The sequence below is a fragment of the Motacilla alba genome, chromosome Z (assembly GCF_015832195.1).
Source record: "Motacilla alba alba isolate MOTALB_02 chromosome Z, Motacilla_alba_V1.0_pri, whole genome shotgun sequence".
Classification (NCBI taxonomy): domain Eukaryota; kingdom Metazoa; phylum Chordata; class Aves; order Passeriformes; family Motacillidae; genus Motacilla; species Motacilla alba.
This window is the reverse complement of record NC_052046.1, coordinates 68,084,333-68,219,163: the sequence shown is the minus strand read 5'-3', so window position 1 is coordinate 68,219,163 and position 134,831 is coordinate 68,084,333. Positions and strand designations below refer to the sequence as shown.

At 38.9% G+C, this 134,831-nt stretch overlaps 3 protein-coding genes across 11 annotated transcripts; 1 reads left to right on the top strand and 2 right to left on the bottom strand.

The window, feature by feature from the left end:
* The first annotated feature begins 2,687 nt into the window (after positions 1-2,687).
* REEP5 (receptor accessory protein 5) lies at positions 2,688-22,092 on the top strand. Its single transcript, XM_038124866.1, has 5 exons — positions 2,688-2,918; positions 3,026-3,119; positions 13,174-13,312; positions 17,977-18,145; positions 19,531-22,092. The coding sequence occupies exons 1-5, from the start codon at positions 2,801-2,803 to the stop codon at positions 19,578-19,580; spliced, it is 570 nt and encodes a 189-aa protein (XP_037980794.1). The 5' UTR covers positions 2,688-2,800; the 3' UTR covers positions 19,581-22,092.
* Positions 22,093-28,397: 6,305 nt separating this feature from the next.
* Positions 28,398-33,031, bottom strand: SRP19 (signal recognition particle 19). Its single transcript, XM_038125649.1, has 5 exons — positions 32,947-33,031; positions 31,745-31,820; positions 30,717-30,788; positions 29,633-29,744; positions 28,398-28,730 (listed from the first exon to the last, which is right to left on the bottom strand). The coding sequence occupies exons 1-5, from the start codon at positions 32,988-32,990 to the stop codon at positions 28,597-28,599; spliced, it is 438 nt and encodes a 145-aa protein (XP_037981577.1). The 5' UTR covers positions 32,991-33,031; the 3' UTR covers positions 28,398-28,596.
* Positions 33,032-39,734: 6,703 nt separating this feature from the next.
* APC (APC regulator of WNT signaling pathway) lies at positions 39,735-134,444 on the bottom strand. Of its 9 annotated transcripts, XM_038125643.1 has the most exons (18): positions 133,989-134,048; positions 132,627-132,717; positions 131,929-132,061; positions 101,843-101,995; positions 86,362-86,446; positions 85,234-85,435; positions 79,501-79,609; positions 77,850-77,963; positions 72,584-72,667; positions 65,925-66,029; positions 62,181-62,303; positions 59,333-59,711; positions 58,100-58,195; positions 57,407-57,546; positions 56,285-56,362; positions 54,227-54,343; positions 53,363-53,577; positions 39,735-52,945 (listed from the first exon to the last, which is right to left on the bottom strand). In XM_038125643.1, exons 4-18 carry the CDS (start codon positions 101,975-101,977, stop codon positions 46,387-46,389), a joined length of 8,541 nt encoding a protein of 2,846 aa, XP_037981571.1. In that variant the 5' UTR covers positions 101,978-101,995; positions 131,929-132,061; positions 132,627-132,717; positions 133,989-134,048; the 3' UTR covers positions 39,735-46,386. The 9 variants fall into 9 exon arrangements, with proteins under 9 accessions (XP_037981571.1, XP_037981568.1, XP_037981570.1 ...); XM_038125648.1 differs by lacking the exons at positions 131,929-132,061; positions 132,627-132,717; positions 133,989-134,048 and adding an exon at positions 112,229-112,316 and having other exon boundaries at positions 46,567-46,737; positions 47,091-52,945; XM_038125640.1 differs by lacking the exons at positions 131,929-132,061; positions 132,627-132,717 and having other exon boundaries at positions 133,989-134,122.
* Between the last annotated feature and the right edge of the window lie 387 nt (positions 134,445-134,831).

The following is a 134,831-nucleotide window of genomic DNA, read 5'->3' as shown; positions in this document are numbered from 1 at the left end:
ACCCTCTTGGTCCTCCATGGGGTAGTTTTGCTACATTTTTCTAGTTTTCTTCCTCTCCTGCAGAAGCTCCTTGAGCAGGTCATGCAATACACTTTTAACCTTCCTCTCTAGATCTTTCAAGTTACAATATTTCTTCCCCATTCATATTTTCAGGTTTTTGTGGGAACATGAAGGGCCACTGCCCAATACAGCATCTTCTCCATATTGAGCTGGAAGATTCTTGATCTTTTTTAGTATAGTACCCTATCTTTATTTCTCTTTCTCATTTCTTTCTTCTAAAAACTCATTTTTCTCTCATCCTGTAGCATTGGTATCTTAAACAAAACAGTTATGCACCTTACTGCTATAAAGAGTTTACATAGCACACTGTAGTGCACTGAAAACCTTTGTCTAGCACAGATCAGCTGGGGGAACTATGAATGCCATGTTCCATAGTTTAGTTTCAAATAAAAGAACAAAATAGACAGTGAGTTATTATGGGGTTGTTCAGCAGAAATTTAGTTGGTTTAAACATTTTTATTAAATTCTCTTTTCTATAATACTTTTGTGTCTTACCTGCTCTCCTCCTCAGTCCTTCAGTCTTACAGATATCATGAAAAAATTCCAAATTTTTAGAGGGACCTTATTAAGTGCAAAGAGAGTGAGCATGGGAGAAAAACAAACCCCACAAGACCAAAATAAGTTTCCACGAGGCTTTTGCATTCCTGCAAACGATGATCTAAGCCTGCAAATCTTCAGTTTGAGAATTGCTTATTTAGAATTTAGCAGGTCCTGTACTTTGGCCGCATTCCAGCATAATCATAAGTAAAATGAGAATGACACTGCTTTCTGCAACCCTGCAACCTTTGGTGATGCTTACCTTGTTTCACTTGTAACGCTTAGGCACATTAGAACATTACAGTGTCCTTGTAAGGCAGGGAGTTTCTACACAACAGTGTCTATATACTGGACAAAGAGGCAATCTCAGTTGAGTTGCTAAAATTTTTCAGAAGAAGTAGAATTTTGCTCTGCTTGAAGCCAAGAATTAAATCTCTCACAGATCTTGTAAAGGACCATTTCTTAAGGCTATCTGGCACTGTTGCTAATCTTTATTAATTTGAAAGCATCAGTATATCCCTTCATGCTATCTAATTTCAGTCCCAACAGTCCCCCACATTCTCTGTAAAACCCAAGGCGTATCAGATGGATCCAGTAGACAAAGAAGGGAAAAGGAGGGGGCTGGAACACAAGACATAGGAGGATCAAGGTCAAGGATCTAGGACTGCTGAGCTTCTTCTCAGAAGTGAAGGGTAAGTGGGGATATCGATTGCTACCTTCAGCTCACAGTTTGGAGGTTAGAGTGAACTGGACCCTCCTCAGAAGTATAAAAAATCAGGGCAAAGGACAAAATGAAACAGTCACATATGACATCAAAGGACATCTCAATTTCAAATGTGAGGGAAAATATCTCTTTGGTTGCAGTTAAGCACAGTGAATGTCTGTCCAAAGAGGCTGTAAAATTTCCATCCATGAACATTTTCAGACCCCAGGGGTCCAAATCCTGAGCATCAGGAGCTATCTTTAGCATTAGCCATACTTTGAGCAGAAGACTGCACTACATAATGTCCAAAGATCACTTTTAACTCTATCTTTTATTCCATTAAAAAAAAGCAGAAACCTTACATCACACACACACAAAAAAAAAAAAAAAGCAAAAAAAAAAAAAGCAATTACAGGACAAACCTTTTGACCACAGTTATGGACTAAATATTATTCTCCCTCTTCTCCTCACCTCTGCTTTAATAAGACAGTTACTCGAAAGAAGAAAATGTATTTCAGCAATTAAATTTAAATTATTTCCAAGATGCCTTCCCCCCAGCTGACAGCTCCAAAGCACAATGTGATGTTTACATTTAAAAACTTTTTAGGTGAAGATAAGACATATGCAAAAGAAGACTGATTAGTATTTTCTGGCACACTCAGAAGCAACACAGATTTGAGGAGGGCATAAAGAGTCCCAGTACTGGCTGTAATGCTGAGTCAGATGCAGAGGAGTTGCTTGGAAGGGTCAGCCCAGCCAAGGAAGTTTCCAGGACTACATCACAGCCAACAAATTATATTTAGTTGGCAAGAACATTGCACACACCATAAATTCCAGGGTACAGTTACAGCAAGGCGCGGCTGCCCTCGGCGTGGTCACATGCACCTTTTGGGTACCCGTAAATTGTCATAACCCGTCTTCTACATCACATCAATGCCTACCATCTGTTTATGACTTTTGGTCACCGTGTATGGTATCACGCGCTGATTTTGGGGGTGAGGGCACATTCCAGCACTTGTAGGCAATTGGAGCCGGCTCCGTGCGTGGCCTCCTCCCCTTGCCATCTTTGACACAGGGGTCTTGTCTGTTTGATTACTTGAACAAGGCGCACCATCCTGGCAGGCAGGGATCTATGTCCCTGGCCCCCCTCCAAGATTAAATATCTACCCCTGCCGGCGGGGCAAGAAGGGCGAGAGGCCGCGAGGGGACATCGGCTGCGCGCAACGCGCCCGGTGCCGCCTCCCGCCCCGTGCCTGGGGCCCCCCAAACCCGCCAGGCACCGGCTCTGCCCCGCTGGGGCTCCCCCCAGCCCTCCATTTCGCGCAGGGGCGGGCTCGGAGCGGGCCCGCAGCCGGCTGAAGATGGTTCCCGGGCGCTCGCCACCGCCCCCGGGCGCGGCGCCACGGGGATGGGCGCTGGGCGCTGGGGCGGCGCCTGCGCTCGGCGCGGGGAGCGCGGGGCTGCGGCGCGGAGCGGAGCGGAGCGGGCGGCACCAGCGCCATGACCGCGGCGATGCGGCAGCGGTTCGACCGCTTCCTACACGAGAAAAACTGCATGACCGCCGTACTCGAGCGGATCGAGAGCAAGACCGGCGTCAGCCGCACCTACATCGCCACCGGTGAGCGCCGGCCGCCGCCCCGCAGGCTCCCCGCGGGCGGCCGCGCCCTGCCCGCACCTCCTCGCCCCGGTCCCTCGGGCTCTGACGGCTCTCTGCTCTCTCCTCAGGCATCCTCGGCGTCGTGGCCGTGTACCTGGTGGTGGGATACGGTGCGTCCCTGCTCTGCAACATCATCGGCTTCGCCTACCCCGCCTACGTCTCGTGAGTGTCGCGGCTCCTGCCCCCGCGCCGCGCGGTGGTTCCGGGTGCCGCCCGCCGGTGTGGTTGCAAAATCACATCCCTTGCGGCGCTGCCGAGCCTGCCTGGGGTGGCATGCCGGGACCGTGCTCCAAAGTGTTGGTTTTGCCGGCTACCCCTTTCCTTGAGCAGGAACAGGGGCCAGGAGAAGAACGAGGCTTCTCCCATCTGGCGAGGGCTGCCGGAGTTACAGATGGGAGACGCTGGGTGGTTTCCACACTTGATAACCAGTTCCTGTAGCGGGCTGTGCTTTGGGGTTGGGCTCCTAGCTTTGTCATCTCCAGCGGGAGGCCGGACCGTGCGGGAGGGAGGGTCGCCCCTTTGAGGTGTTTGTTAAAACTCGCGCTGATGGCTTGAGCGGGGCGCGGGGAGGCACTGGCGCATCGTCGGCTGTGCCTGGTACCGAATACCGGGTGATGGGCTGGAGACAGAGGTGCATTAAGGAGTGCTGTTTATTCCAAACCTGCCTCGGTGATGGGGGGAAGCGGGGAAGGAAAACGGTGTAACTCCTCTAGAGCGTGAAAGACTTTTAAATACTTCCTTTTTCAGAGGAAGGGCTCCTTAGATAGTCTTAACAACAAAGTAACTGTTATCTTCCACATGCGTTATATAGTCCTTCAGACCAAAATGCGTTTCCTGTTGGGCAGGACCACAGTCGAGTGTGATCGAAAAGACTGCAGAAACGTACTAAATAAAACCTGTGTAACCTAATACATCTATTAAATGGAAGTCCTTCCTGCAGGACTGTGAAATTGTTGAAACACAGTGCTTGCCTTTTATGTAACTCTATTTAAATACAGTCAGCAGCTTTTAAAAATATCTTCTCTGTAAGTGGATCCTGGACAATACGAAGTAGGTTCTTCTATGTTTTTTTAGAGATGTGAGAGGTTCACTTAGTTTTATACTCTTGAAACATCCTGTGGTTGTCATGCTTAAGGCAAATCAACATTTTCCTAATTGCTGTTCCTGGTGTTTGCTTTTGGAGATTATAGGCCAAGAACTCTGGAGAAACTTAGGTTTTGTTTCCTAGACAATAATTTTTAGTGACAAGATTAGTTTAAAATTATTAGATTATTTTCTCATTAAAATATGAAAGGGGAAATATCAGCCAACAAACCTTCAAAACATTGAAATGGTTGTGTAGAAATTAAGTTTATGTAATATTTTGTGTCTTAGGTCACTTTTAAAATTATGTAATTACTTTCTAAATTTCTATTTGAATTTTTAAATTTGTTTTAGAACTTTAGGTTTGGGATTATATTTTAAGCCTTCCATTATGCAATGATGCTGAATAAATTGATAATACAAACTCTTGGAACTGCAGAAGCGAGGCAGTAGCAAATCAAATATGAATAATAAGGTTTCATTACTAATTTTTTCTTTCAAATCAGAGGGGTTTTTTTAATGTTTTTGTGGAGTAGCTCCATTTTTCATGTTAAAATGTAGTTTTAAATGTGTCTTAATGTGAAAAGTTACTTCCCAGACCTTAGTACTGTGGTGTGTTTCAGCTTTTGTAGCTTTTTTAAATAGTGGGAGCAATGTTCTTGACTGCAAGTTTTACTTATACAAAAAAGCACGCAAATACAATGTCAGTTCTGGGTTTTTTTCCCAGTTCATGCTCAGGTAATGCTTGTCCTTTAGCTGCCTTTTTAATGCAGGAAAACATTTAAAGTAGGAAATTATAATCTAATTTAAAACATGTGTGGTGTGCTGCTTGACAGTGTCTTTCAGTGGCAGCCTGCTGATAGTAGGCTCAATCCCCTCCCCAGCCCTTCTCTGCCAAGTCCAGAGCTGGTATGTAGAGTTTGTCCACATTTCACTCTGCCTGGTTTTTTTTTGGCTGCTCTGGGTCGTGTACTGTAGTCAGGATGCTGCCGAGTGCCATCCCCGTGCTTATAGAAAGCCAAAGCATAAAGATCACTAACCTAGAGTTTATTCCCAGGTTTATTTATTCCTCTCTGCTAATTTGTCTGTCCCCCTTGGAAAGGCAGGTGAAGAGCCTGCTGTATGAACTGACAGTAGTGGATTTGCTGCCTAGCACTGAACAGAAAACAGTTTTCAGCTGTTCTCATCAGCTGCACACACCCTCAGATGCCTTTTGCTCTAAAAGCTATGGCTTCTGGAAGAGGTCAGGGGCTGTAAATGGAATGTATTGTGCAGGGTGTTAGTTTGATGTTTACACAGGTGGTTCAACAATGAAACCAAGCCTGAAATGTCTCAGAAAGGCACTGAAAGAGAAAAAGCAGATTACTTTATCTTGGTTAATTTACTTTCTTCTTTTGTAAAGTAGTTCAGTGTATCATTTCTCTGTTGTCAGTAACTGAACTGTTTAAGAGGAAAACAAGTAATGGTTTGGGTTGAAAGGAACCCTGAAGGTTATGTAGTTCCAGCCACACTACCATGGCCTGGGACAAAGTAGTGGGTGAAGCTCTTTGTCAGCAGAAAAGGCACTCATGAAGGAGTGGGGACAGATCTCTGGGCTCTGCAAGGGGTATCAACAGTCTTTATAGTTGTTTTAAATGGCAAACAGGCTGCCTGATGGGTGACCCACAGGCATGTTCCAAATCTGTTTTACTAGAATTTCAGTTCTGGGTTACTTTAGTCATGGTGATTACCGTCCATCTCTATGCTTTCCTGAAAGAAAATATATTGGAGTCACAGCAAACCCAGAGACCCTCAGCTCAGAGTTAATTCTGTTCATGCATGGGAACAGGACAGTTTTGTGCAGGTATCTGCCTGTCAGGCTTTGTATAAACCTGCAGTTTATTTTCCTTGGTCTCTGTCATCCTCTGTATTCGCTGTGGTGTGTGCAGTGCAGCAGGTGTGAATTTCAGTGGAGAAATGCTGGAGGCTGTAACTGCTAGACCCAGCTGATGGTGTGAACTGCTGCCTACGTTCTCATCACTGTGGTGCAAACCAGTGCCAGTGGAGGGGGCAGCTCCCTGCTTAATGTCTGATACAGCTTCAAGCAGGCACGGCTGTTTCCCTCTTTACCCCTCCTTGTTCACCTTCAGCTCTGCCTTGGGTAAATCTTTAGTGGTTTCATACAGGAGGAATTTCTTCATTGGCAATACAAAAATCTCCCTGTACATCTGCATGACATGTCATAGCAAGGGCCCACCTCAGTCTCTTAACATAGGCAAAATGAAAGAGTAGTTCTCTGGCTGTTTCCCAATAGGTCAGACAATCTCTGCTCTCATTCCTTAGAAGTCTGTAAGTGCTATGTGATGAAAGAGAAAAAATAATTTAAAGTTGAAATCTAATACTTAATTTACAGGCTTTTTTGGTTGCAGTAGACCAGCACTGAAAAGTTTGCCACAGATTATAGACACAACTTTTTAAACTTCTAGCAAGCTTTAACTACACAAGGCAGTAATCAGGCTAGAGACGGAAAAAGTGAGTGTTGGCAAGTGCGTAAATACCATTGCATTTTTATGGCTTCTCTAAACTTTCCAGAGCTAGCGTGTTCAAATGTAGCTCCACCCATAGTTAGTGGTGGTTAACAGGCTCGGAAAAATTAGAGTGCAAGCAGGAAGGGAGCCTTTGATGACTAAGAAATGTGTGCAAAGGATTGGAAATTTCTTAAGTGCTGTCATGCTTGGTTTAAAAATTGCGAAGATGAAAATAGCTTTGGGCAGTAAAATGTCTGAACTTATTACTAGTGTCTTCAAGGGAGAAAAGCAGTATAGTACAAGAATGCCTCTCTTTTTGCTGTGGCTAATTTTATGCTGTTACTTCACTTTAGCTGTTTTTACTATGTAAATGTTGCTCATAGCATTTTACTAGGAGGAAACAATCTGCATTGATTGTAGAGACATATAAACCCTCAATTGAAGTTTGAGTATTGTCATGGCATCTTGAGTCTGTCTCCTAGTTCCTTTTCCTCTTTCACCTCTTTCATGCCTTTTGAACAAGAACCCTGCTTTTCTTTGGTGACAGTTATTTAGAAAAGATTAAATTGTTCATGTATTTCTTGAGAACTAGAATAGGAAATTTCTCTTAACAAGTTTTAAGGCAAATGCTTACTTTCTTCCTTCATGAATAATGATGCATGATGTGCCAAGGTTCAGAAGGGGTGGTCTGCTGCTGCTTTATAAATATGATTTGAGAGGGCTGACATATCTAACCAGATTCACAATGCCCAGTATATATATTAGCAGAAAATTTTCAAATCTATCTGCACTTGTGCTGTTTTGTCTTGTGCCTAATAATCTGGGGCTTCAGACACTAAAAAGGTTATTTTGATTTTTTTTTAATGTGTCCTACCAAGTCAGTTCCTCCAAGCACGCTCACTTTTTGGTTTTTAGGTTTTAGAGTGCCATGTTTAAAAGCCATCTTATCAGTTACTTGGACAAATTATGTGCTTTCCTTTCTAAAGAAAGCAAGTGTTTAGGTTCAGGGAGTCTAATACTGTGATAACAGTATGAAAATTTTGATTTTACTTCCAAAACTTGCTTATAGGTTAAAAATATAAAGGTGTTTGTTATATGGATGGGTCTACTCTGAACTGAGGCACTTACACATCTTAATTCCTGCAGAAGAGCCAATATGTGTAGGATTGTGTTTTGGGGAAGCTGGTTTTGACCTGAATCAGAATGGGGAACTGACTCATTGGTTGGCCCTACAAATACTTGTTCCAGGAGGGAGCAGGCCAAGAATGAGCAGAGAGTAGAGAAATGAGAGGATGCCTGCTTTCCCCCCCCCGGCTTTGTTTCAGGAATCTAGCTTTGTGTTGAGTTAACACGTAGGCTGTAGGACTCCATGGGTGGGCAAAATGGCATGTGCTCCTCTTGCTGCCTCAGTCCCCATTTCCTTTCAAGAAACACAGTTAGAACCCTTTGTACTACTGTCATGTGGCTTTTTGGGTGTCTTCTAATAATATCTGTCTGTGCATGGTCAGTGAAACACTCCCTTGCTATCCTTGATGAGTTTTTCTGATACCTTCTGCTAGATCCTCAAAATTATGAGAGAGTGGAACTGGTAGACTTAAATCACAGCAGTTGTTTAAGTGCAGTTGGCAGGAAAATCTTTTCTATATCTGCAAATGCATGACTGCTGTTGCAGTCAGTGAGGAGGAAGAAAGATGGAAAGCAGAAGGCTTTTAAGTGATGGATAGAAATGTAGAAGCCAAAATGATAAAGTGAATCCAAAGGCACAGGAACTTGTTTCAGTGAAATGATGTGAGATGTCAGGGAGGCAGCCTGCCAGGTTGAGTCTGACATGAGGATGACAGGGAGGCACCAAGCTAAGGAAGTTTGTGGTGCAGTGGAGTGCTGATTCTCTGTGGGTGTCTGGACACATAGCTAGAAGTAAATTATTTTACAACAGGCTGTAAAGAGTTGGGGCGGACCAGTAGGCGTAAGCCCTAGAAGTGTAGGTGATTTCATGGGTTTTTAAATTAAATGAAGAAAAAGCAAGCCCAAACTTACACTTGGTTAATGGTATGACAAAAATGCCTACCTACTCACTTCATATAGCACTGACCAGAAAACTGAAGGAAGGATGCACAAAATGGTCCAGTCTTTCCCAGCTACAACAGGAGCACTGGGTTTAAGGGAGACTGATCTTTTGCCTTGAACCTGTAACTTTATTTATACAAGAATCCTCAGGTTCACATTGTAAATTGCAGGGATAAGGGTGGCCGCTTCACATGAGACCACGGCAATAAAATTTGGCATTTCTTTATTTCTGCCTCCCACATCTGGACTCAGCTCAGTAAAACCCCGACTCCAAACTCATAACTTAGCCTGTGAGTACTATATGTGTGAATTTACTGTAACAAATTATTTGTTATGCCAGAGCTAATTGAGGAGCAACAGTCTCTTGGAAAAGAGCTGGGTTTTTTTGTTGAAATGAGTCAAATGCTCGAAGTGAAAGAACTCCACTTGGCAACTTACTAAAATTAGACCAGTGTCTGTTACTATCAGTAACAGGATAAGTAGCCACAATTGATCTAGGGTAAAGTTCGACTGATTTTAGGATGCACAGGGTCAAAGCTGAGCCAGTGCTCTGACACTGTAAGTACAGCACAGATGGGAACCCTGGGCTACTACAGAATCCGACAACCTCCACTCTTCCCTCTTGGCACCACCAGCTAGCAGGGTTACTGGGGAACAGATCAGGCTGAAAATGAAGTTTCTCTTGGCTTCCCATCCATCACAGTGCTGGCCCACAGCAGGTCATTTTCACTCTTGGTCAGGCAGCTGTTTTTAAAATAACTGAGCTGTGATACTTACTCTCCAGATACTGGAGCTGTTCCTAGTGATTGCTTTTACCTCCAAGGTGCAGAACTACTGTAAGTAGTTGTTTGAGGCTCTATTTAAAGTCCTCTACAATTAGTGATTAAGCAGTATTAAAAATCCATTGGGATATGTAATTGCTATACATAACTAAGGTGGAATTTAATCAGATCAATGCTAGACAAAATGGTATAATTTTTTAAAATATGAAGCTATTGTCTTTGGATGGTCCTTCATTTGTTAGAAAATCTTGATATAATGTGTTCATGAGGCTGACTTATTTGCTCTTGCAACACAGAAATAATTTATAAGAAGGCAATCCTAAAGTAGGATATAGTGTCAGTGCCTCTTGCTCTGTAGCTTTTCAGTTATTGATGGAGATTGCATTTTGAATATCAGCCTGCTTGATTGGTGACCTAACATGGAGGAGAATTAAGTGTTCTTGGCTTGAAGTATTGTCTATGATGTCTCTCCTAAGCTTGATTGTACAGGGCATTACACCAGGATAATATCTCTAGAATTACTTGGAAGACTAAGTTTAGTTATGGTGTGATTCTCATGTTGAAAAGAGTGTAGTTATAAATGGATAAAAAAATCCCTCTCTGTTCAGATATTCTACATAACTTACTGCGCTTGTTCTTGGATAAATACTATTTTCTGTGACTTACTATTGAAATAGTGTAAGTAGCAAGGGATGGAGGTAACTTTTGCCCTTTTGTTCAACAGGGACATGTTATGCTGGATTTCCCTGTCTCATTTGAGGAACACACTCCCCTTTCCAAAGCAGGATATTTATGAAATACTTGCCTTTCCTTGACTCCGGTTAAAACTTTCATTCACTGATGGCCCTGCTGTAACCTGCTTTTCCCCCCCTCCCTCTCTCCCCGACTGGGACTGGAGCCATGGCTTGCAGGAGCAGTTTGAGCTGACGTGGCTGTTCCCTGCTGGCTGTGGTAGGGTGCTGCCCCTGACCTTGCCCACCAGTATCAGACCACAGCAGAAGGAGGGGAGATGTGCTGTTTCCTACAGTGTGTAAGAAAACAGCCACGTGTGGATTTAATGCTGTGTACATCGGCTGGCTAAATCAGATGAGGCTTTGACTACTTGTAGTACTGCTGCTTGTGGCAATCTGACAAAAAAAGCGTGTTGTTCATGTATCCCCTAAGGAACTACAGCAGCAGATGGTGAACGTTCAAAGGGAGAACACCCATGGCACTGCATTTAAGAGCTCTCAAAGGGCATTTGTTTCCAGAGGAGAGAAGATAATAGAGCATTGCCCATTAACACAGTGATATGCCATTTGCCTTTTGCTACAAAATTGGAGATTCTAAGCCTTTTGTTTTTTAATGAAAGCTGATTTTCATAGTTACTGAGATGATTTTAATAATGTTAAAAAGGAAAATGAAACAATGCTCCCTTAAATCCATATATGACTTCACTTCATATGTGGTGACTGGAAAAAAGGAAGACTGCTGGCAGGTTAACTGCAAAGTATTTTCTCACAAATACCAAGCTAGGATGCTTGTTGTGGTAATATAAGGCTTCTCTTCTCTACCTCTAAGGGAGAAATTGTCAGAACTAAAGGAATTCACATGGTGAGCCTCTACTGCAAGTTTTCCTTAACGCTGAGAAACTTTGCAATTAGTTCCTTTCTCTGCTCCATTTATCCACCACCCTAACATCCCTACTAGTCCGTGTACTTTTTTCTTTCCCTCCAGAAGTGCAGTTTCACACATTGAAAATAGCTCTATGGCCTTCTTTCTTAACTCCTCTGGTGTCCAGGGGCTGTTTTGTACAGTCCCCTCACCTGGTCCTACTAGAATACTTCAGAGGTGTGGGTGTGGAAAAAATGTGTTTTACAATGGGAATAGGAGCAGCTGGAGTTGTCACTGCCTGTGGGACTGCTTGGGCTAGGGCTGCCTGTGATGGTAGGAATAGCAGGTTTTAGATCTGCTTTTGCAAAACCTTTGGAAAACCTGTTCTTCCAGTTGTGCTGGTGCTGTGTGTTGGTAAGATCCTCTTATTGATGGGGTATGGCAAGGGCTGCTGCTTTTCCCACTGCAGGATGCTGCTGGCCAGCCTCGCACTCCAGTAGAAATAATGCATGAAGTAAGTATCAGATCCTTGTACTGCATTTCAAAGTAACTCAGTCCAGCAGCTGTGCCAGCTCCCTCTGCATGTGGTGGGTTTGCCAGTATTTTTGCTGAAACACACAGCATGTCACAGGAATTATTTCTCCTAACTCGCCCTGCTCCCCGCTAACTTACAGAACTAGGAAGTGACAGGATCCACAGCATTTCTCAACTCACAGACCAGGAAATGGACTTAAGGCCAGCTCTCTGATTTCTGCCTTGCAAATCTCCTTAATTCTGCCTTTTTAGGGGAACTAACAAAAAACTTGGCACTTCTGGTACATCTCACACATGCTGCTTCAGAAACAATACAACTGATATTAAAGGAAGAAGTGATACAAGAATTTAAACTAAATTCATTAAACTGAGTCTACAGATTTTAATCCTCCAGCATCAGTGGAAAGGACAAATTCTCTCTAAGACTCTTAAGCTTGAAATTATCAGGCTTAGACTTGCTAGTATTTTCTTTTAAAACTTCTTACAGTGCTAATCTGGAATTTAGTGGCTCCAGAAACTCCACTCCATTACTTTTACTGAAAGAGCACATGTGCATCTTTTAGTTTCTGTTTTGCAAAACTGTATAAACTTGAACTGCATTCTCATAGCAGATGGAGAACAAAAGCCCGTTAAATCATTATGCAGAAAGCCCAATAGTTTAGTAGAGGTTTTTTACTCTGTTCTTAATACTTTAGTCTACATCAGACTTTGCAAGTCCTGTAGGAATTAATTTATAGAGCAATACATTGGGTAATGCAGCTACATATTCCTCAGCATATGGATCTGGATCTCCTCTGCTTATGTAGACCAAGTGCTTCTTAGGACTTAGAGCAAATCTTATGGATAAGTTTACCTTTTAAAAGAGGAATCTAGTGCTTGTATGAGTACATTTAAAATGCTATTTATTACAGCTAACTATGTAAAAAAAAACAGAATAGTACAGACAGTTTTATACCACTGGTGCTGCTGGGAACCCCAAGCTGTGCAGCACTGAATGAATTTCTGATCCACACGTGGTCCACTGTGCAGGCCTTGTCTAGAGGCAAGGCTAGCCCATTTTGATAATTTAAGATATTGTAGGACTTTTCATCCAAGACAACAACTCTGTTCATCATTCCTTTCTGGCCGCCAGAGAAGGAGGATGGTCACTGATGGGTGTAGGCAAGGCCAGACAGGTGTTGAGATCACTGGCATCCCGTGCCTCACAGGACTGGGCTCACTCAGGTTATCTGTTATGTGGATCAGTAATGCTCTGATGTACAGTAGCCTTCTGATCAGGATTACCACAATGCCTCCAGAACTGGAACCATGGCCAAAGATTATCCTCTCCCTTTCTTGCCTCTCAAAATGTTTTGTGAGCAAGGTCAGAATGCCCACTGGTTTTGTTTGTTTGTTTGTTTTTTCCTCCTTGTAGTTCCAGAGGTAGAAATAGCTTGAGTATCTTTCAGTTTTGAAGTGTGGTATGTAGGGAAAAGCTTTGCTGTTCAAAGATCTTGACACACTGTCTGTATAATAGATACTAATTAGTTTTCTTGATGTAATTAAAATATAGAGAGTCACATATAACAACAAATCTGAGTCATAAAATCTTCATCATTATAGAAGAGACTGATGCTGCTGTTCTGCTCACTTGATTTATTTTCCTTGCAGAATCAAGGCCATTGAAAGTCCCAACAAAGATGATGACACACAGTGGCTTACGTACTGGGTTGTGTATGGCATTTTCAGCATAGCTGAATTCTTCTCTGACATCTTTCTGTCATGGTTCCCTTTCTACTACATGCTAAAGGTACGTTAATTCATGTGACCCGTCTCCTAAAATGGGACCTTTTGATGAAACTGATCTAATGTCTCCAGGAATGGGTAGATGACACAAGATTCATTTGGAATCATTCCCAGGTCACACCTTCTTTTTACATGCAGGTTATGTGTAATTTTTTACTGTGAAAGTGATCTGTTTACTGCTGATGGTTTTGTGATGCGGGAGGGGAAGTCGGGATACATGGAGGGGAAAGGTCTGCTGAGTTTTAGGAAAGAAGAAAAGACAGTGGAACCTTCCCATAAATTAAAAAAACCAAACAAATAAAAAACCAAATAAACAAACAAAAACAAAACCAAAAAACAAAAAAACCCCAAAGACAGTTCTTTCTCTTGGTGCTCAGGTAAATTTGGACAAATGACATAGTAAGCCTCACAGAGTGGTTCTATTTTTGCTTTAAGTGGGTTAGTAAAAATGGAGAGTGAACTCATGAAGGCTGTTGAAGGAGGTCATAACATCTGTGCTATTGGAGCAAAGATGGAATATGGAACACAAGAACAGTTTGTCCTACAGTTTTAATTTTTAATTAAGCTCAGTTTCCTGAAAGGAACTGGTAGGTATCAGAGGAGATGGTTGCTAATGTGCATTTGTTAGCGTGATTTGACTACCAGCAATGATTTGGTTAATGTGTTCCAAGCTTAGTTTGTGATCTAAAGTGTCAGTCAACTTTAACATGTTGGATGTTAACATGTCTCTCTTCTAGGAGATAGCTGATCACTTGTGTGCTGTTGGGTAAAAGACATTTTAGCTAGCTGCAGAGCCTACTCTTTAGCTCAAAGAACTGTTACCAGTTTTCTGGTTCAGTGGGCTGTTCTCTTCCTTCTCTTTTGTTTTGTTAGCCTGGTTTAGTTGCACCAAAGTTGTTAAAACAATTTACTTGCCAGCTATTGTAGTGTGGTCATTTGATATTTTAATGATAAGACCTGACGATGTCAAAAGCTGTTTCCAGGAAATGCCATATTTTGTAGACAAAAAATTGACTGCGACAGCTGGTTTACATGTCTGCCTTGTTCCTTTTCAGTCTTTAACAAGCCTCAACTTCGGCAATCATTTGGACACCTTCTGCTTTAGTAGAATTATGACTTTAATCCATCTGTAGTGGTATATGCTCACAATTCTGAATTCATACAGAATTGTATGAATTTTCAGAGCTTCTTTTCTAAATTCTTAGTGGAAAAAGATGTGGCAACAGTTTTTTCATGCCACCACAGCTCTTTCTGAAGAGCAACAACTGAAATTCAGGTTGACTTTCCAAATAAAGACCACAAATGGCTCTGATAAAATGGTATCAGGAGTGCCACAGTTACATGCAGTATTGTAATCAAGGGAAAGGCACTTTTCTCAGTTCTGCAAAAGCAAGCACAAGAAATTATGTCAATATACAGCTTTCTGTGATAGCTACAGAAGGCACATAGAAGCCAAGTGTTTGCTCTCAGTAGTGGTTAATAGGAGAGGTTTGTACAAAGGCAGGCAGGTGTTGGCTGAGAATCAGAAAGTGTTGCTGAATGGGTGGAAAGATGGAGATTACTCCATGGGAGGAGAAGGAGGAATCAGGCAGCTTCCACACTTCATTCCATCCATGAACTAAAGCCTCTTGGAGGGTAGTTATGATGTCTCTATATCTCTTTCATGAAGTAGAAGCCCAGATATGTCATTCATGAAAATTTCAAGCTTGCTTTCATTCTCAAGATGTGCTAAATTTGCGTATTCACATCTATTTTATATGGCTTGTAGCTTCCAATCCAGACTGAGATTTAGTTGCTCAGTATTTCAAAACACCTTCATGTACATGGCTGAAACATTGAGCACCACTGCTTCCAGAGTCCCCGAAGTCCACAGTTTAGACTCTGTGACGTTAAAGTTTTCAGCAGACTAGAAAATTTTATGGGTGGGGGAAAAGAATGTTGAAGAACTCCTTTAAATATGTTATGATGTTTGTATACACTTTTGTTCTCCGGATGACGTTTCTTGGATTTTATGGGTTTTGTTTGGTTTGGTTTGGGTTTTTGTTTTGGTTTGGTTTAGTTTTGTTTTGGTTTGGGTTTTTTTGGGGTTTTTTTGGTAATGCCCACTTCTTATTTATCTGTATGTGTTTTTTTATCTCTGAAGCACAGGACATGCATGCAACTCCTAATTTGTTGTGCTTATGATTTGTTTTTAAGTACTTCTGTTCAGGCTTTAAATATTTCTGTGGCATTCAGGTATTAGAGTACAGTAGCCAGTAAAAGCAGCAGAGTTTATCATCCTATGAGTATTCTTGCTGGTGGGAGCGAGAGGGACTCCCTACTCCACTAATGGCTCTACCTTGAAATACTGTAATGCTATTTCTGAACAAAATTGGTGCTGCCAGGGCAAAACCAGCTGCTAGGAGCAGGTCCAAGTGAACCAGACTGAGCTCAGGTGAATTCCATTCCCTCCTCTACCTGGTCTGAAGGGTTGCAAAGAATATATTTTGGGTTTGGGTTTTCTTTTTCCAGTTAACAATTTTATCGTGCTGAGCTTGCTGGAACCTCTTACAATGCTCTTTATTTTCAGTAGCCTATGTTAGCTCAGTTTCATGAGAGATAGGGGTAAAATAAACTAAGTTAGCAGTCTAACATTTTCAAGCTTTTAAATGATTGAGGATTTCAACTTTGGTACATGTCCAATAGAAAATGTATATAAACATCTGTTGCAGTACAATTCAAAAGTAATAGGTATTTGAGAACAAATCTATAATTACCTGTTTCTCAACTAGAGTGGGACAAAGCTGTCAAATCAAAATTACTAATTTTGTTCTTAGGCAGGAAAAGGAAAATTTCAATTTCTTTTGGTTTTAGAGGAAGTTGGACTCATATTTGAGGGATTTTTCTAAAACGAAGGAGAACTCACTTTTTTGTGTAGAAGCTGAGATGCGTGTACAGTTTTGTGGGAGAAGTAACTTTCAGTAATTGATCAGATATTCTTGAACAGGAAATAGAGTCAGTGCACTTCTCAGCTTTTAATGAAAGGTAACAACATAAAATAGCACTATGTAGTCTTTCTGTTATATTAAGTTCCAAAGAATTGAAGCTTTTGAAAATCAGTGTTTATATTGATAAACACACTTTTTATCTTTATTTTCTCTGTCCATACTTAATAATTCATCAGTTGCTACTTATTATTTTTATTATCAATAGTGATATCATTATTATTATTACTTACTTACTGGTGCCAGATTTTATTGCATGTTGAATTATTTATTTTGGGTCATTGGAATTTTCCTGATGGGCCAGTCTCTCTGGTGAACTTTACTTTACTTTAAAAAACCTTTCTTTCTCTTCTGGGCAAACACTCCTTTCAGTCATTTTGTTTTGATACCACAATCAAATAGTTTAAAGAAGAAGGCTTAATGATTACCCAAAAGGATGGTAAATGGGTCTGGCACTGCAGAGAAGACAAAGCCAAAATTTTACAGATGTGAAGAGTAGAACCTAGAGAACATTCAGTCTCTTCAGTATACCTTGTTGGGAAAGAACAGAGGAGACATATTCAAAAATATTTTGAGACCTTGCTTGAAAAAGACTGTATGTTTTGTTTCCTTTCTGTGGAAGAAAAGACACACACAGAGATGTGTGGGAATCCTCAAACATGGAATCCTGTCTAACATGAAAACAAGGCATGTTTTGAGGCTGAGGTTGTTCTGTTTCATGTTTCAAGAAGGGGTAGTCTGAGAAAAGCTGTTATGCCTTCATTTTCTGGAGAGGCTTTTGACATGGAATAATACTGTACTATTTGTGTACAGAAAGAACTGTACAAATGCTGGGAACATGTACTTCATGTTGTTGCAGTTTTATCCTGCCAAATAATTTTATATGTGTTTTCATCGCTCAAGCAGATTTCGTTTATGGGCCTCCCTGTCCCTTAAATGTTTCATCTTGCTCTGCATGATTTCTTTGTGTGGTGTATGGCAGTGAAACTGACACCAAATAAAAGTGCTTCGGTAATAAAGACAGGGATTTGTAGTACATGTAATAACTGTGTTTCCAATCCCCTTTTGTTAAGATGCAGAAACATGACCCCACACTATGGCCTTCAATTTTTCTGGAGAGCAGATGGTGCTCTAAAAGCTATACCTAAACTGTAATCCAGAGGCATTACTCTTGTTTGTGCACTGTGTGTAGCTTGGGTTTATCTCTCCTCCTCGTCAGTTGACCTCTGGGTACACGCAGTCCTGTTCTTTCCCCAACTGTGTTTTCAAGGCAGAGAGACAGACAGGAGAGGGATGTGTTTTGGCTGAATTGAGGTCATTTAGGGACCTAGACATTCAGTGAGGCCTGTGTTTGAGAAATATTGAGAGAAACTGATGGTTTTGTAGCCAGGTTTTATAGTTCCACCTTAAAGAGAAAAATAAGTGCATGTAATCTTGATACACCTGACACCATATGAGATTTACTGCTGCAGCCCTCCTCCTTTGTCCTTACACTATCCATGAAATTATTCCAGTATAAAGATTGACTGTATGTAGCTGTCCTGGTGTGTGCCCTCCTGGAGCCCTGACTGCACAGGGAATGACTCACTGTTCTCACAGTGCTTGGTTCTGTGGCACTTAGGAAAGGCACCTTGTCTCCTACTCATGACTCCTTCCACTCAGGCTGATGTTCTCGTTCTCACAGTGTGGCTTCCTGCTATGGTGCATGGCTCCAAGCCCTTCCAACGGGGCAGAGTTTCTCTACCACCGGATTATCCGTCCCTTCTTCCTGAAGCATGAGGCCCAGCTGGACAGCGTTGTGCAGGACCTGAAAGACAAGGCTGCAGAGACTGCAGACACCATCACTAAAGAGGGTGAGCAAAAGGCCCTTCACTGGTCACAGCAAGTAGGGGGAATTGCAGTGGGGAGCTCTTATTATTGCACTTAATAGTCATCATTTAGAGGAAACAAAAATTAATTACTAGAAGACTATGTAAATTATAATGGAGAAGTTAAATTTGGGAAATGGGGGTTGCGGTGGATCTTGCTTTCTAGAATTGCAGTTAGGCTAGAATGAGTGGAAGAAATGGAATTGGTTTTGTGTCTTCCCACCATACACACCACTAAAAACATTCTCTCTGGAGGCAGGTCCAGACATACCTTTCATAAATACAGTTATTGTTTAAGTGTATCCTCCTGTCTCCTGAAATACTCCCTCAAATACCTGGTAGTATAGAGGGGGTCCCAATTGTGCAGTAAACAAGTAAGAGCAATACACAGCAACGTGGAAAGTGCAGTTTTCCCATATATATATTTTTGCATTTTTCTTCCTCTGGAGGTCAAAAGATTCCTCACTCCTAAAGGAATTACTTATGTTTTATTTTTATGTGTTATAACAACCTGTAGATTGCTTAAGTTTTTTATTTCCTTGCATTCTGTTGTGAACCCTTGCATTCTAAAATATCTGATGATGGTTTTATGAATAAAAGAAGGAAATGTACTAAGTAGCTAAAATAAAGTTTTTTTAAGTTTCACTTGAAAGGAATTTTATCTACATGCTATTTCAAAACATCTTAATTCTCCTTTCCACCAAACAATGAATGCAGCTTCATTTCATCTTACCAGCTTAAGCAGTTTTCCCGTCTGCTTAAAAGATCTGTCTTGCTCAACTATTTTTTGAAATTTTGCTGCATGATTCTTTCGTAGTCCTTATTGTTAGGCATGCATCTTAATTAATGTCCTTCCATGTTGCATGTGGGATTTTCCTGTCCTCATTTCACCATTTATTCTTTCTTTTCCCTATTTTTATGTATAAAGATTTCTACAAAAAAACCCCAACAAACCAAACAACAACAAAACAAACAAACCAAAACAAACCCACCAAAACAAAACAACTGCCTTTTTTTTAAGAAACCATGCATACACATATGTATGTACACACAAATATTAGCGATATTCCAAGCCTGTTTTATCATTATGGTATATTTCTTGCTGCAAATGTGTGTGTCCTTAACACTATGAGCAGCCCTGTTTTAACAATACCATAGTTACTGTACTGCTCCTTACTTATGTTTTATTTTGTGATGTTTTTATGATCAGCTTTATCACTATATCTAGGTGATATACTATATCTATACAAAAGCTTTTCTTCTGTGTTCTTGTGAGTAAAAGGAAATATTTTTTCATGCAGTTCAAGAGCATTTGATAACCCACGGTGTCCATAGGGCCTATGACTGAACTTGATTTTACTTTCCTGCAGCCAAGAAAGCAACAGTGAACTTGCTGGGTGAAGAAAAGAAGAGCACTTAAACTGGATAAGTTTCCCTACCACCTCCTTTGTGCAGCTTGATGTTACTGGGGACTGTGGTATAAGTTCAGTAATATTGCCTTGGAAACATTTTCAAATTTAAGGAATGTGCTGTAAGTTAACTTACTACTTTGCTGTGACTGATAGAGAGTATGCATTTTTATTTAAAAGCAATGCAGTGGGCAGCATCTGAAGCTTAATGAAAATATTTTATTCATCTTCATGCAGAAGAAGTCTTTCAGTAATCTCTTTCTGCAGTAACATAAATAAAAAAATATATATCCCTCAGGCTCTGCACTTTAGTTGTCTCTTTGTCTATGAAATTACTCTTAATCCTTTGATTGTGGTGCATCTGGTAGCACAAAGCTATTTCATAGGGAAAATTCTGAATGGATCTTCTTGAGTATACAGGGAATTATTGTGAGGGATGGCATAATGGATGTATTCCCCACCACCAAAGCTGTAAATTGTGAAATTGCGTGTTCTAGGCACCTGATTATAGAGATTATTCACTATTGCATGTTTTGTTGTAACACAGTGTTTGGTACAGTGTGTGTATTCTTAAATAGATGGATACTAAATATAGGAAAGAATAACTTCTTTGGAGTGATGAAATTTATTTTGGCCTGAAGTGATTTGCTAGAAATGGATGCATTAAATCCCACAAGGTTAACACAACGTGACTGAGGTACAACTTCTTGCCTGTTCTTGTTAAAACAAGTTGTTATCCGAAATTGTTCAAAGAGTGCTTTTTAAGATCACGCTCAAAAGCACAAGCCACCTTTAGCTAAGGAGTGGTACCATTACAAACACTCTTTCCTGAATTCCTTTTAAAATATCAACTGCCTTGGATGTCAGTCCTCAGAATTACATCATTAAGGGGACAGACTACAACTCCCACAAGCTTTTTCTGCTCATAAAGATCAGCAATCTCTTCTGACTGTACTAAAACCAACTTTGTATGAGCACTTAAACTTCCTGAGTGGAGATGCTGTTGTCACTTGATATATTCCTGACCAATCAGTAAGAGTGCAACCAAAGTTGCTAAGAGAATAAAGGGATTTTTTACAATCAATGTAAAAAAAATATTTTTTCTTAGATTTGCATCTGTACTCTTTCACACTGTGGTATTTTCAACAAAAACAATTACATTAATTAATCAGGCATGAATTACTGAAATTCACATGTTTTTATCTCCATGCTGACATTTCTTTAAAGCCTGGAGTAATGGTATGGCAGTTCTGAGCTCACAGAACATGCAGAAAGAAAGTTTAAGCTTTTGGTAGGATAAAAATTCTTTCCAGTACACAATCTTGAATTCTAAAGACGTAAAGTTTTGAGGACTTCCAGCTTTCTGCAAGAAATTGTTGTATAAACATTCATTGTAAATTTTCAGGTGCAAAAACTGCAAAAGAGTAAAGCACACAGTGCAACTCAGCAGGTCAGTTTTAAGCTGGAGATATATGTTTTATAAAAGGGGATGTAGAAGTGTCATCAGAGAAAGCATTTTAAGCTTTGAGCTGGAAAACACAGCCCTTGGGGCTGGCAGCTTGGATAGGGAAATACAAGACCTACTGTACCTCATGTTCTGTAGGACAGCATGCAGTTTGTCATTTGAAGAAAAAATGAAAGATTTCTTAGCTAATCATTCCTTGACAACTTTTTGTTAGGAGGGGATATGCTGGAGAGTAGATAAAGTTTACAGCAAAGTTCTAGGTTTTAAGCATGTAAAAAGTTTGAAGTGTATCACCATTTAACTGATTTAATTTCTTGTCTTAACTTCTGTCGTAAACCCACTGGACTTTCTGGTAAGCCTTACTAAACATTAGTCCTGTGTTTTAAACTCTATCAGCTCTATGTAAAGTATTCATGTGGCCACTGTAATTTAGTTTTACTTCTTGAGATTAGAAGTAACTTGATGAAAATAAATGAGAATTCTTAATAGACTGTTTGATTTCAGTGCAAAGCACTACATAACTTACTTATCTAGAAGCTTACAGTAAATTTTAGATTTTTCAAGCATAATGATGTCTGTAGTAGAGACAGGATTTACTTTTTATTTCTTATACTACTAAACAGTTCTTCCACTGTTATTAATGGGGATAAAATATTCTCGGTAGTTAGGTAAGTGTTGAAGCAGTCCCTTGCGTCTCTCTCAGAACTTGAAAGGCTTTAAATTAATTTCTTGTCTTTACCAACTTGATATTATCAGCACATAAAATCAGTGCTCTTTTGTCAGATTTCTACTTGAAGTAGAACTACAGTCTGTTGTTAACAGAAGTTGCCCTTGTTTTTATGCCTTGATGCAAGTAGAAATGACTGAATTTCTGCAGCAAGTTATCCTTTCCTGGAAGTAACTCCACTGGGCTGGCCCCGCAGATCAGTGCTTTACTTTGTGTCTTCACAACATTTATGTGCAAGTGTTGGTACACACATCTGCTCCATGTCTTTGCTGAAGCTGTATTGTGCTAAATAAAAACGGACACAAATAAAGAGATTCTTATGGGACTGGTATGATGCCTCAATATTTCTTAAGAGCTTTTTACCTCAACAGTGAAAACCTGGCTACTTCAGGAAGGCAGAAGGTCTTTACAGGGTATTCACTTTTTTTTTCCCCCCTCCCTGAAGTTCATTACTGTGGAACCAACAGAAGCCCTCTTAAACTCCAAAGGAAGTGTCTCTGCCTCATGCCAATCTGAGGGTGCAGACAAGCAGATTTAGAGCAGCAGGCCCTTACAGAAGGGTTAGGAATGAAGAACTCTTCCCAACAGTGAGATGCCCACGGGCATCTTTCTAGGCTTCATAGCCTGGCTTACCTGGGAATCAGCAAGGTTTAGGATTCTCTAGAAGCAGAGAGGAAAGACTGTAAACTATGGGAATTTTGAAGTTCTTGCTCTCCCATGGGTTTCCTGGTGTCCCATAAATGACCTCAGCAAACAATGCTGAATACTTACTGGCAGTGGCGTTACACTTACCTAAGATTGATGTTGCCACTCTTTATAGGACATTTCATCTGCTTTATCTGACTCCTTTCCAAACTCAGTAAAAAAGGAAAATAATTTCAGGAAAACATAACCTCCCCCACCAATGCTAACATCACCACTAGTGATAAAATAATGAAAACTCTCCAACCCCGAGCAAGCCAATTAACAAAGCATAGAAATTGTTGTAAGTAGTGGAAGGTGTGACTAGTATTTGTCAGGTCAAACCCTCACTACATTTAATTTGACAAATAAAAGGAAATTTCTTGAGTTAGCATTCCAGTCTTGCCAACTCTTTCTAAATAATCTGAGAATCAACTAAAATTTTTATTACTAATTCCTTAGTATCTTCCACGCCCATTTCATATTCCACAAACAATAGTTTCTTTATGCAAAAGAGGAAGAATGGCGTTTTAAAAAACAAAACCACAAATCCTTGGAGGTCATGAGAGATTCTAATTTTCTGTGAAGGGCACCTAACAAATATGACAAATGTCTTGTCTTCTAGAGAACTTCTACATCTGGTGTGATGGAATGAAACTGTTCTGGAGGAATGACAACCCAGGGCTACTAAGGAAGTCCACAGTTGTGCAACCATGTTGTTACAGCTTTTTGAAAATTTTGTTTCCTACTGATACAGAAACCATTAAGAGATTCTGCAGCAAAAAATCTTCAGATGACCACATGAACTCATGAACTAGTCAAGCAAAAATAATTGAAGATGAACTTTGAATTTAGCATACTTTGGAACGCAGTGTAGTCTACACCTTTGCTGAGGCTATGAAATTCCAAAAAAATTTTTGTTTTGTATTATGGATCTTTGTAGGAGAAGAATACTTGAAGATTTCTTAGACATGTCTAAGTTCTGCTGCTTGAGAAGCAAACAGACAAAACTCAAAAAACTACATCCCAAAGAGCCCCCAAATCTTGACTTGTGTGTTTCTTTCCATCTCCCTTACACAGCCACTATGGCAAGGGGTACTTAATTATTTATTACTAATAATTATTATATAATTTACTACTAATAATAAATTATATATTAGTGAAGAAAAAACCACTTTGAAAAGGGTATCTCCCTTATCCTAAGAGAGAAAATAACCCCACAAAGGCCAGTCTGTAACAGGAAGAAGCTAAATAACTGGTGTCCAGTGACAGAACATGTGGGAATTGTTCGAAGCTGTGCCAGGGGAAGTTCAGACTTGTCACTGGGAAGCATTTCTTTACCAGGAGGGTGCTCAGACCTTGGAACAGGCTTCCTAGAGAGTGTGATTGATGCTCCAGACTTGTCAGTATTGAGGCATTGGGACAATATCCTTAATGGTGTGCTTTAACTATTGATCAGCCCTGAAGTGGTCAGGCATTGGTTTGGATGATCATTTTAGGTCCCGTCCCTTCCTGAAATAGTATATCCCAGTCCATTTCATTCCATCCCATCCCATTCCATTTCACTGCTTGTGTAGCTCCAGAGAAGGAATCTAGGGAGCCACCATCTCCCATGCTCCCAAGCAGAACACATACAAATCTCCCACTGGTATATATGCCCCAAAAGAGAGTTCTGGTGACAAGTTTAGCTTGAAAACACACAAGGAACAGGATGTACACACAGGCAAGTTTTTTTTAAGACAAGCTGTTTTTTGCAGTGCTGTTTTTGAGTTACTTCACGGCTGAAGGCTGACAACTACATATGGTAATGTATTATTGTCACTTCCCGACTTAAAACACATTTCAAAATAACCTTTTAAAGCTTCCTCTCTTTAATTACTCAATTAAGAATCGAGTAATTATGGTGTGCTTCTGCTATAGCAGCTACATGCTATACATCTGAAAGAATTAACCACCTATCTCACAACAGTGCTGAATTCTCATTTTTAGTCATTCTGTTACTGATTGCCTGTATCACCACACCTCCCTGATGCTCAATGTCAACGTTACCATCCATTCCTGACACAGAAATAGTTGTAAGGATTGTTACAAGGATTTTGAGCTCATATGTCCATTTCAAATGTTTAATTTTTGCTCAGGTACCTAGAAAACGGTATAGGTAAATAACAGACATGTACTTTTAGAGAACTGGACCACGACACTAGTTCGTGGTTCATACTATCTATATTCCTTCTGTCCTGGATGCTGAGTAAATTCCTACTCATGGATGCATGCCTTCCTTTGTTACTGTTGCCACCTACAGGAAATATCAGACCAGAGTGTCTTTTTAGCAATGATACTGCATAAGTAAAACCTCACAGAGAACTGTAAAAGCAAGGCAGGTGGCATAAAAGGACATTCATTATCACCCAATTTCCCCCTCAAAAATAAAATAGTAATTAAAAAAATTATTCACAGCATTCAGACTAAAAGTTACAATATTTCTGTATTTTTACAGCAGACTTATCTCCACTTCCAGTCCCACAATTGTCCATAAAATTTTGCCAGTTCCCAGAAATGAGGCATAATCTGTTAACTGAGGAAGAACTGAGGTGGTCTTGACCTGCATGTTTTTAATCCTCCAAGGAAAGCAGTTTATTAAAATACAGAAATGAAAGTCTAGTTTATAAACTTAACTCTTTCAGGAAAAAGGGAGATGGGTTTAACTTTGTGCTGCCTCGTCTAGGAACAAATATTGCTTATATAATATACTTAGTCTGAATCCAGAAATCATAAAAAGCAAAACAGTCCCATTTAAAAGATGGGAGAATAAACAGATAGGAGTTAGGGAACTCAGCCTTCAACTTCCTAATGGTAGTAGTCATCTGATTTCCTAGCAAGGCTTTAAAAAACATAAAATCAGCTTTACCCAAAATATCCACAGAGCTTTCTTTGTTAGTCTGACTAATTCACATTTAATTTGAACTCAATATTACACTTTTCAGAAGTGCTTCTTGTCTTTCCTTGCAAGATCACTAGCCTTTAAAATACCTTTAGTATTTTGGATTCTTAGACCAGGAAAGTTTGATAAGCAATGCCACTAAGATTCTTTCTCACACACACACATAGGTGAGACCACTTCTGAAGGTATTTCATTTCAGACCACAGTAAATTATATCCCACAAGACTCGACCTCCACATTTTTCAGCTGTCTAAAGCTCTGATTTACAGAAGTTAAGCATAATGTGATTGTAACTTTTCACAGAGCTCTCACTTTATTTAAAGTTTCAGAAAAATTACTCATCACTCAGCAGAATCCAGGAATAATTTGAGCCTAACAATCTGTGGGCCTGTGGGCAATAATAGTCTTTTATATGGCAAGTGTATCTTCCATTCCTGGTATTTTTCCCCATGTTGCAACTAACTGTAGCACTTCCCTAACTCTACAATAGACTGGATGTGCCTTAATAACATCTTACTATGTCCAGTTGTTTTCTGCTACAAAAAAAACCCCTTTTCATACAGCATCTGTTTCTATATCTCATACCCCATGCCATTTCACCAGCTCGCAGGGATACCATTTAACTAACTTCTCAAAATTTAGGCCAGACACTCTAAAGATAGCTCGTATAAACTCTTATATCACCAGAAAAATCCTCCCTGAAGACATTTGTATATGACCACAGTCAATTACAAGCCTTAGAACACAGGACTTCCTCTCCTAAACATTGCTGTTTTAGAGAATCTGCGTAAGTGCTCACACTGAAAGGCAAGAATTTTCCCTAATAGTGGGAAGACAGCAGGAGAGATGTGTGTGTGCACATAGACAGTCCTTTCCTGCAGAATCCAACATCACTCTGGAATGAAGCATGGGGCGACACGGGCAGGGTCCTGTCCTGGCTAAACTGATGCTGAGTTTGAGGGGTGGACTTCAGCATGGACACTATCACAGAGGTTGTGGATGTGAAACAGGCAGTGTGATTAAAGTCTCTCTGGTATGGAGGTCCATGGCTGAAAGGTCAATATGATGGGGCCAGGCAGCTTGAGTGTATCAGTCCCCCAGCTCTACCAAGGCAAGAGCCATGTGCTCACAGCGGGGGGAACAACCATTGGATGGCTGGAAACACCATTTGTACCCATCACTGTCCTGGGTCTTGAAAAGCAGGTCTTATGGGGGCACAGTACACCAGAAATAATCGAGTCAGAAAATGAGATTAGTTTCTAAAGTAACCTCATAAACACTTGGGCCAAAGAGCATGGCACTGTGTGGGAATATCACATTCCCTGTCACGCATCAGCCTCTGGAAAGATCAGATGATGCAATGGATGGTAAAAGACCACACTGAGAGCAGTGGGTGGTGGGACCTTCACATCCAGGGGTGCATATTTAGCAAAGGCCACCTGGTCAGTCAACACCCAGGGATTGTCCACCAGCTGGTGTGGCCCAGTCTAAACTTTTGCTTATTGTACAAGGAGATAAAGTTCCTGCAGTGAACTTTAAAAACATGCTGGGAAAAAGAGTCTGAGTTATCCCTACATCAGGCAAAGATAAACCCATCCCTCGGATTGTTTTTGCTCAGGGACCTGGATGCACATGGTGTGTCCCGTGAAAAGATGGAAAAATCTGGTAGTCAAAGGGACTTGATTTTCCAAAAGAATAGCCAATGAATTATATTAATTACTGTGTAACACTGTGAACTATCACTTCTATGATGGCCCTGTGCCTGTCACCACGTTGGCCACCCCACGGTGCCTGTCTGTGCCATGCTGGATTTGGGGCTTGGACCCTGACTCCCTTCTGATCACACTTTAATGAAGAATGAACTTGGATGGAACCATGAGCACAGCAGTGATTGATTCAGAACTGCTTTCCACATGCAACAAACAGTCCAACACCACACACCTTCCCTCATGCCTGAAAACTGGTTCTGACAGATGGAGCCCAGGGTCATGCACTCAGTGAACTCAAAGGGCTTTTACAGGGGTGGCCCATAATTTAAGGGAATTTTATCTGTGTGTGTATATGTACCAAGAGAGGAAAGTAATGAGGTTTTGGGAAGTGGGACCTGGCATTACAGAAATTATATGGAATAAGGGATGCCTGCTGTCTTGACTTCAGCTGCAATCCAGTGAATTTTCTTCCCAGCAGCTGTTAGTGCCATATTTTAGAATCAGTGTGAGAATAATGCTGCTAACACACTGGTGTTCTGCTTGTTCCTGAGCAGTCTTATCTTAAACCCAGGACTTTTCCATGCCTCATGCTCTACCAGTGAGAAGGTGTGGCAAGAAGCCAGGACAGGTGACCTAAGCTGGCCAAAGGGATATTCCATATCACACATTAGCATGTCCAGTACTTAAACAGGGGGAGATTGGCTAGGAGGGGCTGATCACTGCTGGGGTGGGCTGGGCATCAGTCAGCAGGTAGTGAATAATTGTATTGTGCATCACTTGTTTTGATTTTTTCCTCTTATTAAAAAAAATTTTTGTAATGATAATTATATTATATTGTAATCACTGTCACTTGCATTATTGAATTTTATTTAGTTTAAATTATTACACTGTTCTTACCTACACCCACAAACTTTTTCTTTCCTGATTATCCTTCCCTGCATCCCACTGAGGGTGGGGAGTGAGGGAGGGGCTGGATGGTGCTTAGTTGCCAGCTGGGGTGAAACCCTAACAACTAGGTTGCCCAAAGTCCCCTCCAGCCTGGGACTGAACACTTCCAAGAATGGGGCATCCACAGCTTGTCTGCACAACCTCTGCCTCCACTACCCTCATGGCAAAGAATTTCTTCCTAATACAGAATAGCACAGAATTAAGACAATTGCTTCACTATCATAAATAAATGGTTTACTAAGGCAACCAGATTTCAAAAGGTACACATTTCTTTTGGAAAAAAAATAATTCTTCCACCCACCCTATTTGCTTATGTTCTTCTGCTTTTAAAGTGGGTGCTAATGTCAGAAGTGCAGGTTGTGTGTGAAAAGAGATTTATTGTTACACAGATGCAAGGCAGTTACATGCATTCCAGTTCCAAGAAAAGCAGACATTTCTACTCAGCTTCACCTCTTCATTTCTTGCTTGTATCTTCACTTCAAAGTCGCTGCATGGTGTCCATCTGTACTTCCTGTAAGTACAACTATGCGATGCAACAGCGACTCCAGGAGTTAATTTATTTCTTTTTCTTCCCTTTACCTTTCTTGCCTCCCTCTCCTTGCTGAAGGCTTTGATCACTACCTCCCATCTTCTGAGTTCTTGTTTTCAGTTTGGGAATGGTTTCTGCAGCATACAGCATCACTGATTTACCTAAAATACAGGGAGAGATCAATGCATGCCTGCTATGTTAAGAACAGATATAAAGCCTGGCAGATCTGCTTCCTTCCCCTGCTACAGCAAGCAGCTTGCAAAAAATTCTTGGGGAAAAAAAAAATGCAGGACTGATAAATGTCACCGTAGTCTGGAAAAGCCACAAGTGCCTACACGCTTCCTGCTACTCTTTCCCTCCACCTCCTACTGGTCCAGAACACTGGTGACAGAATGATCAGGCAAAAGCTGCACACATTTTTAGAATGGCACAGCTGCCCTCCAGCAGGACTCTGGTTTTAAATCATCTCCCTCTCCCAGCACTCTTATGCTACTGTACACCCAGCACTCTTCTTGCCCTTTCCTTAAGATATATACGGTTTCTCTTTTATATAGGGATTCATCTTTAGAAAAAATGCAAAAGATTAAATTGTCAAGGGCATCTGCTTCATTGTTAATTTATGAAAATGGCCAGTGGAAAATTCACCTGAACTCAGCATTGGGTTTTATCAATTTAGCATCCACTCTAATGCCCAGATGATGTATGTATCCTAAAAAATTGTGGAATTTAACCATTTAAGAACTAAACTGTTTTAAATGTCCACAAAGCAGTAAGCCAAAACTGAACAGATGCTTTGTTCCATGCAGCAATCACCCAATGTTCCTCACGTGCCCCTCCAATGACACTGCTGCAGAAGCAGCAGAATCAAAGGCAACAGCATTTTACAAACTTTACTCAATGCTTACAACTTAATTCCACTCACTTACACAAGCAATGAGGTTTAATGGTAGACTGTAGGATTTATAATAGTTAAAACTAATTAAGCAGGCTGTTGACATAAAATAAACCAAGTCTTTCTGGTTTATTAACAGGTGAGGTACCTAAATCCAGGCACTCTACTCACGTGTTGGAAACTGAGGTAAACATGGGTTGCCATCATCTTGTTTGAGCTGGATTCGTACTCTGCCTCTGTACTGCACATCTCTGTTCCATTCTCTGGGATACATCTTATTCTTCTGTCACAGAAAGGGAGAAATGCATTATAACTTGCATTGGAAGACACAACTATTTCAGAGGCACTGCTGAAAGCAACTCCTGGTCCTGAGCAATTTTGTGAGTAAACTTATTACAGGGATCATTTTATGTCCCCAGTGGTGTGGACCATAGGGGCACAGGCTTCTGTTTTATCTCCACTGCTACAAACCCTTCTGGACACCTAGGGATAGCAAGTGATAGGTCACAATCACTGCTTTTGGCTAATTATAGCCTTCATTCTTGATGAAACATCACAGGTTTCTCAGTACAGATGGTGTGCGCTGTCCAGATACTTCTGAAGAACAAAGTAATTTTGTACCAGGCTTTCGGGTACCTCTGGATGAGGACCTGTATTCTTCTTAGAAAAAACAACACAGTTCTAAATTAATAATTACTTCACGAAATGATGTGTGAAGCTGCCTCTCTAGAAATCCAGACTTGTTCTCTGAGGAAAAAGTAACCAATAAACTATTTAAAGAGCAAGCATGTACTGCAACAAAAAGCTAACATCGTCTGGCTGAAACATAACTCCAAAGAACTATGAAGATTCCAATTATCAGAATCCTATTCCTATACAAGACTAATTGCAAAGGTTAAAAACATTTGTTTTTAAAAGCTTAGTTTGCAGAGTTGCAGCTTGGAAGAACAACTTTTATTCTGACACACTTTTAAGCCTCCAGGAAAGTCTTCCAAGAAGGAAGGTAAAACAGGAGCAATTTTTTATAAGCTTTAAAAGTCACATTGTCTGAGAGATCTGAGATATTCCTGACTTGCATCAGGAATGCAACATTTACTTCATGATTATGGTCAGTTATCACATACAGCAAGCAAAGCTTGTAACAAAACTTCTGAACGACAGCTCATTAAAAATAGAAATGATGAGAAAACAAACAGGCATAATGAATTGGAGGTTTTTTGTATGTGGGGACTCTTTATCTCTTTATTTTAATTACCTCTAGTAACACATTGAATCCTACTGCTGCACATACATCTTGGATTTCTGTAGATGTGGGATTTTCAACAGCCTGTTGAAACAATATGTTAAAACTAATTAGTTTTCAACTATGACCTGCCAAGAAAAAAAATAGTTACCACTTTCCCAGCCTATACTCAGTAATTAGGACAAGCTGATAGGGAAAGAGAAGGTACAAATCTAGTGTAGAAGTCATTTGTTAGTGATGCTGTGCTTTAGAAAACATTAAAAAAAAAAAAAAAACCAAAACCATAGCTAAGACAGCAGGAAACAGATGAGCTAGAATTCACTAGGGGGAGCAAGTTAAAGAATTGCTTAGAAAAAGTAATTGAAATTAACAGTTATTGTATGTACAGAGATACCAAAAGCTGTGAATCAGCAACAGCAAACTTACAGAAAGGACTGAGGGAGGAAAAACCCACAAAATTTCTATCCACAGGGCAGCAGATTGCTCCCATAGGTAGACCTTTGGTAGGCAACTTGCATACCCAAGAAAGATTTTATTTTTAAAAAAACCTCAAACCCTAAGCAGTACGGAAAGCCCTTTATATTCCCAGAACTACTTGCTAAAATTATTACAAATGGGTGACGTGACAAAAAACTACTTCTGGACAGATCCAAAGCAGCAATAACTACCATGCCTGTGTGTCACATGCACAGGACACAGAGTATAGGCTCATCCAGTCAGTCACCAGAACCCAGTCATAGCTAGTTACTCCTTTCTGCATTGCTTTCAAATTCTGCAAACTATCTGTGTAGGCAGCCGAGTGTATTCAGCTCCCCATTACTTCACCTGCTTGCTCAAGGTGCTGCTCCCATGAAAGCAAACACTTCAGCTCAGCACTCTACTACTAAATTCACATGCTGGCACTAGGTTACCTTCAAATACACTGTTATTTCCATGCCATGGGGGAACAGAAAGATCAGAGAGATGTATTTTCCAGTACTCTACACACTGCTGCATGGCAAAACAAAATGCCCTATTTTCCCTGCCACCCATGAAATTACCTTGTCTATAGGTATCCTTCTTCCTTCTGCTATTGTCTTCTTGTTATTCAAATAAGCTGGATAAATGCAAATGAATCTAAAAAGAGAAATCAGCGAGTTTAAGCAAGCTATATCAACTCCTTAGTGCTTATGCAGTATTTTCCTGGTAAAACAGAAAATAAATGTCATGGCTACAACACAGAAGTTCCCACAGCAGCTTAGAAGAACCATTTGTTTTCCCTAGACTGCTTAATTAGATGCTGCATAATCCCACTCTGAGTTACCATGGACTCTGCATGATAACACACCATTTTCTGGGACACTGTGTGTACAAGGGATGGCACTACCCATTCTGAGGGGGAAAAAAAACTCAAACCAAAACCACAAAGCTGGAATAGAACCTTTTCTTACAATCCTGAAGCACGGAACACACATATTTCCCTGAAAAGAAATTTTCTGAAAAGGTTTCACTACACTATTAGCTAAGTTCTGTGATTGGTTTTTCTGTTTTTTGGGGGGTTTTTTTGTTTTTTTTTTTTTTTTTTTTTTTTTAATTCACACAGAGATCACCCCAGATTTGGGTACATTTATAAAAGCTACTGAAACACTGCACTCTTAGAAACTTGCTTAAAGGTTTTTCAATAGATTTACACCTGTCAAGCACATACACGCGATTAACGTGACAGAACCTCAATAATACTAATCAGACAATTAAAAAAAACCAACTAGCTAAGACCAAGGGATGTGGAAGAAGGCTCGCATTGATTTTAATAAGGATCTATGAGAGCATAAGAAAATAGTTAAAATGAGTAAAACATATGGTGCAGACAGATTCCAATTAGCTGAACGACAAGAGAGTGACAAGGATCACCTTCCTGGCTGCCTCTAAAAACCAGTCCAAATCACCTCAACTTCTACTGTTTTCTCCTTCTCTTGTCCCGAGGTATTCTCCACTCTTTGCTACTGCCATCTTCATGAGCCGACTAGCTCTGGGTTCTGCCTGGGAACTCCAGTCCCGTTAGTGACTTCCCAAGCACACAAGTGTCACCACCACCCCGCGTCCCACAGGGATTTAATTTCAACCACCTTCATCCCTCGCTCCACGGGGATTGAAACCACCACTCCTTCCTCCGCGCGCGTTTTTCTTTTTCGCGAGCCCTGAATGACACATAAACAAAGGAACCCAGAGAGACCCGCTCCCAAACCAGCCGTGCTCACGGTACCTCTCCTTGTCCGCCGGGGACGCGGCTCCGGCAGCGGCGGCCATGACAGCAGTACCTCCCCCGCCCCGCCCGCGCCACGGCGGCGGGGAGGGCCCGCCCCCAACGCCTCTATACGAGATTCTATTGGTCAATAGAGCTATCTGTCAAAGACTGCTGCCTGTGAGAAGGCGCGACGTCGGCGCCGAGGCCGTGCACGCAACTTCCGCCAGGCTGAGGGAGTGGGGCGGGAATGGCGGCGGGCGGGGCTGGATCTCTGGGGATGTGCGGAAACGCTGTGACACGCCCGTGAACAATGAGCTGCAGGCACCTATGAGATACGAGCCCACAGGGTGGCGGTGGGCGACGCAAAGTGTTTTCGGAGGGCGCCAAGCCGCTGTGTGGTGCCCTTCACTCACAGAGCTCTAGCGCAGTTTGAATCAAAGAACGATTTGTCTTAAGAAGTGCCGGGAAATGTTTGTTTGGTATTACCACCGCTTCCTGTACAAATACACGAGAAAAACCGGCTAAAGCTTCAGGGGAAAACTGCGGGGTGAGCACTGCGGCCACTCCTGTCTCGCACCTTCACTAGGGCTGTGGATGAGGGCAGGTGCGCCCTTAGCGATGGTGGCGCAGCAGCGGGGCACCCGTGCTGCTGCGGCGGGGCTGGTGCACCACAGGCTCGTGGCGCTGTCCGCGGAGACCCGGACAGGCTGGAGAAAGGGGCTGACAGGAGCCTCAAGCCAGCGTGGGAAGAACCAAGTCCTGCGGCTGGGAACAGCCCGAGGCACCAGCACGGGCGGGGAATGCCCCGCCAGGAAGCAGTTTGTCAGAAAAGGCCCTGGGGCTCCTGCTGGACCCCAATCTGAACATAAGCCAGCGACGTGTGCCTATCGACACCACTGTGACAAGGCCAGTGGTGTCTGGGCTGCATCACGAGAAGTGTTGCCAGCAGGGCAGGGGAGGTGATCCTGCCCCTTAGCACTGGGGAGGCCACACCAGGAGTGCCAGGCCCCGCACTGGGCTCCCCAGGACAAGACAGACACAGACACAATGGACAGAGTCCAGTGAATGGTCACCAAGGCCATAGAGGGACCGGAGCAGCTCATCCCAGAGAAGAAAAGGCTCAGGGGATCTCACCAATGTACATAAACCCTGCAGGGAGGGTGCAAGGAGGGTGGATCTAGGCTCTTTCCAGGGGTGCCCAGTGACAGAACCAGAGGTGATGGGCACACACTGAAACACGGGAGGTTCCCTCTGAACTTCAGGAAACTCCTTTTCCCTGTGAGGGTGACTGAGCTCTCGCACAGGTTGCCCAGAGAGGTGGCAGTCTCTCCAACCTTGGAGATACTGAAAAGCTGTGTGGGAATGATCCTGGACTACCAGCTCTTGGTGGCCCTGCTGGAGCAGTGGTTGGGCTAGATGCCACCCAAAGGTCCCTGCCAGCCTCAACCATTCAGTCACCCTGTGAATTTTACATGTCTTATTTTGTGCCCTCTTCATACAGCAGCAGTGTACCAGGACAAAGAACTGAAGGCATCTATTCAGTATTTATCTGTGGTGGTGTCTTTTTTAATTTTTCTGCTCCACCAATGTATCTAGCTGGCAACGAAATATGGAATAGGGAATGCTAAGACCCAAGTGCAACACACTGGTTTCCCCAGGGGAGAACTGCAAGTACCATTAATGAAAACTTGGAAGAGTTAATAGTTACAGAGAAGCTTCAGAAGGAATCAGGGTGACACAGATTAAAAAGTTATTGTCTATTCAGGTTTTTGAATGATGAGGAGTTTTGTTGTCTTCAGTCTTTTCTCTCATTCTGTCAGAATGAATGCACTACACAAAGTACTGCGGAAAACACGAACAGCACAACTGTGTCGCATCAGCAGGAGCAAGCAGTTTTTGGAAGTGTGACTGCAGCTCTCTGGGACCAGCTCAGCGACTTGGCAGCTCCTCACAAACATGACTCAACAAGCTCCTCAGCTGAAAAACAAGGTTATGCAAATGAGGTGTGCCGGTTATGAAGGAAGTTTTTGATACAACACCTGTCCAGTGCTAAAGACAGGTTTTTTGAGGGTTGTCTCCACATTACTTTCAAACTGACTGATACAGAGGAAAGGTAGCTTTTTAAGAGGTAATCCATTTACAAATAATTACTTAGATATTTTGTTGCTTAGCAACAAAGCATTCTCATCTTGTTAGCAGTAGCTTGATAATGGATTTCCTGTGCTTTTCTTTCTTTGCACATTTTAAATCTCCATTCCTTATACACACTTGTCTTTCTCTTGAATGACTTTTTATTGAGATCTCTACCACCTAATAAGTGTCAAGAGCTGCCATTACCTTGGGAGTTGTCCTGTTGTCCAGGTTGTCACTGCTTAAATCTGTGCATCAGCCAACATGGGCAGAAGTTTCTTCTGTCAACTGCGGTCACCTGCTTTTAGCAAGACAGATGTGGGCTGTCAGGGAGGAGAGGGGTGTTGGTGCAAGGTGCGTGCACAGGGTGGATGTGGACAAACCAGGTACAATATATTCATTGTCTGTGCAGGCATGAAGTGTGCAGGGCACATTCATGATCTGCCTATTGCATGAAACGTGGTCATCCTACAGCTTGTTACTGCCATTTGGTTTGAACAATATGCATTGCCCTTTTCTGGGACACAGAGGTCTGAACCCACCAAAAGGGTATAAACATAAATCTCTCTCTGCAGACAGTGCTCTATCAGGGTTTGAATCAAAGGACAATCAAATCTAATTTTTTAGGAAGTAATGCTAAGAAATATTTATTTGGCATTGCCACAGCTTCATTATTTAAAATTGAAAAATAGGCTAAAACTTAATGAAAAAATACTAAAATTTACTCCATACTATTCCCTTAGATTACTACAGTGGTTTTAGTCTCTCAGATTGATTGTAAAGCAGTCTCCTTGGTGAAATCTCCTTGAGAAACAGTGCTCTGATAGTATGTTAAAGCAGTGAGCACAGCTGCAGTTGGTGAGTACCATCATTGCATATAAAGATTGCCCTCAGTCAGTCCACCTAATAGAGGGCACTGAGAAAGGTTTTGGGTATTTTAATGTTGTATTATTTGACAGTTGCATGTATATTTATTTTTCTTCAAATTCAGGTAGCTTTTAAATACCAACATATTAATGGCTTATCTTGGAAAAGAATATTAAAATTTAGTGTTGCAAAAGAGACATAGTGTGTGCCGGCATTTGTGAAATAGAAAGGGAACAGAGACAAAAATTATTTTCCACATATTTTTCAGATGAAAAAATAATTTAAAATTTGTCAGAAATGGAGTTTGTGGAATTACAGACTGGATCACGTGGTGAACATAACTGACCACACAGGAGAAGCATGGGGTTTTTTTCTGCAGATCTTCCTATTACTTATTAATCTCCTTTACAGGTGCTAGAATTCACAGTATCTTGAAACCAGGATGCCTAAAATGAAGCAGTGAATAGAGACATGTCAGTTTAATCCCCATCATCATTGTAGAATGACTTCACTGAGTATATGGCATCCAATCACTGCAGTTGTTCTAGTGCCATAAGAAATACATTTCAAAGTTGAATTCTGCATATTTCCAGCCTGAGGAATTCAGAGACAGAAGTAGGTCACAAAGCATTCCAGCTCAGGCACGCTGTAGCTGCATGCATTTCCCAAGTATCTGCTGGCCTTGGACTCAGAAATGGAATGGAGCACTCAACACCTGACAGGTTTTAAACAATTTAAAGCAGCATGAAGGTACAATTGCTAGCGAGGCTAGGACTTGGACATATCTGCAGCAAAACATCAAGACTGCAGATAATGCCTTTGGAGAGTAGGAAAAGGGATACTAGTCTTGGAAAGCTGTGTATAACTTGCTGAGGTTATTCCTGTGTCTGTGGCCACTGCAGTGGAAGGGAAGGGGCGGGGAATGAAAATTACACTATAAAACCCTAAAGCAGAGAATTCTGTCTCTATATACACTGTCACCAGCAAGTCAGGTGTCCTGACTGAGACTCTTTTTATTGTTAATGACTTTTGGGGAAGAAAAATAACAAAAAAATCCCCAACAAAAACCAAACAAAAAACTCCCCTCAAACCTTAAAGAAAACCCTTCCCAAACAAAACAACCCAGCAACAAGAGCCCTCTACAAATACGGAATAGCAGTTCAAAGTGGTTGTGATAGATTGCTGCAGTTCACCTGTGGTAAATGCAAACGCCCTAACTGGAAGTGGGAGGAGCCCAAGAAAACGGAGATGATTTGAGGTGACACAGTGTTTTACTAGAAGTGTCACACACACCTCTTATTCAGACATTGCACCCGTGTTCAGTTTCTTCTCACTTGAGGCTACACTCCACAGTCTAAAGATGCTAAAAATACCTATATAATAATAGGACTAGTGAAGTTATTCAGGGGAAGGCAGATTTTCACCTGGACTGGTGGAGCAGCTCTGTAGTGGACTGCAGATAAAACATAGAACAGGGATGTAGAGCGAAATCTTGATTTGTTCAATAGTCAGGGAAGTGAGCAACATGGGAAGGATTTGCTTCACAGTTTGTGTAAATGAGAATTCCAGAAGGATATTTTTAAGTAAAATACAAGGGCTGGGAAAAAAAAAAAAAAAACGCAAAACTTTCATTGTGAAAAATGCTTCATGATTTATGACTCAAGTTGGAAATAACAGGCAGGTCCATTCAACAGTAAATTTTCAACAGCACAGAGAGAAAATTATGCTGTCTTTAGTTTCATTTTGTTGGTATTTACTTACCATGAGACTTGCAAAGGCTGACCCTACCCCTGGCAGAGTTTCGAGCCAGAACTGGATGATTTCTAAGGTCCCTTTCCTACTCAAGCCATTCTGCAATTCTGTGATTTTAAATCCATAGACTGGCTTTTGGTTTTAATGATCCAGAATCCTGTCTGCTACATAAGTGTTACCAGAAGAGGCACTACCTCATGCCCATACAGAGAACACCAACACAGCATTCTTTATGAATCAGCAGAAGCACCACTTCTGTTCATCTAAGTGGCAGAGGACTATAAATGTCAATAGCTTATTTTAGGAGTGTTGGATGTTCTAAAGCCACTTAAAGCTTAAATGTTTCAATCTGTGTAAGAGCTGCACCACCAAGAGCAACTGACAAGTGGCCTTGAAACAACCAGCCTTACTTGTATGGTGTTTGGACCTAGAAGTCTGTTGGATTATGTCACCTATTCCCAAACCTTGACTTGCTTCAATTAATGTACAGCAAACAATATATACAGTGTTTCACTGAGATCCTTAGGATAATTCTGGGCTCCACATTGCCAAAATTCTATCCAAATCCCTATTAGCTGGCCCCAATGGAACTGGCAAAGTGGAAAACCATGGATTTCTACCCATCTCTCATTCCTTCTGACTGCAAAGACTGTATCTTTTAAGTACAGAGCTCAGTTTTACATCCATTCTTTATCCTCCCAAAGCTATCCTAGCTTTGTAAAGCAGCTGACAGCTATGTAAATTCACAACTGTGTACAGCCAGTTTCCAAGATCAAAAGTCACCTGTGTGTGATACAGTAATACAGTACTTGCTCTGAATTCATAGCTTTCACTTCAGCTAGATTTTCACTTCTAACAAGTTCAAATGATTTATGTTCTGGTTTTGGCTGGGATAGTTAATTTTCTTTCTAGTAAGTAGTACAGTAGTCTATGTTGAATTTAGTATGAAAATGTTGAAAATGCACTGATGTTTTTGTTGCTAGAGTAAGTTTCTCATGCCCTGCCAGGAAGAGAGCTGAGTGGCACAAGAAGTTGAGGGGGAGACACATAAACCAGCCAAAATTATATTTCCAGACCTTATGGCATCATGCTGAGGGATGTACCGGTGGAAAAAGTGGGCTGGAGGCTCATGCTCAGGGATTGCCTAGGAATCAGTCAGCAAGTGGTAAGCAACTGGTTTTGTAGATTCTCTAATTGTCATTATTATTATTACTATCATCATAATTTTCTTCCTTTTTTTGTTTATTCAACTGTCTTTATCTGATTCTACAGTTTTCTCATTTTTACTCTTCTGATTGTCTCCCCCATCCCACAGCAGGGGAGCGAGTGGCTGAGTAGTGTTTGATTGCCAACTGTGGTTAAACAATGCCACTTAAAACACTCAAAAGTGTCAAATACTCCATTACAGCTGTTCAGCTGCTCAGTGTAGTAAGAAAAAAAGGATGCCAATTCCTTTTCATCATCCAGTGGAATAACAAAATACTCCTACAAAAAATAATAAAAAATAGGAAGTTTTCTTATTTTATGGCTTAACTTTTACATCTATTTGTGTGTTCTTCCAGTTACTTCCAGTATGAATGTGTGCCATCCCAGACCTTAGCAATAGTCAGGTAAGATGCACAAGTCCTTCCCTGCTACCAATATGCTTTTCACACAGAGGACTGTTAGAGAAAAAAGGGCAGAATTAGGCTTAGCCTACCTTCATTTGTATTTAATATAATCATCACTCAAAGTCTCCTTGTTTTTGTGATCCCTACTGATTTTAAATTGCAGGTGATAATTATAATGCTTTAAAAATATTTTTTAATAAAACATTTAAATTTCTACCAAAGCAATTTTCTTTTCTGCATATAAACAAAGACTTAAGTGCATCTTTTTTCTAGAACAACTTGAAAATCAGTCCTCAAATCAGAACTCAATATCAAAAGTGGTACAACTATTAGAAAACAAGGGATCTTAGTAATCAGCAACAATGCCCTTTTTAAAATACATTTGTCAAAGTCTAAAGTGAATAGGGGAGTGTAAAATATGTATGCAAATATAAATATATATATGTATGTGTGTTGGGAATTAATCAACTTAGGTCCCTTAATAGTCTAACCAGGGACTAAACAATTCATTCTTTACAGGAAAGAAAGACTTTTGTAATTAGTCTCTGCTATGCTTATGAGTCCTAATGAAATAAGCCTTGTGAAACTTTTGTAAGTAATAGAGGGATTATGGAACTGTATTGTGTCAGAACTAGATATTGTTTTGTGCAGCTCCTTCTAAGGTGAAACATGGAAGAGAACAAAGAACTCTACAGGTGAACCAGGTTTTCAAACTTCTTTTTTCCACTTATTCATCTGAAATGCAAGTATCACTAAAATGAAAATGCATGGGGTTTTTTTAGAGCATTTGTTCTGATATACTGAATTACTGAAGTCTCTTAACAACAAATTCCTTTTTAAATGAAGTAATATTTCCAATACAGTGGACAGACACCTAACTTTCAGTAGTAGCCAAGAAAACAATTCCACTCTGACAAGGTGCAATCAGGAGGAAATTTTATGTAACACTGCAGGTAATAAATAAATTATGCATAGCAAGACTAAATTCAGAATAAGTATACTGTGAAACAAAATACATTAGAATAATTGAAGAAAGAATTAATTACAGAGTTAGGATATAAACAGTAATGCATCTCAGGCAGAAGCAAACAACAAAACTGAAGGAAAGATAATTGTGGGCCAAGTTTGTTCAAGAGAAACAACACAGGTGGGCAAATTCATCTGATCTCACAGGATGACAGTTTACTTGCAGAGAACCAGCACAAGCTTTATTCATGTTAGATCCCACCAGAAAGGATGGCATTAGATATACTGTTTTTATGTATGGCTTGAGCTCTGGACAGAAGTGCATTTTACTGAGGGAGGTAGCTCCCTCTACATCTTCCTGATATTCTAATTGCAATTCTACAGCCACTCAAGCAAAGGATGTTTTCACAAACAGCAAAATACGAATAATTTCTTTAAATCTTGAAGTGGCAGAAATTCACTAATACATGAGCCTGTAACTGTGTGGAAATTTCCTAAGAAAGGTAATTTGCAAAACTACTAGGGAGGCGTTCCCCAATCCTAGAGTAAGTAAACAGCATATCTGGTAAACTGAAACTTTACAGCAGAAAATTCATCTTGGCATCACAAGTTAATTGACACCTGCATTAATTATGTTGTGAACTCTTAAAGCACCACACCAAATTCCCTTGCACTTCCAATATGTAACCAAACACAACACATAAGCAGTTAACTTACCATTCTGACAAAAAACCTTAGCTACGTAACATTCTCTATAAACACATTTACAGATACAAACTGTTATTCTGCATATAGGAAACTATGATGCAGGAATCTTATTTCTACATGTGATCTGAAATGATATTAAAAGTGGGCATCTCTTCTGGTTAAATGTCAAAGTGCAAAGGAGATGGCTGTGGAACCAGAGAGCGAATACACTTGGGTAATTTGGTATCAGAAAGGTCCTCAGAGTTTTAAACATGTGGAGAAAATCATGCTTTACATTAACTGACACTTCACTTCTGATTCACAGCTTCATCCAAATCACACATCTCATCAAGATCAAAGCTGTCACACAGATGGATCCAACTTTGCAAGGCATTACAGTAGATGTAGGAAGTTATATTTAGGTGGAACTCTACATGTGATTTTTAATGATGCTCTTATGGCTGTTTGTACTATTTCATGTAAGCTAGATAGGAAATATATTTGGGAGGCATCTAGTAACTGTAGTAACTGTACAACTTCTTTGTATGAAGAGTCCACCTAAACATTTTCCAGATCATCCCTACAATACTGACCTCATTAAGAAAGGGAGATGTTACCTCCCTCTTCAAGCCTCTTCTAGGAATGCAATAGTTGCAATAAATCTCTTCACTGGAAGGATTTACTGCATTGAATTTAATATTGCAAATCTAAAAACAGTCTCCCAGAAGTTTACACGTGGTACTTTTTTTTTTTTTGGGGGGGGTATTTTTGATGAAGAAATGTATCTTTTCCACATCCATATACTGATGTAATATTTCTGAAGTTAGTTGTCAGAATTTCCAGGATTAAGGACTTACCTGAATATAAGGTATTTAAATGCAAAGCACTAGAGGCCATTAGGCAAAAATTCAGTTAAAAAACCCCCAAAAACCCAAACCAAAAAAACCCCAAAAAAACAACCCCAACTTCAATTTGTTTTTGCTGTGTCAAAATGGGTGAAGGTCTGAAACTTGGCACATATGCTTAAAATTGCCTGTAAAGGCTCAATCCAATGACCTTCTATAAAGTAAACTATCCCAACCTCTTTTGACCAGCCCTAGCTGTTTTATTTACTTTTTTGCTGGCTCAGGTGGCATTTGTCCAACTATGTACTGACCAAATTCAGCATATCCAAGCAGCACGAATCCTACTAATCCCATCAGGAGAGAAGGTAAGAGGTGAGCAAGTGAATGGTCATATAAGAGCCAGAATTCATAGCCAGAAGCATGGAATGGAGAAGAAAACTTCTGTGAACAGCACATGCCATTTCCTCAGTTCTAGAAATAGTATGGATCGTTATGCTTTAGAAAAAAGAGGAAGCTAACACAGTTATCTTTGTTGGTAATATCAACTTCTATTAAGGGGATCAATGGGATGGACAGCTATGAAGTACTCCAAAGTAGATATCCAAAAATTCAGTTTTCAGATTATCAGGCAAAGGTTATGCAGTTTTGTGGTCTACTGGTATACTTCAAAATAATGCCTCATTAATTTGTGCATAAGCTCTTCTCTCTCTGGTACAGCTTATGCAATTGACTGAGGAAAAAAGGAAAATACATCCTTAGGACAACATGACTCACTCTGAAACTGTCCCTTTTATCTCCCTCCTTTACCAAAGACAGTGCACCTAACTTCCCAAAGCTGTCAAAGGTATTTTTCTGTGTTGAAGAATACTGCAGCTTACTGACATTTATAGCATTAACTATACTTGTATTCTGCAGCCAAACCCTACTTGAAACAATACTCCAGTCTCATCCGGAAACAATGGCAAGGCTTTCAATTTTTAAGCTGTCATATCTGACAGAGCTGTGAGTATTATCTTTAATCTTTCAGGAGAAAGTACTCTCAATAGAGAATGCACATGAAAAATAGAAATAGATTAATTCCCCTTTAAAGACTGCAATATTTAGTCAGAAGAGCTTACACAGAAATTGAGCAGTAGCCTTAACTGTGGCACACTACAAGAAACTAAAATGGAAGCACATTTTAAAAAGTGAACTAATTAGAAATTGTGGGGAGGTCAGATCTCTGCTTTTCACATAAAGAGGACAAAGCTAGAAGACAGTCTGAAATGAGCTTTATGAGTTATTTTTCAGTATAAACTGATTTTTAAGTATAAGTTTGGTATGCACTAGATATGATAAGCTATTTCAAGGACAAATATAAGTCTGAGCATAAGTCACAAAAAATTCTACCAAAATTGATAGAAAGAAAGGCAGTGCATCCCAGAACAGTAAATTGAGTCTTGGTTTCCTTAGCTCCTTGCTACTCTTTGTTTTGCCTTGACATAAATAATGTCCTCTTACCTCCTGTGGCAATTTCATACAAATAAAACCAAGGAACGAGAGATTATCTTTAGCAGCATAAATCAAATCTGACTATTGTGACTCTGACATCATTAACAAAATCCAAGACCAAATATACTTATAGCATCCATTTTTCGTATCTTTGATTTTATATTTCTGGGATCTGTTTTTTAGTTAGGCTTAAAGAATATAACTTTATATCCCCATCATAAATCAAACATCATGGATGTCTTTAAATATTCTGAAAGGCTCTTAGTGGATACTAAGTATTTTAGATAAAGTATCAGAGAAATGTAGATCTGGAAGAGATTTCAAAAGATCACCCATCTCTGCACACAGGAAATATGAAATATACTACAGTCCATCCCTATGAGATGTTTCATAAACCTCTTCTTAAAACTTCTATAATGGAAATTTAACAACTCCCATGGGAAGCATATTTTAGTGTATCACTACCCTTATAGTTGGAAAGTTTCTCTAGCTTGTCTTTGCTACAAATATAGGTTTACTTAAATGGATACTAAGAGAAACTTTCCAATTATAATGATCATGAAGTATCCCCAAGTCTATATCAAGAAGCCACTATAATTTTCAAAGACATTCTGGTGTTTGATACGCATACAATTATTTATAGTTTCACATTATCTTCTGATTAAAAAACTGGTTTCAGTAGTTTTTCAGTAACAGAACTGAAACCAGAATTTATTTTCTGAGAATGAGTTTACCTTTAATTCTTTAATTGACAGGACAAATATGTAATGCCGGTGTTAAACAACTATTCTGGATTGTGTTGTATATTTTTGTATTAGTTGTTAAAAGCCCAGCACAAAATAATGATAAAAAAAAAATCAAAACATTTACAACAAAAGTGGTCTTTCATTTAAAACTCAAGAATGGAGTTCCATACTCTACTCCAGCAGGAAGTCCTGACTTTAAACACATGACATAATCTGTTTCTATCTCATCTTTAAAAGGACACTAAATATTCATTCATATTAGAAGTTTAATGAAGATACTTGTATGCAAAATATTTCAAATGCTAACACGAGGAGTGCTGTTTTTAACAGGTTCACAAGGTGATACAGGAACATGGCATGTCTCTAAGAAAATCTGACAGGAAGCAAAGAACAAAACAGCAAGTAAGATACCACTTCTGCCAAACAGGTATTTTTGGTACTGGCTTCTATATAAATTGACTTCTGTCTGCTGATAGTGTCTTGATTGTGTTCCTAAATCAGTGCATGATTTATAATGAATTCAACTGATTCATTTCAGTATCAGAAGTACAAAAGCCACAGAAGTGATACACTCTGCAACTGTGTTAAAGCTACCATAATGGTAAATTGCTCTATTTCAGGGCTTCCTGAAATCAGGGCATTCTGACATATCAGTTATTTAGAAAGCTACCTTTAGAACAATCCAGTTGAGATACAACAAAACCGATATACCATTTCATTTCATGGTTTGTTTAAACATGCACAGAATGGTTAATGTTCTGTTCTCTCATGATACTACTTTGAAGTAATCCTCATCTAAATTCAGACTATATTTATATTTTTAACGCACAAATCTGGTTTTTGTTAAGCATTGTTCTAGCACAATCTATATTTTCATCGAAAAGGCTCGAGGCAGCAAATGTCATGTTTTGCATAAAATTCTTTTTCTACTACGGTAACAAATTTCTTGCTGCCATGGGATTCTTGTGATATTTTTCCCTTCATAATTTTTTAAAAAATAAATAAATAAAAAAAACCACCACAGAGCGCAAATAGAAGCAAAATTTCATCTTATAGTCATTATTTCACATTCTACATTATATCCCCAATCAAAAAATGTTTTGTTTTACAAATATTATTTGTATAGATACAATATTGTTTCAGGCTTGCAGTCATGAGAACAATTATACTGCGTGGCTACTGGAAATACCCTGCCTTTAGCCTTGTTATGCACCTGAGATGTGTGAAACTGTTTCAATTACAAATATATTACAGAAGACGTAGGGCCTCATCCTGCAAATGTTAAAAGCATCCTACAACAGCCATTTGCCAGTGATAAGGAAGAACAGATACTGGAGGTGCAGGATTATCCCAAATTAGGCCTTAAGTGTTAAGTGCATACAACCACATTATATGGTGACATCTCAAAGTAAAATCCTGTATTTTTATGTAATGCAGAAGTAACACACACAACTTACATATAGTAATAATTTATTCTGAAATGTTCATTTTAGTCTCTGTTGAGACATCACCCACGTCTCATTAATAAAAGAGCAGCTATCTCACCTCAAATACCAGAATATACAACAAGTTACAGCATAGCAAAAAATTCTACCTACTTTAAGATAAAATCTAATTCAGGTAAAATAATTTTGTTCAAGGTTTTACAGTTACACAGTTGTTTTTTTGTTGGTTTTTTTTTCTTTTTCAGAGCACAAAGAAAGTGTAAATTGTTACACCATAACTATCTATGCACATTATGTGACCACAGAAATGTTAATCATTACTTCATAAAATGAACCATCAGTTCCATTCATGCAGAAAAGCAGGCTAGGAAAGCTTGTTCAGCGGAAACCATATTACTGTGAATTTCACAGCCACATGATTAATTACTGGGTTAGATGAACTCACAAATACTAAACATGAGTAATTTTTTTGCATAAATAATACCAATTCTTCCCTGATGTAGTTTAGTTGGCCTGTAATCTAGAAATTATTGGTAAAGCAATATGACTGCATCATTTCTATTGTGCTATTCCATTATTTAAATGACAAGCAATATTCAAAGGATAATGGGATAAGATGCATGTTAAACATGGGAATACATGTTAAACATACTGTACAAATACACTTGCTTTAGCAATTTTATTCCAAACTGTCAATCAGGTATTCCTGCAAAATATCACCAGTGGAGACAAAGTATACTATCAAATATGGCTTCCAGAACAAGGACCATCTAACAAGAATCAAAGCTATTTACAACAAATAAAACCAAACCAAACAAACAAACAAAAAAATCAATCCCCATTTTTTTTTTGTTTCATTTGAAACAAAGTTTCTAAGTAGCTGCTGTATATAATACATCAGTTTTTGTTTTTGTTGCACTTAAACAGAAGTTACCAGGTAAGAGCCAGAGTGACGTTTAGGGCTTTGCGTTCCACTGGAGTCAGTGTTTTCAGACTTGGTGTCACGTTTCTTGGTGCTGTTATTCACCAGGGTTGGTATCTGTGAGGGCCGAGCAGAGCTACTGTCCACGCTGCTCTTCCTGCGGCTCGGATTGTAGTTGAAAGGAGTCACCCTTGCTGCCACAGCACCAATGGGGGAGCTGTGCTTGCTTGAGCTACTGGAACTGAATGGAGTACGCTCGCTAACAGTACTTTCGGTAATTTCTGGTGCAGGAACGGGATTATTCTGCAGAGGCTTTGTTTCAGTGCCTTTCTTGTCTGGACTGTCTATCTGAAAGAAAGAGTTCAGACGGTTTTCTAAGCCAACGGTACGAACAGGAACACCTCCATTCCCTGGGGTTTGCTTTTCTTGAATCTCTTTGGGATCTTTACCATTCACACCCCCTTTCTCTGAAATACTGTCAATAACAGGAGGAGTATTTCCAGTTGGGGACCTTCCAGATCGAGGGTTGTTAATTGGGCAGTCCTCTATCCTCACCCACACATCCTCTGTCTTAGAGACAGCTGGAGCCATCTGATAGATGAGGGTTTTGGAATCAGAGCCATTTGTGGCACCTGAAGAAGAATGCTGAGGATCATTCATTATCTGAGGAATTTCATTTTCTTTTATTTTTCTCCAAGTACCTTTTGCTGGTGCTTGGCTTTCCTTACTTTGCTTGTGTCCAGGGAGAGAACCTCCATGCTGCTTTTCATCTTCACTTTTTGCCTTTTCACTGGATTCTGAAGAAGCTGACAGGATTGAGGAGGAACTTCCAGTTCTCCGCCAAGTGCTTACACGAGGAAGTGATGAGGAATGCTTACTGTGCTCGCGCTTCCACGTTCCTGATCTGTTGATCAGCAGCCTAGATGGACTCTCAGAATGGGAACGAGCTATGTCGTGACGCTTTGTTGGTCTCCCATCATATTCTATAGTAGGGCTCTGATTAGGGGCTAATTTTCGCCAGCCACTACTCTGGGCAGGTGAATGAGTGGATAAAGACATATCAGGAAGAGAAGGACTTAAAACTGGGGTCTGTAGTTGGGACCTTGTGGGAGAATCTGGCCTGGAAGGTGACAGAGATTCAAATGAAGCTGACTCTTCTAATTTCCGTCTCAGAGTTGGGCTCGGAGCCTCTTTAATAAAAGTTGACTGACGAACGAGAACAGGTCTCTCAGATCTGTCAGATTCACTTCCACTAGACTTTGTGGATGGCATTCTGGATAGGTCAGTCTTTTTGTTTGATCCACCAGTGCTGAGAGTTTGGTTTAACCCTTTTGAAGCAGATTCACTTCGTGGAATACTACTGGTACTCTTAGGTAAGGCAGTTTGCTTTGTAAGATTTTGCTGGCTCATCTGCCTGCCTGGTGGTGTGTATGACATTCTACCTGAACTTGAGGATTTAGTTGAAGCCGTGCTAGGAGATGATGTTCTTGGCAACTGTGACAGTTTGTTGGGAGGACTGATACCATTTCTTCCTGGGGAAATGGAGTTTCGTCCAGGAGATTGCAGAGGCCTACTTAATGGTTGCTGTTGAGGTCTAGAAGGAGTGGAGTCTCTAGATCCTGATCTAGAAGGTCCTTTACTTGATCCACTCTGGTTCAACCCTGATGGCTGCCTAGTCACAGGAGCTGGCTCAGGTTTCACTGATGATTTGGCTCCTCTTGGAGAACTAGTCAAACTTTGGCCTTCACTGGGACTCTTGGAATTCATGTTTTTGAGTGGGGGTCCTTTTTTGGAAACAGGACTAGTACTTGAAGAACTATTTCGAACTCCTGGAATATGGATCATTGTTCTACCACGTGAAATTGAAGGCACACTTGTCTGTTGTGGTTGCTTCAAACTTGAAACTTCTGAATTAGAGCGTGCTTTTCCTGTGATCATACTTTTATACACTTTCTTCCCTCCTTTGATTCCCCTACTTTCTGATTCTGCTTTTTTAGACTCCAGTGTACTCTTCTCTCCTGGCTTAATAATTCTTGGACCTTTATTACTAGTGAAAGGTTTTTCTTCTTGGTCTGGGGTAAGATGAAATGGTGACCCTAGAGAAATACCAGATTTTAATGAAAGGATAGAGTCAGAGTCTGATGAAGCTTGTCTAGACAGTGATGCAGCAGCTGCAGCTTGATGCAAGCTACTAACTATAGAATTTGCACCTTCTTGTATAGCTTTCCAGTCAAAGTTTTCCGAATCAGGTGAAAAGCCATGTTCTGAATCTGGCCTCTGTATCTCTCTTAAATCCAGTGTTAAATCTTCTGCTAGTACACCACCTGTGTTTCTGGAATTATTTTTTTCACCATCACTCTTCATTCTTGAGGGCTTTTTCTTTTTAGGCATAGCAGAACTAATGCATTCCTGCAGAAGATCATCTTCTGAGTCAATGCTAAGAGAACTCAGAGAGCTGTTTCTAGAGAAGCACACAGGAGTATCTTCAACATGGAATGATTTAGGTGCATAACCAGAAGTCTGTGGTCTGTTGGGTTCCACCTGTGGCTCAGGAGCCTCAGGATGTTTTGCAGGTTCCCCTTCTTTGTTGTTATTGTTTTCTTGATCAATATCACTCAGGGAGCTAAGAGATGAATTGCGAGAAAAACAAACAGGTGTGTTTTCAATAGCAAAATTCTGCATTTTCTCATCTGTAGCTGCTCCTCTGTCTGGAATATCTTTAGCTGACTGAGAGAAAGCTTTTGTCTGGCTTCTGCCTGCTGGATGTTTTTGACAAACTTGTGTCCTGTTACTTGGCTGCTGACTTGAAGACTGTTCTGCATTAGAGCACTCTTTACTTTCAATTTCCTTTCCTTCTTTTCCTTTTCTTAATTCTGCCTTCTCCCTTGAAAGGTCAACATCATCATCATCAAAATCTAAAGAACTGAGGGAATCATTCCGTGAAAAACAGTAAGGAGTTCCCTCAATAGGTGTATAATGATGAGGGGAATCAAATGCAAAGCTTCCTCTTACACGCTCTTCATTATTTGGCAATTTTTCGTGGAACTCTCTTGAATTATTTTTAAGATTCTGTTTCTTTGAATCTCTGTTCTCTGGATAGCCTCTTTCATTACTAGCATTGCTTTTGGGTTCTATGCTTTTTCGCACACGTGCTCTGTATTCATTGTTTTGGGAAACAGGCTTTACTGGTGATGTTGGCTTCTTTTTGTCACCTTCTGGTTGGTTTTTATTACTTGGAGATGAAGATGCTTGTTGAATTTGATCCATTATCTTCTTCACTCTGAAAGGTTTGTGACTTTTTCCTTTTGGCATAGCTGAGTTAATGCACTCAGCCAAAATATCACCCTCTTCTGTTTTGTCATCATCCAGGCCAAGGGGAGTCACAGCTGAGCTTTTTGCTCTCTGAGAATCATCAGTACTTCTGCCTTCTGTAGGAATGGTGTCCCGCTTTTCAAACTCTCCTGACTCTGCTCCCACACCCACATTGTCTGCATTGGCCAGCTCACTTGGGGGGGATTCTATTGTCAGGTCACTCAGAGATGTAGCTGTTGAAAAATTTATTGGCGTACCCTCAACACAATATACCCGTGGCATATCATCTCCTGGTGTAAAAGTCACGTGCTTTTGCGATTGCAATCTGCTTTGTGAAGGCAAAAGTTTGTAAACTGGCAACTGGCTGGGCTTTCTGGCTACAGGAGGAGGTATTTTTGCAGCAGATGCTTGAGAAGGCTTTTTGGCTTTACGTGAAGACTTTGTTGGCATTGCAGAAATAATACACGCTTCCAGTATTTCAATATCATCATCAGAATCATCCAGAATGTCTTTTTCTGCTTCAGCTGGCTTCTCTGGCTTCTTCTGTTTATCCTTTGTCTCATCTGACTCTTCAGGTTCTGCTTCATTTCCATTCTCGTTTTCATGAACTGGAGGCATAATTCTTAACTCTGCATCCTTCTGTATAAATGGCTCATCAAGGCTCAGAGCACTCAAGCTAGAAGAGCAAGAAAACCCATCCGGTGTGCTTTCTGTGGCAAAATGTAATAATGTATCAGCATCTGGCAGTACCTGAACTCTTTGAACAGCTGCATTTACAGCTGCCTGTCTAGGACCAGGCTCTCTCTTCTCTGTAGTGGTTGCTTTTCCTTTAGGTACCTCTCTTTTAACTTGAACTCCTTGAGCAGGCGGCGGTGTTTTACTTCTGCTTGGAGGCATTGTTTGTCCAGGGCTATCTGGAAGGTCACTGGGACTTATAATACCACTTACTATTCCACTGCAAGGCTCACTTTGAACTGAACTAGCAATTGAACGGCTTTCAAAACTATCCAGGGAACTTACAGAAGTACATCTGCTGAACATGAGTGGTGTTTCCTGTACATAATGTTCTGGTGGGCTCTTAGGAGTTTGGGCACCACTCTTTGAGGGAGATTTGGCACCTGAAGAAAATTCAACTGCCTTATGTCTAGAGGAATCAGAAGGAGACAAGCTAGAAGTCTGAAGTCTAGTGGATTTTGTTCTGATGTGTTGTGCTGTTGATGTGATTTCACTTGCTGCACTTTCTGTAGGTAGAGCCCCACTGTTCTCCTTGAGTTCTGCAATCTGCAGTGTGTTATTGGCATCTGTGCCACGTGCGGATTGATCACGTCCTATTTCATCTTCAGCTGATGACAAGGATGACAAAGAGCTACACCTTGAAAAACATATTGGGGTATCTTCCACACAGTAAGTTTGTATAGTTTCCTGATTAATAGAGGGAGTCTTACAGGAGGCATTCTTCTGTGCATGACCACTTCTGCTCTGTGCAGAGCTTGGGTGAAGCTGGTTCTGCCTCTTTGAACCAGCTGAGGGAGCTGATGTGCTCCCACTGCTTGGGGGAATATGGTCAGTTTTATTGAGCTGCACTGAAGAAGTCTTTGGAAAAGTAAAAGATGGCTTCTGAGAAGGTGCTGGAACTTCTGTTGAGTATTTTAAACTATAATCAATAGGCTGATCAACATGATGTTCCTCTTCATTGTACTTAATGCTGTAATTAGTTGGTCTGTCTTCCTCTTCATGTTGTTCCTCCTCAGAATAACGTTCACTATAGTTGGTTGGCTTATCATCATCATAATCATCAACCTGGCACAAAGACTGGTTTACTTTCTGATTCATTCCAAGAGTTGGGCCTACTCTGTTCTGATCTGAGCCACTAGATCCTCTTGATCTAAAGGAAGAAACACAGTCCTGCTGTCCAAAAGGTGTCTGATATTTCATGTGTTTGTCCTCTCCACTTTCAGTATACACAGGGTAGGCTGCAGTTTGGTTCCTTGACTGTCTTTGCTCATTTTGTTTCATTTCATCATCTATTATATGCTTAGGCCTTGCCCATCTTTCATTCTGGGAGGGACTTTGCCTTCCAGAATTTAACTGCTCATCTGAGTATTTAAGACTATAATTAATAGGAGTGTCTAGTTCTCCATCATTGTCATCCATGTGATTTGCACTATGAATCTTGTGTGCCAAGTCAGCTGGATATTGGCCATAACTACAGAATTTGCTTTCATCATCTTCGGAGTAAGACTCAATGGAAGGTTTCATTTGGCCTCTTTTACCATAGCCATCACTGCTGCTGACACTATTTAAACTATCATTTGAAGCTCTTTTGTATTCCATTTTTGTATAAGGCACAGGACATGTCCTGTTTGAGTTCTCGGATTTTGGGAAGTATGTATTTGAGTGAGTATGGGCAGAGGCTGATCTCCTCTGGGCATTTCTGTCTTCTGTCAAACAGTGTATTTCAGAAGTGGAACCAGAACTTCTGTCTTCCTGTGGAATGTGCATGCTTGTTACTTCTTCCATAACTTTGGCAATCTGAGCTGCAGCAGTAGAAATCTGCATTCCTATTCTCTTAGAGGAATTCCCAGTACTCTCTGCAGCTTGATGATAGGTATTTATACCTACTGTTCGATCCCTTTCAACACTCCTGTCTTTCTCAGACCGAGAATTTTCTGTGTTTCCTCTACTGGAAGAGGAGGAGCCAGGCAATACCGTAGTATTTACATATGGAGAGAGCACAGTCATATTGCCAGCATTAAAGCTCTCTGACCTGCACACCCCATCGTCGTGGCGGCTGGCATCCAGGACATACTCACTGTATATATTTTGCTTATGTCTCTGCTTGTTGCGGTGAGATGCTTTCGGGCTTAAGTTGTCAATGTTGTCAAAAGTCTCTGATAAATGCTGAGCATCTAATTCTGCTTCCAGTGCTTTTTGCTTTCTGACATGGAGGGATGGGAGGCTTGATCCTGGAGACATAATGTTGGCATCTTTGTACTTTGCTGGCCTGTTTGCCATGAGGTTCCGTAGAGCTGCGGCACTACCCATGGCTATCATTTTGTGTTTTGAGTGAATCAGGTTTTTCAGCATGCTCACGGCTCCCATGTCCCACAGCGCCTCCTGGTCCTTTGCATTTCGAGCAGAGAGATTCCACAGGGTCCCACATGCATTACTAACTATTGTCAAACTGTGTGACTTCAAGTGTTGTAACAAGGTTTGTAAGCAGCTGTTCTCTCGCAAGATTTGCCTGGTGTTGAGTAATTGAAAACAAACATCCGTAAGTGGCATTTCAAAAGGGTAAGAGACAAAGCAAAACAGAAACCTATTATTCTAGAAATTAGTTTTGCCCGTACAAAGGGTAAATAAGAATTCTCCTGTGCAAGTAACTTGTACTTCCACTAGCTTCTATCTGAATGCTAACCAAATCCTATTACAAATATGAATAGTTAGCTTTTAGTACAGTTCATCATTAGCAAGCAGAAGCTTTTAATCTGTTTGCACATTCCTGTTATGTAAGTGAAATACCCACTTCTTCAAATGTACTACAAATTAACTGTTTTTAATTACTATACTTAATACACACATTCATATTAAGGTTTGTTCATAGAAACTGTCTAATAAACATACAAGTGGAACCACTAAAAATTGTCAGAAGTGTACTTACCTATGGTCCTCATTAGTAGCAATTAGGCTAGAAACATTTCTTAGTATTCCTCCTCCGCTTTCTATGATGGCTAAAGTGTTTGTTTGGCTCCGGTATGTCAGTGTGCCAACCAGAAATGCAAGAGCACCATCAACAGCACATATGTCAGCTTTGTTCCCAGTGCAGTGAGCTGACAAATTCCATAAGGCACTCAGAACACTTTTCAGGGTGGATTCCTAGGAAAACAGCAACATGACAGGAGAAGTTTTCAGCTATTGACCTTAGGCTCTCAGAAACCCATTAAGCTAGCTTCAAGGAGCTGTGTACATTCCAATTCTGCTTTCTGGGGTGGTCAGGTGGGTGCAGGCAGCAGTGCACATGTATTTTGTTCACTTTGCTCCTTCCTTCAGCCATGGATTTGGTAATGCCTGCCCCAGACGTATCAGAAATACGTGCCTCAATAATTGTTTGCTGCCACAATGATAGAAAGGGCTTGAAGACCAGTTGGCAGGAGTCTCTGGGACGAAATATACTCTCATCTACACACCAAAGAAGTCATAGATACCTGCTAACTAACTGAAAAGAGCTTTTATTAAATGACAAAATTATAAAAAAGACTATTTTAACAGCACGGCTCATGAAACTGAAAAGCAAAAGTGGTCAACCCTCATAAATAAAATCAGATCAGTACTAGTTTTGAGGTGCTATTGCTCCATTGTGGTCTGCTGCATGTTAAATCAAACTCTTCTTCCAGGCAAATTACCTGAGCCACACCAACTGTTTCAGCAACTGCTGTTATCAAAAATGGTCAATGGTCACATTAGTGTTTTGTGTAAAATAAATGAAATCTCTCAAAGATTCAGTTTAATCACTTATAGAAAATACCTTCTTAACTTCTAAAGCACATTCCATCAATGCTTTCACACTTCCAACTTCTCTTAGAGTCTTTTTACTGTTTACATCTGCTCGCCAGGACAAGTTCCTTAATACACTTGCAATGACCTGCAAAATGATAAAGAAAAGTAACATATTTTAAGATAGGTATGTTTTTAGCAGGTTATCAGACTTTCCTCCTGGACATATCAAATGCTATGTTAATTAACAGCAGTCATGTTCAGTTTCTGAACTAGAATTTGCTAACATCTGCTTTTTGTTGTATTGTCTGCTAAACTGGTCTAACATTTCAGCATCAAGGTTGATCAAAGGTGCTGGCTTTTGTATGTTGGTACTTGAAACAGAGATTGGAAATCAGGTTCCCTTGCTTCCAACACTCGTAGAACATTTGTAGATAGATTTTCTTCTCTATTCTTATGTCTGTTTTAGAGTTATATCATCTCAGAGGAGAGATTTATATAATATTTTTCTCAGTTTTTCTACTTACAAAATAGAACAATATCACTTGCCTGTCTCTCAGATGGTATGATTATTTTGATGTTTATAAATCTCTTTGAAGTATTTTTAAAATACACTGTGCCTTTTACAAGCAGAATAGTTATCACCAGAAGATGTCCCTGTACTTGGCAGCAGTTAGACTGAGATAGGTTGTCACTGTAGTGGGTAGTCATTACACATTAAACTCCATCCATTCATGAGCAGCTGTAAGCATGCATATCCCTCATGAAATTAATCTGATAGAAAACTTTTGCTTATGAGTGTTCTCATTGTCACAGAAGTGCATAACCTTTTCAGGTTACGTGGTGAATGCTCCCTTGCTCACCCCCCCAGTGGAGCACAGGGAGCCAATGGCACATGGAAGGGCCTGGAAACTCCCAGCCCTGGCTGCTCCCAAGGAGCCACCAGCCCCTCAGAGCCCACCTCAACAGAGCCAGAGCAACACAGGAGCCCAAAGCCAGGTGGGAACCTGTCCAGGATCTTCCCAGAACTCTCCCAGGGAACCCACCATTCTGTGGCATGGCTGTGACACTCAGGGGAGTCAAAGGGAGCAGCTCTCTGCCCATTTTGGACTGGGGATGTGGGACACTGTGGGATCCAGGGGAAGAGCATTCTGGAACTGTAGAACACTTATTACAGGATGGCAGGACTCAAAGGTTTCAAATGCAGGATTGAGGTGATCTTTCAGCACAGGAAAGCACAGGAGACAGAAAGGCACAGTGACATCTGAACAGCTGACAGGCTGATACAGTTGTGTGGACATGCCTTTTGAGTACACTCAGTATTCTTACACTCTTGAGTACACTCCCGTATTCTTACTAAATCCCATTTATAACTTGTCCTGAGTGGAGCACTTCCTGCTCTATGTGTGTGTATGGTGCCAGTGGCTGGAGACATCCCAGAGGTCAGAGGGCCTATGGGGCTGTGACTCTCTTTTCAAGAATATGCAATACCTGTCCTAATACCACATCACAAGAGTTTATCCAATAATCTCTATTGTAATTCTAGTATTTTCTTCAATTGTAACTAGCGAGCTCCTCCTGTTAAGGAGAGAATATTTTGTTAACAGCATTTTAAGAGATAAGGTCAATTTTATTTAAAATTGCTCTTTTGTCTGATGATTCACTCAGACTGCAAGGAAAAAGAGGGTTTTCTTTTAAAAACCTGTTCCACTTTGTATGCAATAAGCACTAGTTAAAGTTGATTATAATTTAATTAGTAATTTTACACAAGTTCCAACAGTTCTGCTCTCTCAGCTCTGAGGATTACCCTAAGCCCTTCCTAAAGGCTTTATTTTCAGGCTGTTTTCCTTACACAGCAGGACCCATTAAAGCAGACAGTAACAGATCAGGGTCATAAAAAAAGATTTGCAGCCCATGCATTATGATTTAAAAAAAAACAAACCACAAAAATCCCAGAACATGATCCCACAGATAAGAATGTTTTACAAGAAGAATGTATTTCCTAATTAATAAGTATGAGAAAAATTTTGCATCAAAGTTAAGGCAGATAAGACAACAAAAGAAGTATTTTATCTCGAAAGAGCATTACCTGCTGTAAGTCTTCGCTTTCAGATTTCAGCTGGGCTACAAGAGCTCTCATGCAACCCTTCATGGAACATAATGTAGCCTGTTAGGAATCAAGAAAAAAAACAAAGTGAGCAATATTAAACAGCAGGTTAGATGGCTGCTTCTGCACAATGTTTTGATATTTTAAGCAAATCATACCTAAGTTCATTAAAAACTTAGTAAATGTGTTATCAACAATAAATACTTGGTTCACAACTACTAAAAATTTCAGCATAGCTATCAGTTTAAATACATAAGTGGCAAAATTGTGCTAAAATTTTGTATTTTTTACAGCACTTCTAGGACATGATCTGGATCTTTACTACCTTAGAAGCCTTCTTTCCTTTGCAACAGATAAAAACCCCTGTGAGCCAGCAATGTGTTGTTACCTACTGCCTAGTGAGAGAACAAATCCTGAGTTCTCTGAAGTCTGTTATTTCCATTTACTGCTGAAATGTCTTCCCTCTAGAGCAGAAGGGTAAGTCTTCAGTATTGAGTTATTTTAAGATCCACAGGCTAGCAAATCTATTGGAAGTTTCTAGCGTTTAAAAGAAATGTCCTTGTCAGAAATTAGGGGAACCAATTTTCTCTTACAATGATTGAGATTCTCTTATAATGACTTTCTCTTATAATGATTGGAGTAGTGCCCAGTTTGATCCAGATATACTCCATATATTTAAAAGCAAGCTCTACCCTGAAGAGGTTGGAAAAATTTCATTAGACAGTAATAGTATTGTTAAATAACTGAAAACTTCAGAAAACGACCCAATTATGAATTTTAATTCAACATTCTCTGAAAGAATCACTTACTATAAAATCACTGTGTGCCGTACTAACCTAGTTCTCATTAAAAAAGCAGGCCAATAGATAAAATCCTTGCTTTCAGTGACAAAAGTGATTTGAGAGCCATAGTTGTATGATGCAACATTCTGTTTGTGGTGCTCTCCGTCAGCAACAGGATGGAATGAGAAAGGTATATAAGCTCAACTGCCTTGAGTTTAAACTCAATATCCTATCCTGGAGATTTTAATCACCTGTGTTGAGAGCTGTAATTCAAACAGCTATGAACTGAAATTACTGCAAGTTTATACAGTTCTGCTCTCACCTTGTTTGCCACATCTCCAAAAGTCAGGTTTGTCAGAGCCATGCCAGCATACCTCCTTAGGGTAACACTATAGTGATCATTTGTGAGTCCATACATTTCACAATCCACTTGCAGCAGTTCAGCAATGGCCTGCAAACCTCCTTTAAAAAGATTCAGGTAAGGAAAAATGTCATAGCTGTACTCTGATGTTGTAAGTACAGGACATATGTAGCAAGGAACAAATTGCATTTTTATGTACAGAAGAAACCACAAATGTCTGAAAACCACAATGCTCAGAAAAACATATGAATTGCTAAAATTGCATGCATGGAATTTAATAAGAACAAATGATTGCCCACTAAAACACCAATCAAAAAACCACCCATCCCAGAAAGTAGTCTCAATTTAAAGTCCAATACTTGTAAAATTGCAAGTAATTACTTGCAATAATATTACACTTCCAAATAATGTTGGAATAATATACTCTTCCAAAATTCACAATTCATGCCAGAAAAAAACAGTAACAGACATAATAATTTATCCACTGGGAAATGGTGTAGTTAATTTCAACTGCTTTCAGCACTTAGGGGGCAACAACTGACACAAATGAATTGCTGTTAATAGTTTAAACTGTTAGTAAAAAAAAGCCATATATGCAGTGACATACACAAGGAGTGCCATGGTTTCTAGCAAGCTTCTCAAGTCTGATCTTACCAAGCTCATTCATTGCATGTCTGTGTTCTTCATCAAATGAAAGTTTCATCAAAACACATACTGCAGGACAAATCTGATGATCCACTGGAGCAGGCACTGATCCAGAAACAGGTAATAATTAGTACCTTCCAGGTGATTTTGTCTAGATCATAAGTTCTCCAGAGCAAATCTAATCTTAAAAATAAACCAGCTGCAGTTTTGGTCAGGTCTGTATCTTCCCAGTAATCCATGAACACATAGTTAGTTAAGACTATTAATAAAGAAAGTGCATACTGTAAATATATTTGATGCTTGAAAACAAATTAGGGAGAATCCTGAATGTATGTGCTAAGTTAGAAACACGACTTGCAGTGCAAAAAATATTACCTTATTACTCTTAGAAATTAATAATATTTGTGAAACAAATCAATATGGTCAAATATTCTGGTGGCAATAAATAATATTCTGCTTCTTTGGGTGCTATATCCTTATGAATGGTTAATTAAACCTTCTGCTTCATAACCTAGAAGTTTTTAAGTTCATACTTTTGTGATCTAGTTTCTGGATAATTCAGAAATGGTACTGATAAAGCTTGTACAGAGGCCACTTCTGCTGAACTGCACCAGGCAGCCCTGATTTCAGTCACACACTGCCACGGACACCTACAGGCTACACTCATGGGATGCTCTCAATTCAGATGAGCAACAAAGGTAACTCTAAGGTTAAATCTATTTTTCTAACTGTTCCCTGAGAAAAATCGTATTAATTTACAATCCTATTAATTTCTCACATATAACATTATAAGTAGCAGTTCATTTTGATAGATGGAGATAATTTAATTTGTTCTCTCTGCTCCTCTCCCAAATGGAAAGTGCTATCTCCTAAACATCTGCATGAAGAGCAGTTTGGGACTGCTTATCCATAAAAATGTAAAACAGAATGTTTTACAATATTATTATATTATCAATATTATTTTACAAATTACAAATATAAACCACTAGACTTACTATGTGGAAAGCACACCAAAGTCCAAGATTTAAATAAAAAGCTTGTAAATAGAGCATAATATCTGTGACACATACTATTTCCCAACAGTAGCTGAACTTAAATAAAGAAGAAACCACGCACACACATATATGTATACAAGAAAACTTGCATTCATTCAACAAGAAGTCAGATTAAAGCTGTACTTTCTGTAAATTCACTTTTTTCAATATATCCTCAAAATGTTTTTATATGGCTTACAGAACCTACTTGGGTTTTTGTCTTGGTCCATGCCTTGTTCATGTGCCTCCTGCCATTCCCAACACGTTTCACAGTAAGCACGGATCTGCTCCAACAGATGGAGCACACGGATTTCCCGTCTGCCTCGCTTATCATCGGGCTGGGAGTGAATGATGTTGTGCAGTGCTGCGCTGGCTCTGGCACGGGCCTCTTTACTACCACGGGAGTTTCCTAACAACACAGAGTCCTTATCGTTGCCATGTAAAAGCTGGATGAGGAGAGGAAGACATCCAGACTGACGCATGGCTATGCAGCTGTCCTGGGAGCTAGACATTGCTAGCAATGTTCTTGACATGTCATCTTTATCATGAGTACCAAGCATTGATAACAATGAATACACCATTTCCACCTGCAGGTCAAATGATTTTAAAAATACAGTTACGTTTTAAAAACACACATCAAACTGAAACGAAATTTGAATGGTACATATGAGCAAAATTTAATGGTGAAAAAAACTGTGCTATTTAAATGTAATTAAACACTATTACTACTTCAGCATTCATAATCTTAATAAATTCCACTTAGTGGTTATATGGCTGGAAGTGGGGGGTAGCTGTGTGTAACTGTCTTAATCTACAAAACCAATAGAAAAGACTTCCAGCATGCAAAAAGATTAAGCAAACGTATAATGAAAGTGTTTCATTTTGGGAAACCAAAATACCTTCAAAATTGAATCTTTCTTTAAAAAAGGTATGCTCTGTGTGAAATCATTACACTTTATTTATAGTCATGCTGAAAAAACCTGACATCCATGTATTTTAAAGTTTTCCTTTAAAGTTCTTCAAATTAACTGATAATTTTTTGTTATGATCACGGACTTTTATATGGACCAGATTATTTTGAGCAAATGCAAAACTAAAGAGTTCAATTAATACTTTACTTTTTCAAGTTTACAGGGATAAAACCAGCAAACAATTGCTTATTTAGTATGTATACAATACTGAGTATTTGCCAAATTAACTCATGCCACGAAAACCCAGCATTACCCATTTAACTTGGAGTAACCCACTTTTTAAATTAAAAATAGTGATTTTTGAGTGATTCCCTTGGCTTTTGTGTAATATCGTGGTCAAGGCACTATTTGTTTGTACTCCCATTCTTCAGTAACAGCTGTCAATCAAGAAATGCATTTGATTCTTCTAGTCAACTTTTAGCAGAATAACAGGATGTAGAGGATAATCTTAGATACGATCTAAAAACTCTAAACTCGTATAGCCATGATAAACAGGAACATTCAAAGTCAAGGCACAACATAAAGAAACTATTAAAGGGCATGTGTGTTATAAGTGGCATGTGTGTTTCTCTAGAATAAAGTAATTAGGAAGGAATGAAACTTTGAACCATTACATAAATTTTCCTACTAATAATTAGGTATTTGCACTAGTTACCCTATCAATGAATGATTTTATCTAGTGTCTTCAGTGACAATTCCAATGTGCCTGAAGATTAATACACATACTGAGTTTCAAAAAACTGAACAGCAGCAGGCAGACTAAACAGTGAGTCTGGTAACATGGACTTCTCCAAGCACTACAGGGTTGCTGAGGCAATACAAATCTTAGAGCTTGCGAAACTGTATGGTCACATGGCAAAACCCATTGGAATAGGAGCCACTTCTAAGACAGTCTAGCCTCCCAGTTTGGAGATCCTGTCTTCCTGGTCTGGGAAACCCCAAATGTAGCATTTAAACAAAGCCTTTGATTCTTAAAGGAGAGTGAATTTAATTTGCTTTATGTGTATCTCTTTGCAGATGTTTCAACTGGCAGCTATTATACAGTGTTACTTGGATTTGGAAGGTTAAGGTTTTGCCAGAGAATAAAGCTGAAGAAGCCACCAAATCAGGCCTCCAAGTTGCAGTTCATGTATTACAGGAAAAACAAACAAAAAAAATCTATTTGTTTCTCTTGTTTATGGACTGCCCACAGACTCATCTCTTTTTGCACCTGTAAACGTACTCCTCCATTTAGAATCTCTACCATTTTCCCTTTTGAGGCAATAATATGAATAATTTCCTATCCCAGAGTACACTCAGTTAAACCTGTCTTTGCCTGTATCCTTCCACACCCACTCCTGTTCCTGCCTTCAGGGCTTTCCCACTGTTTGTAACTTTGTGGAGTTCTACAGTTTGCAGTGAAAACTGGCAGACAGACAGCTGATATCACCTCCATTTAGGATGTGCATGCACTGTGGGACTGAAATGACAATACTGTAACACTGTTTTAACGCCCAAAATCATTAACACTATGCAAAATTAATAGGTCCACCTTCCCAGAGAACTTTTCTCAGCACAGCACCCACAGTTATCCACACTGCTGTTGATTCCAGAGGCAGTATGAGATCCAGTGGCTCATGAATATGCCCTTTTCTTCCCCTCTCTTCATGCTGCATATGTATTTTTTAGTGCAGTCTTCTATCTCCAGATGCTGTGAAGGGCTTAAATAATTTTTTTTTTTTGGTCTGTTTAATATTTTTGCCAACTGTGTCTGTTTTGTGGATTTGGATTCTGCAAAAGTATTCGAAGAAACGCTCTTAAAAAGGTTAATTTTTATCATGGATTATAAAGCAGCATCACAAAGTTTTTTGATATCCCAGTAACTTCCAGGAATTGCTTGTTCTTTACTGTAACAACTCTTAACTCATCATCAACAAGTTAAAAAAAAAAAGATTTCTGTGCACATATTTTCAAAGTTGAAAAAAAAATACTAAAATTTTAACTTAATAAAAATTACTATGTGTGGACAAGACTGTTCAGGTAATATTAGTACTACTGGCAGAAACAATTAGGTTACTGTATTAGTAAAAATGTAGCATTAGCGACCTGTGGTTTGTAATCTTCGGTTACCTTGGTACCCAGATGACTTGTCAGTCTGCGAGGAACAGAATAGTTACTACTAGAGCTCATAACACTGGCTGTCTCATGGTCCACTCGAGCAGCAGAACCCTACAGATTAAAACAACAACTCATATAAAACAAAATCTGAGGGACAGAACAACACTGAGTTTCAGCACTGGATGATGCATTGTGCTGACAGCAATGAACTGCCAACCTGCTTCTCTTAGGTCCTCTCTGCCCTGACACAACATAGAGGTCACTGTTAAACCTGGTTTTATTAAGCCTTTTTCCTGAGATTCAGTGTCAACAGAACTGTATTTTCAACTGAAAGGATTTAATTACTATTTTCACCAAGAAGAAGTGGATTTTGGAACAAATTGAACAACAATTTTGACAGAGTGAAAAAAACAGACTCCATTTTTATGTCAGACTTTGTAGTGCACTGGAGTAGGTATCCAAGAACCCACCAGCAACAAGAGACTGATCTTGGCAATGAATAACTCTACTTGAATTTGTCTATTTCAAAAGTAAATAATAAGTGGTTTAGTGAAAACTATAAAATAATGCTGACAATACTCGATATAATTTTCCTAGAATCTAGGTATGCTCCTACCTGTACTAGCAAGACTCAGTTATTAGCATCTTTGTCCTATTTTAATTAATTTCATGTATTTACATGTTTCCTTTTTCTGCCACTTTTTATCCACTGATATTCTTACTTTTTAATTTGCTGTTGTTTTCTCTCTGTGATGTTTCCCTTACTATATCACTCCCTTCCCATCTGCTTTGGGAAATTAAAAATACATTTGTTTAGAGAACACTTTTAGTATCAATAATTATTTTCCTGAGGCAGTCACCAGTTTTAATTTGATCCTCTAAAAAAGCCAAAATCAGTTAATGGAATTATTAGCCTAATTTGCAAAACATTTTCAAACTATGTGGATCAATGAATATAATTTTTTCCCAGTAAAAATAGGTAATACACTGAAGAAAATTCTATGGAAGACACTTTGAAATAATGTCTTTTTCTTCTACGTACTCCATAAAGAAAGAGGAATTTTGCAGTTCATATAGTTCAACATCTTAAACATGAAGTTGAAAGAGACTTTTAAGTGCAAGGTAGGAGTAACTTAATGAAATGTTTGTGTAGACAGAAAAGAATCTAGTTATACTGGAATATTTAAACACATTAACATTATTATACTCATTTCACTTCCACATTTGAATCCATAAAATGTGATCATGTTCCAGAAGTATTTTGTGCTACAAGAGTAAACCTGGAATTATTTATATTAACACCATTTATTCCAAACTGTATTTCTTATGCAAACAAACCCTTATTTTCTCTGTTGACTACAGGGAAAAAAATCAGAATCTAAAATCTTAGGAATAAAATCACGCTACATTTTCTCCATAATTCACTTAAATAATGTTCAGTGCTACAGTGAAGTATATGGGAAGTATTCCCATATACTTCACTATAGTATATGTGACATACATGGGAATGAGTTCCTAGAGTTTTACACCCTGCAGTCCCGTCATATTTCCTCAAACTACATTCAGAGGATTACAGGTTCATCATAATGTACGTTCCAAAATTATCCATTATTAAGCTCAGTGTTATTGTTTCATCCAAAAAAGTAAAAAATGACATATAAGTTTGGGGCACTATCTATTAAAATTCACCACGGTGTAGACGGAAATAGCAACTTCAGTTCAGGTAACCAACTCCCTCAGGGCCATCACATGGCTCTGCTGCTTGCTACCAGGATGCTCAGCTGAAGTGTAACTACATTTCTCACTGGCTTGTAAAGACTAATGCCAAGGAACTAATGTCAGGTGAGCAGTCATTTATCCAAGAAAATGGGAAATTACAAGGAAATGTTACGTGGACCCTTCCTGTGTAGGACTTTGTCCTTCAAAATCTTTTCCTGTCTACTTCATCCTGTTTCTGGCTTTTATACTTCACTATCTTTCACTCATCGTTTTACCCTGCTATTTACCATGCCAGCTGAGTAATTGTCTCTGTTTTATGACATATTTTCTTAACGAGATGGACAATCTCAACAAATTCCTTTATAGAACTTGAAAAAGGAAGTTATAAACAAAATTTTACTTCAGCAGGAGAGTAGTGAGTGCAGTGGAAAAGAAAAGACAGCTGAACGATGGTGTTGAAAAGGACACACTTGAAAAGTGAAAAATCCTGGATTCAATTAACGCTGACTACAAAACCAATTAGAACAAAATAATTTAGTGAAAACTTTTTTTTTTTTCCCCCCCCAGTCCCCTGAATGGTGATTGCTCTAAGTATACTGAGCTGGTTTATCAGAAATAAATGTTATGTCCAATCCATTAAACCGTCTCTGTCTGGACTTGCACTGAAAGCAAATAATCCCCAGATGGCTGTTTTAAAACAAACGGTGCCCTGGCTCTATCCCCCACCAGGAAGAAGGAATAGCCATGTTTTATACATTTTTACAAAACAAAGGTCAAAACTGCACAACTCCTCAACATTAAGGCCTCAACTGAATTATGAATGAATCTTCCATTTGCATAAGTCTGCCAAGACCTGACAATCCCTTCTTCCTTCCTTCTCTGTAAAATACATTGTCCAGAAAAACCTCCTAATTCATTCTCTGAAGATAGATGATAGAGCAACAATGCATCAATTATTTAAATACATTATGCTTTCAGCCCAAAAGCAGCAGTGAACTATCTTCTTCGCAAACAATAAAGCTGTCGTAAGAATTAAAGAGTCAGAACCACAATAAGATGTGGATGATAGAATTTAATTCCAAATGGTGATCAAATGTATTTCAAAAGCAAAATTATGGGCTGTGCCTTATGTTTAATCAAGTGAAATATTCTAGCCAAACCACAATTCTTTCTGATAAATCTTCCACAAGATACTTTTGGAAATATTTAAATAATTTTACTTCCCTGGAGTAAAAAAAGATCCTGTATATGAATTCAGCTATTAAATCTTTAGTGTGCAGTTTTAAAAACCCAAATTACTAGTGGGAATGTCTAAGCTACAGTTAGAAATCATGAAAGAAAATAATAATGGTAAATAAATAAAAGTATTTTTAGCCAAAGAGAGTAGTAAAAAATATAGGTTTTAAAGGATAAGTAAAGAATTTAATGTATACCTCAAAATATTCCACTAATGTATTTCAGTAATAAAAGGAGGAACAGCAATGGAAGATTATTTAGAAGCACTTAATCCTTCAGCCAACTTTCAGGAGATTACCTCATTGATACTTCAGTTTCAAAGCTTAGATAACACAGTATTAAAGAAACATTATTAATAAATCTGTCATTTGCTTTTCTTCTTTTTTTAAAAATCAGCAATATCTTAATGGTAGTTTCTAAAATTAAAATTTGAACAATTTTCCATAATTTACTAGCACTTCTTATGTTGCCGTTGACCTACAATGAAATACATTTCCTGTAGTCATTCCTGTCATCTCTTTTGCACCATTAGGCTCATTAATCATTTAAACAAAAGAAAAATGCTCCCTGCATTACTGAATATTTATACTTCCCTTTATTCAAACACTTCCTTACAGTAAATACAAGAAATTTCCCAGATATAGATGGGAAGAAGAAAAACATACATTTTTTTTTAAATGAGTAGGCATGCAAACACACTAAGTTAAATACCAACATGTAAGCATCGTGTGTCTCAAATATTTAATTATATTAAAACAAGGAAAATACGCTACTTACCTGACCAGTACTGCTGGTTACCACACTGATTTCTGCTGCTCCTTGACCTTCATTCTGCCTCTCTGTATCATGGGAACCTGCCTCATGCTTGCTTTGAGGTGCCCTCTGTTAATACAAGAGTTTGTGAAATTACAAGAAGACATGAGGTACAATTTACCATTCAAAGCTTTCTCAGCTGTGAGCACATCCATACTGCATCCTCAGGAAGCCACTGAGCAGCACCCTGAGCCTCAAAAATTAACAGCCGAGACTGAGCGCCTTCAAAAACCTGCGAGATGAAAGAGAAGCATTTCCTCTGAGGATTACAGCCCTGCAAGACAAAGGATCCGCTGTGACACACAGCAGCACCATTTTCCACCAGCTGTGCTCACATGCCTATCAGAAATGTAACAGAATTGGAGCAAACAACTGTCTGCTCTGCTGGACACGTGATCCCTGCTTTTACTGGGGACCACGGCCAGCACTTTTCAATTAAGCTTCATGTTCAAAGATTAATAATTTCTGCTTGAACAGAAGGATATCTGTACTATAAGAATATTTCTAAATGACAAGGACAAACAGTGCAGGAATTACCACTTTGACAGAAAAGAAATTTATACAGCCTGATACTGATCCATCTAAAATTTTGTCAAAATAAATTTAACTGACAAGCTAGTACAGACAGGTTTCAGTTCCTTTAGGAAAACAGGTTTTTATACATCTACATAAAAATTAAATTGGTCTCCCTGCTGCTGACAGGCAATATGTTTAAAATACTTCAGATTTTCAGAAAGACTTCAGATTTTCAGACATCAATGGCTGAAGTTTGGAGTTCAAAGCAATATTATTTTCTAAGTATTGTTTTTGTTACCAAGCTTCATTTCACAGACTGAGAGGCTACTACCTATCAACACAACTATCAACTACCTAGACAACACAATCTTAATTAATTTGTTTAGCCACATATGGTATATGTCATCCAGTTTCTGTGTGGCTCTGCAATGTTCTTGAGCTGCAGAGCCTAGGATAACACAGTCTGCCTCATCTTGCTTTAAGGATATTGATCTCTGACTTTTAGGAATACCTGTCTTCAATGCAGACACCCTGAAACATCTTTGGATACTCTCAGTGATTAAATTCATACATTCATACAAGTATCACTGGAATAAATAACTGTTTTGTTCATCTAAGACAGAAGAGTCTCACTTAACATTAAGCAGAATTTCAGAAACCAGTAATCAGCATGTGCAGTGATTAATTTAGGGAAAAATTGAAAAGTGTAAGTACAGTTTAACTAAATAAATAAGATATGTAAAAAATGCAGGATATTACACAAACTAGTAATATGAGAAAATTGGAAACAGCTATAGGTTAAAAATTCCCTGACATTATACCTTCATTTACAGAAAATAAGTAAGCCACTAAGCAAATATCAAAGTATTTTAGCACACACAGTGTTACTTCTTTCGAAAATCTAATCTAATTTTTCACCCTCTCTGTCACTGTGTATGAAATGAAACTGCTATTGATGCTCATATAGTAACTGAAGAAATTTTGGTTCTCATTACAAGAGTGGGGCACCCAGTCAAGATCAAGCCTTGCTGTACATGAGGTAAATTCAGAATAATGCTGAATTCCTGTCTCACAACACACTTCAATCTGAATAAAGTGTAATTATGTGTTTGACAAAATCAAGACAGATTTTTCTACTCACGAAATGATTGCAAAGCACAAAGAAAGCAGTACTGGACATGCCTAGGGGTGAAAACCTGAATGGTTCATTAGCAGGGCTCTGACCCACTGGGTCACCTAAGAGGGAATAATACTCCTCTTCCAAGAACACTCCTGGGTTTTGGGACAGGGTGGTGAAAATGGGGTGTATCTATTAAATAGTTTTGCTGCATCCACAGCACAGACACAGAGATATTTCATTCCCTGACAAGAAAAGTTTCTGCTCTCCTTTAACACTTTCTGCTTCTATTAACATACATTTATTTTCTACAAGCTATTTATGAATGAGATGCTTTCCCATACTCCCTAAGCACTCTCAAGAATATGCCAATACAACATGTAGTCAACTCAACACACAAATTAATTTGCAAGGCAGTTTTTAACAGTTACTAGCAGGGTTTATCTGATTTGAAATGCAGAACATGCTCACAACGTGCAAACCCATTACTGTCACATGAATCAACTGGACTTGAACATCAAATCTGTGAGTTCTCAGTGAAGACTCCCTACCACGTCAGCAACTAAAGTCATTTGAAGTGAGCTGTTCTCTTCATGCAGACTGGCACAAAGGAGTTAATAACAGCACAGACAGCAGAAAGCAGGTTATTAGTTGAAAATGGAGTATTTATATAAATATGTTTTGTATTTTAATGTATAACATGATTAAACATATTTATTTATTATATATGAAAATAGCATATATCCATGCAGATAGATAATGTAAATATATTTTTGTATAGATACAGTATTACTGTAAATGAATTAATATTCATCTGATAGACTGCATATTAATGGCTAGAAAGGCAATATAACCACTGAAAGTGTATCTCTCCTTCATGGTGCGTTTTAACACTGAACACAGGACTTGTGGAAGAAAATAGAGAAGCCACCAACCACATCAGCAAAGAACTAGAGCATGTGAACAGCAGCAGGCTCTGTAAACCCTACGTGAGGCACAGCTGCCAGAGAATGGCACTCAGGTCCCCTGGGTTAACCTGTTTTGAAGCATGACTTTTGAGGAGGCCGAAGCTGGCTTTGTAACCCCTGCCATTGCTGAATTTTGGCAATAGATCATGAAAGTCAGTTTGACAGAGTTCACTTGTTTGGTCTTGCAGCAAAATTGAGGGAAACTGCGTGTGCTGATTACAGGGACATGGAGCTAGTCCTTCCATCGCATTTGCCACAATCTTCTAAGTGCTTCTGAAGTCAGCAAGAATTGTCATTATCAGTTATTAATTTCCATGTATTTATTAGTACAAAATTATAAACTCTAGCTAGCATAGTAGACCTCAACTATTTCTGCTAAGAAACCCAATTAGAAATAATTTTACCTAATGCTTTGTCAACCTGAGATGCCAACACTTACATATTCATTAGGAATTGCCATTACTCCGTATTAAACACAGCAGACATACATGTATAAGTAAGACATATATAAGAAAATGGAAAATGCAACAAATGAAACTGGAAGAAATAATTTTGCTATGGTTGATTCGAAGACAAAAGAAAGTCTTGTGAGAAGAATGATTGAGAATGCTCCTGTCCATCACAGTATAAAACCTGCTGAGCATAATTACATGAAGAAAAAAAATTCTTTAATTTTATCTACAGCAACACTGCCTAATGGAAGTATTTTCAAGTTACACATATTATGAAAGAAGGCCTTGGACTACTACTGCCAAAAATTTCCTTTTTTCTTTTAAATAATTTCGTATTGTACCCAAGAGCTGAAAATTCTTCCTGGACAGGTCTAACCCTAAGTGGATGAAGACACCACCACTTGCAGGTAAACGACTTCAGTTTTTTCTAGAATCATTCACAAGACTTAGCAATTTGCCAAACCTTAAAAATGTCAAAAAATGTGAGAATTTTCTCTGCTGACTGATTTCCAAAAACTGATTTTACACTGCAGCATTATATTTGGTCTTACTCTTCAAGATATATTCCACTTGGGTTCTACAGGGACTGACATTACCACAGGGCCTACTGTATCAGCAGACAAGCTGTGATATTTATTATTGTTGTTACCAGATCTTTATAAGAGAAGGAGCACATTCAATTTGGTTATTGGCACCAAAAAACAGGAAATAAACTCTCTCTCCAACCAATTTACCAAGTCAGAAAGCCAATATTTCTTTATTACCACTGCTGAATGTATGGGGAATTCTCCTCGAAGCATGCTCAGTAACAGACTAACAGACTAGGGTATGTTCCTGAAATAAATACATATTCATCACATTTCCTGAATACATGCATATATGCTAATTATTTCCATGGACTTATCTGGATATGGTTCAGACCTTCTGATGAATCTTTTCTCCTTGAGAGTATCTCAAATATGTGATCATGCCATAATGTACTTCTCTTATCATTCTTTGCTGTCACACACAATCCTTGTTCTCAAAACTAATGTAGCTAGTACATAATAATTACTGATATAAGTAAATAAGGAAGCATTAGTTGGAACACAGCTTATTAGTCACAGATGTAGGGAGTTAACACAAGGCCGTGCTAATCTCTGGCATTTGTACTAAGCACTGTATAGTACAAAACTAAGCATTAGCCACAAATACAGGGCAAATACAGCATTAGCCACAAATACACAAAAACACTATTGTGCTAAGGTTAAAAGAATTTTCCAGCATTTTCCCATTACTGCATAGACTTCTTCCTAAAGAAATACACTTGTTCAGTATCAGGTACAGAATAAAAATATAAAAAATATCTCATTTTTGTATTGTTCGGTTATATGGACTTTGCAGTGTGACTCCACCACCAGACAATTTCAGAATTAGATCTAGCTGTTCTCTGTAGGAGATGGTCATCACTTGGAAATTACTAAAACACACTGTGAAGTATTAGGGTGTGTCTAGTGACTGCCTCCTTGACTACCATCAGCATGCTGGTAAGTCTGTCCCAAAACACGTAACTATGCAACCAGATACCCAAACACTTCCCAGGTAAGACACAACATGTGAAAATTTCAATATATCAGACCTTTAGTGTAGGAGGCAGCCAAATAATTTGGTGGAAGGAGTGAAAAACTATGACAAAACCATTTTTCTATAGTTGCATCTCAATGTTGTTTGAGTCTCTGAGCACAAGTTCAAAATACTGTCTTTTTTTTTTTTCTACCACAGTAAAAGATAAACACTCTGTCTGACTATATCGGGTAAAAGTATCTGTTGAGAAGCTGGTCAACCAGCAGTGAGAGCACTACACCAGAAATAACAGGGGACAGAAGGTGGGGCTAGCAAGCAGGAGCCCTGGCAGGTGGGAACACAAGGGCAATGCACACAGCTGAGATAAGATAACGTCCTTGAGCACAGGCACGCAAGGAAGAACAACGTGCAGCAGAGCTGCCTTGCTGGGAAAGCTCCCAACCCTCGGCTGGGCAATGGGTAGGGCCGGGTGCTGCTCTCTGGCACGTCCCTGCACCGCTGCTCAGGGAGCAAGCAGGAGGTGAGGGACAGGGACGTGGACTGAAAACTGCTGGAATTGCTGGCAATCAGGGGGGTGCAATCAGTAGCACAAAGTACAGCTGGAAGCAAACTGAGTCCAGTACTCTCCAACATCTGCATGCTGGGACATGGTGCACACTCCCCAAGTTGGAGAAGCTGATACAGCACAGGATTCAGCTGTCTTGCAAAGGGGCCTGGATGGGTGGGTGGAATGGGCTGAGAGGAAGCTCAAGCTGTTCAAGAAGGGGAGTACAATGTCCTACATCTGTGAGGGAACAGCCCCAGGCACCAGTACAGGTTGGAGCTGTCCAGCTAGGAAGCACCCGGAGGTCCTTAAAAGGTGCCGCACTGCTGCAGCATCCTTTCAGAGGCCTTGTGGCAAAAATTGCAGCAGTGTCCTCTGCTTCCGTGAGGGGCATATTGGCAGCAGGGCCAGAGAAGTGGCCCTTCCTCTCCACTCAGCATCCAAAGTCCTGTTCAGGACTGCCCAGCACAATAAAGCTGGATTTACGATTGATTCAGTGAAACAAGTCCTCTGCAGGCTACAGGAGTCCTTAAGGGTCCTGAGCATCTCTCACACACAAAGAGGCTGAGAGAACTGAGACTGTTCAGCTGGAGAAAGAGAAGGCTCAGAGAGATCTTGTCAATATCTATAAACACCTGGACTGACTTGTATCAATAGTCCAGGCAACTTAAATTTCACACACTACAGACTGCATCACTTGTAAGAATTTATTTTCCCCCAAATCCTGGAACTATGAAAAAAGTGGAAAATTTCCATTTACAAAATGGAAAAATACACATCCTTTAGTGATCCAAATGATGCTCTGAGCTTTTTCTGTAGTTATTTTGGGTGAAAGCAAGCCATAAAATATTCATGTCAAACACACAATTTAATTTACCGGTACAAGAAATGGAGTTGACATTCTAAGTGTATTTCCACGAGAGCAGTTTTTGCTAATGGCAATTACTGCTATGGACTTTGTAATTTACCAGAAACATCCTGCATTTCTTAATATAGAGCCCTGTACTTAAAACACTAAAATATGCAGGCTTCTGTAATGAAGTCTGACAGAAGCTCTATTCATCCATTTTTTACATCTTCTCTCTTTCAAAAGACAAGCAAACCATGAAGGTGCTTATCACAGACTCATAATTACAAAGGCATGTACAACTGATTGTTTTAATTATTTCTAAAACCAGGACTCAGCCTTCATAAGCACATTGCACATTGACATTTTCAGTGAAATTTCAAGCTAAACTTTTAACTTACATATGATTATTGATAGAAGCTCCACAGTATGAGGACTAATCCAAGTATTCCATTCTCAGTTCATTAGAAACAGAGCAAGTAACAGTCCAAGAATATTGACTACCTGATTAATTGTGACATCAACAGTTGCCTACCACTTCAGAAAAATATTTTTGGATTTTTAGAGAAAATATACATACCACAAAAAAAAAAAAGGCAAGTTATTGCTCACTAACCTCTGCTTCAGCTGCTTGTGATTGCAGGAGCTGTCGTATACGAACAATGTCCTTCTCGATTTGTTGAATTCTGGCCACCCTTGCCTGAAATGCATGGATTTTCACATTTGATTTTGTTCAAAAACTCCTTTTACTTATTGTACAGAGTGACAGCATGAAGAGTTCTTGGCTAATACTGCTGACTACAAAAAAAAACCTACGCCAGTAGGTACAAGCAGAGGTACTACATGCAGTAATTCAAGTGTTCTTTGTAATGAAAGGAATGATTGCAAGCATTCAAAACAGAAGGGAGTAGCTGGGGTTTTGATAACATTGAATACTCATTTGGATGTAATAGTTTGTCACACAGCACACATTTAGGTATTTAAAAATGCTCCCCTTAACTTGCACAATATTCTTGTTTCCAAAACTGACATTTTATGCAGATCTTTAGCAAATTACTTCACTTTCATCTCAAATATCAGAATTTTACTTGCCTTATAGTGATCTGAGAGATATTTTTATTTGCAGAGTGTCTTGGATGGTACAAGACCCTGACAGAGTTCTATTACATTCAGTTACTATACTGATTTGAGAATTTTGCTTATGCCCAACCTTGGAGATTTTCCTCTCCTACAAATCTCAAAGAATTTAACAGGCTAAGTATACATATATTAAAAAAAAAAAATCTACATACTGCTTCTTTGGTTTATCTGGGATTTTACAGACATCTCTGAATCAGTCTTTTATAGGCATATTGCTACTCATTTCCCACTGCAACCATTCTGTGCTGAGAAAAGGGAATGTTAAGAGACTCCGAATGTAACAGGATACAAGTACTCCACACAAATTGTAGTGAAGCACAGGATGCATTATCAGTCTGTAAAACAGTCAGTGTACGACCTTGATAATTTAATAAATTTACATTATTTGACTTTAAATGTGGGCAGAAGACCAAACTGATTAAACAGTATTTTTTGTGCCATAGATAGATTATTAAAATGTTGAAAAAAGTTCTAATGCCTTTACTTGATTAACATTTACAGTGCTATACTAGAAAAGCAATCTAGTGAACACTGCAAAGATCAGCACTATAACCAACCTTATTTGACAAGTTTATAATCTGAAAATTGAAATAAGATGAACTTTCAAAAGGTGCTAAAGCCAGAAGATGCACATGCAATAGAAACACAATGCTATCTAGAAAATTTAGAAACACAAAAGAAAACTTAACCACAAAATATGAATTACTGACACACATCAGAAGCAGCTGTGGGGAAAACACCATAACCATCAACATTTAGCAGAGCTGGAAAGCTATAACTTTAAGCTATAAATTTGATTTGATTTTGTAAAGCAAAGTATTGGAAAATACATAAAAGCTTCAGCACAGAGGCAAACAGATAATTTATCCCACCCTTTACTCCTAGTTCAAGAAATCTTTAAGTATTAGAAAAATATTTATGGGAATATCTATGCATTGGTGACATGATGCATGACTGACAAAATGTGTCTCTCTCTCATTGTCCTTAAGAATTACTTGAACTATAGAATTATATAATTTATAGAATTATAGAGTAGTCAGGGTTGGAAGGGACCTTGGAAGGTCATCTACTCCAAATTCCCTGCCAAAGGCAGGATCATCTTCAAGTAAATCAGGCTGCTGAAAGCCCTGTCTGACCTTGAATGTTTCCAGGGATGGGGCTCCTGCTGCCTCTTGGCAACCTCTTCCAGTGTTCCACCACTCCCACCATAGGACATTTCTATATTGTATCTAATCTGAATCGCCTCTCTATTAATTTTAAGCCATTACCTCTTCTTCTATCACTCCTCCCTGCTAAAAAGTTTCTTACAGGTCCCCTTACAAGCACTCAAAAAGACACAGGTCTCCCCAAAATTTCCAATAAATTGAGTTTCTTTCTGTGTAACCAGCAACGTAGCCAATAAAGGGCATCAAGAATATCTGAGTATCTTTATATATGCACCTAAACACAGGAAAAAATGTTGTGCAGATGAAAATCATTAACTACTGCATAATTTGCCAAGTATTACTAACTGAGTCTTCCTAAGGGACAGGAATTCTATCCACCCTTCTCAAGTTCAGTCCAGAGATTTAAACATCAGATCATTCTTCTAAATGTTTTTTTCTAGTATAGGGAAACTGGGGAGTTCCACTAACCAGAACTGTACTTTGTGCCAAACACTGTAGAACAGAAAAAAAGGATGCATTTCTTGCCACGAAGAGGAGGAGCCTAATGGCAAATGGGCAAAACATTGGAACAAGCAAAAATGTTTGTAACTTTAGAACCTACTTGAGAAATATCACTTTTGATTTCTATTTGTTCATATACTACATTCCCATTTATTTTTATATTTACTTGTAATTTTTATTAACATAAAATAGTAGCAGAAAATAACTTTACATTTGAAGTTACTCATTAATTAGCTTTCACTGCCCCAGTAATGTGTCTAACAAAACAAAAATAAAAATTCCTCCACACTCACAGTGACAGAAAAATAATCACTATATAGAAAGTAAAAATAGGGAATAACATTTTGTTTTTAAAAATGTTGTCTGCCTTTTCTGTTTGGTTGGATTTTTTTCTAAAATAAACATATATAATAGACAAATGCATTAATGGCTTGGTATACACAAAAGACCACCATATAAATGTAACAGTGCTGAAATGTTTATCTGTGTGAAACTTCAGGATCTAAATTTTCTTTTATCTTTAGTGGTCTGCTGTTATAGCAAACTTTTAGAGATCTTGGGATAAATTGTAATAAAAATGGTAATTTAATGTAAGATTTTAAGGAACTCTTAACCTGAAAAAAATTAGATCCTTTTTGTTCTGACTTGAAGGAAAAATAAATTCTATGTGAACATAAATTCAGTCTTAGAATTGAAGTACTTTTAAATATACCTCACAGAAATTAAATTTGCTTCTACTTATAACTAACTATATTGGCTACTTGCCAACTATTGGTTGCTACAGTAGCAACCTTTGAACAAAAAAAAAAAGTAAAAAATAAAACATCATTAAGAATGCTTTTTTCCTTTTTTTCAAGTAAGCACAACTATGTGAAATTACTGGCTTCAGAGAATAGTTACAAGTTTACAAGTTAGTATAAATCATCAAACTAGCTGAAATAAATTGACAACAGCCTTCTTATCCATCTTTCTGAACAATGGCTGGGCAAGCGCTTGTGAACAATCTTCGTAGAAGACATCAACAGTGAGGTGCTGTGAGTTAAGTTGCTTCAGAAGGAAACAAAGTCAAACCATGCTTGGCTAAAAATGGGAGAAAGCCATTGTTTCAAGGCTCACAAGAAAAGGCAGCTACAGAAAAGTGCAATGACGACTTAGGCAACTGCAGGTTACCAGCTCTTTCACAGAATAACCTCTGGGACTCTTAATTCAGAGATGTCTGCAATGCCAGCCTTTATGTGGCTGAAGCGTTCCCTCCCTTCAGCCTACACTTAGCATAGTTTTGTGTCTCCCAATCAGTTTGGGTGGAAAGAAAATATGGCGCAGAAAGAAAATGGTAAAACTACTAAGTTGAATATCCTTGCCAAATACAAATGTTTCATTTTGCACATTTAAAGATCACAGTGAAATAATGCAGGAATTGTTCTTACGTATTTGTACATCAGTGAGCTTCTACACATTTTTGGCACTGGTCCTTGGCAGAATGAAACCAAGGGGAATTACCAGTTAAATTCACAAGAAGCACATGCAGAAATAGTTATTTTGTATTCAATAATCTTCATATAATCACAACAGGCACTGCAATTTCTGCAAGTGTTACACACATACAGAGAGAGCGTAAAACAGCTGTGACAGACCCCATGTCAAACATTAATTCAGAAACCCATAAAAGTTTTCAACATCATCTTGGCAGCATTCTTGCCCCCACCAAACTTAAACTCCCCCTGGTTTAAACAATCAGGGAAGAAGCAAATTCATGGTCAGCTTGTTTACTTCCATATAGTGATAAAACTACAGCCAAGTTGTGTGTCTGAATAATTTCTTTTCATCCTTGCCTGAATGCATTTACAATGCTGCCAGCAGCCTAGCCTGTTTAGCTTATTTCTGTTTAGCTTAATTCACCTTCCTCTAACTCAAGCCTGTTAACAGCAGCAGATGTTTCCCAGGAGTTTCTCTGTGCCGGACCTTCACTCCGGCCAGGCTGACACAAAGTGCACAGCTGAAACCATGGAGGGCATCATCCGCACTGATAAACACGGTACCTGCCCTACAGCTCCCAGATCAGAGCCAGTGACTCCCCAAACACACTGAACCTGGGCCTGCCTGAGAACATCAGCACAGACCAATCCTTGCACAACCCTGCTCGCATAACCCAACAGCTGCAGGGTATCTCTTTGGCTAAATACTTTCAATTGTAGGAATTTTCTGAAAAGTCCTACTAGATTACTCACTTTTAAGTTTATTCTGATCATCTTGTAGTCAGAACAGCTGCTTTAACTTAAATGTAAAAGCAAATTAGAAATGTTTCTCATGCAACAAAATTTTGTGTTGAGTCAACCTAGTGAGGGAGATAGAGCCTAAGAAGACTTTGTACTGAAAATATTGTCACATTCACCAAAAAAACCCCAACTCTTACTAAGTTGGTAATTTAATACATCTAGAAATAAATGGTAATAAATAATTCGAATTGTTGTTTTCCTGCTATGGAAGATTATTTTTTTATAACCAACAACCAACTGATTATTTATGATTTGTACATGACTGCATTCTAATTTATACTTCCAAATGGGTGGGCCATGTGGTTAGATATGTGCATATCCTCATCATGAATGCAAAACAACTCTTGGTGAGAGCAAACAACTTCCAGATATGTATGTGAATTACCTGAACATCTTGTGATAGCCTTTTCTGGCTAAGGAAACTTAAGAACAGTAGCTGGATTTTATTCTAAACTTAGAAGCATGAAGAAACACAGCAAAAAGATGCAAGACAAAGCAGTTGCAAATAAACTGGCTTTTCTGAAGCTAAAATAGTAGTAAATTGTAAGGAAATTATCATTAAAAAGTATTTTCTCTTGGATATATTGTCTACATCTGCTGAATCAAAAGGATTATCTACAACAGGCAGATGAGGGTACTTTTTGCCAAGTAATTACTTCCTATGTCCTGATTCCTATTTGTATATTTGAAAGGCTAAGTGCTATGTTTACACACATTTTAAAGATACAATTGCCAATAATTTAATAAATACGCAGGAAAACCTTTTCCCTTGCTTTTAATGGTGAAAGACAAACTCTACCTGTGCTCGCTTCTCCATGTCCTGACAAGTGCCCAGTTGTTCTTCCATTGCAGCTCTGATTTGCCTGGCCTCATACTCCAGCTGCCTTCTGGTCATATCTGTTTGCAGGGAGAACTGAAACAAGAGTGCATGGAAAGCATTTTAGCAAATAACATTGATGTAAACAATGTATTTCTCAGAACAAAAAGCAGAACTATTACTTTTCTACAACAAATTTCATAAACAAAAATAGTAATACATTCTTAAAACATGACTGCATTATGAAAAACAAGTAAACAATGATGCTCATCCAGCAGACTATACCTGAGTTTTGTCAAATGACTAAATATAATAAATAAGCATTGAGAAAGGATAATTCCTTACAGGAACATCTGGCTGCTACCAACAAAATTGTGGTATGTACCATCTGAATTGTCATTTTCAAAAATATTCAGATGTATTAAGCTAGTGCACATAGTGATGGTATGCCTACTGTTGCTATTTGCCTTATTTCTAACTACCCTGTGAAAAGAGCGCAAGTGTTAAACCCAAGAGCAGCAATACAGCTTAAGGGAAGACTTTGGAACTAAAAGAAATTTCGAAGCAGGAGTAAAGCTCTTCACTGGCTTTGGACAATTATTCAGTCTGTAAATAAATAAGTTTCCAAGAGCAGTCTTTCCAGAAGACTTCACCAAGGTCAATTCAGAAAGTCAAAACAAGACAATCATCTGCAAGGACCAAATGGGACCTGTCATTTTGCTGTGTCTGGCCTAAGGAGTAATGGATATAAATTGCCACAAAAGACCTTTAGTGTAGATGTTAAGTAATGCACTCTAATCCTAACAGCAGCTAAGCTAATTCATTATCTGTGGAACACAGGAGACAACTTTAAAACCTATGACAGAGTGACACAGATGCAGCTGACAGTGCTTTGAGAATGGGTTGCAGTTCCTCAAAATCTTTTTCAGGCCTTCTCCCTTGGTTCTGGTGCTCTGCTAAGCTCAGCCATGACTCAGTGTTACTTCTGCCCACTGAAGAAGTGTTTCTGCTGTCTGTTTCCATTTCCAGAAGGCTGACTGAACCTTCATCAGGTGTGACTCGCTCAACCACACCTTCCGAACTCTATGTGTGAAGGATGCACTGCAGATACATCCATGTTGCTGACATCTAACGGGAAATCCTGCGTTATGTGGGATATCAGACATCTTTATTATCCCAGATAATGGTGACTTGACTATAAATAGTTTGGAGGTGCCAAAGTAAAAGCTTACAGCAAACACCTGCATAGGCTATAGAATCACTTTACTGATTGTTATGAAATAACAGCTCTTGTGTACATTGTCATATACTAATATTATTCTCAAAACTAAAAAAATCCACAAAACAAAAGAACAGGGGAGAAAAGAGTTAAGGAAGTGTACTGACATGCAATTAATTTGTCACAATGACTTCTCAATGTTCCTCTGTTTTCACTGACATTACATATGAATTTTGATGTGTAATACTCTACATGAAATCCATTATTTAGGCTAAGTTATGACTACATACTGAATGAAAAAAAATTGGAACTAAAGTGATAGTAGAGAATGCCACCAAATTAATAAAATACAGACAGCATCTAAACAGAGACTGTAGCACCAGACACCTCAGCAAGCACTCAGAAGGTACTTACATTTTCAGTAAGGGGAAGACTATCAATTCTTTTAGTCAGGTTCTGAAGCTGGGCGTAGTACCAGTCCTTTTCCTTCTCTTCCTTCTCAAGCTCCGCAAGCAACAGAGATCTATTAAAAGCAGAAGGAGGTTTCTCACATTAACTCCTCATTTCCATCCAGAGGTTTGAAGAAGGCACTAAGGAGACATTTGAGTTCAGTTCCCTGGCCCTGGCTAATCAACATATCCACTCCTCTGTGCTAACCATTTCAGGTCCTCATCTATGAGGAAAAAAAATATACATATTTCTCTAGAAAACCCACTTTGAAATGCAAAGCTAAGAGACATTTTGTGAAAGCAAAACCAGTTATTAGTGGTGTGTTAACTTGTACCCTGCTTCTTTCAAAAATAAATTTTGTATGGTGCAAATAGCATTTAAGAAAAGGTTTGTCAAAGAAACATATACAACCCTCTATCCTGAATTACTGAATTGAGAATCTTCACCTTTGCACTGTCCTTTTACTCATTTTGTCACCCACAGCAAAACTATAGGTAAAGTACACAAAATGAGCCATTTCTGTGGGAGTCTAAAATATTTTAAACCAGTATTTTCCAGCAAATATTACAGACAAGATACATTTGCAGCTGTTAAAAACATTTGAAATGGGTATCATAAGCACACTGCATACCTAAGTAATAACTGGGAAAGACAAAATGAAGAATATATGCCAACTACCAAGGGAAAAAATATTAAAAATTTCACATGCTACTTTATCAATCCTTCATGAACTGGATTTTATACAATTCTAAATCTTATGAATATAGTAAAATAATGCTCATGTCTACATGAGCATTTTTTTAATACAAGTTTATTATTTTCTTTCTAATGCTTTCTGTGAGTACTGTTCTTCCTTCTGATGTTTTAATATTGCTCATAAACAGAAATGACAAAAATCAACACTTAGCCAGAAGACAGAAAACTGCATACAAGTTTGCCCAGTATTATTTCCCATTCCTTAACTTTTGCATCCCTCTCAGACTGTTGCAGTTCTGAGCAAGAGCATATGAACCTTTGTAAAGCACACAAACACATTATAAATAACTACTCTAAGTCATTAAGGAACAATTACACAGCATACAACAAAAGTACAAATTTCCCCTATTTTGATAATGCGTCACAGACATTATTTGAGAAGGTAATCCATCTTCCACACAAAACAAAAGAAGAAAGAATTTTAAAATTTAAAAGTATTTAGAAGTATTTAAAAGAATCTGTTTGGCTTATTTCCTTCTTTAAAAATATTTCAAGCTAATTTTGATGATTTAACATTTATTCCATATCCTATACAAGTGGCTTGGCCTGCGTGCAAATGAAAAAATAGATGAGAGGATCCCTCCCCTTCAACGGGAGACCGGAAAACTACACATCTAAGAGTGCTAAATGTTTGTAAACATGAATGAAATGACATAAATTTCCAGACCTGATCCAACGGTCATGTTGAAATAGATTTGTTTTAAGGACGCCAAGGTTTACAATAAAAATGATTGAAAAGAAGTAACGAACGATTACCATAATTTGGCAGGTAACTGGAGCAGTATCACAGGACAGCAGTAATTCTTCAGTCACAAGGATGTGGCTGGCATAAATTCCTAAAGTCCTTTAGACAGACTGAAGGCAAAACTAATAGATGGCGCTTGGGAAAAGCTTGCTGAGAAAGCTTTTTTTTGTCTCCCACCTGCCCAGTCTCTTGCCACATAGCCCTGGTGCCTAATCTCAGGACAGAGTGGAATTCTGCATAGTTTCTCTTTTTACCACCTTGAGTGCCCAGACACCAGTAGTGTCCAGGCTGTGAAATAAAATTTGCAAAAGCACAATTAATGCGATCCTCATAAAAAGCATTTTTACTTTTGAGGACAAATGTGAAAGGACTGACTAATTCTGCCTCTGCATGTCAAAGAACTAGTAGCAAAAACTGGAGGGATTACTTTTAGCCTAAGTAAACACGTGATTAAGTTCCTCTTATGAAATGTAGGGTATTCAGTATGTGGACAGTGTGTCATTCAATCTGTTTTGACATGCACAATGGATGCTAGAAGCAAGAAAATAACTTAGGAACCATCAGTGCTGCACAAACAACATAATGCATGACCCGAGGGCAACTTGTTTAATTTAGTATTGTCATTTTGTCTTCTGAAGTGATGCTTCATTTGGGATCACTAGTTTGGTATCACTGCTCCGTGAGAATGCAAGTTTTAATAGTCTTTAAGTTCTCCCAGCACAGAACCTGAAAGGTTGCTACAACTACAGCTGCAGGCTGCACTTCAGTTTGCTTGAAAATAAGCAGCAATAAGAGGCAATTCTCTGTAGATGTGTCTAATAAGCTGTTCCCCACACTGAACATTACTCTCAGATACTATTCCAACCAGAAGTACAGCTTCTTCTCAGCCTCCTGGAGCTTCTCAGGGTTAGGAGAGGACTTAAAGTGGAAGAGCTGTGATTGGTCATGAAAACAAGATGGAAAAAACCAGTGTAGTTATTCCATCTTTTTTATGCCCCCAAGATGTCTACATTAGGACTTTCACAGCATCAGAGAAAATTCTGTTCTCTGTCATACCCTGTCGAGTTCACTGAGAATTCAGCAAAGCAAATAGAGAAAGCTTTTGGAGTTTGACACTATTTTTATGAGCTAACAGAAAGTTTTCAATTTGAGCTGTTCTCCTCAAGGGTGGGTTTTTCAAAGACTTCTCGTGTGGCACTTTTGAAGCTCCCAACAATAGAGGAAGCTGAATGAATGCAGAAAGCTCTTGACTTCTTTTGCAAGTATTTTCTGCATAATTATGTCAATATTATTCCTGGCTAAAAGGGAGAAGGGAAACAAACTATATCCTACTCGCAGTATGTAAATTACAACTATAATCAATGCTTTCACTTCAATTGGTGGGAGATAAAATAAAATCTTGAAAAGCACTGCTGATGCTGTAAAGTTTGAAGTTTTACCAGCCAGCCAAAAGTAAAAAGCATAATGGAAGAAAGAAGCCACAAGACAGAAAATGCTCCAAATCAACATTAAAGAAATAAAAAAGGAAACAACATAAACCAGAAGGAATAAGGAAGGCATAAAACCATTTTCATATAAAATATATAGAAAAAAAAATTTCACAGGAGAGTGCCATCTTTAGTGGCCAATTACAGAATTTAAAAAGGTGAGATTAAATTTGCTAAATTGCCAAGGGCGAACACAAAAATTAACTGCAGTGCACTCTGAAAAGTTTTGTTGTTGTTTTTATGCTCTTACCAAGTATACCTGGAAACAGCCAGAGAAAGCAAGAGATATTTCATTATTAGAGTATTCTAAACTGGCAATTTAAAAGCACAGTGCTGCCACTGCCCATTTTTCCCTTTTTTTTTTTTCCTCTTTGTTTTTTTAAACTTTAGAATTAGAAGAGAGCCAAGCAAATGAGACATCTGCCAATAATTTAATCTTTATTCTGACAGGCGAATCAATTGATAAACTGTCTTCCTCTCGGAAGTTCACCTTGAGTCAAGTGTGGTGGGTTGACCCTGACTGGATGTCAGGTGCCCACTGAATTGCTGTAAATATTTAAATACATCATTTAGTCTTCCCACAAACACTGTTGCCCATAAACAGCACAAATTGTGCCAGCGTGTTAAAACGCTCAATGGAAATGGTCTCCTGCTGCATATTTCTGGAAAGTGTTATTTTATTCTAAATTATTTTAGGTTTGTCAAGTTCAACAAATTCTTGAAAGTCTGTTTAAGTGCAAAAATCCAAAACTGATCAGCAAATATATATATTTAGATACACAGAAATTTAATATGCCAAACAAGTTCATACACAAAACACAGGAAAAGAGGTGTTTAATTTTCTTTTAGAAATGGTAGTGATTTTAGATGCACAGTCCTATATCCCCCCCAAGTTTTGATTAATTTGGCTACCCAGGATTCTTATCAATGCCCTACATGCTTCCACATGTACCCTGAAACAGCTTAAAGAACAGAACAGTTTTGGATTATCCATCATTTCACTAATAATGAAGCCAGATGTGATCTGGCCATGCCTCCATACATCCATCCTCTCCACAGCACAAATATTTACCCTATCAGCTACAACAGTAACAGTGTCTAAGCTACCCTGAAATTAGAACATCCTCATCCCTTTTCTCCAGTGTTATTTGGAACACAGACTGGTTCACTGCCTAAGTTGTCTTCACTGCCAAGAAAAATGTCCTAAAACTATCACCTCAGAATCCACCAGGATGGGGAAGGATCATAGATCATAAATCAGAGGTGCTAATGACCTTTAAGAACACTGGCTACTATAAATGCTGTTTGTTCCAAGTGAGCAGGAGTTCACTGGAACCACACTGGAAGTTCCAACTGTGTTTCAAGATTTTAACATCACCTGTAATAAAACACAGCACTGGAATAATATAAACAAATGCACAGTTTGTTAAGACAGTAAATAACAGACACACCAGACAATTGAAGACTGAGATGAACAAGTAGATAGTTTCCCAAATTCCTAAATGTTCTTATACAGCTCCTCAGGAATCTACATTATATGCAACAGAAGAAGTATCATTAGTGGTGGTCCTGGCTAGGAGAAGGTAAAAAATAGACTGGCTGCTAGAACTGGCTCAGTATGGACCCATGGGAAGTTACTTTCATTCTGCTGATAGGACAAAAAAAAACCAGGTATACCTAGATCTTGGAAGAAAAGCATTGTCCTTTCAGGTCCTGGCTGCAAAAACTTTGCTGATTTTCAGAGAAAATCCTTTAGAGGAGGGGTTTCTAGAGGGCTATCCACAAAGCACTCGTTTCCCACAAAGGTTTTCTGTTACAACTTCAAATTGGATTTTTTTGCTTGTTAATTTCTACTAGGCATAAAAATACTATGTTCCAGTTTATTTGGTTTTGCAGCTCACAGTCTGACATCCCATCCATTAAGTACGACCAAATCTTTAGGAAACCCTGTCTTGCAGATGGGCTTCTGAAAACATCTGGTATTTCAGTCAGATTCATTTTAAGAAATAAAGATGGCTTCAGTGGAAACAGCTGCACATCTCTTATTTTGCATTTCCTTTGTAAGTGACTGATAAAGTGCCACAATTCTGTATTATGACCTGAAATATGTTCTTCCTATAAATGGGTACCACTGCCTTTCAAGAAAAGAAATTTCTGATGGGAAAAACACCTTGAAGATAAGAACACGTATTTTGTTTAGCTGATACATTTACTGAGAGAATAGAGTCCCTAGGTAAATGTCTGCTAATAGTAAATAATTGATAAACCAGTTATGGTACTTAATAACCATTTGCAAAAGAGAGAAAACTATTCACCATCACATTGTTACAGCTTCAGCATTTATCAACAGTGGTGAGGAGATATGGAGGTGGTTATAATGCTCCATCCTCGCTGTTTAAATATATTTCAGACAGTGACAACCTGCTTATCAAAATAAAAAAAAAACCTTCAGCCAACAAAGAGTAACAATGAAATGCACATATGAAGAAACAGTAGAAACTGAATGATACTTTATGATTTTTAAAATATTTTTCTGAATGTGCATCTAAATAAAATGTAGATTCATGGTTTCTTACCTCTTTAAGGTAAATGACAGGTAAATACTGATCAAAACCATATTCATGATAGCTAAATACTAGGTGTGTCAATAAACTTCCATATTAAAATCAGAAGTCAATTCATACTGGAAGAATAAACAAATAAATTTACCTCTCTTTTTCTAGCTCTTCTAAGTAACCAGTGCTTTCTCTGCTTCCATTCATAAAGCCTCTTCTTGGAAATGACCCCATGGGGACTGGACTGCACTCCCCTGAGCGGCTCGACACGGACCCTTCTCGGCTCCCATACGAACGTGCAGACATCTTTGGCCTTAACTTCACCCCAGCGAAGCCGGTGCTTTCCAAATTCAGTTCTGGATAATAAACAGCAAACATTTTTCAGAGCTGAAGGTTCAGTAGCACAAACTTAAAAGAGAATTTCTATCTTAATTTCTTACTTCCTGAACAAATCCATGTGGTTTTTTTTATGGAAGCATTTTGCACAGAAATGCAGTGAAAATACTGTGAAGACTTACAATGGATAAGGTGGACTTGGAGAACAGCAGTTATCTGAGCAGATGGTCAAACTACAATCCTGGCAATCAGAACGGTATCCTACAAAAGCCTGCCTGCCCCCTTCCCAGAGAACTTAAGAAATAGGCAGAGTTTTGCATAAACATCATTTAAATTACCTTGTGGCCCACTTCCTAACAATTTCTTTTCCAGAGACCCTGCAAATGTTTCATCATCATGTAACAGATGAATACCCTGTTCATCACAGGGGTCTTAAACACAGACATCCCTATGAAATTTCTGGGTCAGTGGGAGGGATGATGGATGTATACAGGGAGTTAGTGGTCTGGGCTTGCTGGCATTTTCCATACAACGGGATATACACATTTCAGCACGTGCTATAGGGAAGGGGCCATAAATTTGCAGAATGACAGAAACAATTCCAGTAATATGACATGGAGAGGGCAGGATATGCAAACAAATTTAGAAAATTGGTGGAACTATACCAATATTAACTTTCTTTTTTCTGAAGAAAGAAATGTGAGGTATAACAAATGAAATTCATATGAAATTCTACAGTTACAGTAGCAAAAGTATAAATGAAGACTTTTTTTTTTCCTGAGGATGTGTCTTAAAATGTTTAGCAAAAATGTTTAGGCACTGAGACTATGCCTAATTATCAAGGTCAGCACTGAAAAGAAGATACAAATTACTTCAAAAATTTCATCCCAAGCTAAAAACAATGGACAAAGAAATGAACCTACTTAAAACATAATTCTAGATTTACCTTTAAGTCGTTCCAGTAAGTCAATTTGTCCAGAAGATGCCATCGCCTCATCTTCAATACTTCCTTGTAGCTGTTTCAGTACCTCCTATAAGAAATTAAGCTTAATTAAGAAATCCTTACAATAGTAAGACACAAGGTAAATACATACTATCCTACCCTAAAGTGCACACTCATGTAACAGCTGCTGAGACACTGATTCAAATTATATTCCATGTGAGCACAGATCAAGTGTCATAATTTTAATTGCCATCAGACGTATTCTACAATGTTTACCCCAGCACTGTCATGATGTAAAGTGTATCTTGCATAAACCTATCTGGCAGTTCAATCTATTGGATTACTTGAAAGTTCTTCTCAAAGTGAATACCAATTATTTTGAATTAAGAGATGGAGAAATGTAGGCACAGAGAAAATCAGTCTTGTAAAAATAAATTTTGGATATGTAACTAACAGAAGAATATCTTGACTAGAAGCAATCCCCAGGATTTGTCTTGAGGCCCTAGCAACACTGTAAACCCACAAGAAGTCTCATGTTATTCTTACTACAAATTCTACCATTACCATGCCTGCGAGCAAAATATTTAGGTTTCCTTCACGGCACCTATTATTTGTATTATTACTACTTCTATTTCAACCACCATCAGGCCCACCAGAAAGAGACAGACTCCTTCTTGCAGCTGAAGCTTCAAATCCAAGAATACTGCCATGTGCTATTGAAACTGTGTATGCTAAAGTGATACAGCTGAAGGAACATAGTTCAGATGTACACAAAAATCATAGTAAACAATGACTATTACACTAAAGGGGCCTGTAAGCCCCCAGGTCCCGAATGCTCAGTGGCCTAAATTCATGTAGAAAATTAAATGCAAGTTAGTGAAAGTCTTTTCAATATCATCATGACAGATGCATGAATAGTAAGAACAAATAAAAAAGACTGGCTACAAGGCAAAAAGCCCTTTTTGGAATTTAAAGTACCATATTTCATACTGTACCACAGAAAATATTTTTAGAAGAAGCAACAGTCAGGAGATGAAACCAATACTGAATAATGGAAGGTATTCTGTAATTTTCATACATAAACACTATACACAGGATTGTACTTTTGTTTAGATCTGAAAACTAATAAATTCTAGACAATTTAAAAATACATCCATACCAAAGTTTTGCTCTTTTAAGAGTCTAGCATACCTTACTGTCAATATTAGTGGGTTTTGCAACTTACACAAAAGGCACCTTTTAAACACATTTTTCTCTTTTCAAGAGAAAAAAAACTGTGGCATCTATGAAAAGTCAAGATTTTTTTGAAGCAGTGCAGTGATAAGCTTTTCTATATTCAAAGTGTTGTCACTTGTAACTTAAAAAAATGAGAAGAGTAAAAAGATTTTGAGTACAGAACTGTGCAGAGTTCTGGGGAAATAATCTTAAGCCCTAGACTAAGACCAAATGGAAACAACCCAGGTGCTGCAGCCTCTGCCATACTGCTCTGGGAAGAATTAAGGAGTACAGACACCCAAATTTCCAGTTTACTGACAGAGTCAAGGTGTTTGTCCACATTCATGTCTTAGTTTGGACGAGTTTGATGCCAGACTTCCATCCTCCCATACCAGCTGTACCTGGATTCCCATTGCAGGTATCTTGGAGCATGAAACAAATTCCTTTTGGATCAAGCCAAGTCAGCAGTTACACCCAGGACTGCTGATGGGCATTCACTCCATGGGATCAGGCTGAAGCTAGTCCAGTCAAAATACCCTGAAATACAGATTGCATGTGTGCTGTGTCCTCAACACAATTCACCCACAGAGCTGCTTTTACAGCACTGCCTGTTAATGCCAGCTTTGCCTTTAGGATCAAGCCTGGGTTGATAAAATCCGTACTCTTGGAAAAGACATCTTCCCTGTGATTGTGCTTTTAAGTATGTTCAAGGGCACCCTCATCAGCCATATGCCCCAGCCATCTCTATACATAACATCTGCCCTGTCAGCAAAGGCAGACAAACAACTGATGTGGTGGTTTTCAAAGAAAGGGTCCTGCACTGTGTGATGCAAGAGCAGATCTGCAGACAGCAGTCTTGGCTGCAAGTCTAAAAGGGCAGTATGGATACATGAAGTGGCCTTGACAGAGTCTTGCACTCTTGTTGGAACCTGTCAACTCAGATAACTTTAGAAATAACTAATGAATCATTTTTCTCTGAAAACAGCACTGTTTTATAAGAGAGAAACATAAAATCCCACATCTCCTTCCATTCTCTTTTTAGAAGCCTCTCTCTCACATGCATGGCACATCTGCTGTTTCAGCATGTTCAGGATACTTCCCTATGTAATGAGTCTTCCTGCTCTAAGAGCCAATACAAGAAGCTAAATGGAACTACCATCAGCTTTTCCTGCCCTACCAAATTATATGACTGAGGTGTCCAGGTAGCAAGGGACTGCTCTTTTATAAATACTGGCAACAGTTAAACACTAGCACACTGGATCACCTTGCTCAAATTTTCAGTTTCAATTCATTACTTTTAAGTTTTAACTTCTAGTTTTTGTATCATCCTCTTTTTCCTTCAACACCACATGCATTTTTTCTCAAGTTAGCTTTTCTGTATTTTTCTACATTTCTTTTCTACAGTGCTATTGCTAAGGTGACAATGCCATTGTCAGGCTATGACATCAACTTTAAACTCCATCACAGTACACTTCAAATCTAAGCTGACCATTCAATAGGCAGTTAAAAAAAGGAGACAAAGGTTAGAGAAGGAGATGCAGCCCCTTGGCCAGGTACTGGTAGAAAATGAGGCTAGGTGCTAAAATGACAAGTCAGGGAATTTGCAATTGTACTTGAACAAGGAACAGAGAAGTTTTCTGCCATAATCCTTCTGAAGGAAACCTGGTAAGTTACCTGTTACTGTGCTAATGAAAATTTCTATTTATTCACTATTTATAATCTAGGATTCAACACCAATGCTGTTTACATGCATACAGCGCTTTGAAATAGTATTTTTCCATGATAATTTTATATTAAATTTGATACCATGTTTGCTAAAGCATAAGATAGTCTTCAAGGTTCAATTAGTATTTGCTTAATTATGCAAATTTCAGTAAGTATTTTAGTACTGGTTTACAGCATTATTCTAAGCAAATTTTTTCCTGACTTAGCAGTGACTTAGTGAAAAAATACACAAATGTAAATCTGTAAAAAAAGGCTACAAGGTTTTTTCTGTTCTTTTAAAGAATACAAGTCAAATTATTTTAATGGTCACTTAAGTATAACCTAGTTTATCTTTTTCTGTGCAGAAGTACAAAAGAATGTTTTTGGAAATGGAGCAGGCCCTATGACTCATCATCATTTAAAAGGGTTTCTGTCTTCACAGTCTCTGGACTGTGAAGTACTGAAACATTGTCTATTTTTTGTCTGGTTGGTTGGGTTTTTTTTGTTTGGACTCTGTGAACATAATCCTGACATAAAACCCACTTTATGAATAATTAAATAAAAGAGATCAGGTCCGTCAGCATGTAACTGCACAACTATGGTAAATAGCACCTTAACTCACAGTAAATGCACCCAGCTAAGTGGTAAGGGTTCTTGTAAATAACATGGTTTTAAGGTTGTGAATTTACTCAAGCTGCTAATCAGGAAAGGAATCACAGAGGAATAATGCTTACAATGGCTGATTAAAAATCTCAAGGAGTTAAGACTTAAAGTGTATTCAATTTTTGGAATCTGCAAGTATAAATATTAATACTTAGCAATATTTCAAAATATGGTATATATAAAAATACATTTTGATGACAATTCAGATATATTTGGTCTTCTGTAAACACTATTCTCTCCCCCCCATCCCTTAAACATTAAGCTTTATTACTTGTATTCACTTTTGTTATAGCTATGTGGATTCAGTCAATGACAAAATCTATGAAAATCACAATGAAAATTAAATCTTTGAAACTCCTGGATGCAGCACACCAGATATACTCACAGGCCAGTTATGCTGGTTACCACTGTATTTACAACATTTGAGTTGTAAATACAGTGGTAGCCAATCAGATAAAACCAGGTTTAATCACGCAAATACAGAAAGTGTTCACAATTTCAGAGAGCAATCCAACATCTATTAGCAGCATACGATGGGAACACACATGATGAATGAATAAAAAATCACAGTTAACCAAATCAGCATTATTTTTAAATTAGAGTATTTCTGACAGCATTGGTACACATATTTTCAACCTGGTATGCTGAAAATGTTACATAAAATTTCTAAATTCAAAGTAATTTTTGACCTCCAATGGAGCTAAGTGTTGTTTCAATCACTGTTTAGAAGAGCAGAAAAAAAGGTAACATATACTAAAAGAATATCACTCAGATTCCACAAAACCATTAAATGTCAGAAACATGGTGGGTGGGGGGGTAGACATCAGAATACTTTTTTTTTTCAGCGATAGTAGAAATATAAGTTCAAGGTCTTACATAACCTGTCGTAACTACATGAACTTGACAGTACATTAATTCTGTCACATATGGTAGAACATCCACAGGGGTTGAGGGAGTATTTGGAAGAAGCTCTTTGCTCCTGCACATTTTGGTGAATTATGCTGCTGCTTAATCAGGCTTACTGGGAGCCCTTCTAGCCCTTCAAGTGCAAAGAACTGCTCAGGCTGCTCAACCCTGCAGCCAGGTCCAAATGATAACACCACCAATGACAGCACTGCTGACTGAGGTGGAACAGTGGAGCAACTCAACTTTCAACCTTGCAGAAAGGGGAATGCATTTCTTATGTGGAATGATGTTGTTCGTTTTAATTTCCAACAATGTCATTTCCTAAATGGAAAATATTCACCCAGTGCCACCATGCTCAGGAGCTGTCACTTGCTGTAACCACTTACAGAAGACAGTACCAAGTTTGTAGTGCAAGTACAGTGTCAGGTCAACTAAAGTTACCTGATTTTATGCTCAGAAAGAGGGCTGTCTAAAGGAATGGAATTAACTACATATATCATCAGCTTAACTTCACCTAAATTCTAAAAAGAAAAGTAAACAAATATTTTTTTTAATTTTCCAGCCAATTTGGATCCTGTTAGAAACTTAAGAATTGCAAAGATCTAAAAATATTTCTTATTGTAAAATCATAAAAACACACAGACCCACAACAATATAATGCCATTGCTGCTTCTTTGCAGATTAAATAAATTCACTGATAACTTTAAATATCTGTGCTTTGTAGAATGGTAAATGACTTTTACAACCATATTTTTAGTTCATGTGAGCCTAAAATGATGCCTGACTGCATTAGATCTGCAGTCACTGAATTCCCAGAATTCATCACTTGATACAGTTTTTAAGAATCAATTCGGCTTATGACAGTTTCTTCTATTAACACATTAGAATTTATTGAACGATCAATATGCATCATTATTTTCAAAATGACTTTTATTTTGGAGGATCAAACCATTGTGCTACTCTTGAAGCATCTACCATGCTTATCAGTGTTTTAATTCCCTGTGTCACTATCCTGATGTGACAGTCTCCTTCATGTGCCTTCAGAACAACATCATCTCTTCCCTCCTGAAAAGATTGAGTGCATGGGGCACAAAAGCCACAAAAAACATTCTGCAGATGCAAAATCCAACTAAGAGCAAGCAGAAAAATTTGAGAATGAAGATGCAGGTTCTCATTAGTAGGAAAAAAAAATCCTAAGAACATATAATGTTTCCTGTGATTACTGCTTTCCCTTGCAAGACTTCAAAAGTTCAAATGCTTACATCCTGGGTAAGGATGTGTTGAAACTATACGAAAACCAGGCAGACATGAAAAGGAAAATACTGGTTGAATTCACACAGCACAAGCTACAGAAGCTGAGAATTTAGCACCTATTCCACAAATATTAACACAGGAAAGGAATGCTACGGCTGAATCAATCCCTTTTCTCCCTATTTGTTCACCAAACAATGCATCTGCTAAAAAAAAAAAAGAGAAACAAATATAATTTCAGTCCCAGACAAGAGAAGCTATTATCATGTACAGCAAGGCTGTTCATTCGGGCAGTTAAAAACAGCAAATACTAAAAAAATGAGAAAGCTAGCACAGCTACTCAAAGAACAAAACCAGGTAACACCATATTCTGACCATTTTTATCACACTTGTTGTGCAGAATGGGATGAATTCAAAGCTAAAAAAGCTCACACTAAGAGCAGGGACATTTGTGCACCTGCTGTGCAAGTGCCTGTCTAGCCAACCCTTTGGAAGGAACCTGACTTTAAGAGTCAGACACTCTTATGTTACCAATGTTCTCCCTCAATAAGCAGGTGAAATGTTAAATTTCTATGTCTAGCTGAGTCACAGCTAATGTAGTAATTTTTTTAAAAGCTGTATTATTTCAGAAGACAAAACACAATTCAGTTACCCTGAAAGCAAAATATTTTGTTAGCTTGTACTGAGTGCACTTGGATTTTGAGCACTATCTGTTCCATGCTATCTGAGGTGTGTATCTCATAATTCTCACTTATTTCTCCCCTACTAGCTCGGCTGTCCAAAGACAGTGTTTCTGATGGGGAGTGCAATTTCCAGAAAGTATGGGACCCACTCATAATGAGACCACAATCATTCCAAGAGACAGTTTACCTAAGAAATCCAGCTGACAGAAGAAAATGGAGTTTTAGTTCACTTTTAATAATGCGAAAAAAAAAAAATTAGTTCCTAGTAAAAAATGTTCAATTCTTCCTGTAGACTCAATTTTTACAAAGGAGTAACTTTCAAGAGAAATACTTCACTCATTACACAACACTACATGCCTGAAAGTATGGATTTTTAAACTTCCTTTGCAGAAGCAAATTACAAAATAACACTATGTTATAAAAATAGATATTTTCATCCATCCTGGGAGCACTGAGCACACTGACTTTGGAAAGGTTTTTTGCAGAATAGGTAAAGTTGTATTATAGGATGTACGGACCAAGTGGCAAAATCAGGATGGCATCATCTGCCAAAAACTGTAATCTCCTTAACATTTAAATCTGAAAACTCAAATAAAATGCCTTTATTTTTTGGGGGTGGTTTCATTTGGTCTGGGTTTTTAAGTCTAAAAATGAGAAGGAGTAAAAATAAACTCAGTTGTGCAAATTACTAAGGGGTTTTTTGTAGTTAACTTCAAACACAAAGTTTGTTATTGCTACAAGCAAAGAACAGATCTGGTGGTCAAATTCACTAGAACAGATACAAACATGAAGTGCACATGAATTTTATTCATTTATGCTTTTAATTTATTGATTCCCTCATACAGTTTCCTTCTCAAAAGCAGGAAACTTACTGGACAAACTCCTCACTTATTACTGCATCTTTAGCTGCTCTTCAAAGCATTTCCAAATCCTTCTGCATTTCCCTTTACTGACGGCTGGAATTTATGTTCCTGCTTAATGCTCTTCAAAATGGAACAACAAAATCCAGTGACGTATCAGAGAAATTAAGACAAAGCACCTCCTGTGTGCCAGAGTAGAGATCAAAACATGCTTTAAAAGAACTCTAAGTTTAGAGAAGAAAAACAAGCTCTGCTAAGACAGCTGAGCCTGCACTACCATATAAACAACTTCTAAGAGCCAGGAGCACAAGTGTCAAAAACCCCAAACCCCTTAACTTTGGCCACATCAGCTAGATTGCTGAAAAATCAGTCAGACAAAATGAAGTTGACTCATTAGAGTTGGCTGGAAGCTGCAAGGAAACAATGCCAGGACAAGGGCAGATTCAACACAGGCACCACTGTCTGAGGTACCCTGCTTGCATAGCAATGAGAAATGTGCTAGAAGTGATAGAAGGCTCTCATCACTTGGTGACAAATAGACTAATTACGGAGGGACAATTTATGTTCAACTGCTTCAAGTAGAAAGCGAAAAAAACAAGTTTCTTTCACTACAGTCTGTATCCAGGTAAACAGGATTCTTTTCTGAAGAGCTGTAAGCCAGGCGTGCACAGACAGACCCAAGATGATGGGAAACAAATACCACAACTGAAGGATGCAGTAACTGCAACCTTACAGCAGCATAGTACTGAGATTACAGGATGATAACAGAATCACTGAATCACTTAGACTGGGAAAAATCTTCAAGATCAGCCATTAAAGCCACCACTGGGTTAGTCCTACATGAAATCATGTCCCTCAGTGCCACATCTACACATTCTTTAAACACATCCAGGGATGGTGACTCCACCACTGACGTTGGCAGAATGTTCCTGGGCTTGAAAACTCCTTCAGTGAAGAAATTTTCCATAACATCCAATCTAAATATCCCAATCACAACCTGAGGTCATTTCCTCTTAGCCTGTTGCTTCTTACTTAGGAGAAGGAACCTACCCCCAACTCACCAACAACCTCCTGTCAGGAAGTTGAATAGAATAAGAAGGTCCCCCACGAGCCTCATCTTCTCCAGGCTGAGCCTCCCTAGATTCCTCAGCTGATCCTCATATGACTTGTGCACTAGACAAGAATCAAGAACAGAATCAAGAGCAAACACCATCCTTAACACTGAGAGAGACCAAACATCTTTCCCAACCAACCTCCTTTCTCTCCAACAGCAGGAACCTTGTGAGAATACATGAACAAAACCTACTGTTCATGTCTCTTGAATGTCCTCTCCTCAGATTCCCTCTGGCCTTGACTTGCAGACTTCCTAAAACCACACCTTCAGTGGTTCTACCTCCTATGGCAAACACATGATGAAAAACAATCGTTTTGTTTGTTTTCCACTGTCTATCTCACGATGTTATTTGATGCCCTTAGATCTAGTATTCAGGAAAACTACTAATTCCCTAATAACTCTCCTCATGACATGATCTTTTAATAGAGCTCAGCATCCATCCTGTCCCTCTCCTTTTCATGTGTCTTCACCTGAAAAGTCCCATTTTATTCAATCATGTCACTTAAGGAAGATTTTCAGATCACTTGATTTTTCTGGCACCTAATATGATGTATTCTACTAATTCGTTCCTGAGGAGGTTCATCAGAACAGAACATAATACTCATCTTCTGGATCAGCATGTATTCATCCTGGCACAATTACAATAATTCTGTTTCCCTACTTATGTCCAGTAATTCCCAATATCAGACCAACTTTGTGGATCCAAAATAAGCACTAACTTGACACTATAGGGAAAAGCCCTTTTATTTTTCAGGTATTTAGAGTATCTCTAATACCTCTTTCTATGCTGCTGCCATATGAATCAGTCCTCATGGTGTAGATAAAGTTAAAGCTCTTTTCTAGAAGCCATGATTCTTCCATGCTTTTGCCATGGAATTTTATTTGCCACATATTCAATTCACTCACTCAACACCAGAAGATTCTTTTGCAACTGTTCACACATTGTTTTTACCACGATGAAAATCATCAGTCAAACTCTTCTATCTCACTCTTTTTTCCACATGACTTAAGACTATGTTGAAAAGAAATACAGGTAATGGCAGAAATCTCACTAAGATACTACTGTTTTTTTAAAGTAAAAAGAAAAAGACTATTTATTCTGCACTCCATTTTCTACCTTTAAGCTGAATAATCATCAAATAACCAAGAACCTTAAAATTCTAGACAGGGCTACTGAGATGTTCTCAGCACATTAGGGAACACCCTCAAGTTCTCTGTGACCAGTTGCTGTGGAGATATCACAAAACTAGTTTTGGTCCATGAGGCAACTATAATCCATTAGGTTATATCTGACTTGATCTCTTGGCAGAAATAACAACATACCAGATAACTCAGACCAGAAATCACATTCGGGAATCCAGTTCTGGAAATAATGCTAATATTCCTATGTGCAACAGGATACACTAAGAAATGTGTATTGTACTACATTCAGGACTCAAATAAAGCATCTCAGGTTATACAGCAATCTAGTTACTACACGTAGCCTACTCACTAACAACAATTCCAGATCAAATATATCTATTTTAACATATTTTAACATTCTCGTCTGAACGGTTTGTTTTCAGAGTTAAATGTAATTTTTCTGTTGTGTTTTTCTATATATGCCTTGGCAAAACATTTCACTGTATGCAATGCCAACAAAATGAAGATAAAATGAAAAAAGGAAAAGGCAGGATGCAGCTAAAAACACTCTTCCTTTGCACAGAGATGGAAAAGTGATGTCATTGGACACAGTAAGCATTTCCAGCAAATTGCGTAATTTCTGCTACCTTAGAAGAAAAACTGTTGTTAGATTTCTGAAGATGCTATTGCAAATCTGAGTATCTCTCAAATGTATTCCTCTCCCACCTATTTGAGGAAGTACACACACAGGCAGATGGAAACTGCATGTGCACATAGCACATGACAATATGTTAAGCAGCATGTATTAGAGGTCCCCGTGAATATGCTGGGCTTCAAATTCTAATTTGCAAGCACACAGCTTACCACAACACAGTGAACCAAAAATTTCTGTGCCAATTAGAATATCATCTCCAGCATGTTCTATGCTTTACGGTAAGGATCAACAAACACTGATGATCAGAGATAGCTGATCAGAACAAAACAGGTTTTCAAGGTTAAATATCCAGAAGTGGTGGCTACGCAGACTGTAAGGCCACCAAGTGAGGTTTGTCAATTTAAAAGAAAATGGGATCACCTGCTTACCTGATCAGGGAGACATCTGATAAGAGCAGTTACTTATTCCTAAAGAGAGAATTGCCCAATAGAAATTGAAAAGGAAACCTTAAATTTAGTCAAGGGGCATAACAGATACAAACAGTATCTGAAATCTTACTCCTAAAAATGGGTGTGACTAAGCCACGAGTATGCCTGATATAAAGAATCTGCACTTTAAAAATTTTTCTTTTAACTCTTATGACTTAGAGATCACAAAGTGCAGCTTCCATGTCAAAACAGTACAAGACAGTTAAATTACATTCTGAACATTCTGAACACCCATCTTCTCTTTTTTATAGACAATCACTGGCTAACAAGGTCCAATCTGCAATCAGCACATTTTCCAGAGTCCCTCTTCTTAAAATGAGACAAACAAGCTACTGTAGCTGCTAAATTGCTAACTTGCTGGTCAATCTGCTATTCCTGAAAAGGATTTGTATATTCATTCTTTCCAATAGGCATAAAAAGACATAATGGGAAGTTGAATTTGCAGATAAAATGCAACTAAATCATATTTAGACTTAAAAGTACATTGTTGTTTTAATACACTATAAGTTTTCTCACAGTTTTTCAAAGCCATCATGACAGAAGATGAAAACCAGGCCCCACAGCATCTTCCTTAGAATTGTTTTTATCTTTAATTCCGTGAATTTGAGTATTAATTCATCAACATCCCAAAGTATGCACAACACTGAAATAAATATGGGATATTACACTCTAGAGACTTAATATTCCTTTCACTACCACATTAAATTACCGCAGCTTAGTATTTTACAAATACATTCAAAATAAAAATCCTCAAAATAAAGTATCTTCATTCTTGTTTTTATATATTTTTGAATCCAACATAATAGCATTGCAACTTTATTGCCCAGCTGGCTTATTAGCAGAAGAAACTCACAAACAACATCTACATCAAAAATAAATCACTCTCTGGATCTGCAACGGACGTGACAGTAATGAGCTCTCTAGGACTTTGTCTTTTAAACATTAATTCCTTCAAACATGCAAACTAAATAAAAAAACAAAGAGCACCCCACAGAAAACTATTAAAACTAAAATGTTTCTATGAAGAAATTATCTGTGCAAACACCACCCTCCACAACACATGAATGAGCAGCTCATAAATTTCTGAAAAGAGTTTAACCACTACCATGTTTCTTTATAATGTATATTTATCTGGTTAGAGCATTTCTCAAAGAAAAAATCAACAAATCTGAATCACTTCTAGCAACAGTCTCATTATTTTATTTCTGGTATATGTGGACACAATACAGAAGACACTGAATAAAATGAAAAGCCATATGTAGAATAAAATTTTAAGTGCACTACATGAAAACAAAAAAGACAATTTTTGCTCACAGAGCATCACATATACTAAAAATGGCTTTCTTATACATGATATCATGAATTACTGGTTTACTATAAAATCAAAGCATTCAAATATTGAGTGTGGAAATCAAGCATGATGTCACTCCTACATGAGTTCTGGAGGTAAAGGTGAACATACCAGCTTCACCCCAGGTTTTATATGGGGAAAAATGTTGATATAAATTAGCTATGACATTAAAAATAAATAAGTAAATAAATAAATAAATAAATAAATAAATAAATTCCATCCTTAAAGAGAAAAATATTAGCCTTCTACAAGAACCAGGCAGGAAAGTATCACAAAAAGTCTTTTGCAAACATGGGAGACATGTAGGTATATGCACAAAGTAGTATAGATGACATTGAATTACTTCTTGTCTCTCCATGAATTTTACAGGTTTTGAATTCAGATATAACTGTTCATATTTTTTTAAAGCTGTCTATAGTCTGTGTTTTATGCAGTTACTCTTACATCTAGATAGTGACACCAATTTTTCTTTATTCATGGGCCAACACTGTTATTTCATTTGACCATCAAACAGAGTATCTGGTGATCTAGAGAGAACATTTTATCATACCAAACCGCTGTATTTCATCTGACAGTAAGCCAATAAAAACAACTGAATTTCTCACGTTAGTCATAATACTCTGAGGGATTTCTTTTGTTTGAACAGTTAATCCATAGGACAACACAAATTAAAAAATGAAGTGGAGATTGTTTTACTGATCATTTTGGCACCCCTTCCATTATCACATTTCTCTTTGTTTACCCATCATGTTGTTTTCTGGTCAGCAAATGGAGTTTTCACTTTTAAATAAGAGATTTAGCTTTAAACAGGAAGCATTCAGAGATAGTTCTTATATAGGTCAGTAGTAGTATACAATAAATGCATGTGCAAGATGAGCTTATGTTAAGCTTTTAATTCCCATATGATTACCTTACAATTCTGAAATGAAGGGATTATAAAGATGGGGCACACTTACACAATGTTTTAACACTGTTACTTCCAAAATCAAATTCTTTAAATATTGTCTTTAAAATGTCCTTCCTAACTACTGCCCTTCACAACTGATTAAGAATATAAGGAAACGAGGAGACAAACAAAGCAGCAGTCCAAAGAATCACTGTGAGACATCTCTGCACTGGGCTACAGACCAAAACTCACATTGCAAGAACAGGGATCTTTGCCATGGAGCCACAGCTTGTCTTCCCCATTGCTGCTCCCTGATTAATATCTGGGATTTCACTTGGCAGGACAGGTTACAAGGGCTGTGTGACACTTCTGTGCTCCCAAAGGATGATTTTTTCCAAGACAATTCAGGAAATTTTTTGACTGCATATATGGTAGCCAAATGGGTTTCAATCCTGACTGCTCTTGCTCTGCTAATGACTTTGCTTGTAATTATCCCTAATTACGGCACTGGAACCATACAAATCATGTAGTTCCTTTCAGTGCAAAAAAAGCCAACACACACTTTCTCCAAAAGCCTTCAAAATTAAAATTATTTTCCAATTTAAGAGAACCCTGAAATGACCCCCATCAAACTTCACCCACCTACTCCAATCTGACCAAGATCATTCCCCCACCATCCTTCAAGTTTCAGTCAAATCAAAACTATGTTGTGACCCTTTATAAAGAAAAGGGTCTGAAACAAACAGGGAAAAGATATGACTTCTTAGTTCAGGTGCAGGAGCAAATACACCGGAGGAATGAACCCATGATTTCCTAACAGAACACGGTTTAAAAAAAATCCAATTAATCTGAACAATCTCTTCTCCACCCATCCCCCAAAGTGAAAAGGAACATACTGAGTTTGATATTTGAGTTGGAGGTTTTCTTGTGTTACATTCCTTAGATCTAGAAGGGAACTTTGGGACAGAAAAAAATGAGACCTCTACTCTGCATGTGTTCATAAGCACAGAGGAGTGCAATAGAGCCACTTTCTGTTTGGTGGTCTGCCAGATTTAATGTAAGAACATAAAGCCATTCCACATCCCAAATTAATGCCCTAGAGACCACCTTGTACAGCTGGACTGGCTTTAAGTCACTGGAATTCAATTATCTGCACAAAAGCTAGAAAAACCTCAAACAGACAACCAAAACCCAAAACACCTGTATGTGGATGAAGAAGAGGAAAAAAAGACATTTTTACTCTTTTTTTTCTAAAACTAGCAGGAAGATCATCTGTCCTGTTCTTCCCTTCCTTAATTTAGACTGCGATGACAGGGAGTGGGAGTTACTAATAAATTTGTTGTAATATTATCATAAGAAAAATAATATAAATGATAGAACTAGTTTTCAGACATGTAACTCAGCAAATGAACAGTTTTTCTGCAGCTGTTAATGACAACTGTTTCAAGTAGCTGGTGTAAAGGACTATAATTTCTTTTTAGATAGCAAAGCCGTTTTCATTTTACACTGCAATGCAATGATTAAGTGTATCTGAAATATCTATGCTTTTTTCAAGTGTTGTAACTAGTGTTTCAGAAAGCAGAATTTTATTTCTTACAGTTAATTTTTCTTCTTATGATCTACGTGCTGGAGGAGAAGAAAATTGAGTTCAAATATTTTTAATTGCTATACTAATCAAATTACCACATTTTAAAAATTAAACATTGTTTGTAAAGGAACAGTAAGTCTGTCATAAGAAGATCGGCAACCAAGGAAATGGAGGAAAAAAAAGCTGTTTAGTATGTAGAATATGCCTACCTTATACAGGAGCATACACAGAAACACCAACAATTTCTTAGCCCTTCTAACTGAGGTACCAAAAGCAGGCTGGTTTTGCTGGCTGCTAGCAAAAAGCAGCAGGATTTGTCAGCTTAGGAAGAGTACTGCATTAATGCAGCTCTAAGGCTTGCAAAATTCGGCCTTGCTCAGTATCATGGATCACAGAGATGCAGCTGACGGTGTATCTTCCTACTGATTAAAATCCATCTAAATTCCATTTGAGTGTAGTGTTTGCTCTTGGATGGGTGGCTCTGAAGGCCTACACTCAGCCAACAAACACCAGCAGGAACAGACCGGGGTGAATTTTTAAAGTATTAATTTAGGCTTTAGGAGAGATTGGAGAACTTGTGATTTATGTTAAAAGAAACTTCTCCTGTTAAGACATTAAATATTGTAATTATAGTAAACCCCTAAATTTTTAAAATTACCTGAAAACACTGAAAACTTCCAGTGTTTCCCACATTTTCAAGAGCCAAACAATACTTGCTTTGTCAACCTTGGTCAGCACTCTGGACTTCCTGCTGGGAAGCACAGCTGTACTAAAATGGTAGTGCTTATCACAGCATGCTGGGAGCTGTTTCTAGAAAACAGTTTTGAAATAAAAAAAATTATAATAAAGAAATGTAGCTTTGATAGCTTTTCCTTTACACGGCCTGGAAAAGGACTTCCATAGGAATCTAAAAGCACACAAAACTCTGAGTGATTCCCAGTCCATGACACAAAGGGCAGTGACAGAAACCCCACATACAGGCACAGAGCTTGCAATACCTTCATAGTGGATGCTTCGGTTTCCAGTTTTGTGAGGTGATTTGAGTTATCCTCCAGCTCTTGCCGAAGGTTGGAGTTCTCCATCTTTAATGCCTCAACTTGCTTTAACAATTGATCATATGAAGCTGCAGCCATCCTGGGCTACCCTCAGCCCTTAAAAAAGTAAGAGAAAATATTAAATTAAAGAATTTTAGAAAAAACCCTTCATTACCTGAATGTATCTAACCACAAAATCATCTCTCTCTCCCATTTACATGACTTCCTAAACATTCAATTTAAATCCATTGCACCAAACTGTTAATGACTAGAACTAGTGCCAGATCAAGACATTTTTTTCTGTGGACTTCCACTTGGTGTGTATGATTAAGCAAATGAAAAAAGTTCATTGTCAATTGCATCAGATATTAGGGGAAGCTAGAATACATGAAAGAAAATCACTGCATCACACAAAAGCATCTTCACTACTGGCACTTCAGTTTCAACATGGAAAAATTGCAGACAATAGACCACATATAGTAATTTTTGGATAGATAACAAGCATCTTCACACATATCTAAAAAGATGCTGACTGCCTACTTATTTTAGAAAATGAATGGTAGTCACAGATGTTCAATGTTCCTAGGAATAGCACACACTCTGAGAGAGATGCTATATGAAAGGAAACCAGTAAATACTGCGGAATTTTAACTGAAAAAACTCCACATCATCAAATGTAGTAAATATGTATATATTTTGTAAAAATAACTTTCAAGGCACAAGATTAAAACAAATTTCTTCCACACAAAGTGGTCATACTGCACCATTTAACTCAAAGATGAAAGGCTACTCTCGACATCAAGGCATCTCATACTGTTTTCAGTAAAACTGTAACAAGTCCCAGAACACCAGCACAGCTACTCAGCCATTATACAGGAGAAAGAAACAAATACTTCAATTTCAATTATGAACTACAAATTGTTCCCCACTTCCCGAACCAAAAGCCATCAGAGTTGTTAATCTAACAGCGTAAGTTAACTAAAACATGGCAAATGAATGTTTGAAGCTCTGCAGAATTAATGCTATTAGTTTCTTATTCATCAGCTATTACAGAGAAAAAAAGGAAGCCCAGCACTTCACAGAACACAAGTTATCCTTCCAATGTCACTGCAGACATTTCCTAAGTATATGGCTTGTAACTCAGAGGAAAAAAAAAAAAACGAAACCAAAAAACCCCTTACAGGGCAATATTCCCTGTTATCGTTACCGCAGTAGTTTGGAAAAGCTGAAACAATTAAAAGCTATTATTTAGCATTTTCATTGTAACCATTGACCAAACTTTAACCTGCTTGTGTAACCACTTATAAATCAAGTTTCCTCTTCCTGATGAAACTCAATTGAATTATCCAGTCTACCAAAAATATGGAAAAATTATTAAAAAACATTTTAGTTCCTCAGTACAAATTTTGAAAATTCTGTTTAACCTTTCTAAATTTAAACTGAACAAAATGTAAAGAAGAGAGTACACCACTGAAGCAAGGAACAATAACAAAAGCTGTAGTGCAGTTGATATGACTGGTTTATTTCCTTTCCAAGCACCTGCCACCATCAAAGAAAAAAGAAGACACCTGCCACTTATGAAATCATGACTTCCATGAATGAAAAGAATCTGCAACATTTATTTTTCAAAATTTGGTCATGCTTTACTGAAAACCTCATTTTCAAGAAATAAAGGCAATCTGAAATAACTACTCTACAATATGAATTCTGGGATTTTACCATCAGGGCTGTTTCACCTAAAAGATTGAGTCTTGTCAAGGAGAGGTGTAGCAAAACCAAAACAAACACACAAACACCAAAAAACCAGTAAGCACAGACTGTTTCTATTTCATGTATGCCTTTATCTATTAAGTAACAGTTTCCATTATTATTAAGAAAATTAATAGCTATAGTTCACATTTCAGAACACCCTGCATGCACAAGCCCAAGGAAAGGCAGACACAAGTGAAGAAGAATGGAAACTTTTTCCCATTATTTGTCATGAATTAGCACTATATTGTAATACTGATAGAATGTTTTTACCAAAGTACATCACTAAAATATATCACATTTATTAATCTACATGTGATTTACAGAAGTTGCTCTGTGCCACACAGGATATGCATTTTGTTTCTAGATAGAGTACATTTTTCTCCCATTACTATAATTCATTACTAATATGAAAGGACAGGTAGTAACAAATAAGTATCCATTTTCCCATTTCCTGTCCATTTTTAGGAATTCTAACTTACAGATTTGAAATTAGAACAATCAGTCCCATTAACAAGACGTACACACACAATAAATGAAATGGAGAAAAATGGACGAGGGGAGGAGCTACAGTAGAAATACATAAATTGCATAGCTCTGGTATTTTATATGCATAACAAACTTATGTATATTTTTGCTTAATGAGTAAGGATCCTGAAGGAGAGATTTGGTTTGGCTTTCCAGCCTTCTGATCTAAGTTCCTAAGCTTCCTTTATTCCCGCAACATGAAAGTAGGACACCACCGCTAATAGACAGTATCCTACCTCAGACTAGGAGTTACTTCCTGATTTATTCAAGTGTTATGCCTTTGTGAGTTTTCAGATTAAAAAAAAAAAAAGTTAGCTAACTACCACAACCTAGGTAACCCAAAACATTTTTTTTCTGCTTAAAAAATGCCCAAAGGAAGTGACACTGTCACCACAGTTGCAACAGAGATTAACAGAAAAACTGTACATAGGTAAGGAGCAGTTCAAAGGCATCAAGATGACACAGGGCAGGGTTGAGAGCCAAATTACTGGGCAGGAGGCAGGCTGTCAGAAAAGTTCCCCCAAAACTAGACTGTAACAGGCATTTTAAAATGTTTTGCTACTGACTTTGGCACAAGAAGTAGCATCAAAACTTGCTCCCATAAATTCAAGAGGTTGCACAAGGTCAGAGGGCTCCACATCATACAAAATGAATTTGATTAACTGAGAAATAAAGCAGTAGAAACAGGGTGGAATTGCAGAGCACAGCGACACAGGGTCACTCACAAAGACATCTCAACCTGGAGCAGTGAAGCCTCTCAGCAGCCAGCCTGCAAGGCACTGTGTACTGCCAATGAGACTGGCAAAAGGAGAGCAAACATGATTCCCAGAGTTATCAAATAATTTTATAAAGAGGTGAGTAAGAAAAGTGAATTTAAGTGGGTGCAGAGAAAGATGTGAAGTGATCAGGGGATGACAGAGTATCTTAGCAGAGATTAGCCAAGCAAACCTTGGCTGCCTCAGCACATCAAAGGCTGGAATGACACAGTCATACTTTGTTATTAGGGAGCGGAAAACACCGAAGAGAGAGAACAACATTTATGTTAAAACACAATACTGACACAGAACAAATGGGTGTAAATCGGTCATTTATCAACCTAGGCTGGCAACATTAATCAGAACTTGTAGTTCAGTGGGATCCTTGCCAAGCATACTACACAAGGAGCCAGACTTCATGGCTCGAGAAATCCAATCCTAAACATCAATACAGACAAATGCTGTACTTATTTTTGATATCTCCAAGACATTTGCTTCTTCTTCTTCTGAAATAATGCAATGCCAAAGTATTTCACGAAAGACACCACTATTTAATTTTAAAACGGGTGAAATTGACAAAGGTAATGTATGACCACAAAGCAGCTTAGGCTTTCTGATGCTGAACACTGTGTGATCTCTCAGGCACGTGATTTGTAGAGTGAAATCACAGGGCTCCATTACACATAAGCTGGTCCATGTATGAGGCAAACCCCTCAAAATTAAAATCTGCCTCTCTTCTGAAAATACATTTTTACCAGCTGCCTCAAACTTGACACATGCAATCAGAATTCAGGTCCCAAAATGATCCTAGGATTTATGCTCTGAGTAAAAAATAATTATAAATTAAAAATAATTTATAAATTATATATTACAGGTTTTCCAAACACAGAACCATCAGCATAAATAGAAACTGACTGTATCATTTCATCCCCTTTTTGAAGTTTTTTGGTGGTTAAATTACTTGCCTTGAGGAAAGAGTTAAACTCTGGACCCTCTTGGCTGGACAGGTTTCCCAGCCACATCACACTTCATCTGGAGCAGAATTAACCAGCCCATGGGAAAACAAGGACCACCTTAGACTCACTAGTCTGAAGCTCTACCACTGCACATGCAAACATGTTCAACACCACTAGTGTCAGAATCAGCTGGATCAAGAATAAAACATCTCTTCTTTCCCCCTGCAGGAAACCACTACAGTGAGGGAGAAGGGAGAAGGGAAGAACTCTGGCTTCCAGAATCCATTCCACAGTTCACTCAGCCCAAGGGAAAATGCATCACAAATGCAACACAACCCACCTTTGTGAAATTCACTATCATGCTTCAAGTCAAGCTCCCTTTTACACTCTTAACTGCACTGTTTCTTCAAAAAGTGGTCATCAACGTCAAGAATAGATCCTGAGTTTTCTAGATTTACTCTGAAAAATAACTGTTTCAGAATACAGAAAGTTTGAAATTCAATACCCTCATGTAAGAGACACCTAAAAATCTAGCTGTGCTACTTCCCTGACCCATATTTCTCATCATTAAGAAGCTTCTTCTCCATCTCCTATCAGTCAGGGGAAATTGTGACAAGAAATTTCACACTTTACTGAATCAGCACTTTGCATAAATATACATATCAAAAAGGAATTTCAAGCTGTATAGAACTCTTTTATGCGCTAAAACCAAAATTAATGAGAAGCCTAAATTTATGCAAACATACTGTTAAGATTTAGATATGCATTTTCCTATATTAAGAAAACTGCACCAGTAGCCACTGGCCAGACAGGAATTTAAAAATCATTTTGATCTCAAATCCCAAGTGATAGGAAAAAATGTAATGTCTCAAAACTTGGAATTTCTTAATTTATCAGAGCCTTCTTCTTTGAAATCAGCAAGTGTATATACTCAATGTGCCCTGAAGATGTTCCACTTAAGAACCCCAACAATTTGTCATACATTAAATCTCCTTATGAAATATTTCAGAGTCCCATTATTGCTTTTATCCAAAAAAATCTATCAACACTACCATCACTTTGTACTACCACCAGCCAGCAGATTTACTCCTACACTCTGTAACTCAGATTTTTCACAATGTTGTTTATCTTTATGTAACAAATTTAACCCACACATAGATATAATGTATCTACATGCTTATAAATGTTGATTTTTTTAATCTTTGTATCCAAATTCTAAAAAATTTTTGTATCTACATTTAAATATTTATTCTGTACAAGGTTCACGACTATCTAAAACATAATTTAGTAAGGCTGGGAAGGACCATCAACTCAGATTTCTTTCTACATCCACAAATTCTATGCAGCTCTTCAGTCCAGAGCCCAGTATCTCATCCTTGTTATTCTTTACCATTCCGTCAATTTTTGTCAATAATTTATAGGAATGTGTCTAATTGGGATTTGTTTCTTCAAGGGCACACTACACTGAATTCAGGGAGGAAATGCTGACACTGTCATGACATTTTTTCAATTAGTTACTTTAAACTACCTTTAAAAACAGACTATTTTTAAGCACTAGGCCTAGGGGTTCTGAAAAGCAGTGGCTGTGGCTAGTGGCAGAGTGGCCAGGAAGGCTGTGCTGGTGCCTTCCCAGCTGTCTGCTCCACCCATCTCCTCAGGGTTCCCACCCAGGGAAGAGCTCAGCTGCTCAAGTGGCAGCTGCTAAACCACAGCAGATTACTGCTCGACTGCCAAGGTAATCTGAAATAGGTGTCAGTTTAAAGCTTACTGTGCTGGCTCATTAGCCACAATGCATCAGCAGCTGTTGCAGAGCTATGTCCAAAAGAGGGGCAAGGCTGACAGACAGGGGCAAAAAAATCCAGCACAGCTGTTCCAAGCTAAATTCCTTAAGTGGACCATTTTCATGCAGCTTCCTTATCTATACACCCATAAGAAAGAAGTGTGTGGGAGGGTTTTGCTGTTCTTATTTTGAACATATCAAACCACACCAATTTGCATTAGTTCAATTTCTCTGTTGACTGAATACTGTATTGAATTTTCCATTATTTGGTTCGAAGCTTGCGTTCAGGTTTTCAGCTCTGGCAAAATACCAGCACTCCAAGTGCTGTGTTCAAGAACTTATAAAAAATGAGTATCACTGTGTCAGCGATTGTCTTATCCATTTCAGTTTGGGCAAGGTTTCAAGGTTTGCCAATCTAAAAATGTTTATCCTTCACTGGCATTGTCTAATTCTCTCCTTCCCTACTCACTGAAAAATACTCCACTGGACTCAAATCATTAAAGTCTGATTCCCTCCAAACAGCAGAAAAAATATTTCTGCCTTCTCCAGCATCACACTGAAAAACTATGTTATTTCCATCTGGTCCATCCTTTACTAGAAAGGTCTTTGTTGCCAGCATATTTGATCCTCCTATCCCCACCCGAATTTAAGAACAATCCCCCAAACTTCGAGTCAGAAGCAGCTGAAAGGGAAGCCATTTTGTTTGGGTTCTCTTCAACTGGGCAATGTGGGCACACAAATACAATGAGCTGTCTGGAAGTGGCTTTGAGTGTGGCTAGAAACAACTAAGAAAATACTCAGCCCAGAATGAGAATAACCCATGAGTGTAGCAGCAGATCTGTTTATGTTCTCATTCACTCTGCTTTAGCACACTTAGGTGATCAGAGATGAAGGAAGGAGTACAAAAAGCAATCATCACAGAAAACTGCTCTTCATCCAGTTTCTTTTAGCATCAAGGGCTTTGATAACAGAAAATTAATTGCAAGTTATATAACACTATTCTTTTTAATAAATTTGAAAAGGATGACATTGAAAAAAACTGGTAATAAATTACAATCTGTAGATTATGCGTACTGTGGATTCCTGGGGTTTTCAACCATGTAAAAAAAGGCAAAGGCCAGATGAAGAGCCATTACTGTTATTATTTATCCTAACACAACTTGTGAAAGTGTCAGTCCCTTTAAAAGAGGACTACACAATTTTCTCTAAACTTCAGTTGCATGAAGAATATTTTCTTTTTAGTTTTTTATCCACTTCTGCATGAAGGCTATTTTTGTGGACAGCAGACTAAAACAAATGTTACTATACCCAACCTTCCTAAATCCTTTTGAGTGGTGACTGGGTAAAGATTGTGTTTTTGTGTTTAATTCTTTCAGAAATTAATTCATAACTTGGCAAGAGCTTTCAATCCATTACTATATTTTGGGATATTTCTGTAAATTCAATACTTGGCCGGTACTCACCAACCATGAACAGATGCATCCTCTGTTCATTTTAACCAAAAGTGATAAGTGATCCATGCTCTCAGCATTCCGTAAAAAACCATGAGGAGAAGAAATGAGAACACCATGGTCCAAATTCTTGTGTGCTTCATTACATGTCAAGTATGATAAAGGTCAAGTGTGTGTTTGTGTGAAAAATAAAAATAATTTATTGCTTGGAATACCACTAAAGAATGCTAACAATGAAAAAAAAATTCTTATTAATACAAAAGGGTAAAATCAAGAAGTCATATGTTTCAGGCTATGAACTGTCAAGTTCAGCTTCTTTATGTTGTCAAGAAAATTCCCACTTCTTCCTTCATAATTCTGGGTTGGGAAGTTCCTTAGCTGGTTAGTCATGCTGTATTCAGAATATGACTGTGAAAATTTGAAACATGATTTGCATTTAAATACTATATTGAACACAAACCACTCCAGACATCATTTGAATCATAACTTACACTGGATCAGGAATGATTCACAAGCCTGAATACTCATCCTTCAAGATGATCATCTTTGTAATTCATGACTAATTGTGTATGCCCTCACTGCACATGACTTGCTCCTGTTTACTTTTACATTTCTCGTAATCTTTAAGGATTCAATTCTAGAAAGTTTAAGCTATTAAAAAGTCTGAGACAGGTATTTCTTCTCCTATTTTACCGGAAAACATAAACTCAAAACAACTGTCGTGAAATAAATCAGTTATAATTAAAAACACTGTACATACTACAAAAAATCTATTATATATTATAAAAATAATTTACAATAAATATTTCTCCATGCTGGGCACCCTATCAGGGCCATCTTCAGGGTCCCCTTCAGCACTTTTAAAGACCAGAAGACCATTTGTCTGGCAGGAAATGTATCAGCACATGATCACACAGGTGCTACATGAATTTTGGAAAACCATGACTGGAAACGAGATCTTTGCTGACAATAACTTATCATCACAGCACACTATTAATAGTATGGCCTATTTTAAACAGGATTTTGCCACACTGATAATATAATAAAAAAAGAATTTACCAATCATCATATTTACCATATGTCATCAACATAAACATTTTACCAATTAAATCAAGATGCATACTGAAATCCACCATAAGAATACAGAGATCAAGGGAACCAACTGTAGCCATGTGCATTTCCACCCTGTGCTTTAGCATTCCATGCTGATATAACAATGGCAAAGTGTGACAAGATGTACCAGAACATCTATCATAACCAAGTATTTTGTACTTCAGGCATGACGTTTAGTAAAGTTTGCAACCATAAATAAATTAAAGTATTATATTTAAAAGTAATCTTTTATTCAAGTTATCATTTTAAGAGTGTGACTTACAGAAGTTCTACAGTGGCTACATAGAACGATACAATTTAAGAGTTAAAAAAGTACAGGAAGAAGCATCACCATAATCATCATAATCACTATTGTGCTTTTGTCACTCTCTTTCCTTTTAGGAAAAAAAGTGGTGAAAACACCTCTACATCTTCCTTTCTTTTAATGCTTAAGCAATTGTAAAGAAGACTCAAAATGCCAAAGCAGAAATATCTACTATCATCAATTTACCTTTTCAAACCAGTTATTTCAAACAGTAAGTTCTCAAGTGATCTTTTGAGATGTAATATTATCCAAAGCCTCTCTAACTGATAAAACTGAGATTCATGATTCTAAAAATAATGATGTATGTATAGAAAATGTTTTGAGGGAATGTATAAAGCAGGTCTTTAAACCAAGGCTTTTTGTTATCAAACCTTTTTTGTGCATCACTGTATTTAACAGAACTGAGAAGATGAGCTTTATAATAGTTACTCCAAGTGTCCTTAAAAACAGAGAAGAGTCTGGTTCCAGGAAATGCGTTTCAGTATACATGCTTATGTATATTTTCAAAGAACTATAATCTTGACAAAACACTCATAAATCTATTACGTATATTAGATAACATGAAAAAATTAACCAAATGGTAAAAAGACAGTAGGAAAAAATTAAGAAGCATTTTCAACAGAGCAAACAGCAAAGGGTGGAAGAAGTACTTAAAAACGGAAATAGATCTATATCGTGCTATTCACGTATGCACTGAAATTTACTGAAAATACTTCTATGCACACTAAGAAGCTGTGTGTTTCTTGCTACGCCTTTAAAAGGCATTTATCAGGGGACTCTCCAAATCAAGTCAAAACCGGGCCCTACTGGTCCTCTGAAGAAAATCCTATAAAACGAAAAATGCCCCTTATAGCCCACAGACAAGGGACCCCATGCGAATCGATCGGAAGAATACCATGTCTTGACACGAAACCAAAATAGGATGAAATGATCTGGCAGCATATGTGTCCTCCAAAAATCGCCACAGTTTTTTGCAAAAGCAAGGAATGCTCTGCTAGCAATGACCTAATTACTAGCATAAAAGCTGCGTATCTGACAAAGGGGAAGAAAGGACCCACTGCTTCATACATAATTTATTAAGACTTCCCACAGCATTCAGGTTAAGTCGCGGACCCAAGCACCTCTTTGTGATGTTAAATAAATCTGTGAGAAGTCAGCGGATCCCAGGGCTCGCCGAGGGCGCAGCGCTGCCCCCCGAGCGCTCTCGCCGGCCGCCCACCCGCGCGTCCCCCGCGCTGCGGCAGCGGAGGCGCCGCCGCCGCCCGTCCCTAACAAAGCCGGGCCGGTGCCACCCGCGGGCAGCGCCTCGCCGCCCTGCGAGGGGCACCTCCATGGCTCTGTCCGCACAGAGACCTCTGCCCGCCGCCGCTCCCCCTCCTCCTTCGGCTCCTCCCGGCCCCGGAGCCCGCGCAGGGGCTCCGCAGGGCTTTGTGCCTCCGGCCGGCGCGGCGCGCTGCGCTCGGTCCCGCCCGCGGCGGCGCCCCACCGCGCACTCCCGCCCGTCCCCGCGGCTCCGGGGCTCCCCTCCCCGCCGCGCCAAAGTCCTTTCGCGCACCCCCGGTTTTTCGGTCTTTCTTTTTCGTTTTCCGGGGGAGAGGGGTCGCTTTTTCTTTTTTCCTTTAACCTACGAAACCGCTTCCTCCCCCCTCCCCTTGCCCGTCCCGGGCGCGGCGAGCTTCGCCGCGCGGGAAGCCGCCGCCGCCGCCGCACTCACCCCATGGCCGCGGCCGCCGCGCCTCCATCCCCGCGCCAGCGCCCGGCCCCGCCCGCGCCACCGGCTGTGCCAGCGCCGCGCGCACGGCGCGGCCCCGCGGGTCACGTGCGGCGCAGCCAATGGCGCGCGCGGGCGCCCCCGCCCCGCCCCGGGCGGAGCTTCGCGCGCGGCCCCGGGCGCGGCCCCGGCGCTGCCCAAGCGCCCCGACAGCGAGCCCGCGCCGCGCGCACCCGCCCGCGCTGCCGCGTTCCCGGCCGCCGCAGCCGCTCTGCACCCGCCTCCGAAACACAACATTCCACATTTTCATGTAGAAATGAAACGAGGTTCTGCGTGTAGTAGCATTAAAGCTGGTACAGGTCACCTAGAAATAAAGTGAGACATTGCTTATTAAAAAGGCAGCAGGAAGCGTGTCCTTCAAGGGCATCTCATATTTCCCTGCGGTTGTGCTTTTCAGATACGAAGTTATTACTGCTACTAGCTTAATAACAAATTGAATATGTTTAACATTTAAGCGATGTTAAATGAGAACAATAAGTACCAGTTGGAAAAAAATCTAAAAGACAAATGAATTTATGAAAGAAATCAATTTATGAAGCTATTTTATAATTTCCTTTCAGAAATTATCTCTCTCCAAGGGTAAGGATGTAACAATGTGTTCATGAGGACGACTTAAAACCTCACAGAAGCACACTACTGAAATCCAAGAGATAGCAGAAACTAAGCCATATTTCAGCTGTGTTTGTTTTTCATTTAAAAAAAAAACCAATTATCTATATAACAGGTACTACAGGAATCTTTTCCAAAACTTTTATATAAAAGTCAACTTTGTAGAAACAGCACAATACTAAACCTTTTAAATCCCCCCAAATGACTCAAGAATAGATCTATGGGCAGGGCAACCCATCTCAACAGAACAAGGCAGGATAGAAGACATCTGAAGAGGTGCAGTGGCCATCCCACCCAGAGGAGAACAATGCCCTTCCCTGTGGTCTGTTACATAAATTATGGAGTTATATGCTTATACAAGGGGACATAAGGATAGGTAACTCATTAAAAACATATGTCCTGATATGCCTTCTTATAATCCTTCATTCTGGTTATAATAATCTTTTTAATTTGCATGAGACAAGCAAACATGTAGGACCTCATGGTTGGGATGAGATTACATTAAAGGCACTGCAGGCCTGTGCATGCATGTGAGCAATTGCACCACACATTACTTAAATGCTACTAATTTAATTTCAGCTGTTTCCTCATACCTCCTTTTACCAATCAGAGAAGGCAACAATCCACACTCAGAAAAGATGCCCTTTGCCAGGTAAACTTTTGATTAAGATGTGTGATACGTCATCTGCTACCTTCAGGATTGTTTTGTACAAAATTCTCTCTAACTTCACCCCTCAGGCTAAATGCAGAGGTACTGTCACTTCAGCTGTTATGGTAAAACACTTTAAGCCAAAGTTAAGCGGGCCATTAGTCAAGAGTGTTCCAGGCTTTATGATTTTTTTGGTATAAAGCTTCTATTAATAACAGTAATCATTGACATCCTATGGTTTATGATGATTTATGATCCACTTGATTCCATTTCACAGTAACCAAGTTTATCCTCCCTTAGCTGTAACAAATCGTCACAGTACTCTTAACAGCGCAAATTTTAGAACCTAGCTAGTCATTAGACCTAAAGCCACCTTACTTGATATCTTAGTGATAGAAACTACTGCTCCATCCCTCAGGCAAGCAAACCAAAATGCTCCCAGTTGTTACCGTGAAGCTCTCTCCATCCTAAAATTCTTTGCATTAGTATAAGCATACATTCAAATTAATACAGACACCACTCAACACCTTTGTTATCAGTTGGCAAATTGTTGCAATAGGAGTTGTACCTTAATACCAAATCAGGATACTCCAGTAATAGTACTAAACCTGAAGAGTGGCAAATGTTCAGAAGTGGCAAGTGCCACACAGCCTGGAATGACTGTGTGCAAAGACAACACCAGAGAACCAAAGAAACTGAAATACTAGGTACTTTAAAACTAAATTCCACACTTAAAAGTGAAAAACTAAGCTTTGAGAAGTAATATTCTAGAACCCAAACCAAGTGTACTGAAGATGGAAGGCTACGTAAAGTATTCATTTACACACAGTATACTGCATTTTCTGTAGCTCTGAAAAACTGACTGTAGTTCCCACTATATGAAAAGATTTTTGCTACCCCTGGCACTGGGAGCCACAATCTGAGCAAATTCACTACTCTGTAGCCTGAAGTCCCACATTTAATTGCAGAAGAAGCAGAAACACAAATTCTTTAATGCTTTCTGCCAAGGTGACAGCTGAGTGGGAGAGAAAAAGCCTTCCCTTCCTCCTTCATTGTAATGCCCATTCTGTTATGATTTCATAAACATGGCAGCTTATGGTCTGTGTCTGTGTCACATGTACTTGCCTCTGCAGCAAAATCCAGTATTAAGTCTAATTCAGCTTAATAAACAGCATGCTTTGACCCTTCCCATATTGTGTCCTTCAGTGGTGTCAAACCACTGCTATACAGGTCAATAAATTCCCTCAAAAACTGCTTTCTATGTGCAGTGCTGGATTTTCTTAATAAAACTGATACCAATGAAACACTGTTTTGAAGGGAAAAAAAAAAGTCAGGTTCTCAGGAAAAAAGAAAGGAATTTTACAGGAAAAAATCTTTAGACTAAGTTTATTTTTGGCTAGTTATTTTCTATCTGGCAGATGGAACAAGATGACTTTCTCATTCCTTGAAATAAACCAAGACAGACTGAGCAATACCTGCAAAATATTACACAAACCCACCCTTTTAAATCTATCTGAAGACTCAAATCTCTGCATGAATCCATGTAAGCTATCAAATCCAAAGGACAGAAAATTTTAGTATCTAAAGATACCTGTTCAGTTTCAAATTACTTCTGTGATTTCAAACAAGATCCCTGCAGTCTACTCAGCCCAGCATTCTCAAGCTGTCAGATGGGAATCTGGGCTCAGAAATGGAATCAGCAGTATTTTTAGGCAATTTTTGATGTAACCCCTATGCTAAGTGTTTCCCACTGCATTTATAAAAATATATTTTGCGACCAAATGAAACTGTCATTAACTGTTACAATCCACTACTAAGTAGTGCTAATTAGAATCTCTGAGTAGATTAAGATCTAAATTTTTAAAAGCATATGGTACATTCCCCAAAGTATCTATTTGCCGCATAAGATCACAACTACTGCAACAGAAATTGGAAGAGGTTTTCTGGTTTTAGACAGCTGGCTCATAAATGGGATAATTCTCTCAACCTCTGCAACCTCACCCTCTGCAGCAATACTCTTCTCCGTAGAAGCTTTTCACTACTTAATGTATTTAAAGTGATTGATATTTCATTATTAGTCATTGAACATGCACAGAACCACCTACCTCAGAAACCCTGGGCAGGGAGTGGTTGGGTAATGAACTAAACTCTCCCTCTCATGCCAGGAACTATTTTGGCATTATTTGCAAATGTGTAACAATAGTGCTGCTGAGATCTTGCCTTCAGAATTTTCTAGTGCAAGATTTAGGCATTGACTTGACTGCACTTTTTAGAAAGACGTACTTCACAGATTTCATTAACAATATAAACTGAAGACATTTCACATCTGTTTTACATAGACAAAAGTTTTATCTCAACAGGACTCAATGAGAAATTTTAGCAGCTGCTGTAACCAAAGGTTGTCTTGTGCCTTTCAAGTTTACATGGGGAAAAAAAAAATAAATCAATGAAGCTGAACATTCTCTTTGTTCCTTATTTTCTTTAGTACTGTGAAGGCACATTCACGTCTCTCACTTCCACACAAAGACCAGGTTTCCTCTGAAGCCTGTCCTTACCATGTGACCAGTGAAAGTTTGTATACACACACTTGAGAAAACTCACAACTTGCTCCCACTGGCATTAGTATTACTGTTTTGGCCATTAAGAGCTGTAGCCCTACTTTCTCCATCAAAATTGTCTCATATATATTGCATATTATTTCCCCAACTATAGCAACTTCCAACTATGAGCACTAGAAAAGTCATCAGAAAAAGTTTTCCTGAGGATCACAAACATAAAGGACTGCCTTTCTCATGCAGATGAAGAAAGAATGAAGAAAATAACTCTGTCATTGTTCCAAATGCATCATCCAGAATATATGCAGTAGATCTACAAAACCAGGAATTTTCTGTACTGAGAACAGATTTTCTACTATACCAATGTACTAAACTCCACCTTTTTTTTTTTTTCCAGGAAGCTGTGCTACCAGTTCCTGAACTTTGGAAGATTTCTCCACAAGCAATGACAAGGTCTGTCGTTCCTTGTCTGTGGGGTCAATCAACTACCCCGCAGACATGCACCATAAGCTAAATGAGTAAAACAGAAAAATGCATGCTGTTTAGTTATTTCATAACTAAGTCAGAGGTATAGAAATACATTACTTTCTCTTTAAATCCTTTACTATTTAATGCTCTCTACTGTTTGCCAATTCCTTACTTTTGTTCAGAAGTAGTCCGCTCTCTGGGGCATCTCCCACTCATACTTTCTTCCCTCTCACTAAGTTTTTCTGCATGAAGCTTTCTTGCTTTTAATTAAAACAAAACAAAACCAAAAAAAACCCCAAAAAACCCAAAAACAAACAAACAAACAAAAACCAAATCAAGGAGAAATACTGCTTCCTTTGTCACATCTGTTAGCCCTAGTGTGGAGCCATGGCCCAGCCTGCAACATTAGTCACATTTTCTAAAATCAGTAAAGCAATAATGAAGAGTTTGTTTAGAAAACCATTAATCCAGTGTATTTCACCACCCACACTTCCATCTCAGCTATGTTATGTAATAACACCACCTGACACAACTTTGTGTCACATTACCTATGATTTCCTCCTCCACTAATTAAGAACACCACACTATCCTGGAATTGTATCACTTCTTTTCCTCTGCTGTAGCTCATTCAGGCTTGTTAGGTAGTTTACTGTATCTGCATATTGTAGTTTTCACTTCTTGCTTCATGGATGGTGCTTAATCAATCTACTAAGTGGCTCAACCTTCGAAGAAATTTGGAAGCTGATTTTAGAGACGTGAGCCAGGAATCTCTGTCTGTAATAAACAGAAAGTGAGTGCACAGTGATCAGCTAAAGAGCTGACTTTCAAGTGTAGCTTAGCCCACTGACCAGGCTGTGCTGGTATGTGCCAACCCACTCATTCCAACTGCTTATCCGGCAAATTTTAAACTTGTAATTGCACCTTTTAACCCATCTGTAATTCTGTTTCAGTAGTCTGTTAATGGTATTGAAGGCCAAACATCCTCAATATAAAAGTCCTTGGTCAGCATACCTCAGGGATTCTCTGGTGATCATTTTTTCAGATGTAAGGTTATTCCTAGAGGTCTTTTTTCAATAATACATACTTTTTATCTTTTCTCCACTGGGACCATAGACTAGAAAAATATATTTAAAGAAAGATAAAAGCCAGTATATTTTTCTATGTTTCTTGGGAAGTCTCAGACTCTACATCTGTCTGATGGCAGGTCTGCTCTGAGTGCACACTCGGAACACTTGCAGTGGCCTGGACTGCAAGATAAACCCCTGTTTTGCTGCTTCTTCATACTCAGCATTAACCATAAGAAGTCACAGTACTCACATGACACATGGATGGCTGCATGTGCAAGTGGATGGTTAGATTCAGTTTCTTGTTACAATGAGGTTGGCAGAGGTCCCTGCTAAAAGATGGATGCTACATGGTTATGTAAGCTTTATAGTGCCCAGGAGCATCCCAGAATTCTACATCACTCTGACAAATGGAAGCTCTATCAGTGGAATATTTACCTTTTTCTTCAAAATCTTCTTTTCAGTCCTCCCTTTGTTTGGTTTGAACCAGATGTTCTTAATGCAAGAGCTGATTTCTTGTAAGCATTCTGACATTAAAGTAGTAATAAATCAGTTAGCTGACGGTCATCTATTTAGCTCAAGGTCATCAACACATTTTTTGCCAATGGTATTGAAAAGGAGGGAAAGTAAATTTTTGTGGAATCCTGTAAGCGATGACCTTTTCCAAGAAACGTATGTTAACCACGACCATTCTCCAAGTCTGCTAAGATTAAAAAAAGTTCCAGCTAGACATAAGTTTCTTAAACCCCACTGCATTAAGAAAGGTTGTGACAAGATCTAGAAACACAAAGATCTTGCTAAGTCATGGCTGTGAGTTCTTTCACTGTAATTATAATCTTTTGAACACTTAAAATTAAGGCTCAAGCCTTAGAGGCTCTTAGCTACAACAGGACAACTGTATCAAATCAATCTAGAAAAACTATCATTTACAAGATAAAGTGCTGGCAAGGAATCTGAGGACACATACATCATACTCAAAGATATATAAAGAAATTCCACGTTTCAGTACATAAAAGTAATTACTAGGGAGTTTGAAGAAAGACCACAAATAAAAATGGCTTGTCAAGGAAGATTTATGCTGTATGGTTTAAGGAGTACAACTTAGCTGGTTTAGGAAAAGGTAGGCTGTTTTTTATCACTGTATACTGAAAATATTTTTAAGTGTCACAAGTTTAAAGAGATCCATCAGCACAGATCAAACTGGAAATTAATTTCTCAATATTGCTGCAGTTAATCAAATCACAAAAGTTCAGTAGGAATTAAGCCCACGAGTTGGGACAAGGTATTTCAAAAATTACCAACTTTTACTGTTCTACAGCCTCTAATGTAAGGGTCACACTGAACAGTGCTGGAATCCACTTCAGGACTGAAATACATGAAAGTTTATTATTCAGTTAATTCAGAATTTAATTCCTTGCAGTGTGCATATACTCATAAGGTGTTGGAACAATTATAATCAAGTCTCACACCACCAAGATTGAGCTGATTGCTTGGTAAGGTTAAGAAAGAAAATCCCCCAGCTCATTTCTCAGGACCAACACAGAACTACACCATTAATTGATTTCTGTTCATGCAAAAGATCAGCTACTGTGGGAGGCAGCACTCCTGCAGAAAGATGAAAATTAACTCCATCTCAGCTGAAAACCAGGACAAGAATGGACTTGTGCTCTCAGGTAGCACAACCCTCCAATACACCTGGCCAATATGCAGTTTTTCTGCTCATTGCCATATTAATCACTGCAAATAATGATTCATGTCATATTTTTGGGTTAGCTTTTGTTTTGGAAGCGTTCTTACTCTCTTCACCTTATTTATTCACCACAAAAATGCGTCATTTATGATTTGGGTCTCACTCCCATAGGGAATTGCTGTTACACAAGCCTCTAGGCAATGGTGGCATACAAATTTTTTCCTCTCCTCATCTGGAACACTGTTTAGTCAGTTTACTGAAAGTCAAAAATACACAGCCTCAATTCAAAATATGTGTGGCTCGTGTGGGTGCTAGGAGTTACATTCTTTTGTTAGGGTTTTGAATGAATGACATCTTCAAATCTTAATTTCAGTAAGACTAGTGAGGGGGAATAGACTTTTTTTCCTTTCATTGGAGAGGGAAGTGTTTTTATAAAAGTCTAAGAAATCTATAATATGATATATTCTCCTAATAATGAAGGTCCAGCTTACTGAATAGCCAACAGGGGATAAAAATTCAAGCATAAGCTGCTCTGCCCAGTATTCAAGCAGCATGAACTTTTTTTAAATTGGTCTACCTGCGGAGTAGAAAAGGAATACAAATTTGAAATATTCATTGTATTTCTAGACAAGCTGCTTCCAGTACCAAGCTCCACATATGTAGCAACAGTGCTCTGTGAGCCACATTTTTAGGAGTCACACAAAACTGCCCTTTTTTTGGGCCATTCATCATCTTAGAAATCACCATGCATCTTCAAAGTAACAAAACAAGCATCTGAGACAGCTACTTCTGAAAATTTATCACTACCCAAGTTATTTCAGTACAGTGCTGGGAAAAAGCAGTTGAAGAAAAGGGCTGATATCCATGCCCAGAGCAAATAAAGCATCAGTGGAGTAAAAGAGCTGAAAACACACATTTAAGCCTGTCAAAAACTGAGAAGGGAGGAATTTCTTGATATAGATAGAATACATACTTCAGTTCCAGCTTCTCTTCCCAGTTTGAATCCAAGGTCACCAGCTACTCAACCAAAATACTTAGACTGCATGCACTAAATCTTAGAACCCATAATAGAAATGCATGATTAAAGTATGTAACGTTGCAACTCTGCAGAAACAGTCAAGTTAAGATTTAACAATTTAAAACTAACATTACTGGTGTACTTTGCATCTTAGATTTCAATCCCTATGGACATGAGAAGGGAAAATTTTAATTAATCACAACAATACCTATAAAAGCTCTCCATCACTAAGTGTACTAGAAGACTACTTTTTCTCCTAATACATAACCCAAATACTTCAATCTTAAATGAAAAGACTGTATTTTCAAAAATCTCCAGTGCAAGTCAGCTAGAACACCAGCCCTTAGTCACATTTGACACAGTCATTCTCAGCATGGATTTGCATTTCCCAGATCCATTACTCTTTATAAACGTATATATTTCTAATCAAGTACAGAATCCCTTACTAGAAGTAATTTGTAACATTTTAATGATAAAACTCAAACTCAAGTTTAAATTTTGCCTTGCAAACTCAAGTAAACTGAGCAATCCCAAGAAAACTCTGGCAAACAAACATAATACATTCTTTCTACACAAAGAAAAAATCCAAATAGAGTAGTCTTGCAGGGAAACTTAATGCCTGAAAATTAAGGTAAGCTGAGAGCTCAAGAATTTTAAGTATTTCCCACAACACTGAAGGGAGTTAATTTTGTAAGCCAATTACCCCAGGTGGCAAGAGAAAAGCAGAAATCTTCACAGTAGGTAATACTTGTTCTAACAAGGAAGAAACAATAGGAGAGATCCCATGCCATTGACAAAATCCCTTCTGTCACTCGAACAGAAAAACAAAGTCCTTCTCCAGAAACACAACAGGCAGTAATTGAAATTTTCTTATTCAAGACTATGAATGAGCTGTTGTCCAGTCTCACTTCTTTATTTTTCTGCTGCACTTGATTTTTTTTTTTTTTGGCCCCATCTGGTGACTGGACACTTGGGAATTTTAATCGTTCCTCACATTATCACACATAGGTGTGACTTAAGTCACCTGGATGAGTGACTCGACCAGAACTGGCTCTGTGTACCCAGATGTGCACCCACCACACAGAAGGGTGCGACAGCATCTGTGACAGCACACAGCCTCTCCACAATGTCCAAGCACTTCCAGGAAAGGTTGGAGTCATAGCATGACTTCACTGAGTGAGCTACAAGAGCAGGGGCCTTCTAGTCTACACCTGGCTGACACTTTTCCTGGTGTTCTCCTATTTACTGGTTTTTGCCCCTCCTTCCCCAAAGAGCAATCGCTGCCAAGTGCAGGCAGTGAGGCTCATGACAGCCTTACTGCCCAGTCCAAGCGCCTGGTAGCGTTCTGCACTGCGGGCTTTAAACGGCAGCATTCCTTTAGCACAAAACCTGTGTCTTTTTAAGGATTTGAGGTTTCTACAACATAAAGCAGTTCTGAAGCTTAAGGGCCTTCTAGAAAACAGAAGCAATATAATTATATTTAGAACTTAGAAAATTCAGAAGAGAGGCAAGAATGATGAAAAGCACTATCCATCCATGTTCAGAAATGGTACAGTAAACTTAAAAGGAACACAGATTGGATAAAACAGACAGTTCTTCAAACAGCAAACCAGGTGGCAAACTGCCCACACTAACAATTACTTGGCATTCTAAAGAACTTCATCACTAGTCAGAAAATTTTCAAACAACAGACATTTGCTAAGGAAGTAATAATAGGTAAGTACCTTCCAAAGCCACCCATATCCAGAGCAGTTGACTTTTAAGACAAGAGTTAATATACTGCCAGAGAGCAAAAATAAAACAGCCACAGTAGCACTGGTACCTTGAAGGCAGACACATCTTCCAGTATTTTCTGAACAAGTTAAAATATTCCAAACCCTTTGAGACTTCTAAATTAGAAAACAGTGAATTAAAACCAGGCTTTGTCACTACAACTAGTTTCAGGTCTTCCTTGCTGCACGCATACCGGGCTGTCACATGGACTCCTCAGTAGCCTTACATCATTCTGGGCACTATTTCACTTGTGGAAAAAAAAAAAGACCTGGACATCTTGCTCACAAGTAAAATTGAGACAGTGATTTGGAACAGTATAAAGACAGTCATGTATGGACAACTACTCTTTCATGGAAAACAAAGCAAGACACAAATCCACTGGTTTTAGAGGAAGACAAGTTCTTTTTCAACATTCAATTAATTCTTTTCAGCTTCCAGCACTTGAAACATTTTTTTTGAAAAAGCTTTATGAATCAAGTCTAGTTCTCAAGGTCTTAATGACATTTAGACATTTAATTAGCAAGCCATCACTTGGACTGGCATCTAAAGCTTTTGTCAGAGACCTAATTCCATGCCAATTCAAACATCCTATTAGTCTTATATTAACTAAAAAGAAGCCTCATAATATTCTGGCTACTTGATTGCACTGGCATGCATTAACACAACAGTGGAATGAATCTAACTGAATGCAAGGATATAAATTTACAGTGTATACATGTCAAATTAACAAAGATGTTCTAGGACAAAAATGTAATAACCATATATGTATATGAACTGGTGCTCAGGCATACTTTGTGCTTCTTGGTACCCTGTATGAAATGTCAGAGACAATCAAGTGGAAAAAAGGAAAAAACAGCAAAAAGATTGACTTAATTAAAACTGTTTAATTGATTCCAAGCTATGCCCTGCTCTTAAACCTTTCTAGAGCTCATTCTGAACATATTTATACACTTATACATGTGAATTAAGTATCATTATTTGGTGTTGTCATTTCTCCCCTAAGACATGTTCAGTACATCAGATTTCTAAAAAGTCATTAACATATATAACAACACATATAAACAAATAAACTATATTTGGGAAGAAAGAAAAAAAATACTGTGCCCTTTTTCATCTTGTATTTCTAATTTAGACCTGTAGTTTTCACTGAAAAAACAAAACAAAAGGTAGAAAAGTGCTACAGCAAATGCTACAAATCATTTGCACGCATTCTGTAAGGTTTTTTCCTTACTTTTGTGGAAACAGAGTCACCACTCCACTACAATGGGCTAAAATTAGAGTCCTATACAATGAAATGCTTGTAGTTTAACAATTTGAATACCATGGAACAAAACCCTAACACAGAAATTCTGCTGAAATACAGAGAAGGAAAACTGGTATCAAGAGTGATTAAAGAAACAGGTATATAAAGAAATTGGGAAGTATTCAGTTATCTTTAATTTTGGTATTTATAAAGTCTGTAAACAAATTTTTTAGCATACTAAAAAATTATTTTTAAAAATCAGTTTAACTTCATGTTAAAAAGTAACTGTGTGGAAGGAGATATGATAATATATTGGAATTGCTAACCTTGGAGTCTCAGGTATTTCAGCACTACCTGCTGACACTATCTCCTCAGCAATGACATGGGACAATTGCAGCATCAGGGTTACTGGCACTGAAGCTTTTACTCCAAAAAACTGCTGACAATTGCATTTTTGATGACAGAAGTAAGTAAATTGTAACATAAACAGCTTTTTAAAATTTTATTTTAACTGGTGTAGATCCTGGTGTATAGCAGGTGCTACACAGCAGTTATTTTTGTTGTACACCACCTACTGATAGCCAACAATTTTACCCAAACTTCATTCCACATCCAAATCTTTCATGACTAATAGAGAGTAATCAAGGAGACTTTACTTGAGCACTTGGATTGCAAATTCTCTGGGAAACAGCTTAGAAAGAATAGAGATCTTAAATCTAGATCTTTCTGAGCAAAAAATACAGACTTTGCAAACAACCTCAGAGAGAAGAGGCAGGCATTTAAAGAAATCTCATCATTCACAGCATTTTATTTGTAGAATGTCTAACTCAAATACCTATATCTCTCCCTCCACAACACAGCTGAATTCTAAAAGATGCAACAACAAAAAAAAAACAAACCCAAAACCCACCAAAAAAAAAAAAAAGTATTGAGGAATTCAAGACAACTTTGGTCTGGTATTGCTTCTACTGTAGTAGAAGCAGCACAGCTACTTAGCCATTTACAATCTATGCTTTGCCCATTATAAATGGGAATTTTTCACTCAAAGAACCTCTAAACATGATGATAAGAGACACTCTTTCCTTTGGGCAAGCATTAGGGGTGCTGGAAGAACACTGGTGCAGACCTGAAAAACAAACTTTTCTTTCACACTGAAAGCTGATTTCCCTTTGTCATGAAAATGAAGTCTCTACTTATGTACTTGAAGCTTTAACTGAACAGCAAAATGGTAAGATGGCCAGCATTTTCACTGAAATAAGCAAGTTGCTACAGAATACCAAAATTTCAAACCAGGAACTACATCAGCAGCAGGAAAAGTATTTTTTACTAAATAGGCAGGAGCCCTGCAAAGGTCACCCACTTGGACCCTTAAAAGACAATAAGTAGACTTCTGACAATGTTTCAAAGTGTTGGCCACTAGAACTCACCACTTAATTGCATGAAAAAGCTAACAAATGAAGGCATACCAAACTTCTGGTCCTGAGAACAAGCTTACACATTTTTGAATAGTAAAGACCAACATGACCAACCATCCAGATCAGTACGATTACGAAAAGACTTTGCAACACACCAAAAAGTACTTTCAAATGTGTATTTTCAAAACACATCAAGTATTAGGATGGTGTTTTGGAAACAAGTAGCCATGGAAAAGACACATGAAATCTGAGCAGCACTAACCAAGATGGACAGTAGCAGTATGACACTAAGATGTCAGCGACTTGAGACAAAGTGGAAGTTATTTGCAAGACTTGCATCTGAATTTAGAACTACAAAGACAGTGCTACTATGACCTGTGTCCACGAGAAACAGCTGAGGAACTCAGTATTTTTATTCAGACACTGTACACACAAATACAACTTAATAAAACTAAGAGATCAAACTACTTCACTCCATTTCCAAAATAAATGTCTTGTTTCATAGTTTGGTGAAGCTTCGCCTTTTCCAAAGGATGTTAGACTTACAAAAGGAATGGAGTAACTGTTGATGACTGAAACGACAGACAACACCACTGCACTGAAAAAATGTTGCACTACCCAACAACCTCTTTACACATGGTTCAAGCAGGCAAGGAATGGATTGCAATAGTAAACTACATCAGAAATCAGGCAAATTTTACTCCACTGGTTTTTTTTAAATAAAGCATTTTAAATATTTTGATTATCAGCGGCAACTGAATGTTTCAATGTTTCCATTAGAAAAAAAGTGAAAATAAAAGTGGTTGTTACATCACAATAATAGAAGAAACCTTGACCATCCATGAGGGACAAGCAGCATGACTGCTTTATGTAGAACATGAACATATCTTCTCAAATTCTTATACCACAGCCTCATAAAACACTTTTTCTATAGCTAGTGAATTACATGACAGTCCTGTTATTATGTTTGTTTCCAAACTAAGTTACATATTTTTTTTAAAGAGTCTATGTAGCAGCGGGGCAAAAAGTTGGAAAATTCTTATAACCATGACACAATAGTGTCTGATCCCTATCTATGACTAATGCTTAGTTTTGTACCATATAGTGCTTAGTTAATGATATAACTGTCCCAATAACTTTTCTAATTAATTGTTTTAATTAATCATAAGTAGTGTAAATTTCTGCTCTGTCATCTGTCACTGCAGCCAGCATTTAGCAAGGTTTGTCATAGCCTGCTGTTGTGGGAATAGAGTTTGGGAAAATTACTGAAACTCTACTAAACCAATTCCAATCAACCTGGATAAGCTTCAGTCATCTCAGTCCTAGGAGGAGGTTAACAAAGCCTGGGAGAGATATCCATTGCTGAAACTGGACACAAGGAACACAGAATTTATGCACCACAAGGACATTTTGCAAAACTCTAAAATAAGAAAGTAACAAAGTAAATAAATTCAGCAATTGTATTGAAACCCTCTCTATCTAGGGTAACGATAATAAAAGGAGTGAAAATGTGGGCTAATTAGGATGAGAAGCAAGAAAGCAATAACCAATGGAAGACCAAACACTAATTAATGAAGATAATTACCCTATTTTTAGACAATGAACATTAATTTCTTTGCTACAATGTGTAGTGAAAAGTTCTGAAAGTGGGTGTGGATGTTGGGTGGAGCTATCCCCACACACTCAGCAAACTGAGTGATGCTGACTTCCTAACCTAACAAACTGGTTGGAGAGTCTACTTCAATAACAAGTCTGAAACAAAGAACACTTCTAAAAAAATTACAAACTAAACCAGTGTACTCTCCAAGCCACTAAATTCCAATGTCCCAAAGCAGGTATCAACATGGTAGATTTCCTTCCCATTCCATCCTGCATATGCTTCAAAACATAGCCAAAGGTTAATTAATGTTAACTATGCAGCAAGACTTTCCAAGCGGTATGTTCAGAATATAAGTAGTCTGTACACACTATCTGTGAAAAAAATATTATCCTCTTGCATAACAAAGAGCCTGCATACCTGTGCAAAAAGCAATTTTGATACGTAGTCCTCTTGTAACTCATTTATGACTGCTTTTTAACAGACTGTGTAAGCTTGATCTTCAGGTTTGTGCTGCCAGCAATAACTAAACCCTCCCCTTCCCCTCCCTGCAAACAAAAACACTGAAATGGAAGTCTAGCTATAAACTCACCTCAATTTTACCTTTCTCTGCAGCACTAGCTTTTTTGTAGTTTAAGTTGTAAGTAAGAGAAACTGAGGAGTTGTATGAAAAACAGTATTACTTTCATCAAACTCCGCTATTTGGCAAATGAATAATTTCTGAGAACAGAGATCAGTTTCAAGCAAGAGCTTTCTATGCACACTAAGAAACAACTACCTACACCAATCAGGAAAACCATCTTTATAATGACCTGTGTAATGAATTGTAGAGAGGAAAGAATCTGCAACTCTATCCCAACTGAGAAGGACACAAATTTATTACAAAACTACTAATAAAAAACCTATTAACTATAAAACCCCAAAGCAAGAAACACCTGTCACAACAAAGATCTCTGCACACTATATGCTGTGTTTCTTCATTTCTAGTAACACACTGGAACTTCCATGAAATGATTCCAACATGAAGCCAGATGACACATAACAAGTAGATTGGACGAATTCCTTACAATAATTCTGATGTAGCAACACTTTGCTACTATCACTCTGAAGTTTATTCTGTTTCTCCAAGCACAACACAAGCAGCAACAGAACACAGGATCCATTCCGTATATATCTGAACATGAAGTCTGTGACCTAAGATATTCACACCACTTTTGCATAAGAAAAGTCTTGCAAGACACTGATGGGTAATGTCCACTGAAGTTATATGGATACACTTAATGTTACAGTACTTTTTATTTTCACCTCTATGCTGGAACATCATCTCTTATTTCTACAACCAGTACGTATTGTATTTTTATTCACACTCTTACCTTTCCATATTCCCAAAAATAGTTACAAAACAATACACACTAAAATCACAAACCCCAAAACCAAACAATTCAGACAATAGAAGACAAACCAAAATAAGGAGCAGGAATCCACTTCAGCAAAAAGTTCTACCCTGACATGCTTACTCAGGGATTCATTTGCCATTTTTTTAGGATTAAAGAATCATTTAGGTTGGAAAAGACCCTGATGATCATCAACACCAATAACACTGCCAAGCCATCACTCACTAAACCACGTCCCTAAGTGCCACAACTACATGTCTTTTAAGTACCTCCAGGGACGTAGAAATGATAACTTTTTCTACCACTTTGTTATATTCCGTAACTTCCCTTGGCAGCCTCCTCCAATGCTTTACAACCCTTTTGGTGAAGAAATTTTCCTTGATATCAAACCTAAGCCTCCCCCGGTGTAACATATTTCCTCTTGCCCTATCATTTGTTAGCAGGCGGAAACAATCTCCATCTCACTACAACTTCCTCGCAGGCAGTTGTAGGGAGCAATTCAGTTACCATCAAGCCTCCTTTTCTCCAGGCTACATATCCACAGCCCCCTCAACGGCTCCTCATTTGACTCGTGCTCCAGCCCCTTCCCCAGCTCCAATCCCTCTTCTGCACACGCTGCAGCCCCTGCACGGCTTTCTGCTTCACAGGGGCCCTCAGCTGCACACAGCACTCCAGCTGTGGCCGCAGCGCTGCCCAGCACAGGGCCACGCTGCCTGCCCTGCTCCTGCTGCCCCACTGCTGCTGACGCAGGCCAGCAGACCCTTGGCCTTCCTGGCCACCTGGCTCAGGCTGGCTCCTGTTCAGCTGCTCTTGACCGGCTCCCCCCTTTTCCCACAGGGCAGTTTTCCAGCCACTTTTCCCACAGCCTGTAGAGCTGCAGGGGTTGTTATGACCCAAGGCAGAACTGTGCATTTGCTCTTTTTAAACCTCAGGCCATTGGCCTCACCCAGTGATCTAGCCTGTTCTGATCCCTCTGCAGATCTCTGCGGCACTCCAGCAGATCAACACTCCTGCCCAACTTAGTGTTGTCTGCAGACTGAGGGAACACTCTATTCAACAAGATTGGTCCCAGCACTGGACCCTGGGGAACTCTCAGCCACCAGCTGGATGTAACTCCATTCATCACCACTCCCAGGGTCCAGATGTCCAGACAGTTTTTCACCCAGACACCAAAGCTGTGCAAGCCATGAGCACTCAGTTTCTCCAGGAGAATGCCGTTGGAGATGGCACCAAAGGCTTTACTTGAGTCCAGGCAGGCAACAGCCACAGCCTTTCCCTCATCCACCAAGCAGGTCACATTGTCGTAGAAGACCAGGTTGGTGAAGCCAGACTTGCCTTTCATAAATCCATGCCAGGACCCCAGGCAGGCAGGGCCTGATCCCCTGGTCATCCTGCAGACCAGATGGCATTCAGCACAATCTGCTCCATGGCCTGCCCTGGCACTGAGGGCAGCTTGGCAGACCTGAATCAGAAGTCACCTCACTACCTACACAGAGTCCTCAACCCACAAACTCCAGTTGAGTCTGTAACACAACAAGCCAGTAGGAGCTTGAGGGAAATGCTTCTCATTCATCAGCTGAATTTCAAACTATAGTATGCAAACAAATTTAAATCTTATTCAATCAAAGCACAGCTAAGTACTATACTGAGTTTTGTGACTTACTTCACTTAAAGTGAGAGAACGAGACGAAGTAGGCATATTTGTGTCATACACCTAAATAAAATGTGTTAAATTGGAATTTTTAACACTACTCTGTAAGAAAAAATATTGCTTAGTTCTAAAGAGATTCTTGGCTGAGGTTCTTTAAATAGAAGAATAGCATTAATGTGGATTCTCCATAGCAGGGGTTTCAGAGAAGAGAAAAAGCTCATGTGATCCTGAGAACCTTTTTCCATTAATAAAGGGAAAGCCAACTCACACAATTTATGCTTTCATGATTTCTTTGCACTCTTGTCACAGAACAATGAGAAGTCCTAGTTTCCTTCCAGTTCCCTCCACATGCCAGTTACTACAAAAAAAGGCCAATCTACTAACAGCCAAACTCAGCTTTGTGAAACTCAGCACATTTCAGAATCTATTTAAAGCAGCCAACAATCATACCACTAACAGCAAAAGTAAGAGCTTTTTATTGGTATCTGATTTCCAGAAAAATAAGCAACTTTCACTCCAACAATTTAATCTGTGTCTGAAAAGCTAAGTATTAAGTCACAAGAATTCTGTTATAGGGTAAGAATATAAAGTTCATAGCTTCAAAAAATCACTACATTAAGAGTGGTGTCATTATACTATTTCACACAGCCTAAATTCTTTTTATTTTGAAAATAAAGTCTACATGAATAAGGCTTCTTCTTCCACTGCAGATTTATATTCTATCAGCTTAGAATTAAAACGCAACCCTGAAGAATAAAACTACACCTATGAAAGCCATATCAAAATGCTATTGATACTTAAACTTCAATGCTTTAGTTTAACATTTCCATAGAGAAATCAAACTACTTGTTCTGTAATACAACTGTATTTACTTATTCAGACCATAGTCTTGTCTACTGAATTTTATTTCCTGTCTTCTTAAAATCCATGTGGAAGTAATGGCAAAATGAATTCTCTCTGATCTCAAAAAGCATTAATGTTTCTAAAATTTCTTATTTCCACTACAGATCACTAATATTTAATAAAGAATAACTGCTTTTAAGACACAAATGAACATACTCATGAACCCAATTAATCTTTGGCAGTTCAAATTGGTTCAAATTAGCATATACTACCTTTGTGACCATGACCAGCAAGCAGTATCAGAGGTACTGTTAAGAGTAGCACATGGAGATACCAAATCCAAACAAGTATTTATCTTTTTAACCTTTCTTCCAATCACATACCTCTCTCCTATCCTTCATCATCCCTGTTAAACTGAGGTGCCATATTGAGCAAATGCTCACTGCCCTGCCCAGCAGCTTTATCACCCAGCTACAACGGATGCAATTCAGTGCTACCTTTCAACTAAAACTGAACAGCAATCAGGCAACAGCTTATGTTCTATGACAGCACACCATGATTTGCTGTTGAAATAACCATCATAGCTATTTTTAACACTACTTTAACCAAAGTTGCATTTGTAGTGATAATTGCAAGTTGATTAGAACCAAAACCCCAACAGTGTGAAGTACTGAAACTTTTTAAGTTCGGTATGTTAATCTGAAGGGTGTCAGAGGTATGACCATGAAGTAATAGGGGTTTTGCTTTACCAATACTGGTAAAAAAAGGGTTATGAAAATAATATGAGCTTGAACAACAAACAATTTGAAGATTCACTTAAAAATTAGTTACACTATTTCCCAGCAGAGTTCACATGCATTCATTCAGTATGTTTCACACACACATTTTAATACTTACAATGGAATCTTCCAAATACACTTCAATGATCATAAAATAACCCTGACACTTTTTTTCTTTTAACATTCACAATATTGATACTTCCATTAAAACATGAAATGTTAAAAAAATCTGTATTTTATTAACCAAGTCCATTACCTACAAGCTAAACGATTGCTTATTGCATCAATTTCCTGCAAGTTACTAAAACCATACTGTGAAAACATGGTAATTTGATATAAAAAAACTACATACTGCTTTCTAATGTCCACATTATACTGGGACAACTCAAAGAAGAATATGAGGCACAACACAAACCCCAAAGAAATCCTACACTGAATTTTAGGTAAGTGTGAGTGAAGACCACAGAATTAACAGATTTCTACTGTACAATGCTATGGAACAACTTCTGAGAAGTTGTAGAAATAGAAACAAGATGAATACTACCCTAAATCAGTGGTGTGTTTTCACTTTCCACCCACAGGATACGTAAGAAGGGACAGGGTAGAAGGGACACAGTAGCTCAGCTGGTCCCACCTCTCTACACAAGCAGGGTCATCCCAGAGCACATTGCTCAAAACTGTGTCCAGGTTCTGGAATATCTCCAAAGAGGGAGACTCCACAGCCTCTCTGTGAAGTCTGTCCCAGTGTGTGATCATCTACGCAAAGAAGTTCTTCCTCATATTCTGGTGGAACTTCCTGTGTGTCAGTTTCTGCCCATTCCTCTTTTCCTATTGCTCAGCACCACGCAGGAGAGTCTGGCTCTATTCCCTCGACAGCCTCCCTTCAGATACTTACAGAAATTGATGTGATTCTGGTCTTGTCCAGACTAAACAGGCCCTGCTCCCTCAGCCTCTTCTTCATGGTGTTTCGTGCACTCATGATACTTCAGAACAGCTTGCTAATACTTCCAAAAGCACACCTCTAATACCTGTGTGAATAATTCTGTTTATTGTTACTGAGCTGCTTGAAAGACACTACAAAAGTTAACTACTAAAAACCAATTCAATCAGTTTTGCTTGTGAAGAAAGAATTTTTAGACTTTAGCCAAGATAAAGTAAGCCAAATCAAAATTTTCTTTCTCAATCATGACAGGATTGAGCAAGATTTATTGTTAACTAAGCTGTTTAGTTTTAAATACAATGACAGAGAGATATACTTACTCTAGAGGTTATCTAGATAGAAGAGATTCTAAAAATAACCTAAAAGTATATATGAAAAGCAAATTCTTACACTGAGTTTTAGACATATTTGTGTATTAAGCATACTCGAGATACTGCAAATACAAAATGCAGGGGTTTGTTAGGGTCAACAGCTACGAGTTTAGTATTAATACAAATCAAAACAGTATCACAGACTCAATGCACACAGTGGCACAGCATACTGCAGATGGTATTTGTTGTATGTTCCAAGTAAACTGCATTTGTGTATTTGTTACGTGACGTTACATGGGGAATATTTTGTGCAACATATCTGGGTACCAACACTTGACATACCTGAGCATGGGTTTCGTTGCATGGGGGATGTACATGAACAAGGCAGGCTGTAATATATGTTTTATGCTCTGCAGAGTTTCCTATTGTATTTCTTAGAAATAAAAATCAATAATCAGTAACTACATCACCATACGGCTGTCCACAATCTTTTTTTCTCCTTTATGCGACCAAGTACATATACACCTCTAAGCAAATAATATACTGTTTGACAACTAAAGCATCTAAGGAGAACAAGTACTTGAAATGCTTTTGTCAATGGGCACAACTATGCTGTAAATAGTCTTCACTCTAACTAAAGGGAAAAAAACATAGCAAGGAAGTTGAAGCTGAAGCATAACAATGTTCTCATGATGTCCACTTCAATATTTCTTGAGTGCTTAGGATTGGATGAACCCATCTGGCATACAAACTTTTTCAAAGTCAGTTAACAACATAATACTACAGCACTTGGAGAGGAAAAAGTTCTGTTTCTCTGCATTTCAAATTATGACCTAATCTCGCTTAACTCTTGATGTAGCATTAACTTACCAAAATATTAGCAGAACTTCAGAAGCAAAGTTTGTAAAACTGTGCTTCTCCACCTGTACACATAACTATCTCCTCTAGTTCAACCAGTAGCTAGTAGAAGCAAGTACATGAAAACAGACTCTGCAGAACTATGTTTTATTTTTTCAGAAAGTTAGAAGTTTCTGTGACAACCTTAATAAAAGCTTGTCTTACAGCGCTACAGGTCAGCACCATTATAATGTTTATAGCTGGGGGGGACATGCAAGGCAGCAGCAAACAAGTAAGTCAGATAGTTTAGTCCACCTGCATCTTCATTTCTCTGCACTTACTCAACGAACTCTGATGTTTATAGAAATCGGAACTATTTTGCTTTACATCCAGTCAATTCTGAAGCTGTGAATGGCCACTAAAATTACTACAGAATCTGAGGCTGTGGTCACAGACACCTGTACACAGCCACACTTCATCACCGGAGGTGAAAAGGCATATAACAGAAGAAACAAAGCCTCCGAACATAGAGTTGCGAGGTTAATGACTCGTATAATAGTGGAGTTTTTAAGTATGGTTTTTGCAGGTCACGGCCTTTAAGTATCTTTTCACAGGAAACAGCGGCTCAGCTCTTCCCAAGACGCAGCCCTCATAATCCAGGGGTATTCTAGCTTTGGAGTACATGAATGCTTTCAGACTTATTTTGAAGGACCAAACCACTAAGTGATGTCAAACTACATCGCGCTACCACAAAATAAAATTTAAAAAAAGGAAAGCAAAGCAAAGCTACTGCACGAGCTTCGAGTGACACGCACTGGACCGGACGGGGGCAGCGCCCCGAGGGCTCATCCCGCTCCCGGCACTCACCTGTTCGCCTTCCTCTGCCCCCGCCAGAGCCGCCGCAGCTCCTCCGACGCCTCCGCCGGGCCGCCGAGCTACGCCCCGACCCCGGGGCGGCGAGGGGGGCCGGCCAGCCGCGCATACGGAGCAGCCCCGCTCCCTCCTTACCGGCTCCCTGCCCCGGCTCCCCGGCCCCTCATCCCCACCGCGGAGCTCCGGGACACCCCCGGCCGCCTCCTCCCCAGCCCCCGCCGCTGTCTCTGCCCAGCAGCCGCCTCCCCTCAGACGCGGCACCGGGGACGCGTCGCCCCCGTCCCTCACTCGCCACCCCCGGCCGGTGCCCCCACGGCCGCCATCTTGTCCGGGAGGGGAGAGGGGCGCGCGCAGGCGCGGCGGCCGCGATCCCGGGCCTGCAGCTGCGGCCGCGCGCACGCGCGGGGGCGCGCCCCACCCCGCCCCGTGAGCGCGCACCTGCCGCGGCGAGCCGGGGGCGCGCGGGGGTCCTCCCGCAGCGGGACCGGTCACTCGGAGTCGGTCACTCCGGGCCAGTCACCTGGTGCGGGCCGGCCACTCAGCGTCAGTCACCTGCCGAGGATCGGTCACCCAGGGTCAGTCACCCCTGGAGGGTCAGTTACCCGGAGTTCATCCCACTCGCGGGGCCTGTCACCCCGAGGAGAGTCACTCACTTAGGATCTGTCACCCGGGGTCCGTCACCTACGGGCCGTCGGTCACCCGGGGTCGGTCACCCGGGGCCGGGCGCTCAGGGTCAGTCTCCCGAGGGTGCGGCTGCGCTGCCCTGGCAGGGGAGGCGGGCGGCGCGGCACGGTCCGAGCGGCGGGCGGTGAGAGCCCGAGGCTGCCGGGGTCGAAA

Bases quoted from the DNA above. Each gene is read 5' to 3' on its own strand.
- SRP19 (XM_038125649.1), bottom strand. From the start codon at position 32,990: ATGGCCGCCGCTGCCGGAGCCGCGTCCCCGGCGGACAAGGAGAG. The intron at 29,745-30,716 runs GTAATTAAAATA...TTTCTGTGACAG, and splicing joins GATTCAATGTGTTACTAGAG to AAGAATAAGATGTATCCCAG. The intron at 28,731-29,632 runs GTGAGTAGAGTG...CCTGTATTTTAG, and splicing joins TTTACCTCAGTTTCCAACAC to GTAAATCAGTGATGCTGTAT.
- APC (XM_038125640.1), bottom strand. From the start codon at position 101,977: ATGGCTGCAGCTTCATATGATCAATTGTTAAAGCAAGTTGAGGCATTA. The intron at 59,712-62,180 runs GTCGCTAATGCT...TTTGACCTGCAG, and splicing joins CCGAAGATTACAAACCACAG to GTGGAAATGGTGTATTCATT. The intron at 56,363-57,406 runs GTGAGAGCAGAA...GATTCCTAACAG, and splicing joins TTGGAGATGTGGCAAACAAG to GCTACATTATGTTCCATGAA.
- REEP5 (XM_038124866.1), top strand. From the start codon at position 2,801: ATGACCGCGGCGATGCGGCAGCGGTTCGACCGCTTCCTACACGAGAAA. The intron at 2,919-3,025 runs GTGAGCGCCGGC...CTCTCTCCTCAG, and splicing joins CCGCACCTACATCGCCACCG to GCATCCTCGGCGTCGTGGCC. The intron at 3,120-13,173 runs GTGAGTGTCGCG...TTTTCCTTGCAG, and splicing joins GCCTACCCCGCCTACGTCTC to AATCAAGGCCATTGAAAGTC.